Source organism: Ostrinia nubilalis, chromosome 7, assembly GCF_963855985.1.
Source record: "Ostrinia nubilalis chromosome 7, ilOstNubi1.1, whole genome shotgun sequence".
NCBI lineage: Eukaryota > Metazoa > Arthropoda > Insecta > Lepidoptera > Crambidae > Ostrinia > Ostrinia nubilalis.
Window position 1 is genome coordinate 6,260,855 of NC_087094.1, and position 144,179 is coordinate 6,405,033.

Genomic DNA, 144,179 nt, shown 5'->3' on the forward strand with positions numbered 1-144,179 from the left:
GATTTGATTCTGATCTTCTTTTTTCTTCTTTGCCTGGCCCATTCCCATTTTATTTGGGGTCGGCCCTCCGTACCTATCATGCGTCTCCAGGCGGCTCGGTCCTGGGTCGTTTCGCTGTTTACTTGGATTGGGCCTCTTTAAGGTCCTTGTTTACTACGGAGGACATCCATGTGTTTCGGGTCCTCTTCTGATTGATAATAGTTATTTATTATCTCGAATGTGTTGGGAAATATCCTATGCAAAGCATCATCTTCTGAAATCACCACCAATCACTTATGGTATTTTCGCTACAAACGTTTAATGTAAAAAGTATTCTGCTGGGTAACTAAATGGAGACAAAAATGATACTATTTTAATAATGATATAAAAAGTTCAAGCCGTATAATATGTAAGGCTTGTAAAGCCTTTTTTGCGCCTGCGCCGTCCTGTCGCCAAGCTAGACGTTGGTGTGGACAAGCCCCTATATTTACGAGCATATAATGTTACACGCTTTCAATTCATTCACGGATTTGGTGCCTTTCCTATATAGTACATTTGTCTTACGACCATGCCACACTTACGCTGCGACGACACAAACTAACTAGTGCGGATCCGCGCATGACGTGCCATACAAAATGCTAGCAAAGAGTGAACAAAATCTATTATAACATAACTTAAAAAAGTGCTTAAAATGACATTGAATTTTTAACACGTGAAATAAGTGCAAAAAGTTTCAAAATACTGAAGACTAAATAAATTAAAATTAAAATGGATGAGGCTTTCGCGCACGTTGATGGGAGTGTGAAGAAACACAAAAAGGGATTAGTCCCTCCCGACGGAGGTTGGGGGTACATGATCGGGGTGGGCGTAGGATTCACGTTTGTGAGTATCGTAGTTTATAGCCCTTAAAATATAGCTAGAATTCTGTGACAGATGGACTACGAAACCAACGAAGTAACTGTGAGAAAGTATCATGTTTACAATTTTTAGTTACCTATATTTTTCTTACGTCGTGCCAGTTTTATCGCAAAGAAAGTGCATAATAAATATTTAGTACACCTAAAGTAAAGCTATATTTACTTATTTGAAACTAGTGACAACAGTCACAGAAATCAGACTAAATATATTTTAAGGACTGTGGTATACTACTTTGACAACATCATCTGATAAGATCGTCTCAAAAATCTCTAAACAAGCCAGATTTCTAAATGTAAAAGCGCCCTGTATTTAAGCGCCAAAGTTTTTTGAACTTATTAGGTACGACAGTTTTTCAGGGGAGGAGGTTGCTCCCAAAATCGCAAAGCTACGCAAGCTTAAATGCGAGTGTGTTCTTAGACTTCATATTCCTAGTTTAGATAGTGTTATTATGTTTGTGAAATTTCCAAGTAAAATTAGTATATAAGTAACTGTTTGGTAGATATCTCCTATCCCAAGAATCTTCTTTTGTTTTCGATTTAATACGCTATTTTACGGTCTGAAATGTTTTCATCAATATGTATAACTTTAAGTACCTACTATGTGGTCAGCATGAAAACGATGGAATATATTTTGGATAAATAGTTTCAACATGTATGTACCTATGAGGAAATATTCTACATAGGTAAACATTTTTATTACCTAATAATAATCACAAATGCGTTCAAAGTCTTCCAAGCAAAACACCAATTTAAATTCAACAATCTCTTCATTAAAAAACAATCAAATTGCTTGACAAAACAGTTTAGATGCGTCAGTTCGCACAATTTATCCGTTCCTAATAATGAACGGAAAATACATAAAGAAACGTTTGATTTGCGTATAGACCTACACCTACCAATAAAAATTAAGAATATAAAGTATTAGGTACTTACTTAGGTAAAAATCTAACTCAGATATTTTACCTGTCTGCCATACGATACGTTTATTGTCTTTTTATTAGGTATGCGTGCAAAAATTTCACGAAAAATGATAACAAAGTGAAAGAATATTGTCTTTAGAAAGCTAATGAAGTCTCAAAGAGAAATATTTTACATTAGATGATTTCATACTTATACCTTTAGCGTAAATATGTATAATACATAGTTTTAGAACCTACTTATTTAAAACTTGTTTTTCATACTCAAACGATTACCTATTCTGTGGTCATGCATGAGCACAACATGATTCATTTTTGAATTTAAGCTTGATAGGTAAACAGGATTTTAATCATGACAGCACCTAATTAATAATTTGGTTTACATTTACAAAATAAAATTGTCCTTAATGACTTCGAAATAATCGAGCCCTTTTAGTTAACGTTTTTTAACCAAATCAAAAGTAGTTCTGTTCCTGTACTATTGAATAAATTTCTCATTTATCAGAATAATTTAACTACTAAAAATTTGCAGGCCTAGTTATGTAATTAATCATAGGGATTGAAATATTATTATAGAGGTAGTGAAAAATTAGAGTGATTATATTTTGAATGAGATTAGTTTTTTTAGTTTAAAGGAACTCGTTTTATAATAAGTTTTTTTTTGCAAATAGACTAGATTTGAAAATAAGGGAACTGCTGATTTAATTAACCTATTTTTTTTCATTTAGGGGTCAAGAGGGCCCTATTCCTCTAGAATAAAAGGAAATATGCAAAATAATAAAAAAAAATACAGTTGGCTTATAATTTTTTTGAGATAAGACACTTGGGCAGTTTCGGCACGTCCGGAGTGCGAAAAGAAAATCGGAGCCTAATTTAAATGTTCAAAATATGTTTCAGATGTTAGGTTTTGGCTCATCAAATGCATTCGGCATTCTTTTCAACAACTTCTTCATGGAGCAAGGTGGTGCTAGCGGTCTTCCACTGGTCATTGGGGTGTATAATGGAGCTTTATCTATAGCAGGTAAATTCACCTTATCGTCATCATCATTTCAGCCATAGGACGTCCACTGCTGAACATAGGCCTCCCCCAGTGATTTCCACAATGGCCGGTTGGTGGCGGCCTGGATCCAGCGCCTTCCCGCTACCTTTATGAGGTCGTCGGTATTAAATCACCTTATACTTACAAGTATTTAAAAGCCTAAGATCTCATTTTAAAGTATTTAGAAGCCTAAGATAACTGTCACATGGATGGTGGGCTTGTAAGGTTACAAGGTCGCTTGAGAACTAGTTAGTAGTACGTTAGTATTCTGAAAATACGCACATCGCACAGTGTTTTTTAAAGTCAAGCGATATGTGATCAATAAACTCTGTTGAAAATGCATTCAAAAGTTCAAAGTCGTAACAAACAGATCGTCCACCATACGATATATGAGAAGGAAATAGTCTTCATCTTAGGGTTTTGTCGAAATAATTTTTACGTTCTTCGATCAAGATGGATGGACCCCAGGATTTAATCTCGCAAAGAAGTAATTAGTAGGTACGTGAATCTACGTGGTTCTTTATTTGCTACGGAAAGCATCTATTGCTTTCGCGCCCCACAAAATAGGCATGAAAATGAGTTTTTTCTGTTTTACAAATTCAAGTTATTTTTGCAATTGTGTCATTCTCCTAGATCACTTAGCTGCATACCAAAATTTATCAAAATTGAACCGGTCAATAATTGCAACAACGTAGGACCCATATCGCGGCTTTCGCATTTAAATTAGATATTATTACTATATTTCTATTAATGGAACCGATTAGTGTGCAAACTACCTAATACGAGAATATTTATAACGGCCAATGAAATAAAACAATTAAAGTCATTAGTAATATCATATTTATTATGTGTAACTCGATAGGTAGTTGACCGATGAATTAAATTATAAACGAGTGGTTAACTCATGTCATATCATAAATAAACTGAAGGTTGTGAACTTACTTGTCTGTTTGTTCATTTATTACTTTTTCCCTGGTTACTTATAATTGAGCGATAAAACATTGTAAATAAATAAAAATTGTTGTAAACCCGTAGGTAACTTAGTAGTTGACCTACATTCGAGGAGAGGTTGTGGCTTAAACTATAGGTATTTAATTGTAATATAATAACACGAACAATTAGCTTGTTTCCTGATAAGGAAAGTACAATATGCAGAAGGCTATAAGATTTGTTAACTCCGTGGTACTGAATATCTAACGTTAATTATTAGGAACTCTACATAACAACTATCTCAGGGTACGGCTAGCTCAAAAACTCCCCCCTAAACAAAGTACTAATCACGAAAGATTAAATTTCAAAATCGCGAAGTTAACTTTCATAAAAAAAATCTGGAGCCAAGCGATCTCGGAATTACATCAGTTACGTTTGTAACTTTGTCGAGAGCATAGGAATAGGGATCCCTTAAAATACTGTAAACTATTAACTCTTGTTGACAAGTTTATCTATTTATTATGACGGAAAAAATACGAGAAAAGTTTAAACAGTTATTGATATGGCTTTGAACTTCTTGTGTTATCAAAATTATTAATATTTCATTTAGAGGTAAACAAGTAGGTACTGTTGTTATTTGCATCACTTAAACGAGTACCTATAGAAAGAAATTGAAATCGTTGGTATCTATGAAAATATGACTCTACTCATCATGATAACATAGACATTCCCTAATATGAGACAAAATTCGTGCTTATAGACTCTATTTATAAAATGAATATAATCATTTATTTTATTAATGAGCTACCATTAATAAAATATTTTTTTACCTCTAATCTAATGATATATAAGGTTAACCGCTCATTATTGAATACTAACACAGATGTAACACATACCTTACCAACTACAAATTCATTGAAGCTTTAGCGAAACAATTCCATTGTGACATTAACGATCGATGTGTAATATGGTGATTGTCTCAATTTATTTCAATAAGCTTCTGGACCTACCGCACAAATACGTCAAAGTTCCAAGTACTAACAGTATGGTTAAGCGAACATTGATATCAGAACGCATGCAAATGCATCATTATACGCATATACGGGGTGGAAACGATAAATGATCTCACTCGATTACTTCTAAACTATACATGATATCAAAAAACTAGTTAGGTACTAATCCTGAAAGGTATATTAAACGGTATCCGCTGAAAAAAAAGAATTTTCAAATAGATCAAGTTTATTCTGTAACCTACTATTGGTACCGTTTGAAAGAGCTCGTGAAGCACTTTCAGGATCAGTGACCAGTTTTTCGATATCTTGTATAGTTTACAAATAATCGAGTGAGATCACTTATCGTTTTCACCCTGAATATACAAACCTGTATCACAGATATCATAATACTATTTAGTACACGTATTATAAGTGTTGACAGTACAGCTTTGCACACCGATATTACAATAAAGAGTTTATTGACTTTATCTAATTTTCACTGGTTTAAAGCAGTATACGAGCTTGAAATTCTGTGTAAATTGAAGTTATGAAGAAAGTTTAAGATAATCTTGTTAGCTAATGATTTCTGATTGTTGTTTAATCTTCAAAGAAATTAGATCAACCGCTTTTTAATTCAAAAGAAATTGTTCAATTAAAACCCTTAATCGCTCAAATATGGATCTCAAGTTACTGTTCTTAATTGTCATAGTATTTAATGAGTGGGTCTGATTGACTTAAAGAGACCGGCGTAGGCCTACTTTATCCATTTCAGTACACTAGATTGAGAGCGAGTCGATGTTAATTTGTAATTATTATTAGTTAGTAATTAGAGCCATAGTTTCGCAGTGACGAATACATCGTGAATTATCTTTGGGTATAAATAAATCAATACTTGACTGACTTGTCCCACCAGTTGTACTGTATTAAAAAACTCTGGGAGGTTGGTCGTCTGAGATTTAAATTAAGAGAGGTTCTACTTTAGTCATTTTTAACTAAAATTCACACAAGTATTCTCTATTTTTCCTGATCACACGCACACTGCCCAGTATGTGATATTCAATACTTATTGTTAACTTAGGCAAACGGAGGATTAATAAAACCAAAAGTTCCGTAACGCGATATCTTTGTACGTAGTTACGGAAGCATTGACGGTGACAGTGACAGCTGATCCACGTTATAGTTACATAATCTCCATATCGATTGATATTACGTGAGATACTTGTAGGTCAATGCCCTGTAAGACTAATTATGTAATAATAACCTTCATGAATTGTACAGTCAACTAAACAAGATCTAAAATCAGATAGCATTATCACAAGTGTGATAGTCGGTTAAATAAAAATATTCTTTAACGTCATGCTACTTCTCAAGCTGCCGGTAGAGTTTTTTGGGGTTTCGGCATGGCAACGAGTCCGATGTGATTAATGGAATCAAGGTCACCTTAACCGTCAATTTAGTTATGATAAAAATAAACTTTATTAATACGCGTATAACAAGTAAGACATGGCAGCTAATCTAAAAACTAAGCACACTAAATGCCAAAGGCATAGCAAATGGCACGAAGAACTGACAGAACTTTGAACTCTAACAATCCCTCGTAAACGTCACTCTTCTAAGGGGGGGTCTATTACTTAGGTTTATGTCTTAGATCTGGCATAACAATTCCTGATTTGTCACTAGGTAGGTAGGTATTATTGTTGACTGGTAGTATCATAATGAGCATGAGCAGAGTAAAAAACATGTATTTTTTTAGTCTTCCAGTGACTTGGCCCACTTATAGTTTGGTCCACGGATAAAACAATACACGTACTAAAGCTGATGATGATGAATGATGTTTCCTAATTTCTTACTAAAATGATAAACTATAGCACTAATAGAGTAAACTGGCATATTTTTTCCTAAATTACAATGATAACTGACACCACCTATAGAAAAACATTATTTTTCAGGTTTCCTCAGTGGCATAGCATTGAAAAAGTACTCCTTCAGACAAGTCGGGCTGGTGGGGGCCGGGCTCTTCGTGCTCGGTGACGTCATGACAATATTCGTGCAAAGGACGTACCAACTGGTTTTCACGTTCGGAGTTGTCAGAGGTACTTTTAGTGGTTAAGCCTTAAGGCAGCGGGAATATAGTTTGTCGGCCGTTTGGTGTAGTGGTTCGAAACGGACTACTATTCCGGAGGTAGCGGGTTCGATTCCCGCACAGTACAAACATTTTGTGTGCATGAACATATTTGTTTGTATTGGACTGGGTGTTTTCTATATATAATAAGTATGTATTTACAAAAAAAAAAGTATTTAAGTATGTTTATATCCGTTGTCTAGTACCCATAGTACAAGCTTTGCTTAGTTTGGGACTAGAAGCGCAGTGTAGAATGTCTAAGGATATATATATATTTATTTATAGTTCCCACCATATTTTGGACTTCATTCGCTTGTCTTAAGGTCCAAAACAATGAATTTGATTATGTTATGATTGTTAAAGGGTTAAGGGAAGAATCGGATAATTTATGAGTACCTAGCTGTTGGTTACTTGTAGTAAGTACACGTGCAATTTTGAGTGGCAAAAAGTCATATTAGGTAAGGACTATTGGGTTAGACTATTAGTAGGTCCTGTACTTGTTAAATATCAGATACCTACATAATAGTTGAAATATTGCGGTTTAAGAGTATTCTTAAATATATATGTATATATTTATTTTTTAAATCAATAATTATAGATTCACCTAAAAGACTTAAAACAAGTACAACTTTATCAAAAATTATCAAAACATATAGCTATTAAAGATTGTTGATTTATAGTTGATTATAAATATTACAAGTAACCAGTAAGTTAAGTAGTTGTTAGTTTTAGTTTTGTTCAAAGTAAATACCCAGACCAACCTCAACAGCAAAGTTATTGTGCGTGCGTATCCACGTAGATTTACCATGAACAGTGACTAGAAGCGGTTCTAATAACCATCACTTATTTTTGCCTGTCGCGACATATTTTGCCTTCGTTTTAATAATGTTATACATACAATTATGATTAGTTTTGTAAAACCGATCACCAATAGTCATTTCAGGAAACGCTTTTTTTACAGCGTAGTTACCTACTTACCCTTTCGGTTTTTAGAAATCCATCTAATGAATACTAATGATTGAAAAAGAGGCTGACAAAGTGACTGAGTTTCTTCCGCTACTTCTTCAGCACTAGCTGTTGTCCCGAAATGGTGGTAGAGCAAGTCCTAGGTACAAACTAATAAATATTTTGATTTAGATAAACGGTTGACTAAAACAGCGATGGAGAGCCTGGCGCGATTGGTCCAATTTCCAATTTGTTTAATCCAGCTAATTCGCGGTTGTCCAATTTTAGAGAGCTAGATTCACCTAAATCGAGCCTCATGACATGCCATGGACTTCACGCGAGAAAACAAGATAATTGTTATTATCTTAATTCATTACAATTAAGATATCAGTTTCACGTTTGTCTAGAAATTTGGGTCAGTCACATCTTGAAGACACACGTGTTTCCTAATCTAATACACTATCAAGTTGTGTAATAAGTAATAGCGATTTTATAGGATTATAAATATGGAAACTTTTTAAAACTATCTTTTCGTTAATTAAAAGAAATAGAATTAAAAGAAAAAAAAGTGTCATTAGTCTAGTTCATTTCCATTCGTTCTCTGCACAACATCGTTAACTTACTCTTAAACTAACACACGCATGGGAACTTTAGTAGGTACCTAAACTTAAAAAATGCTTTTAACAATCATAAAAGCTTTTTTATTATGTTATAAATACTAGTTTTAGTTCAGTGTTATAGATGGATAGGCTATTATTTATACGATCAAATTAACTTAATGACGCATAATTTATCAATTTAAACAATTTAAATTGTAAATCAATTTTACCTACGACCTTCCTTAACTAAAGGATTATTGCGCCATAGTTGCGAACTATGGCAAAATTATTTAAAAGAGTATGATGAAAACTTACTAGTATGTATGTAATTACTACTGAATGAACATAAATAATGTAGTTATCCTGAATGAAAACATTACAGAGAGTATGACTTTTCGTTTTCATGTAGGTAGGTATATGCCTATGTATCTGCTTAATATACAGGTTGTAAAGGAATTGCTATAATATTTCAGTTCAGGGACTGTGTTTAAAACATGTCAAGAATCCAACTGCAAAATAATTATAATTATTACCTACGAGTATGTGACAGTTGGTCTACAATGTAGCCTCTACATCACTTACTCATTGCTATCACAATATTTTCAGGAGCTGGATTCGGAGTGATGATCCCAGTCAGTTTCACTGCCTTCAACTGTTATTTCACCAGAAAAAGAACTACGATGATGAGTGCCAACCAGACCATGAGCAGTATGGCGTCCATAACCTTCCCCATGCTTGTGACGTATCTCCTGGCTGAATATGGGTTCAGATGGACTCTAGCTCTCATAACGGCTGTGGATCTACACCTGGTGTTTGCTATGCTGGTCATGCACCCAGTGGAATGGCATTTAGTTAAATCTGATGATCCTGATGCAGGAACAGGTAAGCTCTATTGTTTAAAAAAAAATAAGTTAATTCTCAACTGGTCCACGACAGTAAAAACAAAAATTCATTAAGCAGATAAATGTCTCGTGGACCCAGAACCCAGTGAGAAAAGAAGAACAATAGAGTTGTGGACCGTTGGGATTAACTCTCTAAAATGTCTATTGGTTTTTGACATTGAAATTACTTATATGATGGTTTTAATTTAAGGCAGTGTCGTCTTTATTATGTTAACTTGGGTGGACTATGTTAACATAAACAATATGGTAGTAAAGTGTTAATGCATAAAACTAGATAAGCAACCTTGATAAGTTATTTAATTCGAATTCTTATATTTGAATTCAAAGTTTGTGTCAAATAACCCAAACATTATACAATGATGTATATAAATGTCTCGTTTTTTTTAATAATTCCTGTTTTAAAAAACCGGCCAAGTGCGAGTCGGACTCGCGCACCGAGGGTTCCGTACCATTGATTTATGAAATTAAAATGATTATTTTTTATTTAAGTTATTAGTATGAAAGATTACGCGGTAATAAGCGGTTTACGATTTACGAGGTATTAAAAAAAAAACTAGTTACTAGATCTCGTTCAAAACAATTTTCGTTGGTAGTTTTTATAGTAATGTACATCATATGTTTCTTTTAGATTTTTCATTTTCTTATTTTAGACGTTAGAGGGGGGGGGGACCAACTTTTTTCCACTTTGGAAGCGTCTGTCACGCAAACTATTCGGTTTAGAAAAAAATTGTTTTAGAAACCTCGATATCATTTTTGAAGACCTATCCATAGATACCCCACACGTATGTGTTTGCTGTCACGCAAACTATTCGGTTTAGAAAAAAAATGTTTTAGAAACCTCGATATCATTTTTGAAGACCTATCCATAGATACCCCACACGTATGTGTTTGATAAAAAAATTTTTTTTGAGTTTTAGTTCTAAGTATGGGGAGCCCCCAATATTTATTATTATTTTTTTATTTTTGCATCAAAATCTTATGTGGTTCACAGAATACATCTACTTACCAAGTTTCAACAGTATAGCTCTTATAGTTTCGGAAAAAAATGGCTGTGACATACGGACGGACAGACGGACAGACGGACAGACGGACGGACGGACGGACGGACGGACAGACGGACAGACAGACAGACAGACATGACGAATCTATAAGGGTTCCGTTTTTTGCCATTTGGCTACGGAACCCTAAAAATGTGAGCTTAATTGGTAGAATGGATTTATTTTCTCGTGTCTTGAATTATATTATGTCAGTATCTAAAATTAACTTGATTTATATAAATAAATTGTTTTAAATAGGCAACTAATACTAATGGCCCATGATTTATGTTGGTGTTGGTTTCGTGTCCAATTATTAATAGGTTATTGTTATTTTTTGTCTTGCAAACTAACGTCATTGGTCTCTTTCACCATGTTTTATTGTTGCTAATATCACCGCATGCTTTATGTGTTGTCTTTGTATGTGTGTTTGCAGAACTAACACAACCATGTGACGTGAGAAACGTGAAAAAACGAAAGACTGAAAACTGTGATGAATCTGTAATAAAAATGTTAACAGGTGATGACAATGATGTAGAAGTTGTTGAGAGTAGAACTAAGAGTACTCGACATGAATCTCTACAAAAAAGTATAATGTGAGTATTAACTACCATGGAGAAATTGATATACTAGATAGAACTCAGAAGTATCATCTACCTACTTACTTAGGCTGAGTTGCACCACCTAAGTTTGACCGTAACTATAACAGTAACCGGTGCTTTTTGTAGTGAGTTTGTCAGATTTTTGACGTTTGTCAAAGTTCAAGTAAGATGGTGCAACTCAGCCTTAATGTCATAGCACACTTATCAACCTGGAAAGGGATTGACACCGTATCACCTTTTGCCGCGCTGTCAACCGTGAGGCGAGGCGTTTACGTAACGGTGCGGAAAAGTGTGCGTTGCAGTACGAGGTCAAACAGAGAATACTGACCGCCTACGCGCCTCAAGTTGATATGGTTATGATCCGTTTCCAGGTTGATAAGTGCTTCGTCCTTTATACTTCACTAGCATGATGTTTGTCACGTGACAAAGAAAGCCTTTATCGCGTGTCTCGTGAATAAAAAAAACACATTTTATTTCTTACTAAAAGCGTGAATGCATTAAAAACTACGTATTATTATAATCATATGATCCTACTAGTTTTGCAGCAACATAATTAAGGTCTTTAATATTTTTTTCTTTAGGCCCAAAAAGATTACCTACCATTTATCAAAAATCGTTAAAATGTAACAGAAAAAATAGGCTGTATTTTTCATATACCTACCTAGTATTTGTTAAAGATTGAATTATGTTTATGATAATTTATTCACTATTCAAAGCAACATAAAATTTATACACTACGGATTAGATTATCTATAGATAGAGATCATAGATCTTTATCTATGTGCATATAATTATTTGAAATATTTGAGCCATATTCACAAGTAACCGGTAAAATCCACAATCCTTGTATTCACTAATAGGTGTGGCTATTAAATAATTTACAATTTATTGTAAAGTTCAGTATAATTTATTCGATTTTGAGCTTTGTGTCAACATAATATTAGTTTCAAATTTGTTTACACTGTGAACACAATAATGTTTCCATTAGTATAATGTGCACCATAGGAGATTTTTGAGTTTAAATATTAAATAAATTGTGTGATTTTATTATAAGTTTTTGCATAACAGTAATTTGTCGAAATATGATACGATGACTAGTACATAGAAACTATAAATAAATGTCCTTGGCCGTTAAATTTCTATTTTTAGACCAATTACACATAATTTACATATTGACAGATTATATTGAGTTGCGCGTTGTTTTATAATACGCAGTATTTTTTCTCAAAAATTAAAATAATACTAACTTTTGCACACGACTTTGCTCACGTGAAATTCAGATAGTCAAAGTTTCTTATAAATCCGTTCAGTAATTTTTGCGTGAAAAAGTTACCTACAGCCATGCTTATTTTTATATTTATTAAGCTCATAGCAAGGGATCAACACCGTATCGCTTTTCGCAAGCTGTTTAAGTTACAGTGCGGGTTACTAGTAGTTTCGCACGATTTTCCTTCACACGAATGTGCGAAACGTCCTCTTTCAATAATATTTTTTTTAGTAGGCGTTTCGCCCGGATGTATTAAAAGTATTAAAATCGCGTGCGAATCGACTCTTTTGAACTAGTAGTATGCGATTACTAGTTCTCAAAGGGGTCGATTCGCACCCGTTTTTAATACTTTTGATACATCCGGGCGAAAAACCTACTAAAAAAAATATTATTGAAAGAGGACGTTTCGCACATTCGTGCGAAGGAAAATCGTGCGAAACTACTACTAACCCTACAGTGCAGATAAGTGTGCATTTCAGTATGGAGTTTCATACAAAACGTTACGATCCCTTTCCGGGTTGATAAATGTGCGATGACCTTTATGATAATAGTAGGATTCTATAGGTTCTTGTTTCTCCATTAATAAAAAAAAAACTATATTTTTTCAGTAAGGTAATTTACGAAAATATCGAGTTGGATCTATTGAGGGACCCTCGTTTCGTCAGCACCTTGGTGGGCCTTGGATTCGCCTTCGTATCTGACGTCACATATTTGGCTATGGAGCCAATGTTGCTGTTTTCCTATGGATTCACTAAGGTAAAATGCATTAATACTTATTTACAACCCGATCAAGTTATAGTTGTTGCAATTCACGATGGCGAGTGAGCTTTACATGTATTTTTCAAAAGTTTTGACAGATATTTCAAGTACAAGAACACACACAAGTAATGCTCACTCGTCTTCGTGAGTTGCAAGAACTATAAGCGTACCCGGCTGCCGTGACGTGACGATTGGGCGAACGCGGGGTAGAGTGCGAGCGAGTGCAAGGGAGAGTCGCATTCCAGCCAGGTGCGCAGTTACACAGTAGATATATTTATCTACTGTGGCAGTTAGCTCGATCGGGTTGCATGTCTTTAAGTTTTCTAATAGGGTAGCTTAAATAATTGATATGGACTGTCAAAACGCGACTCTGTCGTAGACTTTGTATGTGTTTATTAAAATAATATAATTTATTAGTTTGACATACTAACATTTACAAAACTACTTGTTTTAGCAACTAATGGTTGTGAATTTACATAAATACCTATTTCCTTTGGGTTTTCTAGATAAATTGTCGCGTTAATTCAACCTTATCAATGTCATCTCTGTATAATCTAGCAGTCTGTCTCAATCTAATGTTCTAGACGATATTAGGCTATTTATTATACCTAAAGCTCTCATCACTATAAAATCAGGGTTTTATGCAACTTTAATAAAACTGCTGTTCTGTACAGTTATTTAATTTTTAGCGTTAAGAGTTGCATCTCAAAACTAAATAAATTGTAAGAAAAAATCGAACTGCCTAAGGCGATCCACGTTTCCCGTCTTAGGCAGCAAGCATTGATAGCAACCTTTTTCAGCAGATTTTATCAAGAAATTATAGGAAAAGTGATTCAAAATCGTGTGGAACCTACCTGAAAAGAATCCTAATTAAAATGTAACTGTACACAAATGAATAAAGGACAATGTTCGTTCTCCATACATTGTTCGCCTAAGAACTAACAATTTTGACATATTACTACCCGAAAGCGAAATAATACAATTCTGTGTGTAAGAACAATGATTCCTGATGGACACTTGCCATAAAATTAATGATTATGAATATTAAATCACAGCGATTTTATAATATGTCGTTTATGACAACATGGCGTCTAAATCACATTGATTGTATTGTGTGAATGTATGAACACCGATTCGCGAAAAATGTTTTGTATTGTCGTCACGCCGAGTCGCAGCCAAATAGTATAAAATAATAGAACAAGTTTTAGAAATACTACTCGGCATTCCACTTTTATAATATGGCCACATATTGCACGTAAATAAACAACATGAATCGTAGGTTGTTTCCACCCTTGTCATCTGACACATGAAATAAACTCCTATTGTATTATAGATATCGAAGCCGAATCGTATATAATAATAGAATGGGTTTGGGAGATCACTCGGGGTTCCACTTTTATAAAATACCTACATATTGCATAAAAATAACACGAATCATGAGTTTTCTTTTCACCATTTACATCTGACACGAGATAACAAACTCCTATCTCCATGACTACCGTCGTAGTCTATGCCAAAGACTACAATATTTTAAGCAAGAAGTTTCAAACCTTAGCGGCTACAGTAACCCCTGGGCCACATACATCGTGATAACATTCGGTCGACACCGGAACGAAATGCAAAAAAGCACCGTATTCTAGTGCGGCTATATCACGTTCAACCGGGGTTTTAATTCGACTAAAGTCCTGACTAAAGACTGGAAGAAAATACGCCGCATTGTATGAGCACTTCGTGTTCGTTAAAGCGGCTTCAGATCTAGAGCCTACATAGTTTTCTTTCCAATAATATCCGCAAGTAGCGCTGCATGATCTTTACAACAAAAACGGCAATAGTTATTAAGGTGCCAAAATTATATGATTACTTTGGCACGGTATTATACACGTTCGAAGATTTGTCATTTTCATTCATTTCATCATCATCATCATCATTTCAGCCACAGGACGTCCACTACTGAACATAGGCCTCCCCCAATGACTTCCACATCGCACGGTTGGTAGCGGCCTGCATCCAGCGCCTTCCCGCTATCTTTATCAGGTCGTCGGTCCACCTTGTGGGTGGACGTCCCACGCTGCGTTTTCATTCATTTATTATTTTCTTAAAGTGCCGGAAAAAAAATAGTTTCTAGCTGTCCCAGCAACTTCGTCAATAAAAAGTTGTCTTGTCATATCTTTAAAATCGTAATATTAATTTCTGAACGTATCCTGTTTGACACCTAATAATATTATTTGACATAGCTGGCTCGGCGAATTTCGGCAAATTAATTTTGACATTGCAGAATATGACTTTTGATAGGTTTATCATAGAATTCGGCGGGGATATCCTCACGGAGGAAGTTCGAAAAATGGCGGAACAAGATCTTATAATAATGCAAGGCCGAAGCTGTAACGCGCGTGCTCCTACGTGTAATCCGGCGAGTATACAATAAATAGTAATGTCTGGTAAATAGTGGTAATACGTATCGTTCGTTCGTTTCAGCCGAAAAGACGTCCACTGCTGGACAAAGGCCTCCCCCAAGGATTTCCACGAAGACCGATCCTGCACCGCTCGCATACAGGCACCTCCCGCGACCTTCACCAGATCGTCGGTCCACCTAGTGGGAGGCCTGCCCACGCTACGTCTTTCGGCTCGTGGTCGCCACTCAAGAACTTTCCTGCCCCAGCGGCCATCAGCTCTACGAGCTATGTGCCCCGCCCCGTCTATGTCTATATGCGCTACGATTACAGGGTATCATTTTGCAAAGTCGCAAGACTTCACTCCGCTGCTGTCAAATCAATGTCGCATAATGTTATCGCAATGTGTGTGGCCCTTGGCCAAATCACAGAAGCCTATGCGAAGAAAGAGCACTTGAATGACAATGAAAATCAGGGTTACCATTTTATAAGATCTCCTCACTATTGAGGGTAACAAAGTAACATTAATAATGTAGCCATTAATTACATTTATTACCTATACGAGAAAGTAAAGCAACATGCGGTTTTATTTTAATTTGTAAAATATTTGTAACAGTTTGTTCTAAGTTTAGGTTTTACAACAGTATTGCTGTTTCAGCTGTCACTGTGAAGCTTTGGGAAAATAAATAAATAGAAAAAATATTAACATAAAATATTTATTTAAGTTTTTATGTTCATTATCATAATATGCCAATTTAAGTTACACTGTGTGACAGTCTTTGACACTAAACAAACTCTTCAGCTTAATAATACCTACCTACAGGGCGTTTTTATAGTTACTCTTGCTGATGAAACAAGAAGGGTTGATTCTACTACTGAAATACAACTACTTTTCTTACAGGACCAATATCAAATTCTCAAAAAAATTCACATCCTCGTGATGGTGATAATTTCTATGGAGAGGTTTTTTTTTCATATTCGGTCTCTTGGGATAAGTTATTCCATTTGAGCAGTAGAATTAATCCTTTTTATTTGATCACATATAGAAATAACACAAGTTTTTAGGAAAACTTCTTCTTTGGTATGGTATCACCACGGAGTTATAATGGCGGCAACTCTGTATCACTGACTTGTAACTTTCAAACAGTATGAATAATAAGGACACCACATTGGTTTTCTTTCTGAAAAAAGGCTTTCACTTTTAGTACTAACCCTTTAGCACTATTTCATTGAAATAAAAATACAATAAACGCACAGAAGACTGAAATTGAGTCAACTGACGTGACATTTATAATTTGTTGACATTATGACAGTTTGACAAGACTAGGGATTGAAAAAGTTTTAATTGAAAAAGTAAAATGACAATTTATTAAAACGATTCACAAGGATATAATCGATTAAAAATAATTTATAAAATGTTCTGATACTTGCCTGTAGCGATTATCCAATCCTGGTTTCTACTGAAAAACTACCTCGTGGCAAGATTTTAATAAAATAATAAAATCTTTATCTTCTCTTTCACAATCTATAAAAGTTCATTTGGTCTATTATTATACATGTGCTATGAATGAGGGTTTTCGCGATTGAAAAATCCGCCAGATGGCAATACGTAGACGCGAGGTCCAAATGCTGCATGATTGGTGGATTTTGACATATCTGTCAATGTCATGTCAAAAATAACCAATCATGCAGCATTTGGACCTATTGATTGGTGGATTTTGACATATCTGTCAATGTCATGTCAAAAATAACCAATCATGCAGCATTTGGACCTCACGTCTACGTATTGCCATCTGGCGAATTTTTCAATCGCGAAAACCCTCATTGGCATAGATTATGAGAGACTGGCAACTATACTAGGTTGATATATGTTTCTCTCACTTCAACTGGCATTGGATTCAACATCGGATTCTGATACTTTTACAGTTATGATACCATGAATATCAGTTTATGGTCCTAATTATTTTTATTTTATTTACGACCTTCGACCAGTTGGACACTTTAGATAGCTTCTTGTAATAGTGTCAATATCTTTTTAGCTTTTAACGCAAATCTAGTCTTCAAAGCAGTTTAATCGATTTATTTTATTTTCAAAATCGATATTTTATTGTCTATGATGGCCGCAGGAACATCACTATACATGGACTCCCAGCAATAAAGTACGGTAATGCCTCGTACAGATTTTATCGGCAAAAATTATGGAACTTGATAGGTTTTAGACCATGCCACGCACCAAAACGTCCGGAAGTTGTAATAGTATTATAGAATAAACGTTAAAAGACTTATTTATTTAATTTTTCAATGCTTAAGTGTCCATTAGAATGAAAGGGTGCTTAATGTATTAAAAAAATTAGAAAATAATTATGATGGGTTAATGTTTTTGGGCGGTTTTTTAGGCGATTTCTGACAATGTCCTTTCTTTGCTAGATGGAAGTAGCAACTTGTGTGATGGTGGGTGCAGTGGCAGACCTTTTAGCTCGATTCCTTCTGGCTGTGATTACGTACTTTTACGTGGTGGACAGCAGAAAGATCTTCTTTGCTGGCACTTGCGTGACTGTTATTCTGCGTGTCGGTAAGATATATGATTATACCTTGTCACTAAGTAGGTGATACTTGTAGAAACTAGTAATCTTTCATTTTTAAATGAAAGATATAAGTAGATTTAAGTACGTATAGAGATAGTGACGACATTACGGCTGTTGTTACAGTCTCTGAAATAAGTAGAATATGAAAATAAAATCTGTTTACATTAAGTTTTTGAAACCAGTGCTACAGCTACATTAAATTAGATAAGTAGAGTTTGTAAATGTAGAGAAACGATTCAGTTTAACTTCTGCAAATTATTTAATACCTATAAGTTATACAAATACCTACAGACTTTTTATCAAACATTTTTGGTAAATGCATTTAAGTGTGAAGGAATACTTCAAAAAGTCTTCTATAAAATGACTTGTTTCATATACTTTCCAGCTCTCGTGAGCTCAAGTGAGCTGTGGTACGTGTTTGCCATAACCGTGGTGTCAGGCGTCGTACGGTGCTCGGTGCAGGTGCTCTTCCCGCTGGTGCTGGCGATGGCTGCTCCGGACAACTTCCCTGGTGCTCTGGCGCTGCATATACTCTTCTCTGGAGCGCTGATGCTGATGGCGGATCCTTTGATAGGTGAGGAGCTCAAAGTACAGCCTAGTAGTTGCCCGTTCTCACCATGAATCCCTAATTTTTAAGTGACCCCTATGAAAATAAAATGCCCGTTATGTGTTACCATAGGGGTCACTTAAAAATTAGGGATCATCATCATTTCAGCCATAGGACGTCCACTGCTGAACATAGGCCTCCCCCAATAACTTCGCACGGTTGGTAGCGGCCTGCATCCAGCGCCTTCCTGCTACCTTTATCAGGTCGTCTCACGCTGCGTTTTCCGGTACGCGGCTTGCTAATCCGTCGGGCTATGTCAGCGACTTTAGTTCGTTTACGGATCTCCTCATTTCTCATTCGATCTCGTAAAGAAACACCGAGCATAGCCCTCTCCATAGCACGCTGTGCAACTTTGAGCTTCTGTAAATATAAGGCCTATAGTGAGAGGCCACGTTTCTGAGCCATAAGTCATCACAGGTAACACACAATAAAATTAGGGATAGATGGTGAAAACGTTCATAAGTCAACAGTCTACAGGCATATAACCAGGGCTTCCTTAAATTAATCAAGAAGATGAAGATGATGACATCATGGTTAGATAAAGTTAATATAAATTGAGCTGTAATATTTTTTTATTTTTCTAATGTTTAAATGTAGAGATATAATTATTGCTTCAAGTAGTGTATTCCATTTAAACAGCGTAGGCGCCTACTTATATTTCTAGCTGAATTCCCCGTCTTAGGCAATAATTTACATTATGAGATGTGAATGCAGTCAAATATCTGCTTTGTACTAAGTACATAACAAATCTTTCGTAGTTTTATTATTAAGTACTAAATTATTGTCATACTTATTACTGCTCTATTTTTTTCAGGTATCCTATATGAAGCAACTGGAAGCTATGTGTTTTGTTTCTTCGCAATGAGTTTTTGCTGTCTCATATGTGTAGTGTTGTGGACTGTCGAGTATTGTGTCTATAGAAAGAAATAATACTTATTAGAACAATAAACAATATTATTATCAAATTAATAATGTGTAAGGAAGTATTATATTTTTATTATAGTGCTGAATATTATTCGTTTAGTTATTATTATTTAGTTAGTGACGTATATTTGTGAAAATATGAAACGGGTTCTCGAGTATGTTCTACAAAGCATTGCCATTTTGTTAATCGATCTTAATAAGTATAATTATTATTACGTGTTTATTTACTTTTACATAAAATAGATACAGTAAATGCCTACTTTTATTTATTTTATCTCCCAAGTCCTAGATGCCTACGTAAAGAACATAATGGCCCAATTAGAGATTGCAACCCGGTATGGTTCTCAACCCGGTCGGGCCCGGCGGACCCGGCCGGGTTGTGTGTTACTAATGAAACCATTAAAGTATTTTATGAAAATTTTCTATACATGAATGGAAAAAGAATGATTTATTCGTTAACTTTATAAAAGCAGATCTTTCTCTTACCTCCATAAAGAGTATTTTGAATGCATAGTATTATTAGAATCTACTAACGCAGCTTAAAGTACTAAACATGTCATAACAACTAATAGCTTAGGTCATACTTTGGTAGCTTATTGGTATAAACAAAATCTTATTTGCTAAAAGAAAAGTAGGTATTATGTCTTTTCTTAAACAAAACAAAAAGTTTCTCGTCACTTGCTTAAGGCAAAAGAATTATTTTTGAGACTGAAAAAATGATCAAAAAAAAACAAATTGTAGTACTGGTTTCGTTCGTTATAGTTCGTTATAGTCACCTATCCTGGTTCTCAACTTACTGCAAACATACACTGCCGCCGAAAAAGCCCTTTCGGCTTCAACACTGGTTAGTTTTATGGAGATCATGTAGTTTTGAATAAGAGTTTAATAGTGACCGGGTCCGGTGACCGGGCCCGGTAAGAATGGCCGGGCCCGGCCCGGGCGGGTCCGGTTTGCAATCTCTAGGCCCAATGTCCTTCAGGAAGAACAAAGTAAATATAAATTTCTAACCGATTTATTGGAAAAAATTAATACAAGGATACGTATTAGTTGATTTTATTATAAAAATGCATCTTATACAATATTACATATTAAAAACATTCCATCAATTATCTTAGCTGTTTAATATTTATTTTATTTTTAAACCAAATATTTTTTTCATTAAATTAATTAACACTAGGAATGATAAACAACAAATTAATGTTACAGATTGTTAGATATTTTTTCGCGCAAAAAAAATTGACGTCTTCCTTCGTAACGTTTTCATGGCCATCTTAGAAGAGAAAGCCAAAAATCAAGAGTATTTATATATAATTTTGGTGGATTTTTGGGAAAAATCTTGTTTAGACTTATGCCCCTGTGAAGCGTGGGACGCGTTTCCTTGGCTCTATCCGGAGTCTAAACCCGTCAGTCCTTTTCAAAATGATGTCGCTTTGAAGGGTGAACTTGTTTTCAGGCACGTCGGATATGGTCTTGTAGTTCCGCAGAACGGTTGAGATCAAAATCTTCAGTTTCAACATGGCGTATTTGCGTCCTAGAAAAAAATAAGTAATTATAAGATTTTTAAAATAAGTAACTCATTAATAAGACTCATGTATTTCTTTATAAGTAGGTAATTATAAGGTACATTATACATATACAGTGTGAGTCACGTTAAAGTGTACATATGAAAATAGATGAAACTAGACCTATTTTTATGGACAAAAAAGAGGTCAAAAAATTTTTGAGGTTTTTTTTAATTTTCTATAAAATTTTTTTTCTTCCAATTACTTATTGTAAAGAAAACGTAATTACTTTTAAACTAAGCGGTATATTCTGATAAAATAAAAACAGTAATAATGCTAAATAACAGTCGATACTAAAAAAATACATAAAATACACAAAAAATGCCAACAAATAATAAAAAATGACACTTTTTGAAAAAAATCGATCGTTGCAAACGTTGTGATAGGGATAGAGACATGCGATTTATGGTTTTACGAAGGTAATACGATAGAGAATAATACAAAGTAATAAAAACTACCGGTTATAGGGGCATTTTTTTGGAGAAATTTATCAAATAACCAAAAAAACACGAATTTAAAAGCAGATTTTTTTCAAAAAGTGTAATTTTTTATTATTTGTTGGCATTTTTTGTATATTTTATGTATTTTTTTAGTATCGCCTGTTATTTAGCATTATTACTGTTTTTATTTTATCAGGATATACCGCTTAGTTTAAAAGTAATTACGTTTTCTTTACAATAAGTAATTGGAAGAAAAAAAATTCTATAAAAAATTTAAAAAAAAATCTCAAAAATTTTTTGACCTCTTTTTTGTCTATAAAAATAGGTCTAGTTTTATCTATTTTCATATGTACACTTTAACGTGACTCACACTGTATACTCCAAAGCGGCCATGTTATTGCCACTAGACAATGTAGTATTCGTTTTTCAAATCTATTTAACACAGGAAGGTATTCTGAAACAACAATGTGACCAATGATAATGATGATTTGTGCTTGATTTTGTTTCGTTTACCAAAAGTGTTCGGTCAATGTTTTCGTAGAAGTTGGCTCAAAACTTACCAACACAACTTCTAGGGCCGGCACTAAAGGGTATGAAACTGTAGTAGTGTCGGTTCTGGCAGTTCTCAGGCAAGAAGTTGTCAGGGTTGAACACTTCAGGGTTGTTGTAGAATTTAGGGCTGCGGTGGATCTTGTAAGTGCCAACGACTACAGTGCAACCGGCGGGTAGGACGAAATTGTTGGTTTCTGTGGAAAAAATATCATAGAGAATTTGTTTACCAAATTCACTTGTACTTTTTAATTTTTTTATGACGCCATATACTTACGAATCTGCACGTCTTGTGTCAATTTCCTGGCTATGATGGGCACTGGTGGGTACATCCTCAATGACTCTAGAATAACCCTCTCCAAGTACTTCATGCGAAGCGTATCTTCAAAGGTGGCTGGCCTGTCAGAGTCACCAAAGATTTCGAAGAGCTCATCGTAGACCCTGGCTTGAATGTTTTGGTGGATGCCCAAGAGGCATAGGACAAAACTCGACCCTGCTGCTGTTGTGTCATGACCCTAGATGGAAAAACACATTTCATTACAAGTAAGATACTCAAAGCTATTAGTATCAATTGACAGTTATTATTATTCTCTTGGGAATACTCACTTCAAACATGATAGTGTCCACTTCTTCCTTGATTTCAAGATCAGTGATGTTGTTGGTTCCATTTTGAGCGGATTCAATCATCAGATCTAAGAAAGCTAGTCGTTTCTTCTCACCTAAAACATGAACAATGTGTAATAGTGCTTAATTATTTCTACTTTGTTTATTTGACGAATCGCCGTTGTCTTACCAACGTCATTTTCATCATTAAAGTCAAGATCATCCTTTAATCCTTTGAAGACGCTGTCAGCAAGAGTTTTGGTGTCAAGAGGGTCTGTGCTATCATCAGGTGAGCGTGTCAGCTCTTCTAATGTGGGTGGAATGATGCCTTTTGCTTTGTTCTCTATATAGGTTTTCTTCTTTTCTTTGATGACCTGTTAATATTCGTAAGATTTAAAAAGTGGCAAAATAAGCGAAAGGAGTGTATAGGAAATAAGATCACGAAATCAGTGATTTGACATTTGATAATTGCCTATCTTGTAGCAAAATTAATGTCCACTACGGTGATGGGACTGAATTATTTTTCTTATTTGTAATTTGAGTTGGTGTTCAAGTAATGTTATGGTTCTTTTACCTTATTTGTAAGGCCGTGAATAATTTTAAGAAGTTTGTGTTGTTTCTTGAAGGATGCAGTGAATTTGAACATAGCTTCAAGTCTCATCCAGAACTTGTAATGTCTTTGATGTATGATATCGCACATTCTGGAACAAATACATGAATTTTTGTAATTAATTTCTTCAACTTAAGTGCTTATTTAGTATGTTATAGTTAAATACTTGCTTCATAACAGCCATAGCGTAGTCAAACCCTGATTCGTCTTGTGTTTTTCTTGTAATTCCCATTGCTGTCTCTGAAACATTACAATGTTGCTTGTAATTATCAGTTATTACTGAAATATTAATTGGACTTTGTTCATGCGAAGATTAATTAAAATGCAAAACGTGCTCATCAATATTTAAGCCGGTGCAATTTGTGTACGATTAACATTGACCGTAATGTAATTACAGTGCAATAATTAATATTCCTGTAATGAATGACTGCCGATGTAGTATCTTTTTGACGGTCATCTTGTGGTTTACGATTGTACTCGCAAGTACAGTCTATGTCAATAGAATTTGGCCATGTAACTAATCATTAAAATTATATTAATAATCTTAGATAGAATTCTTAGGTAGGTTGAAATGACATTAAGGCTGAGTTGCACCACCTGACTTTGACCGTAACTTTAACGATAACCGGTGCTTTTTGTATGGAGTTTGACAGATTTCTGACGTTATTCAAAGTTAAAGTAAGATGGTGCAACCCAGCCTAAGTAATAAGTTGGAAAAATTAATAATGCACCACGTTCGTTTGCACCACTGCTGGACAAAAGCCTCCCCAAGGATTTCCACAACGATCAGTCCTGCGCCGCCCGTGTCCTAGCACCTCTCGCGACCTTCACCAGAACGTCGGTCCACCTAGTGGTGGTATAATGCTTATAATATAAACTTACCAAGAAGAATATCAACAGTAACACCACTCATGTAGTCGTGGACATCAAAAGTTTTTCCGATTTCGGGCTTCATTTTGTCAACAACATTCTTACTGTTCTGATTGAAAACTCCGACGAAAGATTTCAAAATGTTTATATGGAAGGTAGGGGCAATCATTTTTCGGTGCGATCTCCATTTGTCACCTGAAATAATTATTTCTTTTAATAGGATTGCAAGACAACAACAATAATAGGTATATGAAGAATATAAACCATTTATTTATTTTCCCTCACAAACTAAGGTTAGCAATTACAGTTGGTAGAAAATACATTATAGGTACTTAATACTAAGTTTGTGTGGGACTGGTGCCTGAAATAGGTTTTGTTTAAAACCTGTTCTACTCGCTATTACAGGTACTATGTGAATATGAATCTGGTATTTGCAACTTTACCAAGTTAACAATTTTACAAAATTGCAAGTAATGGGCTACAATAATTCACTAATTACATAATTAATAGCTTAAGTATTAAATTAGAGCTTCTTTTTCCCGGCTGAGATATTTCATGCTTACCTACCAAATTGAATAGAGTTACGAATTATGGGCTTATTCACATTTCACATCGATTTGGTAGTTCGACAAAGATAGTTGTAACAATTGTCACAATGATATTATTAAGCTAAGTTGCACCATTTTACTTTAACTTTAACAAATGTCATAAGCCTATCAAAGTTCATACAAAAAAGACCAGATAATACTATAGTTACTGTTAAAACATATTCCGTGGTTAAAGCAAGATGGTGTAACTCAGCCTTGAAATTCTATAGGGAGAGTATTTAAAAAACGTTACCTGAACTAATCAGCAAGCCTTCCCCAAGCCAAGGTTTGAAGAAGCTGTAGTCATCAGACTTGTTGATGTGGACCTGGCTGTTGAGGATCAGCTCGGCATCATCAGGGTCCGTCAGAAAGACGTACAGGCTAGTCCCCAGCCAGACTCGAACCACGCTCGTGTAACGCTTCGCAAATTCTAGACTGAGCTCCATTATCTCTGAGGAAAAATGATTTTCGATCATTGGATGTACGAGTAAGTATTGCCTCATAATTATTTCAGCCGTAGGACGTCCACTGCTGAACATAGGCCTCCCCTAATGATTTACATGTTGATCGATTGGTAGCGGCCTGCGTCCAGCGCCTTCCTGCTACCTTTATGATGTCGTCGGTCCACCTTGTGGGTGGACGTCTCACGCTGCGTTTTCCGGTGCGTGGCCTCCACTCCAGAACCTTGCTGCCCCATCGCAAGTGTTGCCTAAATAATGACTATTTTCAGCTCTCGCTAGTAAAGTTAACAATGCTGTAAATAACTCGGAAACATAAAATATTTACGTGGAATTAAGAATTAGGATATGGATTGATTGCGCACATCTCGTTATTAGTACATACAATGTTGCTCATGCGAATATAATGCATGGGCGAATGCGTATAGGACATAACTATAAATACATAGATCGTAATAGCAGTTTCTACTATTAAAAAAAATATGGAAAAATCGCCTTAAAGGTAGTTTTGGGAAATCCTCCATGTAAAAATGTTATTAAAGGTTTACAGTCTACAAGAAGCTGGCTGGCTACACTGCTACGAGAATATGAAAAAAAAAACTTGCGGTTTAGAAAAAAGTTTACCTGCTGGTGTTTTCCCGAGCGCCAGGAGCGCATTCCCAAATAATGGATATGCAGTAGGTCCAGGTATTTTGTTCCCCAATTTGACAAGTCTGGTCTGCTGACGTCTGCGGTGCAAGACCCAGAGTCCCGTGACCAGGAACACCAGGGAGTAAAACAACAGCCGCGACATGCTGATGGGATATCCCGAAACTTCTTCTATAGCCAACGACATGTTTCTGAAACAGTAGATTATCATCATCATCATTTCAGCCACAGGACGTCCACTGTTGAACATAGGCCTCCCACAATAATTTCCATATTGCCCGGTTGGTAGCGGCCTGCATCCAGCGCCTTGCTGCTACCTTTATGAGGTCGGAAAGAGTAAGCATTTACTAAGTAAAAAAAAAATAACCTAGCCCATAAGCTATTGCTCATAAGATAGGCCCCCTTAATTTAATTTATTGTCCGTGGTGCATAATCTTTTCTTAAAGGTTTTAAACCTTTGTTTGTCACCTGTCATCCGCTTTGCAATGGAGGGAAGTCGAACCTTAATTTCGAACTCCTCCTATGTTCTTCTGATTAATTTCGTTGCGGGTCCAATGACAGTTTAACTTTCCCCCGGGACAAACTTGACCTTCATTGGTTGGGTTTTTGAGGCGGTCAAGCTGTAGATCCTGGCTACACAGGAGTTGCAGTGGTGGGAACGAGAGGTGGGAATAGTCACGTAATAGCCCATAAGCTAGTTCGAGGTTTATCTACAAAAATACAATTAGTCTAGCGGTTAAATCAGTCAGTGCCTAAGGTATGGGAGCGTCACGGGAGAGATGACATTGACATGTTATGCCGTAAGCCCGTGACAGAGCATACAAATCTGTAGGCCTAAGATGCGCGCCGTGATAACTTTTATCGACGTCAATTTGTATGGGCAAAATCGATAAAATGGCGTGATAACCGCCTATCACGGCGCGCATCTTAGGCCTACTGAGCACATTTGAAGTCTCGTTGACGTTACTTTGACGTCCCAAAAACACCTTACTGTGCCTCAGGCTGACTCCTCACTGACTGATGTAACCTATAGTTACCTAATTATGCTTTTGGTTACCAAATTCTAGTGCCAAAAACAGGTGTACTTTATTTCCTTACCTGTCGATATACCAGTCTCTCCTGTAACTGCTGGGGACCGTGTGATAGACTGTTTTGCATAATTGACAGCTTTATAAAGATGACCCCCGACATCATGTAAGATTCATTGATATTGTTGATTTATTGTTTTCACAAGGTATTGTTCTGGTTACATTTATTTTGGGATAATTTGAGGTTCCGTACGATATACGAGTACAAACTGAAAGTACCTACATTGTAAACGTAGCTACGAGTAATTTGACTAAAATCCAACCAATATCGTATTTTGGCTGTTATTGATAGCTGAAACAAAAATGAAAAAAATAATTCTGTGATAATTTGCCCTTTCTGGTAGATTTTGAATCGTATACTGACAGCATATTGATAAAAAACAGTTTAAAAGTGACGCGAGTAGACTCAACACTCTTTGGCTTTAGGTTTTAAGATTATGGATGGATGAAGGAAGATTCTTGAAGGATTTTAGCTGAAAATTGGAGTCATATTGGCATTGTCATCAGCGCTTAGGTTCTCATTCATAATCATAGTATAAACACAATTTAACTTTATTTTCAACAACTGAAATCAAAAAATTCAGTGGCTTGAGAACATCGCGTTAAGAATGTCATATCTTTAGCTTTAGTCAGTATCTTTTTGAAATAACAATTAAGTACTCCCGTATTCACTAACATTACTATGAAGTCTCACAGTGTGCGTGGACGCACAGTGTGACACACGAACTAATCACAGAGCTTTATTACACTCTGTGCGTTCGATTTGCTGCTTCACTTAAGCAAGCATCGTTTGTGAATACGAGCGTTAATCATGAAAGAATATCCATATCTTTAGCTTTAGTTAGTATCGTTTTGAAATAACAATTACTTTGTTGGAATTAGGGGTTGTAAAACTTCCAAATTAATGTGTAAATTGGTTTGATCGGACGTTGGACCCACGCAATGCGCGGTCAACAGCGTTTGACGTAGTTAGTATGACTATATTATAATTATTATGCATACATCTGCAAATATAATTGTTGATTTCAGTATTTTCCTTTCGTCATGTTTATTCTGAGAAGTGACAAAGTTTAAACCTGTATTAACACAATACATTACCTATCAAAAACTATTACATGTACGACGAACGACAAATATAGCTACAGTACCAGTTATTAAATGTTTTGTTATTGCGTTGCGTAGGTATGCCTAATATGGTATTCTTAAAACTGTGCTCCAGATATGGAAATTAGCTCTTAATTTTTCTGTATGCATTTTTTAGCATGCTTATGTATTTTATGTAAGCGATCCGCCTCGTTTTTGCATGGTAATAAGAGTTATGTGCACGAAACATCGGCGCGTGCATATAATTTAATACAGTACTGCAACAGTATCGGTAGTTGATAGTGATATGTTGCAGCATCCTTCCTTCCATTTTTATCCCGTCTTTATTTAAAAAAAAAGGTGGCACTATTAGAGACTAACCACTATTTAATTTATTTGGGATAACAAACTATGACTAAGTAATCGCCAGAGGAAGTTGTCGTATCATCATCATCGTTCATTTCAGTCGTAGGACGTCCACTGCTTAACATAAGCCTCCCCCAATGCTTTCCATGTTGCCCGGTTGGTAGCGACCTGCGTCCAGCGCCTTCCTGCTTCTTTTACCACCACCTTGTGGGTGGACGTCTCACGCTAAGTTTTTCCCTGTGCTGCTATACGAACCTATGATCTGCAATCTACCTCGTACCTACCTATAACGAATTTGAATTGTGGACCCTAACATGGATTCGATAGAGTAGTGATTTCTTGATTTTAGATCTACGTAATACCCTGTTTAAGCTTTTTTTTAAAGTTAAGATTATGTATAGAGACAGAACTACAAAAAATAGCTTACAGGTTGTTGTTATTATTATGTAGTTATTTTTATGACGCTCAATAAATGCAATAAAACTATATTGATTAAAAACAAATATTTTATTATCTATTTATTTACATCACAACTAAGTACTTTCACCTACTTTAAAGTAAAGATCCTGAATACAATCGCCGAAGTTTCTTAATGTTCATACAAAAATATCGATACCTTCAGGTTCAATTGTCGTATAAACCAAAACCCTACTTTTCAGGAGAGCCAAAAAACGTTTTTTTTTTTAATAAAAAATTCGTAACTTTTTTATTTGAGAAGTTATAAAAAAATGTCCAAGAGAAAACATTTTTCAATTTTTGTGATGAAAAAGTCTAAATATTTAAAAAATGGGCATCTTCAGTAGTTTTAAAGTTAGCTTGGATATACGTCGTTGAAAAAGGCACTCGGTGGTTTATACGACCCATTATATTTGACCTAAAAATAACTCTTTACGTCGTATTTGAATTTTTTGTAAACTCGAGACTGAAATTGATGGCTTAAAGACCATTAGATGTATTTTTTTTGGTTTATATACCCATTGATAAAGTGATTTATTCAAATGTATTATTAAAACTATGTATGTAAATAATGTATTGTTTACTATTTCCAGGCTTTTGTTGTTTAGAGAATTTGCACAAAGATATTTAACAGTGTAAAAACTATATTTGGTTGAGGTAGAAATAATAAATTTGCTTGCATACGAAAAATAACATTTTTTTTACAATTTTGCAGGAAAATTATGGCAAAACAAATAATATTTCTAATAATTCTAAACAAAACTAATCACCATAAATTTTGAACAAAAAAATACAATTACAGCAAAACATTAAGACAGCTTTCCTGGTTCTCTGCTGACGCATATTGATTTCGTTTGGTTATGATAAATTTTGCATGAAGAGAAGAGCCCCAGTATGCTCAGGAGAAGGATTTGTAATTTTTTGAGAATTTCTCTAAGGAATTTATATCTTTACAAGAAACCCAAATTTAAATTACAGCTAAAAGTAACCACTACTGGCAACAATTAAAAGTTGGAGTACTTGTGAAGTAATAAACTATTACAGAGCATCTCAAAAGGGTATAAAATGAGCACACTATGGCTTGTTTTCTTTGTTTAAAAGTCTTAAATTCATCACATTTAGTCGAGATCAATGACAAAATTTCAATTATTTGTCCGTCAAACAGATAATTAGAAAATATGAGACTCATATTTTTTATTTTCTTTCATAATTTAATAATATCAGTGCTACATCGAGTTGAAATGGCGCGATACGTCACGCTTGAGTAGAATTTTTACTCAAAAGTGACGTCACGCGACATTTCAACTCAATATAATACAGTAATTCTTCGATTATGGGAAAAATTAAAGTATGATTTTCTAATTCTCTGTCTGACGGACTAAATAGAGTTTCGATTTCATGACCCGGTCATCATTACTATTCACGGATGTACTGGACCTGGAAAGCAACCTTACATATCTAGTTATTATCTTTAAAAGTAGAAACAATCAACTTTCTTTAACTTTATAAATAAGAAAAACATACTTACTGTACATACATACATATGTGATGCAATAAATAAATGAATATGAATATGAAACAGATAATTACCATATTGAATACGTGGACTTACGACGTTGAATCTGGACATAAAACGCCATGTCTTTAGGCGTAAAAACCATTTTTAATTACGAGAGAGTTTTACGTCCTGGCTTAAAAAAATGTATGGTTGATACATCTTAGCAAAAATACCAAAAACAAGCATTCGGTTTTTACACTGTTTATAAGGTATTTATTTATCTTTTACGCTATAGTTTTTTGGGGCGTATAAACATTTTTTTAGCGAATTTCAATATTTCGAATATACAGCTCGATAGAGAAAAAAATTCTGATTAAAATGGTATATATAACTCGATTTGGCCAAAATGGTTTATACGACAATTGAACCTGAAGGTGTCGATATATCAGTTTTCTTTATTTATTTAGGTAAAATCAGACACAAACACTGCACGCTTAAAATTAATTGAGATGTTAGCATAATTTGTAATTCTATTGTTGTGCTGATGATGGGACTCTTTTCCTTGGCTCGACCTTGATCCTGAAGCCGTCGGTCCTCTTCAGGATAATGTCTGCCTGCAGCGCAAAGTCTTCCTCAGATACTTCTGAAATTGTCCTGTAGTTCCTTAGGATGGTAGATAGGAGAACCTTGAGCTTCAGCATAGCGTATTTCCGACCTATAAATAAAAAAGATATAGTTGTAAAGGATGTAGATATTATTAAAGAATGTAATAATATGAGGCTGTTAAATGAAATAAATAAACGCGAGCCAAATTAAATTGTGATTTGCAGAACTTTGCAGAAAATTATGGGAAATAGAGTTAACGTTTTGTTAATTTTTAGTAATAAAGCCTCCGATTATTAACATTTAGCAGTTGGAAATAGGGATTTTTTTAAGATTAGTTACGAGATTACAGAGTTTAACTTGTACTTGTTAATTGTTTGATAAGATTAATGGTGTTTCCGTAGGTACAGAAATTATCATCTGGATGATTGAGATATTCATGATTCATCATCATCGTCATTTAAGCAACAGCACGTGCACCTTTATGAGTTTGTCGATCCACCTTTGTGAGTGGACGTCGCATTAAAAAACTCATTAAAAACTCATTAAAACTCATTTATTTCTGTAAATAGGCTTAAAAAAAGCACTTATACACGTCCCAGTATTAACCCTACCACTGCTTCAGGACAATAAATGGGCCAGTGCTGAGAAGAAGCAGCGCAAGAAACTCAGTCACTATTGTCAGCCTCTTTTTCAAAGGTTTACATGCTTTAAAATGTACAAAGTTATAAATATTTATGCCAGCTAGGCAGTAACGTATCCCAAACATTTTTATCTTTTAAATAATCATCGACTTTATAGTAGCCCTTTTTCATTAAGGTACTTTTAATATGTGCTTTGAATTTATGAATGGGTAGTTCTATAACAGTTTGTGGTAATTTATTAAAGAATTTAATACATTTTCCCATAAATGAATTACCAATCTTATGCAATCTGAAATTTGGAACGGCAAGTTTATTTTTGTTTCTTGTATTAAAGTTATGCAAATCGCACTTTTTCGTGAATTGCTCTATATTTTTGCGGACATATAAAAGGTTTTCATAAATGAACTGTGAAGCTACTGTCAGTATGTTTATTTCCTTAAAAAAATCTTTCAAGGAAAATCGGGGTCCAAGGTTATAAATGGCCCGCACTGCTCTCTTCTGCAGAACAAACACAGTTTCAATGTCCGCGGCTGAGCCCCACAACAATATGCCGTATGACATTATACTATGAAAATAGCTAAAATATACTAGCCTTGCCGTTTCAATGTCAGTTAATTGCCTTATCTTTCTCACTGCAAAAGCAGCCGAACTGAGCCTTTTTGACAAAGTTTCAATATGAGGACCCCATTGAAGTTTAGCATCTAAAGTGATTCCCAGGAATGTTGTGGAATTTATGCTATTTAATGGTTCATTCTTCACCATTAATTGCGTGGAAACCTGCCTCACATTAGGAAAGGTAAATTTAATGCACTTAGTTTTGTTTGCATTTAACAATAAGTTGTTAACAGTGAACCAATGTAGAACCTGTGAGAGTGTGTTATTAATATCGTCAAAATTTACTTTACCTCTATCAACTTTGAAAATGAGAGATGTGTCATCAGCAAATAACACAATATCACACAGATCTTTTACAAAGTAAGGAAGGTCATTAATGTAAATAAGAAATAGCAAAGGTCCCAATATTGATCCCTGCGGCACACCCATAGTAAGAGGTGCTCCAGAAGATTCAGTTCCGTTAATACAAACTTTTTGTTTTCTGCCTGTGAGATACGAGTTCAGCAGATCAAGTGACTTATTCGAAACACCATAATGTCGCAATTTGTTTAGTAAGGTTTGGTGGTCTACACAATCAAACGCTTTTGAAAGATCACAGAAAATACCAACAGCGTCCTTTTTACTCTCCCAAGCATCAAAGACGTGTTTCAATAGTGCTACCCCAGCGTCAGTAGTACTTCTACCTTTCGTAAAACCAAATTGCTTATTGTGTAATAATTTGTTAAAAATGAAGTGAGATAGAAGTTGGTGGAAAATAATTTTCTCGAAAATTTTGCTAAGTACTGGTAGAATAGAAATCGGTCGAAAATTAGAAGGGTCACATTTGTCACCAGCCTTGAACAATGGAATTATTTTACTTAACTTCATTAAGCTAGGAAAGCAACCTTGATCAATACATGTATTAAAAATGAATGCAAGGTGAGGAGCTATGGTGTCAATAATTGTTCCAATTATACTGACGGAGATTCCCCAAAGGTCCTCAGTTTTTTTCATATTTAATTCTCTAAAGGTTTTAATTATTGTATTACAATCTATATGCCTGAACTGGAGCAGACACTGGCACTCGGTGACATTAGATTTTAAAAGAGACTCTGCAAGAACTGGTGATGAATTCAGTTCTTTAGTTGTTTCAGACGCAATATTGGAGAAGAATGTCTCAAATGTGGTTGCAACTTCTGTATCGGAATTTATAATTTCGTTTCCGATTTTCAGTGAAAAAGTGTTATACTTCGATTTATTTTTACATATTTGTTTATTTATTATGTTCCACGTAGCCTTAGCTTTATTATTAGAATTTAAAATCATGTTTCGAAGATGATTTGATTTAGCAGCCAAACAAACCTTTTTAAATATTTTTGAGTAATTTTTAACATATTCTATAACACTCAGATCTTGCGTATCGGCTTTAAGACTATATAATTCATACATTTTATTTCTACTCTTGTGAATGCCAGTTGTAGCCCAGTCATCAAATTTACATTTAACAGAATTTATTCGGATCTTTTTCTGTGGGAATGTGGTTTTGAATTCCTCACTCACAACACTGAATAGATCCTCATAAATTTGATCGACATTATTGTCATCTAATATAAGTTTATCAATACCATCACAAATATTTTTCTTAAATTTGTCAATTCGGTTAGTTGTTATTGGCCTACAAACAACATCCACTGTACTAGGGACATGATGGTGTTCAAATGTGGCCAATTGTCCACTATGATCTGAACTAAGGCAATTAATTATTGATTTACTTTGAATATCACAGTTACAAAAAATGTTATCTAAGCAAGTAGCTGATGTTGGAGTGATTCTAGTAGGCTCATTGCACGCCGCGCTTTCCGGTAAGTAAGTTCGTTCGTTCGTTTCAGCCAAATGACGTCCACTGCTGGACAAAAGCAAGTAAACCGCAATCGCGTTAAGTGAGATTAGGATGAATATATGGGGTAGAAAAGTGAACTAACCGACACAACTCCTGGGTCCAGCGCTGAAGGGTATGTAGCTGTAATAATGTCGGTTCTGGGTATTTTCTGGCAAAAAGTTGTCTGGGTTAAACACGTTGGGGTTCTTATAATATTTAGGGTTCCTGTGAATCCTGTAAGTTCCTATGAAGACGGTGGCGCCAGCTGGAAGCACGTACTTGTTTGTAGCTGAAAAGGAAGGAGATATGAAGATTCAGGATTCGACCACTTGACAACGCGAGGTGAACCTAGCAAGACAAGTTATAGTTTTTGATAAGATTTGTAGAATTGATTGAATTGAAGACCATGATAACATAGAGCATATTTACTTATTCAAGAGCACAAGGTAGTAAAAAGATAAGTTTTATGATATTTCCGATGTCGTTAGATGTGTCTGATATTGTGATTAGATTGATAACAACTAAAATACTTCAAGAAACAAACTACTTACAGATCTGAACGTCATGATTCAATTTTCTAGCTATGATCGGTACTGGTGGGTACATCCTGAGGGTTTCCAGAATCACTCTCTCCAAGTACTTCATGTGGACAGTATCATCAAAGGTGGCAGGACGGTCAGAGTCCCCGAATATTTCATAGAGCTCGTCGTAGACCTTTGCTTGGATGTCCTGGTGGACCCCCAGAAGGCATAAGACGAAACTGGATCCAGCTGCAGTGGTGTCGTGACCCTGGAAAATACAAAAAACAAAGATTGTGAAACTTAAAAATGTCCGTCATGTAGAGACTTGTAAAAATAATATGTATTTTCCAGATATTAATATGTAGTACGAATGAATAAGACAAACTCTTTGATGAACAAAGTATGGTCTTATTCTGATATTTTTGCTGTATTTGGATTGATTATTTGGTATGAAAATGCTTTGACCATTTGTACACTTCTTATGGGTTCTTACAAACCTCAAACATGATGGTGTCTACTTCTTCTTTGATCTCATGATCCGTGATGACGTTTGTGCCATTCTGAGCGGATTCTATCATCAAATCCAGGAAAGCAAGACGTTTCTTTTCACCTGTAATCAAAAAAAAAATCATAACCTATTTCTGTATAGTTACTTAACATAATAGTCACCAAATATTAAATGCAAAATGAAAGGATAATATGTACAAGTAAATTAGGTGCCTTAATTGTAATGTAGATATGGCTGTCCTAATTAATATTTATGAGTAATAAAAACAATGAATTGTCGCAACAATAACACTTACCCACGTCATTTTCATCGATAAAGTCCAAATCATCACGAAGACCCTTGAATACACTATCAGATATCGTTTTATTGGGGTCTTCATTGGGTTTGTTGTTCTTAACGTGTTTAGTTAACTCTTCTATAGTTGGGGAAACTATTCCTTTAGCTTTATTTGCTAAGAAAGTTTCCTTTTTACTCTTTATCACCTAAAAAAAAGATAAATAATCAAATCTACTACATGAAGCAGCCGCTTACCGCTTTCTCTAAACTTCAATATTATTATGTCCAAATTAAAAACAACCTACTACATTACACAATTTTTGAAAATGGTCTTACTTTGTTTGTGAGTCCATGAATGATGTTCAGCAGTTTTGTCTGCTTTTTGAAGAATGGAGTCAGTTTAAAGATGAAGTCGAGTCGGAGCCAGAATTTGTAATGCCTTTGGTGGACAATGTCACACATCCTGCAAATAAGAAAATTAGTACTTATTATAAACTCATAAAAAACTCATAAAACTCATTTCTTGGGGACGATAAATGGGCCAGTGCTGAGAAAAAGCAGCGCAAGAAACTCAGTCATTACTCTTATTAATTAAAATACCTACTCATTGAAAATTGTCAGAACATACAAGTAAGAAGACTTAATTATGCCTGAGAGTTTAAGAATAAGAATATTGGTACCATTATGTTAAACTATTATAAAAATGTCTTATCAGAAATAACTTACTTCATTACTGCCATAGCATAATCAAAGCCCGATTCATCTTGAGTTTTTCTAGTAATGCCCATAGCTGTTTCTGTAAATCATAACAAAATAAAGAGGCAACCCAAAACTTACCTAATTACCTACATTTCAACAATAGCATGCAATATTGAAATCAGTGTCAACATTAGTGATTAATCATTGCTGACACTGCCTTGTTTTCATAGCTGGGCATTAACTCCTTAATCCGTTAATCGTTAATTAACGAAGTTAACATTTCTATTAACGGATTAACTTTTAAGTTAACTTTAAAAAATGTTAACGGACTCGTTAACTTCCGTTAAATTATCCTAAGTCCGTTAATCGTTAATCCAGTACCTACTATTTACCAAAAAGATACAGCAGGCACGCTGAAAAACACTAGAATAAAAATTAGCCAAGTGCGTGTCGTGCCACGCGCAGTGTAGGGTTCCGTAGTTGTCCGTCATTAACACAATATATTTCAGAAGCAAGCAATTACGTGTCGTGCCACGCGCAGTGTAGGGTTCCGTAGTTGTCCGTCATTAACACAATATATTTCAGAAGCAAGCAATTACTTCATCTAAAGTCGCTTTTAATATTTTCTTCTAAGGAATTTTCACTAGTTAAGGAATTTTATAATACATGAGTTAAATGACTATTACTCTTAATCTAACTGATGTATCTTAACCGCTACAGTTTTCCTTGAAAGTTCATGAAAAGCAGTACCTTTACGAATTTTACTAGATTCTTAAAGCCAACAGTTTAGTTTTTAGAGGGGGGGGGGGGGGGGGACGCCCTACTCGAACAAAAATTGGCACTTTAAACTTAAATATTTTGCAAACCGATCCCTAAAACGAAAAATAGTCTTAGAAACCCCTTAGTCATTTTTTGACCTATCCAACGATACCCCACACAATGGGGTAGAAGATGAAAAAAAAAATCATCCCCATTTCACATGTAGGGGAGCTACCCTAAAAAAATTTTTTTTTTCAAAATTTTATTTTACCGTTTTGTCGGCCTGATTAATATACATACCTCCACAAAATTACAGCTCTCAAGTGACAATAGTTTCCAAGCAAAACCTCGGATATACAGACAGACATATCGAAACTATAAGGGTTCCTTGTCAGGACTACGGAACCCTAAAAACGCGTTCTGACAAGTACGTTCGGGCTTCCAGAACTTCCAGAACCCAAAACAACAGTTTTTGTAACCAGAACGAAACGATATAAAAAATGCAATTTTTTTAATTATTTACAAGCTTTATATTGACTTCACTTGTTAGTATGTGTGGGACAAATCTTGCAACTGATTTTAAGACCAGTTCTCAACCGATAGAGCTGAAATTTGGTACACTTATGTAAGTACGATGAAAATGCAATGTTATGGTACCATTAAGCTGGTCTGATGATGGAGTCAGGAGGTGGGCATAGGAACTCCTAAATGAAACGGCGGCATCGCATCGAATTTGGGTTCGTTGGATTTGTCTTTTCGAGCACTTTGGTGCTAAATTGTATTGTAATTAAACCAAGGTTCTGAGATTGAGATACTATAGACTAAGAGCTGGTGAAGGCCAGACCTACGTCATTTTATAAAAGCTGAAAGTTTGTCAGCGTATGCTCCCAATACAGGTTAGAATGTTGGTGGATTATGAAGTTTGGGTCATCGTTGCTTTGGCACCTATCCTAAAAAAACTGTCTGGCAAGGAGTTGGAACTGTCAAAACTGTGTGGCTGATGAACTTCTAATCATTGCCCAAATATTATACATAAAAATCAGAATTTATGGTACCTATAACGTAAGTAGAATTACAGTCTATTGAATATGTTACGGTTAAAGTGATAAATGTGAAAATTATGAATAATCACCGGTTATTATGAATAATTACCACATGATTTGGTAAATGTGATTAATATGAGATCATTTATGTGTGTATAATACTAAATAGGCGGCTTAGATTAAAATATGATATCAAAACGTTTAAAGTGTGAGGCTGTACATGAGCGTTGTACACGAGCCGGTGTTCTATTTTATGATATTCGTTAGTACTAAGGATACATTATGAAATAATCACTGATAAATGTGATTAATTTATCATTTTTACTTCGCCTGTCGGTAATTATTCATAATAACCGGCGATTATTCATAATTTTCAATTCATCACATTAACCGTAACAAATATACAGAAAAAGCCACCGTAAAAGTTAGGCTTACGTTATACCATAAAAGCTGATTTGCTTTCGAAATGATTTGAACCTTGCATACAATTACTTTTTTCGTTTTAAACATGTGTTAACGGATTAACGATTAACGTTAACTTGCGTTAAATCTTACTAAATGTAACGTTTTAACGTTTAACGAAGTTAATTTTTTTATTAACGGTTTAACGATTAACGAAGTTAACTATTTGATTAACGGTGCCCAGCTATGCTTGTTTTCAACAACAAAGCTTAAAATAAATTTAATTATGCGCTAAGTAATCGTTGACCGAATATTAAAATTGCTTACCAAGTAAAATGTCCACGGTGACACCGCTCATGTGGTCGTGTACGTCGAATGTTTTTCCAACTTCAGATCGCAGTTTTTCAACGACATTTTTGCTGTTCTGGTTGAAAACCCCCATGAAGGATTTCAAGATGTTGATGTGGAACGTAGGCGCTATTATTTTTCGGTGCGATCTCCATTTGGCACCTAAAAATTAGTTTATTATTATATAATAATTGTCCTGTGACTCCTATTCTATTAATATTATTTTCTATTACCTAATAATGACACCAGAGGTGGCATTGTGTAAAGCAATCGTTATCACTTGACAGTTCATAACGTACGATTATTCTGTCAAACGCTTTGTTTAACTGACTTTATCGTACGTTATGAACTGTTAAATGATGACGATTGCTTTACACAATTCCACCTCCGAAGTGAATTAAAATGTTAATTTCTTTTGTAACTATTGCACTATGATAAACGACAAAAAACTTTGAAATATATGAAAATATATGAGCAGCTTTAAAACGTTTGTTTTAATGATAATTTGAATTGCGATTACGAACTAAGTATACTGTAAGTGGTCATCAGGTTTCTCCAAGGGAGAGTGATGCCAAAAAACTTCTCGTCTGGATAATTACAGAAGATCTTTCTCCCGCAGCGAATCCTCATGAAAGCTTTCAATATTGATGTTACTATAGAACTGTATGATGACATACCCGAACTAATAAGCAGTCCTTCCCCAAGCCATGGCTTAAAGAATCTGTATTCCGAAGACTTGTCAATATGAACATGGCTGTTCAGAATGACCTCCACATCGACGGGGTCTACCAAGAAGATTAACAGCTTCGAACCGAGCCAACCGCGAACCACGTCGCCGTATATTTCTGCGTATTCTAAACTTATTTTTACTAATTCTGAAACAATGATATACCTATTGAATATTACAGAAGGTTGAATAAAAAGAAAATTTTATTCGGTTACGCAAAATCTGTAGTGCAAAGTCATGTAAATAACAAAGCATACCTACGAGTATGTTGTGTTTTACGACAGATTTTTTGAGAGTCAAGTTTTTATGAATTAGTTTTCAAAACTAAAACTTGTGTCTTGTATGCTTGGACAGTTAATTAGGGTTAATACCACAGGCTGACAGAACATGACCTAATAACACAGTCCAGTAACAGTCAATAGAACATCAGTTTTTTTATTTTTAGCTTATTTTGCTGTTACAATTAATGTCATATTGAAAGAAATGATAAGTAATATAGATCGTTTCATCCACGAAGATGCGCCCCACTATTCTTCCTCTAATATTAGAGTGTTATCGGTACACGCTAAATTATCCATAAGTGCACACGTACTCTACAATCATGACGGTTGGATTGCTCGGATCAAACTCCTAGCACCCCGCGCTTCCCTCGACCAAAAATTGGTGGGGCGCGTCTTCGTGGATGAAACAATTTATACTATAAAATTTTTTGAAAGACAATTTTAAGAAAATTATTTAGAAATTACATTATTTCACAGTCTTACCGGATGGTTTCTTCCCGACTGCCAGAAGCGCATTTCCAAATATGGGCAAGGAGATTGGTCCAGGGATTTTGTTGCCTAATCTGTAGAGCTTAGATTTCTGCTGTTTGCGATACAGCAGAATCAGCCCAGAGGTAAGCAGAATCAGAGCATAGGATAGAAGGCGGCCTGCACTGAAGTGGTAGCCTGGGACCTCTTCTAAGACGGTCGACATTTCGATGCTGAAACAATTGAAAAAATTCAAACCCTGGAAAATGTTATGTATTCAGGTAATGTAATTTCCAACAATTGAATTGGGACAACTAAGTTGTTAATGTTATTCGAGCACATGAACAACTGAAAAACGGTAAAATCACATAAAATTAAAGTAAGGGAACAATCGATATGAATTTCATTAACATTTGACATGGTCACTGCCCTCGATGACTGAGGGTGGAATATTACACGAAATATCGCTAAATGTGCTCTGGAAACGAATAAATATCTACAGTGTATGAGTCCCAATATAGTAAACTAGATCGATAACAAAGTTGTTTGTCTTTTTGTTACTTGTTATTATTGTAACCTACCTTTATAATCACTGGTATTTTTACGCTACTTCTAATTACTGGAGAATAAATTAACACATGCTACGTGACTGCCCAAAGAACAATGATTTATTTCATGTTCAATTCTAATCTCAATTTGTCCTAAAAGATACTAGCAATCAAAATGTAAACCGCTGACAATGCAATCGAGAAAAAACTAAGTCAGTACACTCCGATACAAAAAAATATATAAGCGATATGAACTTAATTGCTTAAATTAATAGAGATGTAAATTGACTGAATCTGACCGGCCAAGATAGTCAAAAACCATAAATGACCGGTCAAAAACGGTCAAATTCAGTCAGTTTGACTCAAATATAATAATACTAGCACCGAATAATTTATTTAAGCTGTGAGAGTATAAGACGTCATCAAAGTCGACGTGCGCGGTACCTAAGTATAATTATGTAGGGACAGAAAGAGAGTGCAATAAATCATTACAAAACACTTATTGTTTTTACACTGGTTGTACGCTCACTGTAAAATGTTTAGCTGTAATAAATCATAACAAACCACTTTTTATTTCAATTAAGATGTTGTAAACTTTCATCAATCAAAAAATCTAAGAAAAATCTTTAAAACTACATTTTACTGACAGTTTATGACTAGTTTTTGACCAATTTGACCGTAAATGACGGTCAGTCAAATTCAGCCGCTTTAGTCATTTTTAACACTATTGCTGAAGATATAATTAAATTAGACGGTTACATGTTTTTCTTTCATAATATTACTTTTATTCAGCAATTTTTAGATATGACCTGTTAAACATTAGCTTTGTTACGTAAATCAATAGGTATTTGGTACACATTCAGCCGAAAATTTTATGAGGTCTATTGCATAATATTAAGAAACTATGGAATTATAGTAACAATAATCTTTATTTGGAATTGCCGTTTTCTTATCGGAGTTTCTGTTTATTTAATTTGTATTGGGTTCAACATTTGATCTTTTTATTTTGCCGTTCACGTTGTATTATGTAGGTAAGTTACAAGACACAAAAAAGGGAGTTTTGACTTTAATGTAGAGATCCTTAAGGTTTTCAACGATGCCAATGACACGTCACAATTTATACAATTATATTGATTTCTCAACAAATAAAAATCAAGTTATAGTTTAGTAAATACATTCATTTACGAATAGAATTCAGTGATTTCAGAAAATAATAGAATAGTTTATTTCAAAAAAGATGTGCCATAGAATGAGACTGCATGACAGAGCCTTAGGCTGGGTTGCACCATCTTACTTTAACTTTGACAAACGTCAAAAATCTGTCAAAATCCATACAAAAAGCACCGGTTATTGTTAAAGTTACGGTCAAAATAAGTTGGTGCAACTCGGCCTTAAACTCTATATGAAATCAGTCTATCATAGTCGTCTAAAATGTACTAATTGAAAAGCTAAGAATTAATGAGCATTAAGATTAACTTTAAGATAAGCTTAACTTATGTGACAACAATGTCCTCATGTTGACTAGATAATTGCTAAATACATAACTAAGTCTAATTCATCTGAAAATAGACAGCGCTATAAATGTGTAGCCAAGAATAAATAAAGAATGGATTAGTTACCTAACCAAGGATATTTTTAGATTAAATTTGAGTTTATTTTAACCATTTTTTCCAGTTTTAATGGTGTGGTAAACCGATAAATTTATTCGTGCGGTTTTCAAATTTAGATAAATTATTTGTTATGAAGTATAACGTGTTCGGTGTTCCCATAAAGCCACATACCTGATACACTTTATTTACTCCAAAAATAATTTAAATTTTGAGATTTCAATCAGCATCCACGATATATTATGTCTACCTCGTTCGAGAGATCCAAAGAAAATGTACGAGTCTAATATATTGTTATAATTATTTTACAACAGGTTTAAGGCCGAATCGTAAATATTCACGCAAGTCTTAAAGCAAGAGAAATCACGAAATCCTTCGTGTATTTAGGCGATCAAAGGCGCCTTGAACTCTAACTATCGGTTAATTTTATCTAGTATATTTTGTAATTCAGACTAAACATATTGTTACAAATTAACACCTATTTATACGTGTATTTATACATACATAAGACTATAATTAAAGTAATTAAATGCTTATTTGATACATGAATTATTTGGAACTTAATTAGGTTTTATTGAACTACTCTTCCACCACTCTCTCTCTCTCTTGAAGCGTGAACTCTCTTGTAGCGACGTGGTGGAAGAGATTGAGAGCCGTAAATGGAGATGGGCAGGGCACATTGCACGGAAGAACCAGGGCCCCGATTGCGCTAAAAATTTTCATCTTCAACGCGCCCGGACGACGAACGAACATCTGTGGGTCTAGTCAAAATGCCATCGCAAACCAATAGGAAGCTTTCGCTATTTGACAGTTAGTTGAAACGAAGCATAGACGTAAACAGCTTCGAGTAAAGTTAGAAAATTCTTCAAAACCTTTCAAAACAAAGTAAACGTCATTAATTTCTGTCAAAAGTAGTGCAACCAACACTTGAACTTCGAAATCGACCTTCGATTTTAGCTAAATATCTCATGTGATAATGAAAATACTAGGAAGGTACGTCTAAGACCGTGATACCGAATTTGCACCTCAGAATGAAAAACTGAGCGCAACTGGAGAAGAAGCGCCAATGAATTGGTGACGTTAAAAATTAGCACAATCGGGGCACAGGATCGCTGGGCCAGAAAGACCCTGGAGTGGAGATCCCGCAACAACACCCGCGGCAGGGGAAGACCGCCTAAACGGTGGACGACATCCGGCAGCAGGCTGGAGTGAACTGGATGCGTGTGGCCAGGGACAGAAGTCGGTGGAGGGTTGAAGAGGAGGCCTATGTTCGAAGGCGAAACCCCTAAAGGCTGATATAGATAGATAGATAGATAGATAGATTGAACTACACAAACAGCTGACAAAGGTGACTGAGTTTCATCCGCCACTTCTTCTCTGCACCAGTCCATATGTTTTCCCGAACTGGTGGTAGGGCATGCTATAATATTTGGGACGTGTATAGGTAAGTGCCCTGGAAAGGGCCTATGTACTGAACAAACTACTTATTTGCATTAGATCAATTTTTCTGTACAGAAGTCGCATTGCAAGCGCATGCGGAAGATAGACTATTTCGTGTATGTATTTTACTTTTTCATCGGAATTATGTGGTCAAGTGATTAGAAGGCTTTCTCGAGTCGGATTCGGGGTTCAATTCTCAGACGGGACATATGAAATTTAAAGTTACTCTAGGTAAGTAAGAATTGTTTCTAGTGTGGTGTTATTTCAAGCTTAAATTAACCTCACATTATCATTGTACTCTGGAGAATATCTGTATTAGAGATACAGTCAATTGCATGGTATGATAATAGGTATGAAAAATATATAAATTAAGAAAAAGATCAAAATAATTTACACACTTATTAAGTGCGAGTACCTACATACAAGTGCGATTTATATAGGTGTGCCTACTTGAGATTCCAAATCTGAAATAATAACTGTACGATTGTACAATTATTGTATTTTAAGTAAACAATTAATTCCGAAAATTACGTAAGGTTTACCTCATATTTAATTTTCGCGTGTCTGCCTACACGCATATTACATGGGCTAAGAAGATACAAAATTATATTCCGTGAAATATTCAAAAAATAATTAGTAGATATAGTACGTAATCAAATCAAATCAAATCGAATCTAATTTCTTTATTTGCGTAGGTAACGAAGCTCAATTACTTGTTATAAATTTTTTCTGTTATGTAACACTCAATTTGCAATTACAATTTTTGTTTTGAACACTAAAAGTTAAACTAATCAAGAATTCGTTTTTTTTACAGTACGTAAAATACCTAATCCTGAAAATCACCATTTGATCTTCAGACTCAGTCTTCGATCGTAGCATTTGCAAGCACTAAAATTGTAGGAGTTTCAAGTTTGTTTTAAGCTCACAATCGAATGACAAGTTTAGTTTTATCTTTTTTTTAATATACTTAGGTCACTTTAACCCTCCTTGTGTCGGGTAAAAAAAGTGTTAATATTTAGTCATTATTTGAAGGGGTTCAAATGTAGAGAGTTTCATTACATAATATTCAAAATTTATACGAACGAAATACCTACAACAGTAAAACAACGATTAATTTTAAGCAGTGCGTGTGATATTGGGTAATGGGGTGGAGATTTCCACGAAAAAATTCCACTGCAGGACAAAGGCCTCCCCCATGGATTTCCATAACGACTGGTCCTGCGCTGCCCGCATCCAGGTACTTCCCACGACCTTCACCAGATCGTCGGGAGGTAAGTACTCCGTGTTTTTCTCATAGATGATAAACGAATCCTGTTGCTTGCAATGCTTCATCATCATCATCGTCGTTTCAGCCATAGGAAGTCCACTGGTAAACATAGGCCTCCCCCAATGATTTCCACAATGGCCGGTTGGTTCCCGCTACCTTTATGAGGTCGTCGGTCCACCTTGTGGGTGGACGTCCTACGCTGCGCTTTCCGGTACGTCTTCACTCCAGAACCTTGCTGCCCCATCGGCCGTCAGTTCTGCGTAGGCCCTCCCATTGCCACTTCAGATTATTAATCCATTACGGTACAATTTGAAAGAGCTCGTGAAGCACTTTCAGAATCTGTAACTAGTATTTCGATATCTTGTATAGTTTAGAAATAATCGGGTGAGATCACTTATCGTTTCCACACTGTATAATCCGGCTGTATCTCCAGGTCACCTAGATACATTCCATAGCAGCTGTAATAGACATCTAAGTACATACATACATTTACCAATTTTGGTGATAAATAGGCATTTTGTATTAGTTTTTGTATAACTCCTGAACAAAAACAAAAGGTAGGTAATATTTTGGTGTTATACATAGATTTCGAATATAAAAAATATATAATTTAACTAATTAAGACATGACAAAAAAACTGAGGTATGTCTCGTTTCTGACCGTTCTTCTTTGCAGCTTCAGTGCAGCTGAAATTTTTAGGAAAATCAAGTAATGTATTTTATTTTCTTTCATAGGACTCCTGAAAACTTATGATAAATTGCATGGAAACGTCTTGTAGGGATTACGCCAGCTGCGTGACAAGAGTCTTTGTTAATTTATTTAAGTTGCGAAGTTTTTGGTTTTAAAGAACTACAAAAAAAATTGTTCTGAAGTCACCAGTGCACACGTAAATTACCTATTTTAGTATCGTCAGTTAAAACGTTTGAAAGATAAAGAATGTCACGTTTATACTGTTTTAGTTCGTATTTTTAATTGATTCTAAACTGCTCGACAGTTAAAAGTAGTCTCGTTTTCAGATTTATTGTTTTCATATGGTATTGTTCTTGTTACATTTATTTTGGGGTAATTTGAGGTTCCGTACGATATACGAGTACAAACTGAAAGTACCTACATTGTAAACGTAGCTACGAGTAATTTGACTAAAATCCAACCAATATCGTATTTTGGCTGTTATTGATAGCTGAAACAAAAATGAAAAAAATAATTCTGTGATAATTTGCCCTTTCTGGTAGATTTTGAATCGTATACTGACAGCATATTGATAAAAAACAGTTTAAAAGTGACGCGAGTAGACTCAACACTCTTTGGCTTTAGGTTTTAAGATTATGGATGGATGAAGGAAGATTGGAGTCATATTGGCATTGTCATCAGCGCTTAGGTTCTCATTCATAATCATAGTATAAACACAATTTAACTTTATTTTAAACAACTGAAATCAAAAAATTCAGTGGCTTGAGAACATCACGTTAAGAATGTCATATCTTTAGCTTTAGTCAGTATCTTTTTGAAATAACAATTAAGTACTCCCGTATTCACTAACATTACTATGAAGTCTCACAGTGTGCGTGGACGCATAGTGTGACACACGAACTAATCACAGAGCTTTATTACACTCTGTGCGTTCGATTTGCTGCTTCACTTAAGCAAGCATCGTTTGTGAATACGAGCGTTAATCATGAAAGAATACCATATCTTTAGCTTTAGTTAGTATCGTTTTGAAATAACAATTACTTTGTTGGAATTAGGGGTTGTAAAACTTCCAAATTAATGTGTAAATTGGTTTGATCGGACGTTGGACCCACGCAATGCGCGGTCAACAGCGTTTGACGTAGTTAGTATGACTATATTATAATTATGCATACATCTGCAAATATAATTGTTGATTTCAGTATTTTCCTTTCGTCATGTTTATTCTGAGAAGTGACAAAGTTTAAACCTGTATTAACACAATACATTACCTATCAAAAACTATTACATGTACGACAAATATACCTACAGTACCAGTTATTAAATATGTTTTGTTATTGCGTTGCGTAGGTATGCCTAATATGGTATTCTTAAAGCTGTGCTCCAGATATGGAAATTAGCTCTTAATTTTTCTATATGCATTTTTTAGCATGCTTATGTATTTTATGTAAGCGATCCGCCTTGTTTTTGCATGGTAATAAGAGTTATGTGCACGAAACATCGGTGCGTGCATATAATTTAATACTGCAACAGTATCGGTAGTTGATAGTGATATGTTGCAGCATCCTTCCTTCCATTTTTACATAAAATATTATTTATATTATATTCCCTTAATAGCTATTATAAGTGGGTTCTATTCCCGTCTTAGGCAGTTATTCAAGTTATTTATTTATAATTATTTTTTTATTTTGAAAAAAAAAAAAAAGGTGGCACTATTAGCCACTAACCACTATTTAATTTTATTTTATTTGGGATAACAAACTATGACTAAGTAATCGCCAGAGGAAGCTGTCGTATCATCATCATCATCATTTCAGTCGTAGGACGTCCACTGCTTAACATAAGCCTCCCCAATTGCTTTCCATGTTGCCCGGTTGGTAGCGGCCTGCGTCCAGCGCCTTCCTGCTACTTTTACCACCACCTTGTGGGTGGACGTCCCACGCTAAGTTTTTCCCTGTGCTGTCCTATACAAACCTATAATCTGCAATCTACCTCGTACCTACCTATAACGAATTTGAATTGTGGACCCTAACATGGATTCGATAGAGTAGTGATTTCTTGATTTTAGATCTACGTAATACCCTGTTTAAGCTTTTTTTTTAAAGTTAAGATTATGTATAGAGACAGAACTAGAAAAAATAGCTTACAGGTTATTGTTATTATTATAATGTTATTTTTATGACGCTCAATAAATGCAATAAAACTATATTGATTAAAAACAAATATTTTATTATCTATTTATTTACATCACACCTAAGTACTTTCACCTAGTTTAAAGTAAAGATCCTGAATACAATCGTTGAAGATTTTTAATGTTTATACAAAAATATATCAGTTTCCTTCATTTATTTAGGTAAAATCAGACACAAACACTTCACGCTTAAAATTAATTGAGATGTTAGCATAATTTGTAATTTTATTGTTGAGCTGATGATGGGACTCTTTTCCTTGGCTCGACCTTGATCCTGAAGCCGTCTGTCCTCTTCAGGATTATGTCTCCCTGCAGCACAAAGTCTTCCTCAGATACTTCTGAAATTGTCCTGTAGTTCCTTAGGATGGTAGATAGGAGAACCTTGAGCTTCAGCATAGCGTATTTCCGACCTATAAATAAAAAAGATATAGTTGTAAAGGATGTAAATATTATTAAAGAATGTAATAATATGAGGCTGTTAAATGAAATAAATAAACGCGAGCCAAATTAAATTGTGATTTGCAGAACTTTGCAGAAAATTATGGGAAATAGAGTTAACGTTTTGTAAATTTTTAGTAATAAAGCCTCCGATTATTAACATTTAGCAGTTGGAAATAGGGATTTTTTTTAAGATTAGTTACGAGTTTAACTTGTACTTGTTAATTGTTTGATAAGATTAATGGTGTTTCCGTAGGTACAGAAATTATCATCTGGCTGATTGAGATATTCATGATTCATCATCATTGTCATTTAAGCAACAGCACGTGCACCTTTATGAGTTTGTCGATCCACCTTTGTGAGTGGACGTCGCACGCCGCGCTTTCCGGTAAGTAAGTTCGTTCGTTCGTTTCAGCCAAATGACGTCCACTGCTGGACAAAAGCAAGTAAACCGCAATCGCGTTAAGTGAGATGCAGTCTAGGATGAATATATGGGGTAGAAAAGTGAACTAACCGACACAACTCCTGGGTCCAGCGCTGAAGGGTATGTAGCTGTAATAATGTCGGTTCTGGGTATTTTCTGGCAAAAAGTTGTCTGGGTTAAACACGTTGGGGTTCTTATAATATTTAGGGTTCCTGTGAATCCTGTAAGTTCCTATGACGACGGTGGCGCCAGCTGGAAGCACGTACTTGTTTGTAGCTGAAAAGGAAGGAGATATGAAGATTCAGGATTCGACCACTTGACAACGCGAGGTGAACCTAGCAAGACAAGTTATAGTTTTTGATAAGATTTGTAGAATTGATTGAATTGAAGACCATGATAACATAGAGCATATTCACTTATTCAAGAGCACAAGGTAGTAAAAAGATAAGTTTTATGATATTTCCGATGTCGTTAGATGTGTCTGATATTGTGATTAGATTGATAATAACTAAAATACTTCAAGAAACAAACTACTTACAGATCTGAACGTCATGATTCAATTTTCTAGCTATGATCGGTACTGGTGGGTACATCCTGAGGGTTTCCAGAATCACTCTCTCCAAGTACTTCATGTGGACAGTATCATCAAAGGTGGCAGGACGGTCAGAGTCCCCGAATATTTCATAGAGCTCGTCGTAGACCTTTGCTTGGATGTCCTGGTGGACCCCCAGAAGGCATAAGACGAAACTGGATCCAGCTGCAGTGGTGTCGTGACCCTGGAAAATAAAAAATAAAAGATTGTGAAACTTAAAAATGTCCGTCATGTAGAGACTTGTAAAAACAATATGTATTTTCCAGATATTAATATGTAGTAGGTACGAATGAATAAGACAAACTCTTTGATGAACAAAGTATGGTCTTATTCTGATATTTATGCTGTATTTGGATTGATTATTTGGTATGAAAATGCTTTGACCATTTGTACACTTCTTATGGGTTCTTACAAACCTCAAACATGATGGTGTCTACTTCTTCTTTGATCTCATGATCCGTGATGACGTTTGTGCCATTCTGAGCGGATTCTATCATCAAATCCAGGAAAGCAAGACGTTTCTTTTCACCTGTAATCATAAAAAAAAATCATAACCTATTTCTGTATAGTTACTTAACATAATAGTCACCAATTATTAAATGCAAAATGAAAGGATAACATGTACAAGTAAATTATGTAGATATGGCTGTCCTAATTAATATTTATGAGTGATAAAAACAATGAATTGTCGCAACAATAACACTTACCCACGTCATTTTCATCGATAAAGTCCAAATCATCACGAAGACCCTTGAATACACTATCAGATATCGTTTTATTGGGATCATCGTTGGGTTTGTTGTTCTTAACGTCTTTAGTTAACTCTTCTATAGTTGGGGACACTATTCCTTTAGCCTTATTTGCTAAGAAAGTTTCCTTTTTACTCTTTATCACCTAAAAAAGATCAATCATCAAATCTACTACACGGAGGCGAGAGCAACGCGTAAACCGTTAGCGCCGCGCTCTCTCTAAATTTCAATTTGACCAAATAAAAAAAACCTACTACATTACACAATTTTTGAAAATGGTCTTACTTTATTTGTGAGTCCATGTATAATGTTCAGCAGTTTTGTCTGTTTTTTGAAGAATGGAGTCAGTTTAAAAATGAAGTCGAGCCGGAGCCAGAATTTATAATGCCTTTGGTGGACAATGTCACACATCCTGCGAATAAGATAAAATTAGTCATTAATTAAAATATGTGACTACTCGTGATTTCTGATCGAATATTGTGACTTCAGTTGTCAGACATACAAGTAAAAAGACTTAATTATGCCTGAGAGTTTAAGAATAAGAATATTGGTACCATTATGTTATGCTATATTATAAAAATGTCTTAGAATAAATAACTTACTTCATCACTGCCATAGCATAATCAAAGCCCGATTCATCTTGAGTTTTTCTAGTAATGCCCATAGCTGTTTCTGTAAATCATAACAAAATAAAGAGGCAACCCAAAACTTATACCTAATTACCTACATTTTAACAATAGCATGCAATATTGAAATCAGTGTCAACATTAGTGATTAATCATTGCTGACACTGCCTTGTTTTTAACAACAAAGCTTAAAATAAAATTCATTATGCGCTAAGTAATCGTTGACCGAATATTAAAATTGCTTACCAAGTAAAATGTCCACGGTGACTCCGCTCATGTGGTCGTGTACGTCGAATGTTTTTCCAACTTCAGATCGCAGTTTTTCAACGACATTTTTGCTGTTCTGGTTGAAAACCCCCATGAAAGATTTCAAGATGTTGATGTGGAACGTAGGCGCAATTATTTTTCTGTGCGATCTCCATTTGGCACCTAAAAATTAGTTCATTATTATATAATAATTGTCCTGTGACTCCTATTCTATTAATATTATTTTCTATTACCTAATAATGACACCAGAGGTGGCATTGTGTAAAGCAATCGTTATCACTTTACAGTTCATAACGTACGATTATTCTGTAAAACGCTTTGTTTAACTGACTTTATCGTACGTTATGAACTGTTAAATGATTACGATTGCTTTACACAATTCCACCTCCGAAGTGAATTAAAATGTTAATTTCTTTTGTAACTATTGCACTATGATAAACGACAAAAAGCGTTGAAATATATGAAAATATATGAGCAGCTTTAAAACGTTTGTTTTAATTATAATTTGAATTGCGATTACGAACTAAGTATACTGTAAGTGGTGTCATCAGGTTTCTCCAAGGGAGAGTGATGCCAAAAAACTTATCGTCTGGATAATTACAGAAGATCTTTATCCTGCAGCGAATCCTGATGAAAGATTTCAATATTGATGTTACTATAGAACTGTGTGATGACATACCTGAACTAATTAGCAGTCCTTCCCCAAGCCATGGCTTAAAGAATCTGTATTCCGAAGACTTGTCAATATGAACATGGCTGTTCAGGATGACCTCCACATCGACGGGGTCTACCAAGAAGATTAACAGCTTCGAGCCGAGCCAACCGCGAACCACGTCGCCGTATATTTCCGCGTATTCTAAACTTAATTTTACTAATTCTGAAACAATGATTCAATATGAATATTACAGAAGGTTGAATAAAAAGAAAATTTTATTCGGTTACGCAAAATCTGTAGTCATGTAAATAACAAAGCATACCTATGTTGTGTTTACGACAGATTTTTTGAGAGTCAAGTTTTTATGAATTAGTTTTCAAATTTACTAAAAATGGTGTCTTGTATGCTTGGACAGTTAATTAGGGTTAATAGCACAGGGTGACAGAACATGACCTAATAACACAGTCCAGTAACAGTTAATAGAACATCAGTTTTTTTTATTTTAAGCTTATTTTGCTGTTACAATTAATGTCATAATATTGAAAGAAATGATAAGTAATATAGATCGTTTCATCCACGAAGATGCGCCCCACTATTCTTCCTCTAATATTAGAGTGTTATCGGTACACGCTAAATTATCCATAAGTGCACACGTACTCTACAATCATGACAGTTGGATTGCTCGGATCAAACTCCTAGCACCCCGCGTTTCCCTCGACCAAAAATTGGTGGGGCGCGTCCGCGCGTCTTCGTGGATAAAACGATTTATACTATAAAAATTTTTCTAAAACAATTTTAAGAAAATTATTTAGAAATTACATTATTTCACAGTCTTACCTGATGGTTTCTTCCCGACTGCCAGAAGCGCATTTCCAAATAAGGGCAAGGAGATTGGTCCAGGGATTTTGTTGCCTAATCTGTAGAGCTTAGATTTCTGTTGTTTGCGATACAGCAGAATCAGCCCAGAGGTAAGCAGAATCAGAGCATAGGATAGCAGGCGCCCTGCACTGAAGTGGTAGCCTGGGACCTCTTCTAAGACGGTCGACATTTCGATGCTGAAACAATTGAAAAAATTCAAACCCCGATAAATTTTATGTATTCAGGTAATGTAATTTCCAACAATTGAATTGGGACAACGAAGTTGTTAATGTTTTTCGAGCACATGAACAACTGAAAAACGGTAAAATCACATAAAATTAAAGTAAGGGAACAATCGATATGAATTTCATTAACATTTGACATCTGGTCACTGCCCTCGATGACTGAGGGTGGAAAAATACACGAAATATCGCTAAATGTGCTTTCGTTTCCACGAGTAAATATCTACAGTGTACGAGTCCCAATATAGTAAACTATATCGATAACAAAGTTGTTTGTCTTTTTGTTACTTCTTATTATTGTAACCTACCTTTATAATCACTGGTATTTTTATGCTACTTCTAATTACTGGAGAATAAATTAACACATGCTTCGTGACTACCCAAAGAACAATGATTTATTTCATGTTAAATTCTAATCTCAATTTGTCCTAAAAGATACTAGCAATCAAAATGTAAACCGCTGACAATGCAATCGAGAAAAAACTAAGTCAGTACACTCCGACACATAAATATATAACCGATATCAACTTCATTGCTGAATAGGGATGTAACTTGACTGAACCTGACCGGTCACGATAGTCAAAAACCATAAATGACCGGTCAGAAACGGTCAAATTCAGTCAGTTTGACTCAAATATTACTGTACCACCACCGAATAATTTATTTATTTAGGTACCCAATTTATACGCAATTTGAAATGAAGGAACGTTATTTTGTAATAAATTATGAGAGAATAAGACGTCATCAAAGTCGACGTGCCGGGCGATGCGACATTGCCATTTCACCTAAGTATAATGTATAATGATCGGGGTGTGGGGAAATTGCGTAGGGAAAGAAAGAGAGCACAATAAATCATTACGAAACACTTATTGTTTCAATTTAGAAGTTGTAGGCTCACTGTAAAAAATTTAACTCTAATAAATTATTACAAACCACTTTTTTATTTCAATTAAGATGTTGTAAACTTTTATCAATCACAAAATGTAAGAAAATAACTTAAAAATGTAATACAGTAGGACGCCGATTATCCGAACGCCGATTAACCGAATCGCCAATTATCCGAATCGGTCCTAAGCTTAATATAAAAAATTAAAACCCAGTTTTCTATTGGTGTAACAAGTTGGAACTCGCAGGAGTCTAGATATATTTCAACTGAGCGACTTGTAGAACTGTAAACACAGTTATTAAAGTTTATTCTATGTGTGACAGTTCGTTTTTAACATGCTTTTTCTTTATTACCAGTCTATGTCCGATTATCCGAATTTTCGATTATCCGAATCGACCCCGGTCCCAATTAATTCGGATTATCGGCGTTCTACTGTATATTGTTTTAATCTTTCATGGTCACTAAAACAATTATTATTATGGTACATGTTGTCAAAATTAAGGTACATGGTAGCAATCCCGTCAGTATAAAAATTTAAAATGTATGTATCAAATTCACCGAAACTGACCGCTTTTGACAGTTTATGACTAGTTTTTGACCAATTCGAACGTAAATAGCGGCAGTCAAATTGAGCCGCTTTAGTAATTTTCAACACTATTGCTGAAGATATAATTAAATTAGACGGTTACATGTTTTTCTTTCTTATTATTACTTTTATTCAGCAATTTTTAGATATGACCTACCTACTGTTAAACAATTGAACATACACACAAAGGTTTGTTACGTAAATCAATAGGTTTGGTACACATTCAGCCAAATTTTGCATGAGGTCTATTGCATAATATTAAGAAACTATGGAATTATAGTAACAATAATCTTTATTTGGAATTGCCGTTTTCTTATCGGAGTTTCTGTTTATTTAATTTGTATTGGGTTCAACATTTGATCTTTTTATTTTGCCGTTCACGTTGTATTATGTAGGTAAGTTACATGACACACAAAAAAGGGAGTTTTGACTTTAATGTAGAGATCCTTAAGATTTTCAACGGCTTATGACGTCACAATTTATACAATTATATTGATTTCTCAACAAATAAAAATCAAGTTATAGTTTAGTAACTACATTCATTTACGAATAGAATTCAGTGATTTTAGAAAATAATAGAATAGTTTATTTCAAAAAAGATGTGCCATAGAATTAGACTGCATGACAGAGCCTTAAACTCTACTTATATGAAATCAGTCTATCATAGTCGTCTAATATGTACTAATTGAAGAGCTAAGAATTTAATGAGCATTAAGATTAACTTTGAGATAGGTTTAACTCATGTGACAACAATGTCATCTTGTTGATTAGATAATTAATTTGTTGAATACTTATCTAAGTCTAATTCATCTGAAAATAGGCAGCTCTATAAATGTGTAGCCAAGAATAAATAAAGAATGGATTAGTTACCTAACCAAGGATATTTTTAGATTAAATTTGAATCATTTTTTCCAGTCCTAATGGTAAACAGATAAAATTCGTGCGGTTTTCCAATTTAGATAAATTATTTGTTATGAAGTAAGTATAACGTGTTCGGTGTTCCCATAAAGCCACATACCTGATACACTTTATTTACTCCAAAAATAATTTAAATTTCGAGATTTCAACAGCATCCACGATATGTCTACCTCGTTCGAGAGATCCAAAGAAAATGTACGAGTCTAATATATTGTTATAATTATTTTACAGCAGGTTTAAGGCCGAATCGTAAATATTCACGCAAGTCTTAAAGCAAGAGAAATCACGAAATCCTTGTATGTGTGTATCTAGGCGATCATAGGCGCCTTGAACTCTAACTATCGGTCAATTTTATCTAGTACATTTTGTAATTCAGACTAAACATATTGTTACAAATTAACACCTATTTATCTATACCACGGTAATACTATCTATACAGTATTCCAACTCGGCCATATTTTTGAAATAAATGTCAACAGCCGCGCGGTACGTCACAGTATGACAACATGCGATAGGGCTGCCCACCTACAGACCCTATTTTCATTACATCTGCCTACTTAGAATTTCTGTTTAGTTTTGTGAATGTATTTTGTGATTGTATTTTTTTATTTTATTTTGACAAACAAAATACTTGTGAATGAAATAGGATAAAAATGCATGTTGTCTTGTCATTAGTAGATTTAATTAAAAAAATATGTTTGTTTTAAGATTTAGTAACAAATCTTATAATTTAGCGACCGTAAAATGTACCTATGCGTTTCGACTGAGGCGTGCAAAATGCTTGATTATTATACAGTGTGTTAGGTAAATGGGTTTATAAGCGGACACTAGCCCATGTTAACATGTGCATATAAATGGTATGGTGAAGTCAGAAAATTGATATCATCATTTTAATAATTTTAATTTATTATACAAATCTGATTTTATAAATTTTATTTTGTCTGAAAATTAAAAAATATATATATCACTGACTTCACCATACCATTTACATGCATAAATGTTAACATGGGCTAGTGTCGGCTTATAAACCCATTTACCTAACACCCTGTATAAATAGGTACCTAGTTGTAATTATTTTTATTAAAAAAACACTTACTGGTTTAAAAAAACAACACATCGTCCGTTTATTACTGTGGCACATTCGCGACACCCCCGACTTTTGCATGTCGAGCGCATACCGAGATTTGAATTTCGAAGGAAAGCTCGCGTTTCGTCCGTTTATATGAAGTTACAATACTGTATGATAGTATTACCGTGTCTATACTTATAATAAATCTGTAGAGAGGTCAATTCTGTACATGAAATATATTTTCAAAATAACTATCAGGGGGTGATTAGTGATCGATACTGATGCCAAAAATGCAATCAGTAAAATTTTTGTCTGTCTTTCTGTCTGTCTGTCTGTATGTTCCTTATAGAAACAAAAACTACTCGACGGATTTTAACGAAACTTGGTACAAGTATTCTTCATACTCCTACATACCTACATAGTTATAGTATACTTAGGAATTCCCAAGGGAACGGGAATTAGCGGGAAAATCCTTTTGTATGAAAAATATAAACCGCTTAAGTTAGACGCTTGAAATTTGGCATGCAGGTACCTTAGTAAACTTAAAGCTTAGTTACAACAGGAATGAAGGGGGTAAAACGGGATCCACGCGTACGAAGTCGCGGGCGGCCGCTAGTACATACATAAGACTATAATTAAAGTAATTAAATGCTGATACATGAATTTTTTTTTTAGTTTTTTATTGAACTACTCTTCCACCACTCTCTCTCTTGAAGTGTAAACTCTCACAAGAGCACAAAGCGACATGGTGGAAGAGATTGAGAGCCGTAAATGGAGATGGGCAGGGCACATTGCACGGATGAACCAGGGCCCCGATTGCGCTAAAAAATTTCATCTTCAACGCGCCCGGACGACGAACGAACATCAGTTGTTTTGACAATTCCGTATCGCGGTGTCGGTAACACTTGAACTTCGAAATCGACCTTCAATTTTAGCTAAATATCTCATGTGACAATGAAAATACTAGGAAGGTACGTCTAAGACCGTGATACCGAATTTGCACCTCAGTTAGAATGAAAAACTGAGCGCAACTGGAGAAGAAGCGCCAATGAATTGGTGACGTTAAAAATTAGCACAATCGGGGCACAGGATCGCTGGGCCAGAAAGACCCTGGAGTGGAGACCCCGCAACAACACCCGCGGCAGGGGAAGACCGCCTAAACGGTGGACGACATCCGGCAGCAGGCTGGAGTGAACTGGATGCGTGTGGCCAGGGACAGAAGTCGGTGGAGGGTTGAAGAGGAGGTCTATGGTCGAAGGCGAACCCCCCCTAAAGGCTGATATAGATAGACTGAACTACACAAACAGCTGACAAAGGTGAAGTTTCTTCCGCCACTTCTTCTCAGCACCAGCCCATATGTTGTCCCGAAGTGGTGGTAGGGCAGGCTATTAAGTGCGCTGGAACGGGCCTATGTACTGAACAACCTACTTATTTGCATTTGTACAATTTTTCTGTACACAAGTCGCATTGCAAGCGCATGCGGAAGATATACTATTTCGTGTATTTATTTTACTTTTTCATCGGAATTATGTGGTCAAGTGATTAGAAGGCTTTCTCGAGTCGGATCCGGGGTTCAATTCTCAGACGGGACATAAGAAATTTAAAGTTACTCTAGGTAGGTAAGTAAGAATTGTTTCTAGTGTGGTGTTATTTCAAGCTTAAATTAACCTCACATTATCATTGTACTCTGGAGGATATCTGTATTAGAGATACAGTCAATTGCATGGTATGATAATAGGTATGAAAAATATGTAAATTAAGAAAATATCGAAAGACTTATTCGTAAAATAAATATTGTTTTTGTTAATTAGTGCGAGTACATACGAGTGCGAAAGGTGTGCCTACTTGAAATTCCTAATCTGAATTAATAACTGTACGATTGTACAATTATTGTATTTAAAGTAAACAATTAATTCCCAAAATTACGTAAGATTTACTTAATATTTAGTTTTCGCGTGTCTGCCTACACGCATATTACGCATGGGCTAAGAAGATACAAAATGATATTCCGTGAAATATTTAAAAAATAATAATAATTAGTAGATATAGTTACGTAGGCAGGTAACGAGCTCAATTACTTGTTATCTATTTTTTCTGTTAAGTAACATTCAATTTGCAATTACAATTTTTGTCTCGAAGACTGAAAGTTAAACTAATTAAGAATTCGTTTTTTTTTACAGTATGTAAATGTATACCTAATCCTGAAAATCACCAATTGAGCTTCAGACTAAGTCTTCGATCGTAGCATTTGCAAGCATTAAACTTGTAGGAGTTTCAAGTTTATTTTAAGCTCACAATCGAATGACAAGTTTAGTTTTATCTTTTTTTTAAATATAATTAGGTCACTTTAACCCTCCTTGTTGAGCAATCGCGTAAAAAATGAGTCTTTTAATATTTAGTCAAATAAATATTTATGGCTTCAAATATAGAGAAGAGAGTTTCATAACATATTCAAAATTTATACCAACGAAATATCTAAGTACAACACAGTAAAACAACGATTAATTTTAAGCAGTGCATACGATATGGGGTAATAGGGTATAGATTTCCACGAAAAATTTCATTCTGGTGTCTTGGGAGGTTCGTTCGTTTCAGCCAAATGACGTCCACTGCAGGACAAAGGCCTCCCTCATGGATTTCCATAACGACTGGTCCTGCGCTGCCCGCATCCAGGTACTTCCCACGACCTTCACCAGATCGTCGGGAGGTAAGTACTCCGTATTTTTACTCATAGATGATAAACGAATCCTGTTGCTTGCAATGCTTCATCATCATCATCATCGTTTCAGCCATAGGAAGTCCACTGCTAAACATAGGCCTCCCCCAATGATTTCCACAATGGCCGGTTGGCTCCCGCTACCTTTATGAGGTCGTCGGTCCACCTTGTGGGTGGACGTCCTACGCTGCGCTTTCCGGTAGCCTCCACTCCAGAACCTTGCTGCCCCATCGGCCGTCAGTTCTGCGTACCTACTATATGCCCTGCCCATTGCCACTTCAGCTTACTAATCCGTTGCAATGCTTGCCTGTGCTTAATTCATTAAATATCGGACCAGTCATGCATTTTGCGATGCCAATGTGATACCAAAGGCAAAGTGCAGTGTACTTTTATTTTAAAACCATAAAAATTCTCAGAGGTCATTAATACTTCGATCAAAAAGGAATCTTGGTAAACATGGAGATACTACAATACTTGTAACACCTACTTGTAATACCCATGTTCGCAAATTAAATATATTTGATTTGATTTGATTTGATTTGATTTGGTTTAATTTGATTTGATTTGATTTGCAGCTTCAGTGCAGCTGTCATTTTTAGTAAAATCAAGTAATGTATTTTTTTTTCATACGACTCCTGAAAACTTATGATAAATTGCATGGAAACGTCTTATGGGGATTACGCCAGCTGTGTGACAAGAGTTTTTGTTAATTTATTTAAGTTGCGAAGTTTTTGGTTTTAAAGAACTACAAAAAAGAAATTGTTCTGAAGTCACCAGTGCAAATGTAAATTAGCTATTTTTGTATCGTCAGTTAAAACGTTTGAAAGATAAAGAACTGTTTTAGTTCGTATTTTTAATTGATTATGAACTGCTCGACAGTTATGTGCGACTATGACTGAATAGGCCGTTGTGATACTTACGAAAAATATTAACCGATTGAGTCCCAGACGGCATTAATAATAATATGTATAATATGTATGTATTTAAAAAAAATATATATAAGTAGTATATCCGTTAAGCTAGCACCCATAACACAAGCATATTAATTGCTTACTTTGGGGCTAGATGGCGCTGTGTGAGATTGTCCAAAGATATTTATTTATATTTATATATAAAAATTAATGTCATAACAATTGATTATCTATTGTGTCTAGATTCGCGGAGCTTGAAGGATTAATCCTTCAAGCTGGGTGGATTCGACCAATCAAGTTTAAATATTACCTAATCTCAGAATAAATCGTCAGTTTTGACATACTTATTTCCCATACTGAAACTGTCAATGTGCCATTTATACCAGGAGTTATTCTCGGATAAAAGTTTGGTTGAATCGGGCCTAAATAATATAATATAATGAAACGTAACAGGATAGCGTAAGCATCGCGCGATAAGATAGAGTGCGATCCGCTGTAGTTTATAAGAATGACGTTTGGTTTCGAACGCGGTGCAGTGTGTGCTGAACTTTATAAGATGGACCACGAGGGAGTGCCCGAGTTAGAAAAAATAATCAAAAATGGAACGGAAAATGGAGTATGTGAGAAAAAAACGGACTTTAGTAATGAACGGGATACAACAACTTTTTTCAGGAGACAGGTGTGTGGAAATAGTGTAATGTGGCCATTTGTGAATGTGTGAAAGTACGTGTTTTGTTTCTTTTTCATTGATAAATATCCAATCGAAGGAAATGTGCGTATCGTTACGATTTTTCATTCATTGAGTGTTTGTGTGTACAATTTGAGATTTTGATAATGCTATCTTAAAGAAAAGCAGTTTTAAGACACTTTTATTTATGTTTTTTTTTAAATTGGGATCAAGTAGTTTTTAGTTTTAAAGCTTAATTTACAGCAATTAAGAGGCGATTAAGAGCAATTTAGAATACTTTTTTTTAACAAATTCTGCTTTTCTTCCTGTGACGTTTACTTTCTTTCAGTTATTTCTAAATCAAGTAACGTATGTTTGAAAACTTAAACATAGGTTCATTATATTTTAAACTAATTGCTACGTGTATTGTAATAATTTTCAATTAAATCATGTGACCATTTTTTGTAGGTAATAGGAATGTCTTCATGGAAATGCAATACGTACAAACTGACAAGTGTATTTTGTTTTAAAACTGAAACCGGTTTGGGCGGTTAAGTTTTGTTGAGTGCTTTAGAAAGTCAGTTTAATCGTGCAAGTTAATGCACCTTATGTCTGGGTGTTAAGGTCTAAATTATAAAATTAAAATATGCATAGGATTTTTAATATCAACCGTGGTCATTGTCACTTTGTATTATGAGTATTTTTTCTTCTTTGACCTTTTAGTTTATAAAATCTCAGTTTCAAGGAAATATATTGTATATCCATAAATTGGAAGCCATTTACATTTAATTAAGAATTAAGTATCCCTATTAGATATATTTTGTAATATGATTTAGTAAATGGGTGTTCATGTGACAAAAACATAAGTTAGAAAAACCAAATTTTTCCCAAAATTTTATTTTGCGTTTATACAACATAAAATTATAAAAACATTGAGTAAAAAGTTATCTGTACACAATTAAATAAATTCATAAAATATGTCGGTCGATTACTATAAAATAATATAATATCATAACATTATGAATAATAAAAAAGTATAGGTACTCGTACATACAATTTAATCTTTAAGTTACATAACGACACATTTTATCTTCATGTCCATGATCATGATCGCGGTAATCTTTACAATGACTTTAAGACAAATATGTAGGCATTTTAATAATTAGTTTTAAGGTCACACTTTTTACAGGATGTTAGGTTATAAGCCGACACTAGCCTATGTTAACAAATTAAGCATATAAATGGTATGGTGAAGTAAAAAAATTGATATGTCATCATTCTAATTTTCATACAAAATAAAATCTATAAAATCAGATTAGTATGGAAATAATTAAAAGACATAATGATATTAAAAATCCCTAATCTAAAACTAACCACTAGTTTTCTTTCTCTAAATAACTAACTAATAAAACACTGATGGCATTTCTAATAATATTAAATGACTTTCGCAATCAAACATATAATATTTACCTACTAATGTCACACGAGACACCTTTTAATATGATAGGTAGGTGCTCTAAGTAATCAATGCAAAAGTCGGCATTTCAATTTTCTTAACAAATGACAAGTTTGTCAACAAAGGGTTTTACAGTAAATGAAAAAATCATCCAAATGAAGTTGCACTGATTAGTCATTAACGTTGATTAGTAAATTACTGAATTGACTTCGGTAGACAATTATTGGCATCTAGTACAATTAGACTTCCTTCGCCAGCTTCCTCTAATTTTCTTTCATTGCGACATAATTTACATTGACTGTTCCTAAATTCTTCATTGCATCTTCCAAGACCATAACTTATGATAATATTTTCAAATTAAAATTTCATTAATGAATCTACTACCCCACTAATCCAATAAGGAAGTTTTCTTAGTGACCCCTTTGATTACAAAATTCCTGTTATGTGTTACCATAGGCAGGAAGGGGTCACTTAAAAATTAGGGATTGATGGTAAAACGGGCATTACAAAGGCGATTTAAAGATGTATGAAGATAGATTACATGTCAATAAAAACTTTCAGTAAAAAGTAAAGAGACAGATAAGAGACATTACACTTCTAGGTCATTCTGGTTTGTTTAAAGTTCAATGTCAATCAAAGTTCGTCCTTGTTGAGTACATTCGAATGTACAATAAAATTCTTGTATTATCAGATAAGAAAAACGTTTTACAAAGATGCTTGATTAAAATATTACAAAACTCAGATCTCCGGGTTAGGAGGTTTAAAGTTTTGGACGCACCAGGGGAAAAATGGAACGACAAGTTCAAAGCCCAGGGGAAAAATGTAGCGACATGTGGCGGAATAATATTGTTAAACAACTAAAAAGTCCCACGTGTGCGTGGTAGAGTCGAAAGAACAGAAGATACAGTTTGGATGCAAAATAACACACCTGTAAAAATGCTACTTTTCCATCAGCTGTGCTTTATTATCTGTGCATAGTGCTTTGATGACAAAGTAAATAAAATAAATCTTTTTAATCTTTGTCTCACTTGATTTTTATCATTATGTACAAATTGCCAAAATCTACTCGTATTAGCGGAGATTTTAAGTACCTACTTATAATTTTGATGTAACCGAGTTCTATCTGATTTCATATGAGGTACTTAGGCTGGGTTGCACTATCTTACTTTAACTTTGACAAACCTCAAAAGTCTGTCAAACTCCATACAAAAAGCACCGGTTATTTATTTATTTATTTATTTCCACACACATTATCACTATCTTTACAGGTACTTAAAACCTAATGCGATTATCGTCATAAGGTAAACGGCTACTAGTTCGTGATAGTACGTAAGTTCGTAAGTTTTTTTTCTAGCTCAAATAATAAGCAAATGGAATATTATTTATAAAAATTCTTCATTACTACAAAAACTCTATTATTTAAGCTATCTAAAAAACCAAGTACCAAGATTGTGGCGCCAAAAATGAGAGCAATACGAAGCTTCAAACTCTCAGAGAGCCAAAAACAGCCGTGCGGCTTGCAAAGGTTGCTCTCACCGTAAGATTAGCGCTCCAACTTCTTAAGCTTATAAAAAGGCGAAGGAACGTCCATTTAAATAAAACTTGTAATAGTGGTTTCATGTGTTCCTTGACAATTGATTTGGCTTAGAAAAAAGTTATATGGAAACGTAGAATTCCTTTAAAATTGCGATTAATTGACTCACGAAATAGCGTACATATTATTTTTCGGGTGTCCCCTATTTCGTGACACTACCGATTCAAGGATATTATGGATAACATTTTGATGCTTGGTTTTTAAATAATTATTTATAATAATTTAAATGTAAGTTATGAAACAAATAATGCATTTATTTAAGTTTCTCGTGACCTAAATTCGGTATATGTTTCGTTCACTAGAATTTATATGACACGAGTTTGAAGTTCACATATATGACCAATTTTAAGATAAATTAGCATAAGTAGTACCAGCATAATTTTGGTTTTATTTCGATTTGTTTTATTTATCTTTGTTTATTTGTATTGTATATGGGATAGATAATAGTTAATTGACACATTTTGACAATAATCCATGAATTTTACTTGGGGAATTTGGAATAATCAGTATCACGAAACAAGGAACCGTATTATTGTTACTTTTTTCCAAGTTCGTGATATATAAATGTATGGTGTTAGGTACTTTTATGACACACACCATCAAAGAAATCGACATATTTTTTAGTTTTTAATACTTACCTACCTAAGAAATTAATTAATTACTTACTTTTTATTATGAGTCATTGGCGTATCTGGGGTTATTTTCTGGGGGGGGGCTACCCTCACTTGAAACAGCTCCAGGGGTGGGATTATGGGGAGAAGGGGGGGGGGGTTTACAAATCAAAATTTTATGGGTACGAAGGGGGGGGGGGGGTAAGTCCCCCCCCCACATTTCTAATGGTTAATATAAATATTTTCACATATCGCTAGAAATAACAAATCTAAAATTTATGGGTACGAGGGGGGGGGGGGGGGTGTAAGTCCCCCCCTACATTTCTAATGGTTATATAAATATTTTCACATATTGTTAGAATTAACAAATCAAAATATTATACTAGACTCACATTATTTCTTATGAATATTTCAGGTAAGTAATATCGTCAATTTCACATAATTATTTTATTCTAAATTTTTATTATCGTTTTTAAATTTATTAAAACATTAATCATTATTAAAATATCCTAACTGTATGCATAAAACCTTATCCCGAAATAGGGGACATGAGTTCACGAACTTAGAAACAGAGCAAAATTTTGTCACGAAACAGGATCCAAACAAGAGGTCCGCAGAACAATTAATATAAAAAAAAGTTCAAACTATATAACTATAAATTATGTATTAACTTACTGTCAAAAGACCAAAGTTTAGCATACAAAAGCTTTCATACTGATATCATGCTTGGTTATTTTTAAATAAAATGTTAAAGTCGTAAGAGCCTTAATATACCGAAGTAGGGGGCACTTACCTTAGTTACCATTAAAGTTAGGTATTGCAACCCAGCCTTACACAAGTCGTTTATCAAAAGTATTGCCAATGCCGGATAAGAGATATAGTTAGATATCTGTCAACAATGTAGCCTCTGAGATTGAACCTACATACTTACAATATCAAGGTTTTCAGACAAAGAGCAAATTGATTCGTCTTATCTCGTTTTATTCATATCACAAGAGCTAAGTGATTCGTTTAATGACATAAAATATGTAGGTAAGTAAGTATGTATGTAAATATATTAATTACTATTCCGGGGAATTAGACTAAATTGACGTAAACACTATCACATAGATACCCGTGTAGGTATGTGTGGAACCATTAAACTACAATTTGAGAAGTATTTTAATGAAAAATTGTAAAGATTTGTTATAGGATTTGGTGTAATTTACGCAAATCATGTGGCTGGCGTCATTCATTAGTAAGTCACAAGCTAATCTATACCTACTATTTTGTACATATGTATAAGTAAGATTTAAAGTCGCTACCATTGTTCATATTATTTAGTTTTTAAATATCATTATTACTGTGCAATCTTCCTTATCTAAAAACAAAACATCTTATAGGTAGACCGTTTAATTTTAAGAAACTATACTTTTATCTTAGCGAAAACTTCATAAAGGTATTCGAAAGTTAAAGAATAATTTATTGGATAAAAAGTGTTCTTATATTTCTCGAAAATTATGTCCATTTATTTATTTATTACATTAACCTATACCAACACGTTCCATTTACATAACAAAACATATAATTTATATCAACAATGTTTTGGCGAATGTCGTCCCCAATCTTTGCTTATCTTCTTAATGAGCAAAAAACTTTCAGAGGTCAAATCAAACGGTTCTAATACAAACAATGTGTATTATTGAATGAAAAATTCCAGTGGCTTCCATGTTGTGTAAACTAATCTATGACATATGTATTTCTATCACGTAGCTAAATTATTATTTTCCACGCCTTTTTCACTACGGCTAAGTTGCACGACCTAATTTTAACCGTAAATATAACGATAACCGGTGTTTTTGTATGGAGTTTGACAGAATTTTGACGTTTGTTATAGTTAAAGTAAGATGTTGCAACCCAGCCTAAGAGTTAGTGAATTTGCAATTTGTGAAGTTAGTAAGGAGTTATTAATTTATGTCATTAGGTATGTACTTTCATCTGGATGTAGTAGGTAGGTACATAGGAAAACCTGTTTCGTTGGTGGAAACGAAGAGTTTATACAAACTACGCTTATTATAAAGGGAATTGATAAAATTGATTACGGTTTAATATTCTTAAAATTATAAGTAGGTAGGTAGTAAATTGAGTAGGTATAACTTTTATTTCGTGTTTTTCATTTTGGGTGAATCAAGAACACTTGATTCACCCAAATAACAATTTGATTCGACATTATGCTCTTTGTTTTACTTTTAAATACTGTAGTTATACACTATAAGTGATGTTTACTGAATGATAAATGCAAGTACGAGGTTATACGTGCTCTAGTGCTCTGAACTTAACTCTCTGTTAACTTTACTGTCGGATACTTAAGCAAATACATACTAGTTTCGCAAATTTTACTGCTCTACATAAATATTTAATAAATAATTTATAATACTAGGCAGAGTATATAGGTAGATCGACCACATTAAGGTAGCAGGAAGGTGCTGATTGCAGGCCGCTACCAACCGGGCGATGTGGAAATCATTGGGGGAGGCCTATGTTCAGTAGTGGACGTCTTATTACTGAAATGATGATGATGAATATAGAAGAGTATATTAACTATCAATAAATAGAATCAAATTCATATAAAAGTACGAGTAAGATAATAAATATATTAAAAAATTACTGAGTTGGTTATTTAGTCTTTCATGGAACAAAATAAGAACGAAATTGTTTTATTCTTTTCAGGTTTTAGTCTCAACAGGGAATTTTCTACTTACTTTGTCTGCTGGAGCGACAGCTGGTTTTTCTGCGATCCTTATTCCACAACTTCAACATGGGAAAGGGCACCACCACAGATATTCAATAGGCATGGTATCATGGATAGGTAAGAAGATTTGTTTGTAAAACAAAAATAAAAATTTAAGAGTTAATAAAAGAAATAAAGCCTATTCAGCCTTTGACCACGGGCAGTGTAATCTATTTGAAACGTCACACGATTAAAAGGTGACTTATTAAGTAAGACTTACCTAAGTAATAAGAATGTGGTGCCGCATTTTCCCATATTTAATGAACAAATTATGCAACGCGGATGCTTAAAATTTATTAATTTTAATTAACACGTGTTAACCTTTTGTTTCAGCGTCCATGTCGTCATTTGCATTAATATTTGGAAACATAATATCTGGATACCTAATGGACAGACTCGGTCGAAAAAGGTCGCAGTTTCTGTGCGGACTATGTTTTGTTTTGGGATGGGGGATCATCGCGTTCTCGAATGACGTATTAGGATTGATATTGACGGGAAGGTTCATCACAGGGCTCTGCCAAGGATGGCTGGGGCCTGTCAGTCCTGTGTTCGTCGCAGAATTGAGCTCCCCAGACTACAGAGGGTTCCTTCTCGCATCGCTCTCACTAAGCATAGCTGTAGGTGTCTTCCTATCACATCTCTTTGGCACCTTCCTTCGATGGAACATCGCTGCGTTGCTCTGCGCGATATTCCCTCTCGTGGGCACCATCATCACATACTTTGCACCAGAATCCCCAGTCTGGTACGCATCCCAAAACAGAATCGACGATTGTATCAAATCATTCCAATGGTACAGAGGCACGAGTCCAGCAATGAAGACTGAACTAGATAGAATGATTTTCGAACAAAGTAAAAAAGACAGAACCCAATCAAAGATGCAGGCGTTGTCGAAAAATATCAAGAAACCGGAATTTTGGAAGCCGTTAGCTATAATGATGATCTTCTTCCTAATTACGCAGCTTTCTGGTATCAATGTGATTTGTGCTTATACCACCGAGATGATGACGGAGCTAATGGGCAGGCACACGGACAAGTCTATTGCGTACGCCGCCATGTTAAGTGTTGATATTTTGCGGTGTGCGTCACTGGTCGCGGCCTGTGTCGTACTGAGGAAATGTGGGCGCCGACCTCTGGCCCTATTTAGTGGAATTTTTACAACCTTATCATTGATAACTTTAGCTGTATACCTCTACTTGGTGGATGCTCGTGTTATTAGACACATGTCAAGGGTCATTTCTTTAGGTCTAATGGCAATTTACATAATAGTATCAAACTTGGGGATATCGCCGTTACCTTGGAATATGGTCGGCGAGTTGTTTGCCTCGGAAACTAAGGGATTAGGGTCGGGTATAAGTGTGATGATGACGTCAGTGGCTTTCTTTGGGACCATAAAAACAGCTCCGTATATGTTCGAGAGCATAGGTCATAATGGGGCTTACTTATTCTATGGCATATCTACTTTATTAGGCACGATATTTTTATTCTTCTACCTCCCCGAAACTAGAGGGAAAACTTTGTTACAAATCGAAGAATACTTTAGGAAATCGAAAAAAGAAGAGATTGAAGAAAAAACACAAATTAATGGTAAATCGCCTGTATGAAATTAACCAGAATGTGTTCTAATTTAATAGCATTTGAAATTAAACGAGATCTCTTTAGATGCATTCAAATTGTAATTTTATAGAATATAAGAACAAATAAAAATAGTCAGTTTTCGTGCTTTAAAACTAGATTTGTAGAATAAAATTCATTTAGGTATTTAGTTTAATATGAAATTAAGTAAAAATCATATACTTAACCCTTAACTGGTATCGTGGGGGCCGCGCGGCCCCCACGCATGACGTTTTCTTTGATTTCTAAGAAGCTACGCATCGTGGGCAGCCAAAATTTCAGGTATTCCCATTTCGGCGCTACTCGCGTCTGGTGCAGGCGTTTCAGCACTGTATCATTCACCAGGACGAAGATATGCACGTGTTGGGGTCCGCGCGGCCCCCACGATACCAGTTACGTTATTTTTTTTTTTCATGGCAATTTTTATTTGTTTTTTGTTTTCTTGCAGTATTGATGGCTTATTAGTGATAAAACAATAGAAGATACCTAGAACGAAATTTTTGATTCCAAATTAGTGATAAGTAGCATGTCAGAAGAAGGATATAGTGATAATAAAATTATAGGTCATTGTGAAGACCCAATAACCAATATTCGGTCGATAATGAGGATATTGATTCTGATTTTCAAGTTTTTTCTTCAGAGAGTGAAAATGAAGATGTTGTAGGACCTAGTCAATCCAGCTACTATGAAAAAATAAATACAAGTGGTCTGAAAATCCACCAGCACCTGCTAATGTTTTGTCAACATAATATTTATGTTTTTATTTTTATAAAATGCTTATTATTTTTATTAAACATTACATTAAAACTTTATTTATTATTAAGTTCACATTATTATGGATTAATTAAAATAATAATATTTTTGATTATAACTTTCTAAACGTAGGTTTCATAGATTTTTGTAACGTTAAAAAAATATTACGTAAAAAGTTGTTACTATTATGTAATGTCTTGAAGTATATAAGTAAGAAGATTAATTACAATAAAAACTAAATGATTACATAGAAAAAGCCTGATAAATATCATTTATGGGCATTTATTTAAGTATATAGGTAAAACATGCTTGGTAGAAGCAAACATAGTATGGGGGCCGCGCGGCCCCCACGATACCAGTTACGTTTGTCCAATTTACGATACCAGTTAAGGGTTAACTATGCTTAGGTCATTGAAACTCAGTGGAAATTGTTCATAGGAAGTCGATATCATGAAATCATTGTGAAATACGTTTTTAAATTATAATTTTCGGATATAGTTTAACCTAAGGCATAAGTTATCAATGTTGACATAGGTAGTTACTATCGAAATCGTTATCTGTATTTTAAATGTTGTTCTATTGATTAATAAAAAGCAAGGTCAGTTTTGACAGCCGTCTGGCCTAGTGATTGACCTGCCTACCGGATTATAGCACTACGGCAGGCTACGGTTGCAAGTTCGAACCCGTAAGGGTCAAATGTTATTTTAATTTTACCCTAAGCCATCATTATGTAGTTGTATGTATTTGTTCACAGACTGCTTAATATTTTACTATTCAAGCTAAGTATATCACTATCTTGAAACTCAAAATACAAATTAATGTCAACATTATGCAAAATGCATTAAAAAGATTGTATACATATGAGATTATGATAAAAAGTGGAAAAATTTACTCTATAAGTCACCTTCTAAGATTACATACAGATTGCTAGTTTTGTAAATATGTAGTGTTTCATTAGGGTAAGTCTAAGTAGATTTTTCTTAAGGTTTGTATGAATAACATAAAAATATAAAGTGAGACTTTACATACTCCTATCTTTGCCTTAGCCCCACCAAAATCCTTGACAGTAAAATCCTTACTTCGTTTTCCTTCAACCATTGACAATAAACATGAAAGAAAGTTGTAAGTAATTAAAACACGTGCCTAACGAGCCCTGTAATTATTTACTATCATCATTAAAATATACTTGTACTTACAAGCGAGAACAACTGACGGTCGTGTAAAACAAAAGACTATCCACCCTCGACGTAAAAACAGGTCTATTTCACAGTCCGTTAGCTGACAAGTGGCACGCGTCTGCAGAAAATAAAAAAAAAACAGCAACGTTGTCTTCCTGTGACACACGTGGCATCGGACATGGAGAGGTCTCGTGAGGATCTATTGAGGGCCTACCAACATCTGCAAGCGTTTTTTTCAGCCGAAAGTTCCCACGTAGGACCGCGACAAGTTTTTGTCACAGCGAAAAAAGCCAGGAAAACATCTGGGCCGTCTATTTTCGGCTCGACGTGTTTATGAAGTAGAGCGAGGAAGTTATTAATGAAAGTGCACGTCAAGTTGTGATGAATAGCAAGACGAGGTCCGTATGAAAAACGAACGAACGAGATTACGGTAGACCTTTACATCTTCATTAATGACAATATATACGAGTATGTTTAATGTAGTAGTCGTCCTTTTTTCTATGACTAGGAATATTAATAAGCTCATAAATATTAATTTTCAATCATTTGAAATATCACATACATTTAAATTGATATTAAACACCCAATCAATTTAAATTCTGACAAACAATATAATCTAGAATTGAATACTCGTAGATCACACCAAACAACTGTAACAAGGCCTATTAACTTGAAATTTTGTTTATTAGTTTGTCCTGGTAACGGTCCAATTAATTGATAATTATCACGCTTTAATTATTATTATAATGGGACATCAAATACATGTTCAATCTAATCAGTTCACAGATAGCATGCAATACAATAGACGTTCTTGAATGTTTGGGCATAATGTGGGTCATTATTAAGTTAATAAGATAAGGGCAATGAAGGTTGTCTTTTGAGAATGCATTTTAGGGATGTTGTGGATATGTAGTTTCGGTTATGGATACGGTTACGGATATAGGAATAATATTATACCGGTTTCGGTTACGGTAACGGATATCTGTGCTTTAGAATGCAATTTGCAATAGTTGTCCAACACGGGGTTCATTCATGGCCGCACACTTACATCGAATAAAAAGTAATAAAAAAATAAAAATTGATACTAGATGGCATTATAAAGGTAAATCAGGCTGATATGCCTTTACATATAATGCTATACACAAAAAGATATTTAAACTGTCTACATCCGAAACTATCCGAAACTTTTGAATCGGTTACTGTTACGGTTTCGGATATTTTTTTATTTCGGATAAGTAACCGAAAGTTTAGGTTGCGGTTACGGATATCCATAACATCCCTGATGCATTTACGTATGCACAAACCAGCTCCTATATCCCGTATTTTTGTTTGCGTGGGCCACTTATATCGGTTAGCTGTGGAACGAATATTTTAATAATTCCGCTGGCCACGTGGCACGGAGGAAGTAATGCACGTGCTATCAATTAGAAATGGAAGATAAAAAACTGTATAGACTGCCCTTCAAATAGGCGGGGTTGCTACCTTTATAATCATAGAAAGCGAATGTTTTAACCCCTTAATATTTACGAAGAGTATGAATGTTATGAGCATTTCCTGCAGTATGGAAACGATATTGTTGTTGTGTCTGTTGCTAAGAAGTTATGGCATGTTGTTTTTAGAAAGATATGAGATTTTAGACTAACTAAGATGTTTTCGCTACTTGGACGATGTAAAATTTGTGGTAAAGTTTAAGATGCTATCATAAAGAATGAGTTGCTGATGTAATTTGAACTTTAATGCTACAATATTACTGTTTAAGATAATAGAGTACACCTATCTATAACTTTTTTGAGAGTTTCATTAACGGGATAATTTCTATAACACATGATTTACTGTTGTAGACTAATATAGACCTTATGTGATTCTTTAAAGCCGTTACTTTATCACAACATAACAAAATGATTCTAACGTTTGATAAGAGTGGGAATAATCAACACTGTTCTTTTCTTATCGCAAGTACTCTACAATAAAACATATTTAGAAAGTAAATATTGGGCGAGAGAAATTATAAAAATACTTATCTTACCTAGATTATTCAAATAATGTCTTGCAAACTCGTGATTGTAATTCAACATACCTAGTAAAAACATACATAAATAGTACTTAAAATACATGGTTTACTACTGAAATAGTGAAAGTAGGGCTAAATCGTCCCAGTTTAGTCTTCGAATTTTCTTCTTAATGTCTCCATCTTAAATCTTTGAGGTCCTACACAAAAAACAAACTTACAAACAAATAACCAAACTTACTAAAATGTATGGACTCGAATTTTAATTGGATTTTAGTACTTACTCACCTATTTTTATTATCATGTATTGGTCAACATTAATGTTTTTATTATTGGCATCACATTTTTATTAATTATGTACGTGTTCATTGACCAAGTCTTGTATGGTATTGTTGAATAATTTATTTCATGACATGCGTTTCGGAAGCGGGGCTGACGTGCGTTCAAATGCTGAAACGACATGTGGAATATGGCTCCGTGATTCCGGTTGGAAATGTTGGAATACTGCTGGGTTCAATTACGCATGAACCATGTTTTTGCTATTTACATTTAATTTGTAACATTTTTGAGTTAATTTCGTCGACTTACTTACACGGAGTACTTACGTCTCCTACTATTATAGAGCTATATAGTACAAAGGCTGCTGAGTCCACGTCAGAAATGGAAGCACATCGCTAGGAGAGCTACACTCGGAGATGACAACTCCCCACCGTGTACCTCGTCAGCGCAACCACGACCACTTTGTCTGACAAGAGTGCCAGCTAAGAAGAAGAAGTATTTATTCAAATTCTAAAGGTAATTGAAGTACTTAAGGTTGTTGCGTTAAAATAGCACAAAACATTTCTGTATAGGTACAATGTCTACTCAGGCATGCATGCAACCGCATGTTTGTATGATAAGAAACAAAGTAAAACATTGTTTACTTCATTCAGGATATTTTTTATAATGTTGTGCGTGTACAACATTCTATTTTTGAACATTATAATTGGGTCTTGTCATGCACATGTGGCCTGAGACATTTGATTACCATCTCAGTTTTTCTTCATGTAAGTTATTTCCCATGAGAGATACTCATATTCAAATTCAAATTGTTTATTACATGAAACACGAGACGTAGATTTTATATTTTATGTAATACTTTTAAAACACAATTTTAATCTACTGGAGTACGATACTTTTTAATTTGCCAGAGTCAAATGGAGGATTTTAGCGTACACTTCTCACGCTGGCCAGACAGGTTTACCAAAATTGTAGTATTGATTATTGTTAATTGGTATTTTTTAAATGGTGCCTTAGGAAGGCGTTCCTTGGGGAAGGTTTAATATACTTCCAGCCGTAGATTGTCATTGGCTGAAATGATAAAATTATCAATGATTTCTTATCTGTTTTACCTTAATGTAGATTGTAGACATATCCGCGGGTGTTTTTAAGATTTCTCTGTGTCTTATCATTTTGTAGATAGTTGTTTAACCTAGAAAAACATTTTTGCATCCAATTAAGTAGTACCTAAAGTATTGAAAAAATAGGAATGTTGAATTTCTATTACTCTCACTCTCTGTTTAGATTCCGCCATTTGTGATAGATATCTGACTGCTTAGGTTCTATCTTCTTATTTTTTCCACCTTACCATCCTGTGTCTTTATTTATGTTACGGTTAATGTGATAAATTGAAAATTATGAATAATCGCCGGTTATTATGAATAATTACCGACAGGCTTGATAAAAGTGATAAATTAATCACATTTAGATATCAGTGATTATTTCATAATGTAACCTTAATACTAACAAACACCTTATAAGAGAACACCGGCTCGTGTACAGCGCTCATGTACAGCCTCACATTTTGAACGTTTTGATATCATATATTAATATAATTTGGCAAAATGAGTTTGGAATGGTTTTTCATAACATTACTCGCCATAATGCCTCTAACACATTGTTTTGATTTAAAGTGAAAAATAGGTTAGGGTGCGGCGGGGGTGGCCCTTGGGCCACCCCTAAGCCGCCTATTTAGTTTATACACACTAAAATGATCTCATAATAATCACATTTACCAAATCATGCGGTAATTATTCATAATAACCGGCGATTATTCATAATTTTCACATTTATCACTTTGACCATAACATTTATACCAGAGAAAGATTGTCTGAGGTACCTAATGTTCGCATAATACTTGTCCTTTAGACATCTTTTAGCAACAAATCAAACTTTTAAAACTGACTCACATAAATGTCATTTATTGCACAAACATTACATAGGTACTGTCTGTCTGTTTACATAGTCCAAACACATTTGATGAGCTAAGTAGGGCACTATTACTCAGTGTTTTCTCCAATATCTGACTGTTTTGTTGTTTATCCATGATGAAATAATTTGCGTAGTAAAGATAACATGTGTATTTGATGAATCATTGCAAATCTTTGTTTGAACCGCTTTATAGACAGCTGTTTACTTGAACTCAAGAAATTAATTGGTTTTATGAGGATTGTACTAGATTTTGATAAGTACTTTATCTATCTCTATGACTCTACATTTATTGCCTATATCGACTTTAACTTCGAACCTACATATTTAATATGAAACAATGTATGATATTTACAATGTTCACATAATACATTAAGCGAGATCATTGTCTTATTAATTAATAATTAGCGAAGCAACTTCGTAACTCGTGTAAATTAACATCCAGATTAATCACGATAGTATCGATTTACAGTGATTGTAAATCTGTTGTTAAAACTCCGACTTTGGCCATAAACGTCATACCTACCTACTAAAAAGAAAATAATACAATTAATTTGTGAATAAATGGAGAATAAATTAAATTATGTTTCAAAATTTTGAATCTTCTTGTCCATCCGCTTTTATAGTAGGAAATGCAGTATTCTAATACCAATAGAAGGGACAAGTTCAAGACGCAAACACTGTTTGAGGTAAGCAAGATTTGATTGGCATTATAAACGTCATTATTAAATTGTGTAGGTTATACGAGTATTATAATGAGTCTATTCATGTTTATTAGTTTATGAAGGTAAAAATCTATAGTAGGTATCTACTATTTGTAACAACTAAGTACGTGACTAAATGTATGTATTTGTTAACTTCCAAAGAACAATCCCAATGATTGGAGGTTGAGGAATTGAGTAGAGATAGTATCCTAGTGACAAGTTCTACTAAATTGTAAAATTCTAACTTTTACAACATCTAGGTATTTAATACATAATTTATCTTTCTATTTATCATGGTAATAAACTATTGACTATCATTTCTGTCAAAATCAGCATCCGGTCATTTGTAATAATTTTATTTCGGATGCAATCTTTCATTTACCAGATGGACTGCATTGTGTCTGCACGCTTTAATTAAAATGTTTGTTCGTTTTTTCAGCGTCTAACGCTAACTAAAAACACACGTTTACGTTTCCGATCGACTTCGAATCGAATTAAATAATTAGGGGCAAACAAAAGCATATGCCACCGTGACTTCGCTGCCTTATTTGGGCCAATTTGGTGTTTTTTGGCCTACCAGATGGCGCAGCGCAAGCCGTATGGTGCGCCGGCGCAATTTCTCTGTCTACTATCAAGCAATCTGGCTGTACGCCTTGATAAAGCAAAAAACTTTAATTTACAGACATGCATATGTGGCTACACATGTTTTACTTGCACAACTGATGGTAGAGTTGTAGAAAGAAAGGAATGAGGTCTCAAATCATAGTCTAATGTTATTATGTTCGATCAAGTGACTAGTCATTGAGAGTTTTAACAAAATTCATTTCGATGGCATTATAACTATCTAATAACTATGATGCGTGTTGGAGAACGAAGCTTAAAACTCAGTTCAGTTCCAAGTAGGAATAAATCGAAGCTTTTTGGTTGAATTTGACTATAATCAAGACAGATTTTTTGATATTAAATTGAGTTTAAAGCATTATTTTGTAATATTCAGCTTAAACTTAAATATCCAAGAAACAAAAAGTATCGCAACGTCAGGCAAAAAATACAAAGAAGACAAATAAATGGTAAAAATGAATATTCGTCCATCTTCCTAAATTCCTATTTATAAGAGCTTAAAGTTTTTAGAGCAGAATTTATTCCAGACAAAGTAAACATAAATAAAAATGAATCGCGACTCTACAAGTTTGATTTTATAGGAAGACGAATCTAAACATTCTTACACATAAAATAAGATTAACAAAGATGCGTTAGATGACATCCATTGTTAATTACTTAGACAAACAGAATTCCTTTGATACTAAACTGGTTTTTTGGCGTTCGCATTCATAAGGAAGATTATAGAACATGCCACCTAATCTTTGAACACGTGGATCCTAGCGAAACTGCATAGAAAAAGTGGTTATTCAGTTTTGATCGTTAGTTCGGTGGCTCCCTTAAGGCGAGGTCCGTTTTTTGCTCGTTCCCATGAACCCTGTGACAATGGTGTCGACCTTACTGAACGCCAAGGAGATCCGCGCAAGAATAAATATTACACAACAATAGGGGTAGCTTCTTTGACTTTATATCGCTGCTTGGGAACGTAAACCGTCTTGATACTTTCAAGCTGTCACTTTTTATTTTTGTTATTTTTACACAAATCGAACTCCACGACACAAGTTGCCTGAAGCTTGAACGCAACTTTGTTGCAGACACGCAGCAAAACTCTAACAGTTGTAAAGGAAATTATGTTTAATTTACGCGAATGTCAAGGCTGTTAATTTTAGTTGGTGCAAATAGCGAAATGACGATGTAGGTGCAAAAATAACTGTGTTTAAGTAGGTGTAAACAGCGTTAAACATGGTACGCAAATGTTAACTAGGTCTTATATTTTTCTTACTGAACTTAAATATGACAACCTACTTTTACGATGCTACAACTATATTTTATATCTTAATTATATAGCTGGTAATAGTACATTAAATATCAGAAGGAAGGGCGTAAAATTTTAAAATAAATCTGTCAAGGATTAAATCGTTTGGTCGTAGTATAAGGTCCGTGACAAAGCCATAGCGGCTCGTAACGTAACGGACTTTTTACGCGCTTAGATCAGCGTTTCTTCCTAGCGGTGGCGGGTTTGTTATGCAAAAGGATCGCGCTTTCCCACGCATAAGTAGAACTGACAATGATGCGGCGGTGGTGTCTGATCACTGTGCAATACCTTTTTATTCTCTTGGGGAAATATTACAGACATGCATTTCGACGACGACAATTTATGTAAGAACTTGTTTATTGAGATTGTCGAATGAAGGTCTTTCAAATACCTAAATGCCTCGTGTGCTTAAAATTTAATTAAGCTTAAACATTTTATTTAAAACATCAACTTGAGCTTATTAAAAAAAATAAAGACAGGAGGACTTTTTAATTTGATGTAGCCTTTTTGGGTTAAATTGTCTGTATTTTTGTCCTATATCTGCAATATGTGTCCAAGTTTAAATAGGTAACCTTTCTTTCTTTCCCAGATCAATTAACCAGTGTCAGTCACAAGAAACAATTATTTTTTATTGCAACTTTGGGAAGCGAGTTTCAACCGACAAGTACTAGGTAGCTCGAGTGTTTTAAGTACAGTAATAATCTCCGACAGATAATGGTTAAAATGGTAAACACACTACCGTGCTCGGTTGGAGCGCCAGAGATAACTGCCATCTTCAGGGGACACTTGTTTCATGATGAACGCTAATAACTACTTATTGGACGCCGCGGCGCATTTTAGAACTTTAACGTAACTTTTAATTTCTAAAAACTGGTAAAAACCGGCTCCCGAGCTGTATAAAGTGTTAATCGTAGTTCCACGGGAGTCCATTACGCACCATTATAGATGCTATTAACATAGAATTACATGACGTTAAATTTAAAATTTGATGGACATGCTCTATCACGTGTATCGAAAAGTTTAATCATTTGAAACAGCGCCTGACGAATGGAGCGGAAAATATTTAAATGGAAGCCAAAATAGTGTGGTTGGTGCGTAAAATATGGATATTACATGAAAAAATTGTGGGAGAAATTAAAATTCCACCCGGAAACGCGGGAGCGTGCGGAACGAAGCAAGAAATGGGAGTTGCATCAACATTTGCGTTGCTCACATTCCTGAATGCAGCCTGGCTTCCTAATGTCAAATGATGTATGTGTTTGATAGGATGAAGGGGATGAGTCTAATTTATGACATTTATTAAAGCATCGGCAACAACTTAACTCCTTTGAAGTTACCGATTAGCACGAATAATTAAGGATAAAGCCTGTTTAAAAAGGGATAAGACTATACTTAGTCTTAATGAAACTTTCAATAAATTGTTTTTCAAATACGGATTAATGAGTATTTTTTAAAGATCTTTATTACTTGAACTCTACATGGGATATTTTAATCTATCAAAAAATTTTCTGATGATAATTCATCCTGCAAGGCAAAATTACCCACACCCCAATAAGTTCATACAAACTTTTTGATACGTCATCTCAAAAGGCACTTTGAATGGTCCTAAAAAAAAGAAACGGTCCGGAGCGCATAAAATCAAACTCAAAAACTCGATTCCGAAATTGTAATGACCCGTTTGGGACTCCCTCGGATCAGGGTTTTGGTAACGGGCGCATTACAATCACAATGCGATATCGCCTTACCGTTAACGGCTGGGGCCGGCTCTACTAACTAAAGGTTAAGTTAGACGAAGGCTAGTAGGAGCGGTTTAGTTTTAGAAGGCATGGCCACCGAGATTTTTGACATAGAAAACAAAACAAAAAAGTTTTAAACGTTACATGTGTCGTACACTAAACAATAATTTAATATCCCCATCCTTTTGGCGGAATCGGGTAAAAATGAGATGATGAATTCAATTACTTAAAGACTCTAGAGAAGAGTGATTATTATGTTTTTGTTAAGATAGTTAATATTTTAGGATGAATTGTATGTGTGTATTTGTATTTTATACTACTGTGTGTGTTACTGTGCTGTGCTGGCTTAGTTTGGCCTCGACTAACTGGTTGTTAAGAATGTTAACATCGTTTTGTATAACCCGCCCTTGCGGCTGATGTCAAGCGTTATAAGTAGGTCATTCATAGTCAAACAATTTGGCCGATTACCATAGGGGTTTTTGTCTCAATGGGGATGAAATTAGGAGAATGTGTTTCTAATGGGGTTGATTGTAATCATTAGCTGCTGGTGGTGAAATTAGATTCTTTATAAGATCAGTTTTTGTTCCCTTTATAAAATCTTTGAAATTACTCAAATGTTTATTTTTATAATTTACGTATTATGTATAATTATTGTTAACTCGAATAGCATTGTATGTTGTGTGCACTTTTTATTGGAGCTGCAACAAGTTTTACTGTATAGCCTGCTTTAAAAGCTTTGTATGTTATGGTTGTATCCCTGTTTTGTGCACCAAATAAAATAAATAAAATAAAAATATAAATGAATGCTAATAAAAATTCTAAAAGAGTTTTGGGAATAAAACAAAATAAAATATATTTTCCAAAGATTAGATATTTATTGTAATAAGGTGACAACATTGTCGCATTAAATAACTACAAATCTAACATCACAATAATTTATAAGTCTAAAAGGCACTATGTTAAATCAGCTATAGTAATTTGTATTATATTTAGGTGCCCTTCTGATACAAATATGTACAAATTAACATAACTAGGAATTCCTGAGCAATATTTTAAGGTATTTCACATACAGACTAAACATGTCTTTTCTTAGAATATAAGTTACATTATTTTACTTTACAGGGCCAAAATATTAAAACCTTTTTAAAAGTTTTCGAAATAAAGATAAATCTATAATTAAAAACTGAACATACGGTAATTAATTCCATTGGTATTAAATAAATAGCTTGAACTTAACTCAAATGGCAATAAAAGTGTACATGGCTCATTATTCTACTGACCGTTACGGAACACCTTGCGCGCGCGCAACCGACTTTGGCACTCACAGCTGTACATTTCATAACATACTATAATTACATCACAATAAATATCTCAAATTTTCTACTTACACAGATAAATTACAATACAAAATTGAAATTTAGTTAATTCTTTTTAATAAGTGGACGCGCTTGCCTCGTTTTTTCCTGCCACCACTTCAAGGTTTCCTCAAACTGCTCCCTATCTTCAGGCGTCACTTGGATATCTGGCAGCTCCTTCTTCAGCTCCACATCAGTGTACGGCTGATCCTCAATAAAATTCTCTTCCTCCTTAAACTTGTACTGATTCTGAGACAAAATCAATTCAGCATTGATTGTCTCTAAAGGCAGTTCCGCTTCACCGTTGAAACCGTGCATCTGATGATGGATAGAGTCAGAATACTTCACTTCAAAGTCACTTTCATTCACAGGTATGTCCGACTCACTTAAATATGGTTGTTCAGGAATCACAGTGAACTGTTCAGCTGCATTTGGAAAGGTGAAATGTCCGTCTAAAATGTGCGAGTTCACTTCCTCTTGTGCTAGGAGATCTGAGGACGGAGTCAAAGGTTGTCCGGTACAGTCTTCTTCTTCATACAAGTGAGGGGTCGACACCAACTGGAAGGTTTCTGTAGCAGGCAGTTCCACGTACTGATGCTGAGGTATCTGCTGCAAGGTACCATCCATCTCATCTTCGTCCATATCTTCGTCGTCAAGCGCCGGTGAATTTAACGAATAATAACTCCTCTCCTGGCTGTTTTCCCTGGGCGATGACGAAGCTGGTGACGGGAAAGATTCCATGGATGGTCGACTCGAGTTTTCTTTATCTGCGTGGCCAATGTTCAATAAACTTTCTAAGTTCCTAATATATTCCACGGCCATGCGCAGGGTTTCCACTTTGCTAAGTTTTTTGTTTGGACCTCGATTCGAGTTAGCATTTTCGAATGCAGCTGCCACTTCATCTGGGATGTGCTTGCGCAGCGCCGCGAATCCGTCGTTGACTTGCCGCACTCGGTTCCTTTCCCGCGCATTCCGGCGTGCTACGGCGAGCGGCGTCGGCGTACGTTCCTCGGTGCTGCTTTCACGTAATCTCGGCCTCTTCGCGACTACGGTCGTAGCACTCGTATCGATGGCGCGCACTAACGAACTCACTGAAACTGTAGCGGGCGATTGCACCTTTGGTTTCTTCCGCACGATAATGATTTCTCGCCTGACGTTTTGATTGGCTTCATTGTTCGATATGTTCACGGTGTTATTCACGGTTTCCTGTAGCGGTGAGTTGCGGAAGACTACGACGCCGATCGAGCTCATTTTGGGATGAGTTGCCGATTTCACATGTTCTGATTGTTTGTTGTAGGTTAGTCACGGTGGTGGTGGAGTTCTAGGGTTGTGGTCACGTCGAGATAACTGTAGTGAGGTCGGGGTAGTTTAGGTGGCGTCGGATCGCCGGCCGCGACGGGAATGGCGCGTGCCACGGCTCGCACCTGGGTCGCTCGCGGGGGGATCAACAGGGGTACTTACGCTCGCTAGTTGCACACATGCTCTTTCAAAGGGGCGGATTGGGGAAGCGTTGCTTCAATAACAATAACATGCCCCACCACCGTCGATACAGTTTGTAATTTACGATTTCTTTTGATGCATTTCCTAGCGGCAGATAGGACTCAATCCAGTAACAAGATTTTGAAACACGGTCGAAGAGCCAATTATTAAGGCTCATGCATAGAAAAGTGATTAAATTATTAATTTAATCTTATCCTTACATGTTAACTTTATATTCTTAGCTCTCACAAATTCCAATGTGACTACTATTTTACTAAAAAACATGCTTAATTTTGTAGTAGGTAGTGTAACTACCTTTTTTGCTTAAGCAAATATACGTAGTCGTCGTAGCAGGCACATAGATAAGCATTAAACGAACGAACGGAGCCGGCTCTATATTATTGTTTTGAATCCAGATAAATCCTGGTTCGAATCTCAGTCAAGATAATGAAAATCTATGATAGTTAATCTAAGTTTAGGTGCACTCAGGTATGCAGGTATCTATCTACTGGATAGGTAGAACATAAACTATGCTGTCTAATGAATAGTCATGCCTAAAGTTAGCAAATTCTTCGTCAGCCAATACCACAACATAATACTTACTATGAAAGCGACCGATGAACCTTTATTGTAGAGTCGAAAGCACTTAGTAACTTCATGTCACTAAAATTGCTATATAGATATAGTGTAGAGGTACGAATAAGTTTATGTAACGAAGTGTGTAGAGGTCTCTCTACACACATCATTACATAAACTTATTCGTTTGCGTGTTTCAGTGGAATTTCAAGAGAATGCGCTACGCAAGAAATGCTACGACTGCAGGCGCTGCGCCTAGAACCCATTTATTTTTTGTCCACGTAAAGGTTTCTTGATTAATGTTTGTTTTAAGAAGAAGAAGCTCTCTCCCTTTATTGATAGTTAATTAGATAGTAGGTAGGTACATTATTGCAAACCACATAAAACTTTCATTTTAATTGAAAATGCATCATTTAGGCGGTCTTATTATTAGGAAACGATCTCTTCATGATACAGATAATCTTAGTTGTTTCTACAAAACTATTAACAAATGTTAACATTATTAGTAGATACGTTGTTATGATTTGTGTGAGAGATTTCTTCTGCCCCATAAAATAAAAAAAAATAAATGAAAATTGCAAACCTTTCTGACACATAAAAATTTATAACCCATTCAATAAAAAAAAATACCAATAGCATTACTAAGACCTTATGAAGGGTCTGGTCTGAGGTGGACATGTACCTACTACATAGATACAAAAAATATATTAATCTTTGTATCAATATAATACTCTTAGAAAGATCTTAATTACTCTTAAACGTGTAAGTACAAAGGGAAAGTAAATAAAACGTCATTTACTGACATCATTGTAAACATCAGCTGACCACGAGACACATGGCGTAATAAACGTTATCATTTCTAATATCTAAGCACCCAAGTGTGCATTAGAAGTTGAATGTAACCATGTGTGTATAGAGAACTATCTCCATTTCTATGAATGTGTGGGTCTCACCCACGCCAGCTGCTCTGCCCTTTAGCTTTTGTCCTGCGCATTGGCACGTGCCATCCTTTGTAGCCTATCAATTGATAGCAATAGACTTTATTACAATGCTGTATGAACCATTTTGAGTAAATGCATTGAAGAAGATTAACGATGAACATTTAGACTGTTTGGATTTGAAACGGTGGTATTTACGCGATTAGGGATTTTCTTAATGACTCTGATCGTTAGTGAAGGATTTTTGTAACGTATATTTTAATGTAGAAATAGATTATTGATTATACATAAAAAATGATTATACAAAGAAAATTCATTTCGTTTTCTTTTGTAAGTTTCTTAGCACAAGTTTTTAGAATTTAAACAAAATGTAAAAGAATAAGCAAAACAATAAGATGAGTATAGGTCTTAAATTTTGATTAATTTCAGTATTTCATTTGTGTCATCTTTCAATATGGTGACGTCATAATTTTATTCTCAAGATTTTCATCGCAGAAAACTTAATTTACCATGCTGAAACACGTTCTTTATTATACATTTTAAACATGTCCAATTGACGTAATGATCACAACTGTAAAACATATTGCGGCACAAGAAATAAGGCACTCTTCCACGGAACGTGACGCCTATCCGTTTACCGCAAGCAATGTCACTGTGCACTGTGTTTTTAATCTTCTTCATCTTTAAGGCGTTCCACTTAAGCTTTTTAACGTTCAGTTAAAATTTATTGCAATCCTCAATGTAATAAAACACTGCAGGATTAGGGAGTCTTACTCGGGCACTGTTCCTAATACCCGAAAGTGCATCCTGTAATTCAAGATGTGGGTTTTTTCTCTATCTCATAAGGTGATGTACACCATCTTGGCAACATGTGGTGCCTCATTATTGGCGTCAGGTTATGCTGCGAGTTAAATTTAGCCATACCATATGGGGAATTAAGGGGGGTGGGCAAATCTGTGCCATGTTCGAGAAAGTGACTGTCAAAACACCGTAAGCCTTTTAGTTGCAATATTTGTTTTAAGAGCTCTTCCGTTTGATTTTAAAAGTGATTCTTCTATTTTACTACTTCATAAGTAAAATTATGTATCTACCTTTAGATTAGGTATAACTACAATAAGTAGGTATTATGTATACCTGATTAAATTAGCATTTTGAAAATTGAAAACGTTCAAGAATGTTCAAAGAGCATAAAGTGCTTATTTTTTTCGAGATTGTAAGCATCGACTCAAAAATCAGTAAAAAAATTGTATCAAAATCAAAACACACCCATCACATCATAATCCCAGCCTAATAATACTGTTTACAAACAATGGCTAGTCGTCGTCTAGACGAAGCAAAAGGTACAAAACATCTAAACATAACCTGTGCATTCACATCCGTCAATCGGCCAGCTGTATTTTGAAAGAGCGACCTTTTTCTAAGACCTATCTCAATGCAGGTCGCCTTGAAATAACTAGCCATTGAGCAGGGCCATTATTAGAATCGGATAAAGGGGGACCTTCAACTTGAAATCTAAGGTCGCCGAAGAAAGGGTTAGGCTCCGTCTAGGTGACTAGGCTAAGCGTTCAATAGATGCAAGGGGATGGGAGTGTCATAAAACAATTGGGTACGAGTACTTCGCTTCTAATAATGCTGGCTAGCTACATTTATTATTAGCGTTATTTACGAGAAAAAAAAATAAGTTCAAAAATAGAAAATTAAATGACGAAATTGGAATAAGCTTTTGCTTTTAGCTTTAGCTTCATTCATTATTGTTCATTTGAGATTGTTTATTACATTATTACAAAAGGTTTCATTTCATCGAATTTACGACAATTTAGGACAGTAAAATTATCAATCTTACTTGATGTAATATGGATTTCAAAATTGACGACTTTTTTTGAGAGCGTGAAAAGTTTGGAGTTGAAACGTCTACAAAAACAGCGTAGTCTCTCTCTCCGTAATGTAATCATGGAGTCAAAATATTGAGAGAATCTTAAGAATCTGTAATCTTTTGTGTAAGACCCAGTGACATCTCACTCACTTGTAGTTTTCTAATAAGATTTCTAACCCTACAATGCTCAGTCGTAACATTAACTTTCAAAATGACGTATTTGAATAAAATGAATTTGTAAGTACACCCCAATACAAGTTCTCCAGACTGGTCTTCAATGGCGTAAAGATTGACATTCATAGCAACATTATGCACTCTTTCAAAGTCTGGATTCGCAAAAAATATCCGGTGGGCTTGCGCTTTCATTCCAGTTCCATTCCATTTATGGTCCAGACAATTATGCTTTTCATATATTGTTTTACACCAGACGAGCGACTCCCCTACATTGGGACCTTTGCTGCATTCACTTTCAATAAGCTCCTGTACCTACAAACTTAACTCTACCTTTTAAATTTAAATTGACATCTCATTCTAGACCTTATTCCAATTCAATAAGCAATTGAGTTTTAAATCCAACGGTACCTATAATTTTGTAAAATACAAGATCAAGTCCTGCAAGGGAACACCGCACAATTTGGTCTCGTTTTCTATAGCAAAACCGTTACATGCTGAGAGCTAGGTTTTGTATAGGAATAAAGGAATATTAAATTAGAACACAGGTTTGCGATCTGGACCACGGGGGACATGATTTCGGGGTAGGGTCAGTTTTGGAATAATATTTCGAATTATGTCCTTCGGGAGATCAGCGCTTTATTTGAAACATTGAATCACATTTGTCTTTTGATAAAAACAGAAACGTTTCTAATTCTACCTTAGTGGAAGAAAAATTTAGAATTTAGGGTTCAGAAAATCACATACCTTCAAAGTTAGTTATCAACAGAAAGAAAGTACTCTCAGAAAAGAAAATTCTTGATTCAACTTATTGAAAAAATGCAATAAAACTTTGATTAAAGTATTATTATTCCATTTTAACTTTACCAACGAAAAAATATCAGAGGCGGCAGATGTTTGAGCCCGCGCCGCCTTACTCACACAACATAGTTCTTTCTCTCTTTTCAACATCAAAAAATCCATAAGTAGGAAAAGGACGCCCTGTGTCAATAGGGGTTGCTACGAGGGTATTGCCACGTGACCTCTTGCGCCCACACACACATTCAAAGAAAGGGAACCCTCGATCATTTTATTGATCACGGGAAAAAATCTCTGCGATTTATGGTCATTGTACGAAATCTCTTCAATTATTTAATTCTAAAAAGAAATTTACCTCACTACTTCATAAATATCTTGATAACTTGATGAAGACTTCCTATTACCACTTCCAACCTATTTATGGTTAATAAATTTATACATATCTAAATGGTTTTGGAACATTTGAAATAATTATGTAAGTAGAAATCAGTGGCTTTCCTTAAACATGATATCTAGTTAATAATTTAATAGATGGAAAGATTTATGGTGCAAGTACCTAAAAATAATTACATAAGCTAAGATCATGATTGACTTTTGTCAACAATATGATAAAAATTAAAACTGACTTTAAAGGCAAAAACTTAGTGGTCGTAAATGGTTCTCACTTCCGTAAATACTATAAAATGGTTATCTTAAGTACCTATTCCCGAAATTTTATGACATGTCATCAGCAAAACGGAATCAACTCATTGGCTCCCGACAATTTTGAGTGCGCTAGAAAAACAAACTGGACTAGTATCACATTACTACTTAAACTGTCGTCAGCAACCACCCACACGGTCCCCGCCTTTTTTACCAGTCTTTTTACCGAACTATATAAATTTCCTGTTAGAAAAACAAACAGAGCCGTTTATTGACTCGGAAATTTCAGTTTTTACACATCTAGTTTGGAGTGAATGATGGATTCCGAATGACTCTCGAACTCAGCGGAATGAGACTTCCGACACTGATGGGACAAAATTACATACTGCTTTTTTAGCAAATCCTCACGATTGATGACAGAAGACAATGATGAAAATGATAACTCATTTATGCGGTCTCTTGGGAGGTCTGATTGTGGCATTTAAACTATTATGTTACAAAAATGAGACAGAATTACGACATAATTTTATCTGTGCATCGATATAGCGAAACGCGGTAAACATATCATGTTTTAGAAATTTCGGAAGCGAAAAATTGGGCTGACGGGGAGTAGGCAGCGATGCTAATCGATGCCGCCGCTGTACGGTCTGCTTTCACGACCCAGTGATGACGAGCTAATAATAGTACAGCCCCAAAAACCTTTATTTCCAATTTCTGTACGATTTAACCAAAGGTCGGCCTGTTCCGTGGTTTATCATGCCAGATTACCCAACTTTAAAAAAGACCGGTAACAGGACTACCGTGGACACACCTTTGATTTACGAGATATAAAATTTTGGGACCTTTTTAGCGTCGCAATTAAAATATTTAACGAACCTCCGCAGTGGGTGGTGGGCGACAGTTCTCACGAGACTATTAAATATAATTTTATTTGTTTTTGTAGGGCTTGCTGGCCGCCGATGTCCTTGAATTTATTGTCTTTGCGGACACTTCGGCCTGCTTTGACATGTTTTACGAGGATGCGATTTTGTACGGTAGCGCTGATCCACTATTTTACGTTTTTTGGTTTGTTCCGGATATCTTTCTTTGTCATCTATTAGTTCTATTGATTTATTATCATTGAAGAATCACAATTTCGCAAAAACAATGTCATTTGTGGTAAATTTTTTGCTCTACTTTTTTCACATTTAATTAAAAATCCTAAATATAATAGATTTAACTGGATGATGCATTAGATTTGTTAAAATTAACTTTGGCACAATATTATGACTACAAAATAAATCTCAGCTATTTAATGTATCATGCTGATTAATTGCTAGCAATTCAACGAACCCTTTTGGGCTTCATTTATTCATGTCAACATTCATAACAGCACGATACTATCAACTCAGCGCATACGCATCGGGGCTAAAATAAAAATCTATTATAAACGATTTGTGAAATGCGTTGTCAGCATGACGCGAACTGCGTTTAGTAAAATGAACTTTCGTAAAAAACGGTCGATCATAATAGTTTTGTCCTCTGACAATAATATGATGTGATGAAACGTCTTCGTGTTCCCAGCATGTGGTTGGCAGAGCATCCACCGTTTGGAAGCCACCACCCGTTTAATGTTGACCGAAATTAACATATTACGATCATTTTCAACCCTTTGAATTGAGTGGAAGCCAAACTAAATTTTTATTATTTCAATAAGAAGAAAAACAGAATATCTTCACGACATGACACTAACCTGTCGGCGCCTGACGATGATTTGTATTAGTATGGTAAACGTTGAAAATATATTGGAAGCCAGTTAATGACCAAGATGACTCTATGATACCAGATCCTCAAATAATTTTTGTCACCAATCTACAGGACATTAATTAAAATATTATATCTTATTATGCTCATAAATAATAATTATTTCATTTTCATGGGTATTGGACTCTTATTAAGACATTATATTTGGTATGTCCGAATGGCTTCTGATTTCAAAGCGGCGCGGCTCATCTTAAAAAAAAACCGGCGTGGAATGCTACTATAGCTGTGTGTCTGTAGCCTTACCCTGGTCATTCCACAAATCTTGTCAACAAAGATAAGCAGCATAAAGAAATCCGTAAATAATTTGCGTCAAGACCCACTTGAAAAATTCCAAAATGCTATTCCCAACACTTTAGCAGAAAGGCGCGTCAGCTCGCGTCGTGTGCTACACCCATTACGTTATCTATTGCAATAATTTCCGAGGCGTTAAAACGGCTGGTCGTGCGCATGCTACAGAACAATTTAATTGAATAAAATTAGCCAATAAACTTTGTTCGAGAGCTGCCACAATGGCATACCGCCTTAATAAAACAGGCTTATTTACAGAGGGATCTTTGGGAATCCGCGCTAAATGGCGGCCTCTGAGAGCGCTCGGTGCAGGTAATAGTCCCCATTGTAAGGGTTTGTTTACAGCAGGTCATAGGTCCATTGTGTTGGCTCACATAGGCCGCTGTCAGATTTTTTAGGCGTCTCTATAAAATTCATTGGACAATCAGTTTTATTTTATAGAAGCATTCATATTGGCTTCATTCCACGTCTAGTCTTAGATTATGGTCTTATCACGACTATTAATCCTTACCATTTGCACAAGTCAACTACAAAATTATTTGCTTAGTTGAAAGTACATATACCCGAAAGCATTGTCCCTCAAAACTCGAAGTGTAATAACGACAGTGTGTATAAAATATAATCTCATCCAACATTAAGTATGTCTGCTTGAAAATACTGATGGTTACAATAAAAAAAAAAAAATCTCGTTTAACTTAAATTATGAGACCGAGTACCGTTCCCGGTGCAAATCGGCAAATATGGCCGGTTGTAACTTGTAAGTCGCGTGCCGCGTCCAAAACGGGAGGAAAGTTGAGGACTTAATTAATTGGGAAATTACTTCCCGCCTTGCCGTACTGTAGAGATGACGCCACATTGTCGATAAATTGACGTTAAATTAAAAGTCAAAGAAAGTGGCCGATATTATAAAAAATACCAACGCTACCACATTTTCCCATAAACACACTTACGTAAGTCGATGCAGTGATTTGATGCGCTCGCTATAAAATTTCATTGCTTTATTATTCCGGAACATGTTATAAGATGTGCGATGCGATATGAATTCACAAAATTGTGAATTAATATTGATACAAGCTAAGAGGAGTCCATCACTATAATGAGGGAGCGCGGAAGTGCGCGCGAGTCGGCCGCGCGCGCGCCGAATGCTAAAACGGCACGCGTCTCCAAAATTGATAGACGTCTCGACCGCACTTAATAAGCGAATTCCTTACACCACTTTACTAAAAAAATTCACCCAAAAAATTACACACGCCTAACTTTTAACCGGCACAATTTTTAAAATTTAAAACATTTTTCCTTACACCGACTCACCTTCTTAAGTGCAAACCGCGATACACTAATTAACCAGTAAAAATCACAGTTTGTAATTGTTGGTTATAAAGTATTTAGCTATTTGCAACTGTTCAGGTGACAAATGTCGGCCGGCAGGCTCTTTGTCGGCGACCGTAATGAGACGCCGCGCGACCGGGAGACAAATTCGCCTCATAAATATCACCGCGATGCGTCGATCTGCATCGTTAATTTACTAAACTGGATATCGATATCGTAATTCATTCACATCTTTATTGCATCACTTATACAATGTTTCATAAACGTCCCGGGAACCCGCCGCAATTTTTTGCCCTCCCTTAAAACAGCAATTACGAAATCCAGATTTTCCGTCATCAAAGCAGTGTCGTTCATGTTTAAAATATGATGGAAATGTATTAACTCGTTACACGATGATAGCTTAATTTAGCGCCGAAACATCTATGCAGCACGAAATCCGACAATCAAAATGATGGATTCGGACTTTAAATACAGGCTGCATTTGCGTTCGCAATGAAATCCGCATTGCTCGGGGCGCGGCACTTATTTCATAACGAGCGTTCCTGAAACCTCAATTAGCTGGGCTGCTGACATATCGGTACAGAAGCACGCCACACACGCGGCCCCTCAACCGCCAATCCTTTATGCAAATATCAACAATATCTGGCCACTCGCCTTTAATACAGTACTCAGCTAAGCGAGTGGGCGTAAGTAATGCCAAAGACAACGTTCGATGCTTCACTTTATGGTCGTGCCACTCGAGCCTCCAATTAACATTTTCGCTTTCGGTAAAGCTAATCTGCGGACTAACACACGAGTTAGCGAGTTGTTAACAAGTTCGCGGCCGCTCATTATTTCCTAAACAAACGGCGATAAGAAACCAAACAAGCCCGAAGATTTGGGACAATTTTAACGATTTGCCAAAGGCGACCGGCAGTTTTTTGTCGTTCACCTGTAACAGCGATAACGCACAGGTTTCTACCACCCGTGTTCTAATAACGCTTATCTGGATCAGATCTTAGGAAGCAAAGAATTATGGCATATTTAAAAAATATATTGCCGTCGAAGAACAAGGGAAGGCGCTGATAAGCCTCTGGTTTTGCGATAGGACTCTTTGGTGGCGAGCGATTTGCCGAAACCGCATTTTAGATGTCACTGTAGTTTAAAATAAAACGCAGTCGTAATTATGTTGATAAAAAGAAAATATTATTGAGTGCGGATGAAGTTGTTATTAATAATCCTTTAAGTTTTTGTAAAAAATGACAACACAATTATGAAGTAATTACATTAATGAAGACATTTCGTTACAAACATTGCTGTTTTAAATATCTAACGAGGTCTAATGAATGATATTTCACCGCTAATTGCATTGTTAATGATCGGCTGCATAGGAATCGCCGATTGATATAATTATGTTGTAAATGGCTGTTTTGTTCTGCCTTTGCCACGTCAAGGTGTATGTTTTAAGAAAATTATGAATGGAATTTCCTCTTTGGAATATTTTGAGGGTATGTGGTAGAGTCTGCAAAATAGCTTTTGTAGTGAAGACACTTACAACGACAATCAGATATTGAAGAGTTGTGAGCGAGATGAAATGCAATTTTTAACAGACTTCAAAAAAAGGAGGAGGTTCTCAATATGAGTATATGTTTTTTTTATTCTACATAGCTGGCCATTTTCCATGTTCATAGCACAAAACAAAGTAGTCACATAGCACAGTTTTAAATGTCATACCAACTGTTTTGATTCTTTTAGCAAAGATAAGTTAAACTAAGTTATAATTTGACAAAGAATACCTAAAGTAAGAGCTTTAAAGCTTTCATATTTTTTTATTGCTACCTCATAAAACAATAACGAAACGCTTCTAATTATTAAACGTTTAAAAATTGATTGGTTATTATAAAACCAAAACAGAATCCTAAACAAATCAATTCATGCATATCAATGCTCAACAGAGTATCCGTTACAAATTCCTTATTAAAGATATATGATCTTTTTGCTGACCGTGAAATCGAGCACGCTTGATGTCTTAATCCAATCAAGCAAATTAGTTATTACTAGCTTTCCGCCCGCGGCTTCGCCCGCGTGGAATTTTGTCTGTCACAGAAAAACTTTATCACGCGTGTCCCTGTTTCAAAAACTATCCTGTCCTTTCCCGGGACTCAAACTATCTCTATGCCAAATTTCATCAAAATCGGTTCAGTGATATAGGCGTGAAAGTGAGACAGACAGACAGAGTTACTTTCGCATTTATAATATTAGTACGAGTACCTATAGATTATAAAGGTCCCTGTCTATTATGGTAGAGCTGATGTTTTAGATTAAAATTGATTTTCCATTCAACACAGTTCTTCGTATAAAAGAGTGAGTGAGATTTCTATAGCAAGTTCTTCAAAAATACTTTTCTGATAGCAGTCTGAGGCAGTCATTGCATGCAGTTTCCAATAAGAATCATCAGAAACTTGAGAAGGTATACTGTTGTATGATCACAGAATCCTAAAATTTTCATTTCAAGGTTTATGAGAAGTATATCTATTTTGATCTAGAAGCTATACTCATACGAGTATATCTTTATAAGACTGATGTAGATATTGTGGCTTATGTTAACAAGTGTTAAGTTTAGAGTTCCGTAGTCTAATGATTATGTTGATCATTTCTGATAACATTAATGACGTAACATTCACTACTTACTTCACTGATTTCTGAAGATTTTTGAAAATTTTGTAACCACATTTATTTTATATTCCTTGTTGACAAGCCTTATAGGAAAATTAGGAGACAGAGAACAGACCTTAACATTTTCCTTTTTTTTAGTAAAGATAAAGATTTGATACGGAATCCATTCTTTACAGCTATAATTTTAATTGACTCTTATTTATTATTCTCAAGCTCATGGCTCACCGCATAAACATTCGACAAATTGAGGTAGGTCACTATAAATTATTACAAATGGTTACTATTAAATATCCTCGATCGCTTATTGAGTATATTTGGACCGTGAACTTGAATACATTAATGCCGGTTTATTTCTTTTATTGCGAAATAACAATTTGTTAGTTACAATTTATTGGATTCACAGATAGCTTCGAGTTTTGTTGGAGTATTATTATGATATTAAACTTATTGATCATTCAGGGTTTTTTCTTATTTAGTTGAGTAAAATTATAATTTTTATAAATGAGATATGAGTAGAGACTCGACAGTTAAGTGGAACCACAGGTAGAAGTAGTAATTTAGCAAAAGTTATCCTTAACTTTAAAGTAGGTGGTAAGGTAAAATAACTCGTTAATTTTCACCCTTTTATACTAAAACAATATAGGCTGAAACTATTGAAATTATGCTTGTGAAGGTCAGACCTTATGATTGGACACTGGATGACTAAAACTATTAGGAATGGACATAAATGGCGTTGCGGCGCCAGCAGTTGCTAGGCCAAAAGTAAGTAATGTTTACGTATTAGCACGTCCATTTGTGGAAATTGGTATTATTGTCCTTACTTCAACCTATTTATTTAAAAAGGCAACTCATCAGAACGTACAGCTATAAGACAATTAAGGCGCACCCTCGCACATTGTGACCGCGCCCTTAGCTAGTTCTCGTCCGAAAAGGAACACCTAAAAAACAAATGACGCAATATTAACACCTTCTTAAAGCTATACAAGTGTCAATTATGGCCACAGATCGATGGCGCCTTATAAAACCACATATTTATTGTACCAAAAACGGCCAGCTATGCCTCGATAGAGTTTGGATTCCATAATGGCTCTCTAGATGACCAGCGGGATCAAGCCATAGACAAAGCTATTATTAATACATATCTTTTTTCTAACACTCGTTATCAGGCCCGGGAATCCTTTCAATCCATTCGGTCTATTGTTTTTGAACCTCTTTTTATGTCGATATCAATATTTTTTACGATGGGAGTAGCGATAAAACAGTGATTTGTTCCGAACTGATATCAGATGCCTTTGGGCTCTTATGATCCGTATATCATCCGGCGGCTACGTTTCTTTTGTATGTAAATATTTTATTGTTACATAAATGTGATTGTGTACGGAGCGGGGAAACAGTGATGCGTATTGTAAGTTGAATGCATTAAAATACAAAATATTATTTTATTATTTACATAGGTTCATTTTATGAAACGACTCTCTCAAAACTACTCTTAAGAATGAATTCTTGAAAATAGGCCTAAATTAAATACTTGTCTATTGAAATTCAACTCACTGACAACAATTTTTATTGGAATGAGATGGCTTGCACTACCTACAAGATATTTTTACAATACTGTAAGTAGTTGTCGAGTTTTGTGATGTAGATGGACTATCGAAGACTACTTAATTTTGATTTTTCACTCACGATCGCTCCCAAAATGTAATAAATCCGTTACTAAAGACTCACTTATCCAGTAAGCAGAGTTATAAATTTTACTGAATATAATCCTAAATATTGCCGAAAATGAGGCATACTAAAGAGGCAATAGAAAGTAGATTTGTCAAGCTTACCGAATTTGATCCGACACTAAATTCGATAATGAACCCTTTAGCCGACTTAGCGAGTTATTTCACACCTACTTTGTGAAGTTCCGAACTCGAGGATTCACAATAAGGAATTTGCGCTAAGTAGAACATAAAATATCAGTTCTTTTTATGGCGGCAGCTTATCTTAAAGACTAATAATTTCGTCCACTAAAGATATCACATTTTAAGAACTTTATTGAAAGTATTGAAACGCTAATTTTAATAGTTATTTTTGCAGCATCGAAAAACACATTCTAAAATAAGTAAGTACGAAAAAAGTAGGTACTAAAAGCTTTTCCAGAAAACTCATATTTTTAGACTATTGACTCCGGTAGGAACTATTGATTTTATTACTAGAAACATCATTAAAATCAGTTACCGGCGGAAATACGGGCCGTAAATATTTATTAGTCCGTAGACTCCATTTACCTAATGTAAGTACATAATTGTAGTTCCAATACCTTTTTACGCTCAGCAACCTCTTTAGTCGCTATTTTGTGCATAATTTGAGTTAATAAATTAGTTTAATGCCTGTTCTTACCTTAATTATTACTATTTTGCTGGAACGTAATTATTTTTAACGCGGAGTTTAGTTTCAGCCATAATTTAAATGATCTCATAAACTTATAGTCATGGGAACCTGTCTTCATCAAATCTGTTATTCAGATGTGCCCCATCTAAATAATCTCTGCGCTTCCAAGTCAATCGATTTGCCCTGTAACCTTTCCTACTTTATTTATGTATAAGTACTTAATATTTAGTTAATTCTGCCGTCAGTGATGTCCATTAATTTTAATAAGTTACTTAATCGATACATCCCGTGTTTCACGATGTGAATAATCGTTACAATCGGTATCGATTATTGCGTTGGCTTGGATGTGGCATGATTGATACTGGGTCGGTAGTAATTTCGATTGGTCGGATCGGGAATTAATAGAGATGTTTGTTTTAGAGTCGCGATCGATCGCCGCGGGCGCTTAACCCATTCCAATCTTTAATGAGGTGTTGGATTTAGTGCTTCATTTGTTTTTAAGGACCGTTTCCAATTGTGTTTTGTGTATGTTTCTGATAGAGCTTCCTTATATTCTGAGCTAAATTTTACGCTGTTCGATAGTAGGTATTACTTTTCAGTTCGTCCTAACACACCAAACAATAAATTTAATATTTATTTTAGCAACACATGAATCATCCCTAAAAACAAGAACAGTATGTTTAGCAATAATAAAATCATTTTCAAGATTAATAACAGTTTTTTGTAGAAAATTTTCGTTATTTCAAATTGCTTTTTCAAAAGAAACTGTTTTCTTATGTCAGGTTTAGAAAAACGATGGGTGTACAAGTACATGACATATTCTTTAAGAAAGTGTCCCAGCATTGCAGATATTGAGATAGCGAGGCGCTAGTACCGAGATTGCATCTACACCGTGCCTTGTCTCATAGACGATGCAGTAGGTCTTAAGGGGGAGCTAGACATTGTGTTGTATTGTATGCTTACAACATTATACACAATGTTGTTTAAGCCATCATCGGCGGTTAATACGTTTAAAAGTCATCATTATATTTTTTACCTCAGAATTTGCAGAACCAGCTCTTTGTTGAATCACGTTCATAGTTTGATTAGGTAAGTATCGAATGAATTAAGGCCCGTATTCACAAATTTTGCTTGCTTAAGTGAAGCAGAAAATCGAACGCATAGCATTGAATAGAGCTATGTGATTGTGTGACATCCCTGTGCTTCCACGCGCACTGTGAGACCTCATAGCAATGTTTGTGAAATGTTATAGATACGTAAACATCAGAAATAGTATATGAATGAATAAACGACGCATCGAGTAGCAGTGTGACAATCTCGATTATTGATGTAAAGTGATCTGTGTTTCTTTTCGACGTGGAGGTCCATTTATCTGTAATGTATGCTCGTTTGTAATGACCGTATACATAGTGTTATTTGCTTTTTGTTCTGACCTTTATATGTACTTCTTCCTCGTATACATATCTCGCCTTTGTAAGTATACTGAGCAATTTACTAAAATGTTCATATGAAGTTAATGGCTAAAAAATAATAAAGAGAAACTTTAAAAGCGTCGTGTACAGTCTCCTTTACATATTCCGCTTCTGAATTAAACCTTCAGATGGGTCATCGATAAATAAATATTTATATTGTGTTAATGATAAAGAGCGTTTCCGACTGAGATTCTAATAGATAACTTGTAGCGCCGTCGCCTTGAGGTAATATGATTCTATCCTTTAATAATCATGCTTTGAAAGTTTTTCTAAATCCAAATTGATTTCCATATTGAACTTTGTGAGCTTGTAATAAGACTCCTCAATAACTTTAAAAATATGCTTTTGATACTTCTAAGAATATAAATTAATGTATTTGCTTAACTGCGATAACTTTAATAGCTCTTGTATTTGTTATTATAAACTTATTTTTTTCTGTAATTGAATGTGCATGCTCTTCTACAATTTCTCAATAATTTTGTGTTTTTAATTTCACATACTACATCAAAATATTTGACATATTTTAATTTTTTATATTAATAGTGCTACTAAAAACCTGCTAGGTAATAAGATATTCGTCAGTACATACATATTTATAGTCAGTAAAGCGATTTAGCTGTTATGATAGTAAAAGGTTATAATAGAGTGTATTAAATTCATAATAGTTGTTCTTTTTGCGAGTATTAGTTAATGAATATAATGGGTACGATATATAAGATTGACAGATAAATACCGTGTGGTATAATTATAATTTGCTTACTTTACATAATTTGTGCAATAAATTTAAAAGGAATAAAGTGATAACTCGCCTTTTACGGTATAATTAAGCTTTTTATATAAACGTGTCATTACTGTGACATGTCTCTTCTCGCGAGGAGAGTAAAAAGTTTATATTGGTAAGTATTTAGGCAATCATCTGATAGTGTATCATGGTACCGTTCTTCATAATCATTGGGAAAATTCCTGTTTTCATTGTCATAGCATTAACGGGACTACTACTACATTAATGCAATAAACATTTATGACTACGAGTATGACTACTCCAACATCTCGTTCTCACTGCTGTAACTCCTGTAAGGCCAGAATTTTCAGATTCTAATTAATACAATTAATTAGAACAAAATAGGAAGAGTTTGAAGCCAATATCGTCATGCCATTGCCCCTAGTGGAAAGAAAATGAAACAAAAAAAGAAAATGCGTTTTACACACGAATAAAAACTAGCATATATTTTTTACATTTTCGATGTCGCGGTCGGCTTACTGATGAGCACTTTCAAGAAAATAAATCCAATGCAGCATCGATAAAATAGGCAAGTACCTAAGTAATAGTTATCGGGGACCTTGACTCGATTATAATCAGCGACATTGCATCGCGTCGCTCGCTTAATTGTAGACCAATACTCGATTGTCCGCCAATTTGATTCGATAAACTCGGTGAAGTTGTAGTTCAAACAAAAACGCCAGGTTGTTAAACATTTTGGTTGGTCAGGACGGTACCAAAGTTAAATGGTATCAATGGTAAAAAACCATTTCGTTATGATTTTAAAGTCTTATCTTACTGACAGATTTTACTCACAATTCGCACTAGAGACCTCATGACACGACACTCAAATTAAATCTTTGAGTAGATAGTCAACCAGAGGACAAGCCTTCTGATTGATGAAGCGACGATCTGGCAAAGGTCGCGAGAAACGTCTTAATTCCGGGATGTGGGCAATGCAGGACTGTGCAGAATCCTTGGCCTCCGTTCAGCAGTGGACGTCTTTTGGTTGATATCATGCTTTGATGAATTTGATGAATGCTGCCTTTTCTTTTCCGCCTATGCCTTAATAATGTGCACCGTCACGGTCTTTACGGATTAATTGTCGATAATCATGGAAATGACAGAGGTATCGAATACCTCGGCCTGTCTGAGCATTGTGCCGCTATAAATACACCTTGTACTAGCCCTCGATAACTCTTCGGGGGTAAATACTATGTGGAAAACTTGTGCAATTAATACAGGTGATTAACATTTCTTACGAAAGGTTGCTTTAAAATTACCGCAGTCAATGCCTCATTGATGGATCTTAAATACTTATGCTATTTTGGTAACTTCCAAATAAGATAGAGCTCTAAAAACTAAAGAATACATTTTAGAGTTACGCTGTTCTAATTACAGTATCAACTCTTTTTCAGTTTTACTTTTTTACTGATTTATGTGTATTTTGCAAAGCTTCTGTTCTTATTTTTGCACATACTTTATGATATGGTCTTCAGAGCAGCTGGGCTAGTCCTGCACCACAAAAACTACCCAAGAATGAATATTTATCTCCTGTAAATGCTAGGTCGATTTGCACTTTCTCGGCAATTTTTTCTCGTAAAGGGAACCGACCCACGCGCATTCTACCAGAGGCACGTGGCATGGCATTAAAGTGTTGTGTAAAAATATAGGGCGTGTGAAAAGAGATTGCTGAACTGAACGCAATTTATTGGCTCTTGAATATAATGCTACTTGTTTTTTTACTTTGTAATAGTCGGAGATTGCAATTTAAATACACTCTTTCAATAGCTACCGATAGAACTCTATAGTTATTAATGTCGATGTTTAATTTGGATTGCTTTGGACTAAATTTGAGGTTTCATATATTAAATAACTAAGATTTTAAATAAGAAATAACATTTTAAGGGCTATGAATATGGCAATAAGTATAATAGAAACAAATTGTTCTTTCACTTTACATAATTTTATAATAAGACATCCACTTACACTTATAATAACTCAAGCACATAATACGCCGCAGCTGAGAGTCCTCAATGAAGATGTAGCATCACTAGTTCATTTCATTATTGAACTTAATAATTATGAGCTGTTTTACAATTCACCTATAAACTAGTCGCACGTTGACAAACGATATTCTCAGCCCTAGTTTATTGAAGTGCGTTAAAACATTACACGCAAACAAAAAACGAGGACGAAGCGAAAGAGAATTATTACGTACCTTGGCACGAGTAGCTTAAAGCTTACTCTATTAAAATTTCCATAACATGCACTATAACCATAAATTAATCTAAGAGCTCGCCTCACTCTCAAAGCTATCTCGCATGCATCACTACTATCTGCTAAAACTCCTAGCTGCTATGAAAAAAAACTTTAATAATTCCAATTAACCCTAATAATAGGCTCTGGGCATAGTGAAGGCAGTGCGATTAAAAAGACAAATTCCTTAACCACTAGAGTACAATAGCAGGTTGCGAGCATTCCGTCGGCTGAAGACTGGCTTTTATTAATAGACCGACGACCGGTAGCCACCACAGTTGCCATACGGAGCGAAAGATATGATTAACACAAAGGCGATACATAATAAGCGATTGGGACCAGTTCGGGGAGCTATGGACATAATATGTAACCGCAGCAGGTTTCCGATCATATCCATTACAGGCCCCGATGACAAACGCGGGCGTTTGCGTTAGCTTTAGACGCTCTCTTGGAAGGGTGGAAGAGTTAACGCAAACGGAACGTGAGATGCAAAGAGACTTAGAATCGAATAATGTGTGCGATACGAGCATGTAAATGGCTTCTTGTTAAGTGGTTGAAGTACAAGAGGCAATTCATATAGACAACGATGCCTTCTTTAGTACTAAACATAGAAATATTAGAAAGTGACTTGAACATCATGTAGATTTGAGGATCTGTCAGCTGTCTTACACTAGTGTCAGAGTATCTGGCTACAAAATGCAACATCCTTTTAGACTTTATCACACAGCAATTTAAATAAGTGTGGAAGGATAGAAAGAAGACTATTCCCATCGTAGGAGAGCTCGTAAATAAGGTTTTAGACGTTTGGAATTCGCTTAGTCTGGACATGAAGTAAACAAGAAACAGTTAAAATTGTAGCTATTTAAAATATCGCCTTAACAGATGACGTTCCAAGTACGGCCGATGTAAGATATACTTTGTTATATGATCTAAATATGGTATGAGTGAAAATATTTTAACCCACCACAAGAAGGGCTGGTGCAGTAACGTGAAATGTGGGAATATTTAGTAGCATATCTGCATAGCAAATATGGATTCAATAAGAATACTGACCGAAGATCGAACAAATCTGATACGTTTGGAAATTCAGATTATAATACTCGTTCAACAATCATCTGAGATCATTTCTGTTTATACAAAGTTAAAGACAAGTGCAGACACGTTATGCAAATAAATTAAACAATTGAAATCAATTGAGTCTAAACTAAACTATAATACAAAATTAATCTGATCTGAAAGCTTTTTATGTCTTGTAAAACGATACTGAAGTATGAATACACGTCATTCAAGAGCAGATTGATAGTTGAGCTTGAACCAAGTTTTGTTTCGTTTATTACAAGCTTGTCTTCATCTCAGAAATGTGTCACCGGCACAACTTATAGCAGTCGATGAAATGACTGCCCAAGTAGCAATTGGTATTAATGGCAAAATCTTACTTGTCTTAACTCTATCTAAATTTACACTTAAGCTAAAACCAAATAAACTTACAATAGAGATATTTTTCTTTAAGACTTTATATTGTTCATCGAGCGCTACTTAAGCAAATTAAGAATACCCAAAACCAAGTTAAGTATTCTTTAGATAATTTGGTCTAAAGTTATTCTTAGCTTAATTTAAAAAAATCTTATTTTACTAAATTAAGATTTTTTGTATACTCACTTAATACTAAATAGTATAGGTGAAGTATTATTTAAGTGTTGCAAAGTAAATAAAGTATTCGTAGATTTACTTAGGACTTTTTATAGACCATTATCCTAGAAATAGTTTTTTGAAGATTAAGTTAATTACTTTTTTACTAGAATTATTACATTTTGAGAAAAAATACACTTAACGGGACGATTTCGATAAAACAGAATCACGCCTATTAATTCAAGGTAATGCACGCCAAGATTTACTAAAATATTGTCTAAAATATTTTTGAAATTGTATGGTTAAGTTACGTACAACATGATATTATACAACTTAACTAACTACGTGACAGTAGGTAGGTACTTTTAAAAATTCTTAACATAATAACTGCCGAAAAATGTTTCTAATAATTGCAAACGCTTCTCAATCTTCTCATTTAATAAATTAGAAACAATGTGTGATTAAATTTAACAAAATTACAAATTGTCAAAACTTCCATAAAAACTTTTCACAATAAAATACGTCATGTGTTCATTAACATGGCAAAAATCATATGGCCGATATTCAATTAATTGTTGTGTTGCAATTACAGAGTTCAAAATACTTTGCGAAATAATGAGAGTGGTGCATTTTACCCAGTACAATGTACAGTACAATATACCGAACTTTCCCCTTAGTAGGGAATTTAGTGCAAGAACCCCTCCACTTTGGTATAGAAGGCTCATTTTTGCAACAGTGGTTCTTTGGGTGCTCCTGAGTGGATTTCCGTCGGTAGACATCGGGAGCCCCCCCTGTGGTAGCAGGGGGAGGGGGGGCAAGTTTCCTTCCGCCGCGCTTCACTTTAAGGCCCATATCTTCAAAACTATGGGTATTAGGGCAAGTGTGGTATCATTTTCGGATAATTAAAGGATGGCGAATTCATTTCTAGAACAAACTTTTTGCCTTTTCATACAAAAAAATTGAAATATTGAGTAAAATTCACAAAAATCAAAAAGTATTTTTTTAAATAAACGTCGTTTACTTTTAAACCACTGGAGATAATCTAATAAAAAAAATATGACCTGAAAGCTACATTTATCAGGATTATAAAAATATAACATTGTATGGTACTTTTTTTGCAAAAAGTAGGTGAAAAAAATTTTTTCTTCAGGACACAGCGGGCGAATTTTATTGCGCATCGGAAAAAAATATTTATTTTATCCATGAATTCATACTATTTGGTTCATAAGCAAGCAAGAATTATTATTTTACAATTTATTTAGAGTTGCTGGCACATCAATCTGCTATGATTTGTATTTTTTCGTCAATTGATTTTGAACTCTATGTGTGAGACATAAGGTTGAAAATAATTTAAATACATTTTAATATTGAAAATATCATAAGAAGAAAGCACTAAATAAAGAACTTTAATTTGTCTAAACGTCTCAATGATTATTATTATTTTAATTAACACTTTTATTTGTACATATGTACTAACGGAAAGGTAAGTGTGAGGAAAATGAGGTTTCACAATCATAGTACGGGAGATATTTTTAGTACAAAGGTTACGGCCGTGACCGTTTTAGTTGTTTTTTTCAGACAGCACCAGCTTCTGCACTACTTCTTGCACTTACATCTCACCATTTCCAGGCAAGCCTCGGCAGCTACGGGCAAACCGGTCCATGTAGGCTCCATCTTACTATCGACTGTGGTCCACCCCCAACCAGTCGGGTAAAGGGAAGACTCGAGTCGGTTGCTTGCACCTGATCCTATACGCGAATCCCTTGATATACTGCCAGTAACCAAGGCTGATACAAAGCTGCTGCTGCTGTCTGGGTTATCTTATGTAGGGCCTAAGCTAAGCTAGGTCTAAGCGTAGTCCACAGCGACCCATTAGGATCTTTATGCTCCATTTTTTATTCCCTATCATCCAAAAAAATCCTATCCATTAGGTGAATTAAGCGTCTGAGTGAAAGCCTTCTAAGTCTTCTGATGCCGGATATGCTGACCCAAGCAGACCCATCCTTACAGTATTGATTCATGGACCCCACATGTATTTATTCCACATGCTCGAGAGCTGTCTTCTGTTGTTAGGCCCATTTTGTGGGACATGTGGTTCGTTCCATAATGCCCAGTTTGCGTACCAGTAATTGCTTGGGCTTAGATACCTTAATGCTTAATGAGTTTTCTCCATGACCCTGTGTTTCCCTTTAGGAATGATTTGGAGAGGCTTATCTTATATCGTTGGAGCTTTCCCATTCAGCACTGTGCTTCTTGGATATGGCCATATTATGGCTATGAGGTATGCCGTTAGATAAAGGTAAGTATCAGTTCTGACCCAATAGGTATCGCCTCTGACCCTAGTTTCGCTAGACTGTCGGCTCTCCCATTGCATTTGATCCGTGTATGCATAGCTGGGCATTAACTCGTTAATCCGTTAATCGTTAATTAACGAAGTTAACATTTCTATTAACGGATTAACTTTTAAGTTAACTTTAAAAAATGTTAACGGACTCGTTAACTTCCGTTAAATTATCCTAAGTCCGTTAATCCGTTAATCCAGTACCTACTATTTACCAAAAGCAAGCTGAAAAACGCGTTCTGATAAGTACGTTCGGGCTTCCAGAACTTCCAGAACCCAAAACAACAGTTTTTGTAACCAGATCACTAACGACACTTGTAAGTATGTGTGGGACAACTCTTGTAACTGAATTTAAGACCAGTTTTCCTCAACCGATTGAGCTGAAATTTGGTATACTTATGTAAGTACGATGACAATGCAATGTTATGGTACCATTGAGCTGGTCTGATGATGGAGTCATGAGGTGGCCATAGGAACTCCTAAATGAAACGGCGGCATCGCATCGAATTTGGGTTCGTTGGATTTGTCTTTTCGAGCACTTTAGTACTAGATGATGTTCAGGGTCCTGATGATGGAGTCAGGAGGTGGCCATAGGAATTCCTAAACGAAACGGTGGAAACTTATCGAGTTTGGGTTTGCTGGATTTGTCTTTTCGAGCACTTTGGTGCTAAATTGTATTGTAATTGAACCAAGGCTCTGAGATTGAGATAGCACTAAAAAGTGTAAAATAAAATTATAATAATTAAAAAACTTTTATAAAAACAAGCTTTAATTCTGAAATGCAGTTGTACTAAAACGAAAAAAAAAATTGTACTTAAGCAAGTTTCAAATAATTTCGAAAGCTTGTAGCGCAAACAAAAAAACCGGCCAAGTGCGTGTCGGATTTTTTTTTTTAAATTTAAGTTATTTGTATGAAAGATTACGCGGTAGTAAGCGGTTTACGATTTACAAGGTATTAAAAAAAACTACTTACTAGATCTCGTTCAAAACAATTTTGTTCACATCATGTTTTTTTAGATTTTTCATTTTCTTATTTTAGAAGTTAGAGAGAGGGGGACCAACTTTTTTCCACTTTGGAAGCGTCTGTCACGCAAACTATTCGATTTAGAAAAAAAAGTATTTTAGAAACCTCGATATCATTTTTGAAGACCTATCCATAGATACCCCACACGTGTGTTTGATGAAAAAAAAAATTGAGTTTCAGTTCTAAGTATGGGGAGCCCCCAATATTTATTTATTCACAGAATACATCTACCTACCAAGTACATACAATATAGCTCTTATAGTTTCGGAAAAAAATGGCTGTGACATACGGACGGACAGACAGACATGACGAATCTATAAGGGTTCCGTTTTTTGCCATTTGGCTACGGAACCCTAAAAAAGAGCAATAAATTCCATGCGCGATACAAGCTTTCGAAATTATTTGAACCTTGCATGCAATTATTTTTGTCGTTTTACTATCATGTGTTAACGGATTAACGATTAACGTTAACTTGCGTTAAATCTTGTGAAGTGTAACGTTTAACGAAGTTAATTTTTTTATTAACGGTTTAACGATTAACGAAGTTAACTATTTGATTAACGGTGCCCAGCTATGCGTGTATGTCCAGGTATCCCACATCAGGGACACTTTCATGCCTTCCGAGTTTGTTCATCTTTAAGATTGCATCTAGAATAATTCTAGACTCAACCTTCACTGAGGCGATGGCTTTTTGTTTGAGTGCTGCCTGGCTGTGGATCAGGATTTAAAAATTGCGTTTTTTACACCCCTGTTCTTTAGTGCACACATATTATAGCGTAGAATTCAGCTTGAAACACTGTAGCAAACCTCCTTAAGCGTTCACTATGTTCGAAGTGTTTACAGTTCCCGTTTTACGCCCGTTCCCGTTCCCAAGGCCATCTTTACAGTGGCGGCGTAAGTCCTAAGGCACTCCCTGGTAACCCCCACGATTTTGGGGTTACCTACCGATTCCAAGATTGAAAGACAATGACATAGACCGCACACTTGCTATGCAGATGCGCCAGTGAGTACTTATCTGTGCGACATGTGTCACCCTCTGATGCTTGGCACCCAGCCCCCCCCCCCCAGCCCCCCCCCCCCCCTACGCCGCTACTGCATCTTTGAGCTATCAGTAAACCAGATTAGGCTGTTCTGTTGGGATTTTGGTCCTCTTTTCTAGTCGTCCCTTGTTCAAGATCTATCCACTTACTTATTAGATCAATCCAAGGGGTTCGCGTATAGGATTAGTTGCAAGCAACCGACTCAGTCTTCCCTTTACCCGACTTTACCGGACCAGAGCCGATAGCAAGATGGAGCCTACATGGACCGGTTTGCCCGTAGCTGCCGAGGCTTGCCTGGAAATGGTGAGATGTAAATGCAAGAAGTAGTGCAGAAGCTGGTGCTGTCTGAAAAAAACAACTAAAACGGTCACAGCCGTAACCTTTGTACTAAAAATATCTCCCGTACTATGATTGTGAAACCTCATTTTCCTCACACTTGCCTTTCCGTTAAATCACTGGTACAATAGTATGTACAAATAAAAGTGTTAATTAAAATAATAATAATCATTAAGACGTTTAGACAAATTAAAGTTATTTATTTAGTGCTTTCTTCTTATGATATTTTCAATATTAAAATGTATTTAAATTATTTTCAACCTTATGTCTCACACATAGAGTTCAAAATCAATTGACGAAAAAATACAAATCATAGCAGATTGATGTGCCAGCAACTCTAAATAAATTCTAAAATAATAATTCTTGCTTGCTTATGAACCAAATAGTATGAATTCATAGATAAAATAAATATTTTTTTCCGATGCGCAATAAAATTCGCCCGCTGTGTCCTGAAGAAAAAATTTTTTTCACCTACTTTTTGCGAAAAAAGTACCATACAATGTTATATTTTTATAATTCTGATAAATGTAGCTTTCAGGTCATATTTTTTTTATTAGATTATCTCCAGTGGTTCAAAAGTAAACGACGTTTATTTAAAAAAATACTTTTTGGTTTTTGTGAATTTTACTCAATATTTCAATTTTTTTGTATGAAAAGGCAAAAAGTTTGTTCTAGAAATGAATTCGCCATCCTTTAATTATCCGAAAATGATACCACACTTGCTCTAATACCCATAGTTTTGAAGATATGGGCCTTAAAGTGAAGCGCGGCGGAAGGAAACTTGCCCCCCCTCCCCCTGCTACCACAGAGGGGGCTCCCGATGTCTACCGACGGAAATCCACTCAGGAGCACCCAAAGAAAGACTGTTGCAAAAATGAGCCTTCTATACCAAAGTGGAGGGGTCTCCATACAAATCATTGCACTAAATTCCCTACTACCTATATGTTATGACAAAACTAAAAACGTAAAAACCAATTAGTCCTATTAGAACCATTTTCGACTTCCACACGGACAAAGTCGAGGGAGAAATCATGTAATTAATAAATAAGTTAGTAAATGAATTGTTCTCTAATGTATAGCAGCACCAATAATTTAGCAAGACTAAGATAGAATGAAACCTATCTAGTCTTAACTAAATAAAACTAAAGATCTACTTGATACCACATGCACCTAAGTAATACTTCATCAAGTGAATTTTAAGTGTAAGTTAAACCTAATGTTTCTAAACTAATACTATGTAAAGCATAACTTGACTCAACTCTTTCTTTACTAAACTTACAAATTCAAAATCTTCTATACTCTTACTACATTAAGACAAATTAGAATTACCGCCATTATGAGCTATGTGTAACAAAAAATTAATCAGAAATTAACCATCATATCATAACAAGAGGACATTTAAATTGAAGTACGTCTTTGTTACACTTTTTCTAGTTGCATAAATGTCTAAGAACGTTTGCATAAAATAAAATATTATTTTATAACCTCAAAGTTTTCTTTATGCAATACAATTTCGTAATATTTTATTGATCTTATTAGGTTTTTTTCAAGGCCCTCCTGTTTTATAACATTATTGATTGATTTTACACGAGAAACTACAATGCGTTTTATATTTCCTATGCAAAAATAACATTCACGGTCTTTTCTAGACATAATATAAATTAGTTATTAAAATAATGTAATCGCCATTTTCATTAACCTTTATCTAAAGTTGATTTAGTGTTAAAGATCACAATGTTTTCTAAATTAAGTTCCTCTTTAATAAAAAGTGTCTTACATAGTTCTTCATGAAGTTAAATAAACCTTAGCTGTAAAAATTATTATTAGTCTTAAATAAGTATTCAAGATATCTTCAACTCTATTTCCTTGTCTACAGTCATACTACAAGATATATTATAGTACTTGTTTAGAAATTCTTAAAACTACACTCTTAATTAGGGTTTAAGTCTGCCTTAAGCGTTGTCTTAACTCTGTCTCTGTGATTTCCAAAGGATTGTGCCCTTTTATGCTTACCATTGTCTTGGGGGATAACTTCAAGATTTCTTGAGTGCGACTATTGTCTTGGCCAAGACAACGGCTGGAATTGGGCTACTAGTCTTCAAGATATCTTCAATGCCTTATGAAGATAATCTGTTGCTACTTGGGTGTGTATTATTAAAAAGTCAATCTAACCGCACACATTTGCAGTGCACATACCTAATGACGAGTATCCGCCAATTAAGCCTGTACTGGGCTTGACAAAAACTTGCGCGGGCGCTGCGAGGCGCTACCGAACTTAATTGGCCGCAGTTATTGAGGTGGTTGGTGGACCACGCGCGATCGGCGAATAAATCGAAGGTCGCCGCGCGCGGGCTGGCAGGATAGTCGCGGTTTTCAAGATGCACTTACTGTATTTGTTTTTAATTTCTCTATGGGTTATGATGGCTATGATCATCAGGCTAGATGAAAATTTAAATTGTGTTCGAAGCTTAAAATAGTGCGTCGCTGTTTTGGATCATTTTGCATTGAGGTTAAACAAAATTCATATTTATCAGCATATTCACACATACCTTTCATCGGTTTTGATTGCCAAATTGTTGTTTGGTCTTAAGCGCCAAGTTGTAATAAAATCTACGAATGGCTAAAGGAGAGGACTCCCGCTTAAATTGGACCATTTTTTTCTGAAACACTGGAACAATGCTGAAAGTTTCTCCAAACATAATTTTAATCGTTGGCTTTTTAGGTATAGGGTTCATATTTCTGTTTCTAAAAGAAAGAACTAATTTTAATATCAGGTACTATTCTGATCGGAAAACTTCATGGAGCCAGCCCTAGCTGATGTGTGCTTACACCTATTCATTTTGATCTATTTCTGTAACACTGACCGCAAAAACCGTGCCGTGAAATTGCATCGAATGTCGATGACAAAAAATTCCAACTCCGAATCTGGACTCTGAAATTTTAATTGTCTACTTACGTAGTTCATTGAATCTGTTTACTGGACACTTTGTCTGTGATAAATTACCCATTGATCCACCTTTCAGCAACATCTGTCAGTTTTTCTCAATAGAACCACTTATTGTCTTATTTTAAAGTTATCTACTAAGATTTAATTAATTGGTAATTGTTTTCTTAACTATCAGGGTCGGTACAGTTTATACTTTATCATTTCTAAAGGCGAACGCACAACTATCTGCATTCCTGGCACTGATAATATTTTTATATTTTTCGAGATTCGCTGGATTCGGAAAGTTTATCTCTACTTTTTATACCTACATATTTTTCGTCAGTTCAATTGTATTTAAAAAGAAAGTTTATATGAAAATACCAGTCTTGTCCGTTGTGCAAACTAATATCTTTCTCATCATACAAATATTCGTGTGGATTGTATGTAACGTAATCTCTTAAGGTTCAATAAACCTTTTTCCTTTTAGATGATCAGGACGATTCAAGGGTGTACCCGAACTGCCCAAAAATCTTTACTGGGTCACAGCTTCAATCATCATAATCATTAAAAACCCTAATTTACTTGACATTTAGATTGCGATCTGAATTTTTCCACCGTTCAGTTCCGTGGTATATCAATTATTTATGTTCCGTTTAGCATCAAAGCATTATTAACCTATTAATTTTACATCTCTTACGGTTTATTGGTACCACTTTCAGTTTCATTCGGTTATCGGGCTCATTGCATATGTAAAGTGGCCGAGTGGTTGGCGCGTGGCACTGCCGAGCGGCGACTGGTCGGGTTGGTGGACACTCGCATAGAACAAACAACTTGCTTATACAGAATGTTTCTGCAATTATATTTTTTATACTCATATTCGTAAAAAGGAAAATAGTTATAATGCTTTTATTGAAACGCGTCTTTGTCTTTCATTGCAGCGAAAACAAAGTTTGACAGAAAGTGACGAAGGATTAAAACTAGTATACAAGCTGCTGGTTGGTCACTTACTGGCATAGTTTCAGCATTTAATTAAGCAGTTGAAAATTGGCATTAAAATACTTGAGAGACTTACGCCCGTATTCACAAACGATGCTTTCTTAAGTGAAGCAGCTAATCGAACGCACAGCGTTGAATAAAGCTCTGTGATTGGTTCATGTGTCACCTTTTGCGTCCACGCGCATTGTGAGACCTTATAGTAATGTTTGTGAATACGGGCGTTAATATCGTAAGCTTTTAGTTAAACACTTATGAAGTAGATGTAAGTAGTGTACAAAAATAGGAGAGACTAGACTTTAGATTAGACTTTATCAAAAATAATTCACATAAATTATAGTATTTTTAGGAACAGTTAAAATGTTTAATGTGCGCCAATTATTGCTAATGCTATCTGCGATGAATATTAAATGTTAACGTCAAAACTATCAGTTATTTAAACCCACCATTTAGAATAGTAATAGCTATCGATTACATACATAAACATTGAAAATTACATCGATTTGAAATTGCAGAATTACATACAGCTAAGATGGATCGCTCTTCTGGTAATATTAACTCTGTGTGCGTCGATTTATGCGTAAATAAAAATAAAGATGCGGCCTGATGATCGCTATCAGTATTTCTCTTCAAAACCTTATCCGTTGTAATGCATAAATTAATATTTCATCCTATTCCCGGTTGGTTACTTGTTTTAGCAACAAACGTTGGATTGAGTGGATACTTTTTCGTCTGTTTGGAGCGAGGCGTGTATTTCATTTATTTCTTAATAAGCAATGCGAATGTCCTTTGCTCGGCCGGTTAATTAAGGCATAGTATAAGTCGGCTAATTGTGAGGCGGCGTCGCGCGCTGGGGGTTCCGTTTAAAGGCAACTAAATTCTAATTGGCTTTTGTTACTAGGTACTCCCATATTGTTGACAGGAGGATTTTACAAAAAATATTCTCATAGTTACAAAAATAACATGCCCAATAATTAATAGTAGGTAAACGCGAGGTCCATCAAAAACCAATCCTGTAATTTTACCTTATTATACCATTTAAAGATGTTTAATATTAATTATTTAACACTTACATTTTTTTATTGCATGGGAGATACGATACCTTTGCTGCTACAAGTTTTTTCACTTATATAAGATGGCAGAGGTTCTCACAAGCTAAAATTTTTCCATAAGTATGTTTGCAGTTTTGACCATTCGGCCTCGGAACCCTAAAAAGCGGCTGCGGTTGCTAGAGATCTGCATAGGTATTTGTGTTTTAATCGCGAATATTTATAGACCAACGATTTTATTTCCCCCGATGCCTTTATGCTGATTAAGGGATTATTTTTTAATGTGAGAAATACGTTAATTGAACCGAAGGGACAGAGACTACCGCCTCCTCGTTAACTCTGCCTTAGCCTCAAGTTATAATTGTTACTTTTGCTAAGCACGAAATTAACACAACAGCTTGCTAACTCAATCATGAACTACATGTTCTTCTGTAATTAATAATTATTACTGCATGTTTACTTTAAAGACAAATGTTGGTAAGTTACACCACCATTGATTAAGTAGATTCGAGTCATAACATGAGGAACAACGTTATTTTAAGATATAACATGTCGGAATTTTTTGTTATTCTTTGATACTGGTTCATTTCGGCAAAATCTACTGCTGACGGCTTGTTTATCGAGTATTCGGGAGGTAAAAAGAAGAATCTTGTGTGTCCAGAGAAGCTGTCCTCACAAGAATTTCTTGACAAGCAATTAAATGTACAAGACGCACAAACAGCGACACGTTAAGCTTAAACTGTTGCTCAAAGTAACACACTACAATAACCTTTAAAGTAAAGGACGACTGTCCAGAATCCTGTGAAACTGATCGAGGAAATGATATAAATTTTCATGGTACTGCAATCAAAAGAGTAGGGCGAATTTTCATTAATTATGCAACTTTTTTAGACGGAACTTATAAATAATTGCAAAATGGACATCGATACATCTTTATACAGCTCCGCCCCGCGGCGATGCTCGTGTGCGTTTTACGCGTTCTTATGTTAAAACAATTTAATTTTCCGGTTCTCGAGTTGAAACTGTGACGAAGCCCATTATAACTGTAACCGTGATTCTTCGCTGAAATTATTTTATCAATGAATGAAGGGTCCGATCCTCAATTAAGCGAGTTACTGATTACATTCATTAGTCAAAAATATTTGCACAGCGAATTTATACTAACAACACTTTATAAATTCACGAGGTACGAGATACCAAAAAGTAAACGTTAATGCCAACACAACACCGATAAAATATATCGCGGTTTTGTTAAATAATTTATTCAGGATTATAGGAATAGGGGTTTTAAATTTTAATGTCTAATGAAAAATATTCAACGCCGTTTCACTTCTTCTTCTTTTCGTGTCGACAACAAACCTACACAGTGTCAGCCCAAAACTCCGCCACAAGAGTGGCGTTGTCAGTAGCACTCATCAAATCCTCCTGAGTGCAGTTGCTTGGGCACTCAGGGCATGACATCAGGTGCCTCATCGACTGGGGAACAAAACCGCACCTGCACTCCATGTTCAAGCCATCCAAGAATCCCCACCTGGCCAGATTGTCCTTACTACGGCCAACCTGCGTACGAAGTCTATTTAAAGACTTCCAGGTAAGCCGTTTCACTGTTTGTTGCCTTTACATATGTAAGGCTATCATATTCGTTGCCATTAGTTTTTGTAGCGAGTGTAATTGCAACATTTATCAGCGTTGCAATCACGCGGTTTGGTCCGTGTTGAAAATATTTCATTCATTATTCCCGTGCGCCTGCGCTTGTGAGAATGGCGTCAAATTCCACAGCCCTCAGATCAGTTACATGAAAGTTTAGGAAAATAAAATGTTTACAATGTTGCCTTGAGATATTACCATTCGGGGGGGCTGATCAAACAATATTTTATTTTTAATGGAGTTTTGACAGGAACATCAAGCTTTTACAGTGTCTCGCAAGTGCACTTGCACTTTTTAACTTGTCAAAGAGGTATCCTGCAGTCAACGTGCAGAATAAAATGTATGAAGAGAAATCCAAAATTTTTCAACTTCGAAAAACTTTCAGCCTTATTTACGTGAATATCTGAATACCTTCCATTGCTGTTAGACCAAACGGCTAGGTATCAAAGGTCATGACTTTATTTTGGTCCTACCCATTTTAGGCCCAGTTTTTTGATTCATAGTTAAAATAACCAATAGTTAAATTTGACAGATGTCAGATGACAAGTGGTTAAATATCAGAAAAAAATGTTTTTCGAACAATGGTTAGCTTGACTTTTAGGCTGAGTTGCATCACTTAACTTTGACAGTAAATTTAACGATAACCGGTGCTTTTTGTATGGAGTTTGACAGATTTTTGACGTTTGTCAAAGTTGAAGTAAGATGGTGCAACCCACCTTTAGTACATTTTTTAACTACTAGTTTACATTTTGTTAGTAGTAACCATTAGTAGCAAACTTTAACAATTAATTATTTTAACTATGAATCAAAAAACTGGGCCTTAGTCTGTCAAAATAGTTATTTATTTCACGTGAATAGTAGGTACTAGTAATATCGGTAATGGAAATGACAGACGTGTTAATTGCTGACCCGGATTTATGAACACATCAGCACCCTATCCCGAAACCAGTCGATAAACTCGTACGACATCATTTCGTCGAATGCATTGATTCAAAATCCGTTACCTGCTGCAAAAAGTGACCAGTGATGAAATATAGCACGTGCGGTGACAGGTGAGACTGCAGGTGGAAGGTGCGTGCTTGACGGAGTGCCGGGGATACCACCACTGCAGAATATTCATGAATCTTGGGACTTTTGGGAATGGGATTCCCACTTGTCCTCAGTCATTAAGGTCTGAAGTATGGACCAGATATGAATATGGTCGAAGTGAGAAAAGACAGTCGTATTCCAATAAGGGGGAATCTGGTACTCAAGTACAATTTTTGGACAAAATGACAAATGAATACATTAGGTGTTACCAAAACATTCCTAAATACTAAAACTAAAGTACTTCCTAAGAAAACACTTTATTATGCCACCTGAAAACCAAATTGGTTTTGTTTTCAGTTTACTAACTTCATAGGCCTTTGCAATACAAAATGTATGAGAGAGTCGCGTTCTCACTTTTGCATGAATTTCTTCTTATAAATTATGTTTCTAAAATACATAATTTCTCGCTATTCACTGCGCAGGGTCTAATTTATGACAGGTGGTTTTCACCAAAATAAACCAATTATAAGTAGTGTGTGTAACGCAAATGGCCAACCTTATTGTAAGATGCAACAACTGAAGTTACAAAAGGTGCAAGTTTCACACCGGTGTCTACTTATTCACTAACATCGAATTAAAATACCTTCCTTTGTTTTCTGGACCCAAAAAGGGGGCCCAATGCCAAAGACTACATCTGACCTTTCGCATCTATGGTAGATAATGAATTTATCGTGATGTAAAACTTTATGGATATTTATTAGTACATGACGGTCGCATGTATGAATATCCGATTTTTGCGAACAGCATCTCCATAAGTAGCTATTTAAATAACTGTTTAATAATTTTTAATTAATAATTTAATAATTTAAATAATCTGCTCGTTTGCCTCCTATCACATAAAAAAAAAAAAAACTAATTAATATTTCATCACGTTCTGCTGCAACCTATAATAATTAATCGAATAATAATAAAATACGCAGACGTTAAGCTTTCGAGTTCTGTTATTTTCGTCACTCGATGACAATAATCGTCTCTTTGTGCGTCGGGGTCGGCTTGATATTATAATTAAAAATATTTAATTTAAAATAAAGGACTGCCTTCGACCGAAATGGTTGGCACGAGTGAACCGCAGAGCGTTGAATGTCTTCCTAATTATTGTTCCAATACTTCTTACTTCTGTTTTATTGACAGTAAACTGAACCGAGATTATGGGTAATGAAAATGTAAGTCGGTTTCACAATTCGTTTGTTCCTCGTAAGAATTAATTTTCTTGTAATAAAACTGTGTTACAGTGCAGTTAGCCAAATTCAATTATCACAGAACGGTGTGCGATGAGACGTCGGCCGTTGAGCTGAGAAAGAAAATGGATATGGTTTACACGATGTAGGTAGGTACGGTGAGAACTACCTACACAACACATTCACTTTTTTGAGAAGGCCGAAGTTCAACATCGTCATACAGTCATACGAGTATAATCAGGTCATCTAGTCACTGCAGGAACACAACCCAAATTATCAGAGGTAAATGGTGGATTTTCTAGATTACAAGTCAATAGGAATCTACTTTACCATTTCGAAATCCTGATTTTCGTCAATAGAACAAGTAGCACCAATTTATGAATGAGTGTATATCTTAACAATGAACGATTTATCTGGGTCTGTCATATATCTCTACTATTCACTTATCAGGGACCAAGAACACTCCTAGAGCGTATAAAATCTGCATTGCTGCTTGTAAAACCCATGCAATGGTAAATTACACCAGTAAACCTTTATTAATAGACTGGTCGATTGTTCATCGTGGCTGTAAACAAATTAATTCTGCAAAAATGGACTCACGACCAAGGTGGAAACTTTACTGCCAACCTTGCACTTTAAAAAATGAAATTATGATTTTGCCAATTGACGAAATAATTGACTATAGTTAGTGCTTACAGCGTTCATTGGTTAGGTTTTATTGGGCAAGCTGTAGATCGAGAGAAGACAGAGATAGAGCTATGGAATTAAAAAATACGTAAGTACTTTGAATTTTATAGATATCAGCACTTTGGAAACTTAACAAAATCTTTGTTTCATCACTGACTCTACAAAAGGTCAATTCTATACGACCACCAGCGTGTTAAACTTGGTTTGATGGATTATAAGAGACAAGTTTTGATTTGCAACTATCATTTTCTTTCAGAGTGTATTCATACCAACAATAATATCATGTCCTGTGATCAAAAGAGTAGTTGGCAGACAACATTATTATCGCTGACAAAATTGCTTAGCATTTTCATGACTCGCTTCTCTGGTGGACGCGGCCCAAGTAAACTGCAATTAATACTGTTATTAATCCTTAAGGCGCCCGCTACAATGTTAACGGAATGCATAAAGATGTGAAGTGCATTGTAGGGATGTGCCAGTGTTAAAATCGTGTTTGATGCGATTTGCAGGATCGTGATGGCTTGATCGAAACGTGTCTGTTAGTTTCGATTGCAAGAATCGCATTTGAAATGACATGATCCGCTCCCGTCTATCAGTCGCTTGATTCTAGAGAAATTTAACTGTTACAATTCGATTGTCATTGTTGGATATAACATCAATGATGAGCAATCATTTACGTAGGGGCGTCCATAAATTACGTGAGACTTTTAGGGGGGGGAGGGGGTCAACGAAAACCTCACAAAATCTCACGTGGGGGAGAGGGGGGGTTTCGGAAAATATCACGTAATTTTTCCTACAAGAAATAGAGTAAAATTGCCAGAAAACTGGGTTATTGAAGTAAAAAAAATGATTTTTTTTATGATGATAATGACAATTTATTCTAAACCGTCTAATCAAATTAAACTAAAAATGCTTCCATCAGCATTTGTGAACACTAAAGATGCAGAATAAATGTCGAAATTAAGAAAATTCGAAATTTAAAAAAAAACGTCATCGGCATCGCTATTGCGTAAAAAATTGGCCAAGTGCGTGTCGTGCCACGCGCAGTGTAGGGTTCCGTAAGCAATTGCTTGTCTTACTAAACGACTGGAAGCTACGGAACCCTGCACTGCGCGTGGCACGACACTGGGTTACTGATTTTTTCATATAAATCTAATAGACTCGAAGCATAGACATGGCAAAATAGGCATTTTATTAAATATCACGTGAGATTAGGGGGGTGGGGGAGGGGGTCAGGCAAAATCTCACCAAATCTCACCAAGGGGGGCGGGGGGGTTGAAAAGTGGCCAAAATTGTCTCACGTAATTTATGGACGCCCCCTAAGCCGTTGCCGTTGCTAAGGTAGGTAATTATAAAGTTATTTGTCATCAACTATCAGAAACAGGAGGAAATTATATTTAAACAGTCATCTCATCATAATCATCATTTCAGCCATCTGACGTCCACTGCGGAACATAGACCTCCCCCAATGATTTCCATATTGACCGGTTTAAACAGTAAGCTTTCGTATTTCTTTTTCTACTAATTAGATTTTGGACGTGTTCAATAGATTTGTAAGAAAATGTTATGGGTTGAATCGATTCGACGATCGCTCGATCACTCGGTGAGTCTTAGAGATTGCAATCCGGATTATTCGAAATTCGAAAATATCTGAAAAATCCGGATTTTGAGGCTATAAAAAAATCCGGATTTTTTACTTTGAAATCCGGTTTTTTCGAATATTTTTACCCCAAAAATTTTATCATAAAATCATAAACCAAAATATCTATTGAATGCAACATGGATGCAAAACAAGCGAAGTTTTGATTGAACGCACCCGCACTTCGTCGCACAACACTCACACCTGCACTGTGCCTGCACAATGACGCGTCATGCCGCATGCGTAAGTGAATTCGCTAGTCGGCCAGTGAGTTTTATACGAGACGCTGATTCTGAAACACCATATCGCTGAGTTTTAAAGAGCAGCTAAATCGGCAAATATCCCTTGCAAGTGTAAGTCATCATCATCATCATCATCTCAGCCATAGGACGTCCACTGCTGAACATAGGCCCCCCAATGCTTTCCATGTTGCCTGGTTGGTAGCGACCTGCGTCCAGCGCCTTCCTGCTACCTTTCGGTCCACCTTGTGGGTGGATGTCCCACGCTGCGTTTTCCGGTACGCCGCCTCCACTCCAAATTCAAATTATTTATTGCATGTCACTCCAGAATCTTGCTGCCCCATCGGCAGTCAGTTCTGCGTACTATGTGCCCTGCCCATTGCCACTTCAGCTTGTATCCGTCGGGCTAGTATGTCAGCGACTTTAGTTCGTTTACGGATTTCCTCATTTCTGATTAGATCTTGTAGAGAAACACCGAGCATAGCCCTCTCCATAGCACGCTGTGCAATTTGAGCTTCTGTATAAGGCCTATAGTGAGAGGCCACGTTTCCGAACCATAAGTCATCACTGGTAACACACATTGGCTGTAGACCTTAGTCTTCAGGCACTGAGGTATTTTGGACGAAAAGATGTTGCGTCGTTTCCCAAACGCTGCCCAGCTGAGTTGGATTCGACGATTCACCTCTTTCTCGAAATTGGACCTACCCAGCATACTTGTCAACAATCTCGAGAATTGAGCTCCTAACCGAAACTGGGTAGGGCGCAACATGGACATTGGACATAAGCTTTGTTTTCTCCATATTCATCCGCAGGCCCAGTGTAAGTAGAGATATCTTGAAGATATATTGAAGATATCTTCAACCTCGCCCATCAAGTTCACCCAGCGGATCCAATTTGCTTCATCTCGAAATGTCATTGTATGTGAATGAGGGTAATTGTGGAGAAATCCTTAAAAGAGTTCTAAACAGGTTGTCGGCTATACCGCCGACCATTTAGCTGGGTTGATGATGAAGTCAAGAGGTGACCATAGGAACTCTTAAACGAAACGGCTGAATCGCATCGAACTTGGGTTCGTTGGATGTCTTTTCGAGCACTTTAGTGCTAGATGATGCCCAGGGTCCTGATGATGGATTCGGGAGGTGGCCATAGGAACTCCTAAACGAAACGGTGGAAACTCATCGAATTTGGGTTTGTTGGATTTGTCTTTTCAAGCACTTAAGTGCTAGATGATGTTCAGGGTCCTGATGATGAAGTCAGGAGGTGGCCATAGGAACTCCTAACCGAAACGGCAGAAACTTATAGAGTTTGAGTTCGTTGGATTCGTCTTCCCGAGCACTTTGGTCGTAAATAATGACCAGGGCCGTGAGATTGAAATACAACTTAAAAGTGTAAAACAAAATTATAATAAAAAAAATGAGCTCCCTGGCCTACCTGGAAATCTTTATAGACTTCGGACAGGTCTGCCGTAGTAAGGACAATCTGTTCAGGTGTCAGGTGGGGATTCTTGGATGGATCAAACTTGGAGTGCAAGTGTGGTTTTGTTCCCCAGTCGACGAAGCACATGATGTCGTGCCCTGTGTGCCCAAACAACTGCAAGCAGGAAGATTTAATGAAGGCTACTTACTGATAACGCCACTCTTGTGGCGGAGTTTTGGGCTGACGCTGTGTAGGTTTGTTGTCGACACGACAAGAAGAATAAAAAAAAATTATAGGTACAAGCAAGTTTTTATTCTGAAATGCAGTTGTACTAAAACGAAAAAATTAATGCAAGGTTCAAATAATTTCGAAAGCTTGTAGCGCAAACCGAAAAAAAGATGAATAAATTCCATGCGCGATAATAAAATAAAACGCTTTTCTTCAAATACTTACATCTTTTTGAAAAAAACTACGTTTTATTTAAATTAAATTGATGGTTTAAAAAATTTACCCAATATTCGAAAAATCCGGATAATCCGGATTTGTATGTAACACAAATCCGGAAAACCGGATTTAAGAAAAATCCGGATTTTGCAATCTCTAGTGAGTCTACATGCGCATCCCTAGTATACATTCGCGTAGGCGCATCTTTGCAGGCCGGTTTGTTTCGAACCCACAGCCATAGATGGCTAAATTGCTACGCCGTGGGTTATGATCGAATACGCTTCTATGGGCAAAACTATATCGTTACGACAAACGCAATACGAATATGGACATAATTGTTATAGAACTTCATATCTAATATTATAATGTGAATCGATTTTGAAAATTTTATTAACATAGATCGAATTTTATGATTAGATGTTCGTATTGATAAGCAAATAGGAAGCCAGTAGGATATTTAATAATTATTTTGATTGCAGGTAAAAGTCAATTCCTGTTATTTTTTTAATTTTATGAATTTCGATCCTAGTGTAATGCATTCATAGCGTTCTCATATTAAGTGTAGGTTCCGGTGTGCTTAATTATTTCTGCTGTCTACACAACGATTGATGGATACTCAATCGTTAACAGGTCAACTCGTAGCAAAGGTCAGCGAGCATCTCTAAATCGAAACTAATCACATATTAAACTAGCATATTCAATAACCGTCTAGTGATAATTAACGTTCTTCAAACATGAACTAGCAATTAGCCGTTCCCGAGGTTTAAATCTGCCATTTCAACATGCTGGAAGATTATCCCCGCATCGACATCGTTTGATTTGCCCATGATTTATTGCGGCATGGGAAACTTAAAGGCTTATTACCGTAAAGATAATTATTGGTTTAAGGAACGTACGCGGCAGCTTTTAAAATTAATGGACGCGTGAATTAAACTCGGTGTGCGGAGTGGTAATGAAGATAACGTTAGAGGACGCCACGCGATAAACAAGTGACGGCGTTTCTGGATCGAGATAAGCCTTTAATTACAGTGATAAACCCGAAACGTACGAGTAACAGCTAGGCTTTGAGATGCAATTAGGGAGCCATAAATGAGTAACGAATCCGAAAACAAATATGGCAGCGGTTAATTTAGGCGCGTGAGGAGGCTGCGCAATGCGTATGTCGCCAAAAGTTTAATTATGTGTAACGATCGATAAAGACACCCATCTTGTTAGCGAGGCAATTTAAAAAGTTATTTGTCACAAATTGTGCGAGGCAGGAAGAAATGCATGGTTTGGGGTAAACGTATTATTTTTGTGTATTTAGAACATGTAAACGTACCTCACCGGTTATATTTAACTGATTGAATTTTCAATTAACGCACAAAAGTATGTCAGACTTCACAATATTTTCTTTGCAATATCACGCCTTTCCAACTACTTAAGTAGCCCTAATGAGTAGTTAAGTTAGATTGCCATTGTCATTATTTTCGCTGATTTGCCATTAAAATACCTATGCCCTAATTAAAGGGGCGTTTAGGCAAAGTCGGCCATTTTAGGTAAAGGTACACAGTCATCAATCTTTCGTTCATTAAGCGCTTCCGAAGTATTGATTACGAGGCCGGCCACGACTGGGCCCGCCTACTTTTCGCGCGAACACGCGAAATGTGTTTATAACGATGTCTACGATACACCCACATGACACTTACATGGTTTAGGAGTCTGTGGTGAGATAGAGAAACCATGTAGAGTCCTCAAAAAAGAAAATTCATAGAGTGAAAGCTTTTGCGCCGCTTATGAAAGAAAGCCTGCGAAACCGAAGGTTATGAATGAAAGCTTAAGCTAGGTTTATAAACGAATTCAAACATTCGTTTTAGATAAGTAACTAAAATACCTCTAAGATAGTCTAGGGTGAATTTAAAGAAAAATTTAATCATGTTACGTTATAGCAAGTTTAAACACTATCAGTCACGTGTTAAGTATTATCCACAAATAAAAACCATAATGTTATTATTGTACCTACTCGTATATTCATGCATCTAAGTTAATATACGGAACACAAATTATTAAAGTCCTGCTTTAAAGTGGCACTTTTTGGAATTTGCTATTTCCTAGTTAACAAAAATTATGGTAAAAATTGATTGATGGTGGCGATTCTACACTATATAAATTATTTCCAACGCAACGTGTAATTATATTGACATTAATCTTTATAGTTTAAGGTAAAATGAACTGGATTAAATGGATTCCACGAATTAAATGGATTTCGGCGGATATGATGAATAAGGTTTTGTGAAATTTCCGCCATCAATCTTTACAAAACAATAAAGGGATTGCACTCACTATGTTTTTTACTTACAGCTAAAGCAGAAATGAACTCTTAGTTCATTCCAATAAGACTCAAACGGGCGCTAGTTCGCTATGTTGCTGCCTGTACCAACTTGAACAAGATTTCCCACGGTACTTTTCGTACAGTATGGAAACTGGTACGATGGGAAGTAAAGAGTGAACGCCTCCGTAGTTTAGTTGTTAAAGATTTAAAATGTTTTGTTAGAGAAGTTCTGAGTTTGATCGTTTGGTGGGTCATAGAAATTTAAAAATCATTATGTATTTATTGTTCTATTGATTCTACCTGATTTAAAAAATGTTCCAGGTTTCTGAGGGCTACTTAATTCACGTTAGTTCGATTGAGCCATATCTAGGGCTTGATGTTTACTATCATTTCAATGTTACGTGCATTTTCAGGATAATATCTCACTACTTTTTTATATGAGTACTACACCTTTTTTGCGTTATTAAATTGTTTTTCGGTAACATTATCGTATGAGCTCTAAAGCTCAGAATGGAAAAAGTGTACTAACTCTTCAAATTATGTAATTTTCGGACTTCCCATATTTGTCTTCACTGAAGCAATTTTCAATAATCGTTTGCCCAGAAAAATTAAGTGATAAAATGCGGTAGGCACAGCTTGATAAATAATAACGTTACGATGCAGCTGACAATTTTAGGGGATGTTGTAATAAGTTAATTGAAATGTTTTGCATGATAACCTAATATTGCTTTTTTAATAACTTTCCCCGAAGAGGTTGGCTGCAAAATTCCCGGTTCCTGTTGGCATTTATGGGCCATATAAATCTTGCGATGATAACTTAATCTTACTTGATGACTCTCGGCTACTGCACTCGTAATAAGCCCATAATATAATATAGGTATTGTAGAAAAATAGTAACATACTCGTATAAACAAAGATTTGTGTTTGAGTAAATACGATTTAGTGCGGATTACTGAACTGATTTATTTTTTGTGTAGAGTTTAATGTTCATAGTCTCATTCTATGATGTGGCTTAGTCATCGTTTTATTATTTTATTGTGTTAGGAATTTTTTTAGCATAATCAGCACCCGCCCTTGTTAAGTAGTTCTTTACTGGATTGTTAAAACGTATTAAGATGAAGGAGGCAATTCAATCAGATTTGCTTTTTGGCCTCTCCTCAGTTGGCTCCTGTTACTTTTCATTAAATTTTATTTAAACATCAAGATGAATATTGTGGAGATTCATTTTTACAAGTAAACGCCTCTTGCTTTCGGCTACGAGGCATTTTAGCCATCCGGTGGCACTGCAATTGCCTCGCTATTCAATTACAAACAATTATTAAATCCTGCCAATAAATTGTAGAGGCAAGCATATAAGACTTTACTTTTTTGTTCCTAAATAGCACCTATTACAAGTACATAAGATACTACAATGTAAAGCTTGATATGCTTATTTACTGTATAAGAGGTCTTGTTCCCATGCTTTATCGTTGAGATTAAAATCTACACGGGAGTCAGCAATTTGTGACAACCAAGACAAATCAGAGTACCTATGGATTTAAATGGTTTGCAATTTTGTGGGATATGATGCTCAACCACAATAAGGAAGCTAGATGTTAGTGCTTCCTTCCGAGCGGGTGTTATGCTCGGGGACCAAGGTCCAATTTACACCATCTTGGTTTGTCTATACAGGGTGGAAACGATAAGTGATCTCACTCGATTATTTCTAAACTATACAAGATATCAATAAACTAGTTATTGATCCTGAAAGTGCTTCATGAGCTCTATCAAACGGTATTAATAATAGGTTACAGAATAAACTGGATCTATCCGAAACTTCAATGTTTCCAGCTTCCATACATTTGGTAAAGTCACATTATTTTAAAAACTACATATGATATCGTAAAACTGATTACTGATTCTAAAAGTGCTTCACAAGCTCTATCCAATGGTATCAATAATAGGTTACAGAATAAACTGGATCTAACCAAAAATTCAATGTTTCCTTCTTCCATACATTTAGTACTACCACAGTCATGACACTCATCTCTTGACAATATTATAGCAAGTAAAGCCTAAAACCAATGTTTTTCATTAATAATTTAAAATAAGAATACAATTTACGAGTTTATTTTAAGTATTTATTATTAAATTAAAAAAATTACACTTCTAATATTGTGTGTCTGGCATACATTTAGTATGGAAGCTGGAAACATTGAATTTTCAGATAGATCCAGTTTATTCTGTAACTTATTATTGGTACCGTTTGAAAGAGCTCATTAAGCACTTTCAGGATCAGTAACCAGTTTTTTAATATCTTGTATAGTTAAGAAATAATCGAGTGAGATCACTTAACGTTTCCAACCTGTATATATTTGGCAGGATATAAAACTCCGTCACCGCGATGCAGGTTTGTATGAGCGGCGGAGTGTGCCATAGTGTAGTAGTGACAGCGCCATCTGTTGGTACACAGTTTGTAGTGGCGTATCGTCGGTGTCGCCACAAACTTTTCCCCTAGAATTGTTAAGTTACCAGACACAAAATCGTTTTTTTAAATGCTGTCTTTTATTGTTTCTCCTCACCAGTGTTACTTGCTTCACGTCTTCAAAATATTACACTAAATCCAAATTTCAAGTGTTTATAGAATTTGCACGATGATTCTAATTACTTATAGGTTGAACTTTACTATTAAACCAACTTGAGCCCTAAGGAATACGGAACTTTTTTAACTACTATTAGAGGCCGGTCGATCTATTCTCATAAATAAAACACTGGATACTCATCTTTCACATTATATTGCCTTATTTTAAATACAATTCATCACTTAGCACAAAAGCGCGCGGAGTCGTCTCCGCGCGTCCCTCTATTCTGACGTTTGATTCTCGTGTGACATTGACAATACGTCAATGTCACTATGACAGCAGCTCATTGGCTATAACGATACCGCTATTTTAACGTTCTAGATTTTTCATAATTAACAGTTCGGCCTTCCTGCAATTCCTTCGCCCTCGAAGGTCTTCTCTACTCAAGGCACACTTGACGCCTCGTACTGGGACCTTGCTAGGTCCACTCTGCCATCTCCACCACCATTCGCACCACACGCGCGCCCTGCTGCTCCACCACGCGCGCACCGGCTCCGCCCGCGCGTTCCTGCTGCACGCGCGGCACCTGCTGGACTCCTGCTGCGCCGACCGCGCCGCGCACCACGCTGCGCTCGCCGCGCTGGCGCCGCTCGTGGCGCGCCGACTCGCCCGGCTGCACCGCCTGCCCGCGCACTCGCTGGCGCGCGACCTGCTTCGCGCCGAGCGCGAGCCGTTGCCGCTGCTGGCGCTGGCCGCGCTGCTGCTGCCCGAAGCGCGCGCGCTGTGCGCGCTGCTGCCCGAAGCGCTCGCGCTGACCGCGCTGCTGCCCGAAGCGCTCGCGCTGACCGCGCTGCTGCCCGTAGCGCTCGCGCTGACCGCGCTGCTGCCCGAAGCGCTCGCGCTGACCGCGCTGCTGCCCGAAGCGCGCGCGCTGACCGCGCTGCTGTTGCCCGAAGCGCCCGCGCTGTGCGCGCTGCTGCCCGAAGCGCCCACGCTGCTGCCGGAAGCGCTCGCGCTGACCGCGCTGCTGCCCGAAGCGCGCGCGCTGAACGCGCTGCTGCGCGAAGCACCAGCGCTGACCGCGCTGCTGCCTGGAGCGCCCGCACTGACCGCGCTGCTGTCCGAAGCGCCCGCGCTGACTGCGCTGCTGCGCGAAGCATCAGCGCTAACCGCGCCAAACATAGTTCATGATGTCACACAGACATCCCACACAGAATGACAATATCCACATAGTTTCATGACAATGTCACATGTCCATAGTTCATGATGTCTCCCACACAAGGCACGACATCTTCACAATTCCTGATGTCACACAGACATCCCACACAGCTTGTCATGACATGTCTCACATAGCTTGTCATAACATGTTACACACAGCTGGTGGCACCCGGTGGACACGCGGCAGGAGCAGCCGCATGCCGACCGCGCCGCGCGCCACGCCGCACTGCACCGAGCTGGCTGCCGCGCCGCTGCGGCCCGCCGCGCTTGAGCCGCCACCGCCGCCCACGCGCGGGCACCTGCAGCTGGCGCCGCTAAGCGCGCTGCACTCCACGCACCTCTGCACGCTGACTACTTTCGGCTCTGCTGACACAAGAAATCATCATACAGTACATCTATACACCATCGTCATCATCCTTAATGATTTATGGGATTAGTTAGGGTTCTTTGAACATTTTCACTTTAAACCCACACAGATTAGGCCATTCCACATAGCTTGTCATGTCATGCCACATGTCCTCCTCACACAGATATCAGGACATCTCACGCAGAATGACAATGTCCGCCCAGCTTCATGACAATGTCCACTGGTGTATGATCAACAAGTACATCATATACATTATTATTATTATTTTCAAACCATTCCCATAACCACAACATTATCAACATATTAAGATGAATAACACAACTACATAAATCATCACTGACAACAAAACAATGCAAGTGAAACATATTGATGCTTAACATTGTGTTTGGGTGAACACCAAGTTGCTCCACACACAAATGCAACTTTATCAAAATGAACTTCTTGTTATTATCTTAGGTAACAGCACAATTGCAAATACTTCAATGAAGTTACCATCCTCAAAGCATTCACAAGAAATACCCAAGTACTTTAAATAACTTTTTTCTTAAGGCTGCTAGCGGCAGTTGGGAAGTTCTAAAATCTAGCAGTAGACTGTAGCTAATTAATTATTAAAATCTGTTCACACTCAAGTTAATTGTATGCAATTTCATGCCAATGACAAGAATAAGCACAGTTAAACAACCAAGCCGCAGTGGCACTGCTAGTCTCAGCCCAACCCTTGCAATAAAACATTAATTCAACTCACCAAATATCACAGCTGATTCCTTTTGTATTGCATTTTCACTCACCAAATATCACAGCTGATGCCTTTTGTATTGCATTACCTTCTGTCCAACTCCAAATCACTTATGTGGAGTACCCTTGCTAAGTGTTCAGCTTCACTCTGGTATTGTGCTTGACTGATTTGCTCACCACAGGGCCAACCCGCAGACAGATAAGTCACCACATCTAAAACTCAAGTCAAATCTAAAAATATGCACACACAACATGCTACAACCAGTAACCTTTTTATTAAACAGCTAATAAATAACCTCAAGATTAAAATCATTTCACCATGTGAGAATTATTAACAATAATGACTGGCACACAAGAATTCTCTTTAAGTTAAATGTACTACATTCTATATCTTTTTTTTTTTTTTAATTATAATAATTAGATACATTTTAATCACCCACACTAATTTTAAATTTTTGTAATACAACCCAAATGACTACTGGCAGTAGAAATTATTTGATAAGTTGGAGAAATTCAATATTAACATTATCCTTACTCAAATATAGCTTCATGTAACATAATATTGTGTCTTGCATCTACAGTAATCAGGAGTACACAATAATTATGTTTCACAATAATTGAAGTATCAATCACTATAAGAATACCAAAAATCCACATGTTCAATGGTATAACTGGCTGCTTTACTTAATTTCAATTAGCTAAATGTTTTAAGTTATCTTATCTTGTAGTATTTACCTACTCAACATCAAGAAAGAAACATCATGATACTAAAATTGGTTTACACAACATAGACCTTAGCTTCAATTTACTTCAATAAATCTAATTATTAATTCTTCTCCAAAAATGCCAAGAGGTTACTCGGGCATGATTACCAAATTTATTTAATTTATCTGACCATATTCTATCTATTCTTTATAGATTTTGAATCTCAACAGGTTATTCTTCGCAGAATGTTAACATGAACAAATGAACACCGTGCAATTTAATTTGCTTTACTAAAATAACTTATTTGGCATTGAAATTAAAGTGAGCACATACCATAGCTTTCACAAACATTCCTGGCATTATCAGTAAAGACTGACAATACTTAATAACATTTGTTGCATCATTCACTTCCATGCATTATTTTGCTCAAAAGGAAATGTGTTAATATTGTTGCTGTTAGAATATTCGATAGCAATAATGAATCGTACCTGCTCTGGGGCCATCGTTAGTCAAATTGTTCACCACTTACGTGACCACAAGCCAAGTTACGGAGGGAGTATCTTCATAATTTGCGTCCATCATTAATTTCTCGTACTTAAATACTTTTCTGCATCTCACACCTTTGTCAGCGTGGTTTCCTTGGTATTCTCTCTTCATCATATTCAATTATAACCATAGAATCGTGGGCGTTTTGTGATAACATTCATGACAAATAACACGAAACATTGGTCACCTGGAACACTTTGAAATCACGTTACTATCATAGGTTTCAGATCTCACTTCTGAACTATTAGAGGCCGGTCGATCTATTCTCATAAATAAAACACTGGATACTCATCTTTCACATTATATTGCCTTATTTTAAATACAATTCATCACTTAGCACAAAAGCGCGCGGAGTCGTCTCCGCGCGTCCCTCTATTCTGACGTTTGATTCTCGTGTGACATTGACAATACGTCAATGTCACTATGACAGCAGCTCATTGGCTATAACGATACCGCTATTTTAACGTTCTAGATTTTTCATAATTAACACTACCTATATCACGGAGTTTCGTCACCTTGATTATTATGATACACATCAAAACAAATAAGCCAGGGCTGACGCTCGTTCCACCCACGACGTGCGAGCCGGCGGCTGCAAACTAATTTTACAGTTCATATATCTGCATTGATTGTCGAGACACGCCGCCCAGAGTGTTGCCACCCCTGTATTTAAGGCTTGACACGGGATTTTTAATGTTAATAAAAGAGATTTTGATAGAGATTGTTAGATGACGTAGTATAAAATGGTTAGTTGTATAGGTTACTTCACTATGCATACGTAATAATACCTAGCTAGGTACTCATAGTTATATTGCATTGGCTTGTTGCGAAAGATGTGATACTTTGATACATGTATCTGAAAATCAAGTATGTTCCTACATTATGTTTATTGGGTTTATACGATGTATAAGAACTCTACACTGTTATTCGGAAATGATGTATCAATGACATAATTATCAATGTTGTTCTTGTAAATAAAAAAAAACATTAATTTCTTTTAATCGAATATTATACCTAATACTCACTTACGATCCTTATATATTACATAAAATACAAACCCTCTCTCTGATGTTTTGCTGTGCCCTTGCAGGGCGTCACATGTATACCTACCTCTATTTTGCAACAACATTTAAATTGTAATGTGACATGCAATAAACGTTTAGAATTTGAAAATTTGAATTTGAATATTTCTCTCTGACATATTCTGTTGTCTCGTCGTCATTCTAGTAGTTATCTCTGAAAAGCTCTGAATTTTTTGACCTCGGTGCAATATTTAAAATACATAAAGAGTACTCGTATAACGATTATTATTTGTGTATTATTATTATTTTATGATGTAATACAACGAAGATGTCATTTGAACAATAAGGAGATGTTCATCTGCTGGAAGAACAATACTAAGTTAGTGGTTTTCCTTACAAAATCTCCAATTTCCCACCCATAAAATAAGTTTAAAGCATCGAACAAGCTGTAATCCTTCCCCTTAAGTCAAAGTTAGCCCGAGGTGTTCCGGTGGCGTATTCCTGCGGATACTTAAGCGACTTTTTGCGCTGTCGGTACCGCACATGCGCGTACGCCACTTTCGGCTAATGAGCGGATAGAAAGGCCGTTATTCAGACGATCTGTTCTGTCGTGATAAATACACGGGGAACGGTTTGTACAAGGATATGTGACGTATGCTTTGGATATGGCTTTCATTCACAAAAAAAAATTATTTAAGTAAAAGTAAAGCTCCTCAAGAGCAATTGACGATTGCAAGTTGACATTTTATGAACTGACGAGCTGCTCTTCTATCGAGAGTTATGGAAATACATAATTATCTACGTTTAACTGTTATTTTTAATTTTTATTGTGTCATGCAGAAATTAAAATCAAAAGGCGATAGGCAGATTTACCTACAATTTGCATGGCAGAAATGAAAAAATGCTTAAAAATCTTACATTTTAGGTTTTCCTTTTTTGAAAAAAAAAATAACAATAATAATAATAAAATGTAAAAAACCCGTGTGCCTAATTTTTAGTACAAACTGTCCAGTAACACAATACATTAAAATAATACCAGCGACGCAATTCAAGCATGAACCTATAAATCACTCATTATAATAGTGCATAATTATTCCGCTATTTTTATTCTACCGGTTGCTGTCACGCGCACGTGTTACAAAAATGCCGGTGCATAAAAATAATGGCGTTAGTGGAAATCGCAATAATAATACCGGTAGGGAGGGAATTGCGTCGCGTGGCCCGCGCGCGTCTGACAGGTGTGAGGCAACCCTAATCACGCGGAGGGAAAGATTTAGAAATTAATACCTATAATAAGTGATTTTTATAGGTCATAATCGACCTTTTATTCTTAAAAGGTAAATGCATGTTTAAGAGAAGTTTTAAACGGCCTGTATTTTCGCAATAATAATAGCAGAAAGGGAAACGAGACTCACTCAGAAACCTTAAAATTGCATGAGCGCGCTGAATGAGCAAACTGAATTTGGTTGGGAATATTAATAATTACTTATTTTTAGTTAAATCTGCCTGTTACTTTTGTGACTGTGTTAAAAATAGCGATGCTGATATATTCTGAAATAATAATAACGGTAGGGAGGGAATTGCGACACGTAGCTCTCGCATGTCTAACAGGTGTCAGGTAACCCTAATCACGTGTAGGGAGAGTACAGGGATAATAAATGTCAATTTTGAAAGTGAATAACTTGAATGTAGTCAAATCGTTCTTTTGTTCAGCTACAATGGACTAGTACTCCTTTATTCCTGAAAAGAATAGTAATAGTGATACATTGTGCAATAACAATAGCAGGGAGGGAATCGCGACGCGTGGTTTGCGCGTGGCATAGACAGGTGTGAGGCAACCCTTATCACGTGGAGGGATTGGGAAAATAATAAAAGTGAATTCTGATGGTGTATAATGTTGAATTCACTTAAAGCGGCCTGGCCCTATTGAATCGGTGCAAACATTAGCGATACTAATGTATTCTGTAATAATAATAAATAGTAGGGAGGGAAACGCAACTGGCTGGACAGGTGTGAGGCAACCCTTACGCGGAGGGAAAGTGGTTTGATTTAAAAAAAAGTGATTTTTTATACATAACATAATAACAATACATTTACATTAGTTCAAATAGAACTTTTTTTAAATAAAATTTTAAATGGCGTGTTCCTTACAGGTTGACCACACCTGTCCTTTACCTCAAGGAATGCTCATTTGGGATGTGGTCAGTATAATAGAGCAGAAATTATTTCATTTATTTATTTATCACAAACTGCGGTAAGAAATTATCGAACGGAATATAAAGTGTTATTTTTTGAGCGACGCGACGATGAATTCATGAAACAATAATATTTAAATTTTAGTAAGGTTAAGTTAAGGAAAATAAAAATACTTCACAATCAAAGTTTTATTTTATGGAAAGAGTGAGAGCATTTATTGTTATTCAAATGTCAAAAACAGGTTTACCTTTAAAAATGGAGCTCATAATTCTTAAAAACACAAGTTGCCCGATGCCCGAATGACCTGTATTACCAACCCCGTAATAATAATAACACCCCAACCGCCCAGTTCACGGCCATTCCACCATATCCATAACAATGCACATTGCTATAGATTTACTGATTTCAGAGCGTGTTGTATGGCACCCTAACTGTCCGCGACCATTTTATTGAGACCCCTTCAGACCGGTGCGTACGCGTTTTTATAGAAGACTCTGAAGGGGGTTGTAGGAGAGTGATAGGTCAGATAACGTTGGTTACAAAGCTGGCGCGTCGCGTGTCTGCGAGGGTGCGGGCAGGTGTGTAGCACCCCTTATTTGAGGGAATTTAAGGCCACAGCATAACTATACTCGCGCTGTAAATGTAATTTCTGGGGTGACCATGAAAAGGTGCACTCGTTTTTTTACACTCTTTAATTTGTTTAGTTTAGAACAATATATTATCTGTATGTACCTACTTGATATAATACTTGTTTCTTATATTACAGTAAGTATAACATAATATCCATAATATTCAAAATTAATGTCTGATTGTTTGCTACTAATAATTTTATGCAAGTTACTCGTTACCGAGCTCAAATCCCGCGGGAGAAATATTTAAAAGGGGCAACTTATAGATATATCTTAGTGTATCTTTTTAAGTAGGTAGGTATATGATAATCTGTTTACTAATCACCTTAGTATTTGTTATACTTAGGTACTAATCAGGTACAAATTTAATAGTATTGTAAAATTTATTTATTTGATTATTTTTAATACTTACTTCTTATCTATACAATTATAATAATATTTTTAAATGTTCCTACTTAATCAACTTTGACGGGCACCCTATATGATAAAACGATAGTGAACGCACATTACACTCACCGAATGCAAATAAACGTTACTTGTTTGAATAACAACCCCTATGTATGTACCCACTCGAGAACATTCGGCTTGGAATAAGTTTGGCTGGTTACTGCATAAAGAACTTTAAAATTATTATTCAGATTCAAAGCTTAAGTACGGGCTGCCATGAAAATGTGTTCCTTTGATAAAAATTGCATATGAATGGTTGCAATCGAACGTTAAGAAAAATCAAATCATGGTGGTTATAATTTATTTTTATTCTTAAACCTATCTACAAGTGCAAACATTTATTGAAAGCTAAAAGAGTCAACATTTTACAGAATCAATTATTTCTAATTAGTTGGGTCTTATTATTTAAAAGAAAGTTATTTACAAGAGTGTTTTGTTTTTGGTGAACAATTTAATCCCATCAAAAACAATACTTGTCAAAAAAACCAAGTCTCGCAACTCAGTTGTTCTACGGTAAAAAGTTGTGAGATCCATGTAATACCAAGTCCAGGCCAGGAAATCTTTAACGTTTTACATAAATATATTGACTTGGCCATCGCACTAAATAATTTAATTTACACGTGTTTTCATGCGATGGCCAAGTCAATATATTTATGTAAAACGTTAAAGATTTCCTGGCCTGGACTTGGTATTACATGGATCTCACAACTTTTTACCGTAGAACAACTGAGTTGCGAGACTTGGTTTTTTTGACAAGTATTGTTTTTGATGGGATCTCATTTCTTTTTGTATTTTGTAGACAGCAGTTATGTAATATCTAGAAAACTGGACCGAAATTGAAAAATTTTACTCGACTTGGCGGTTGCACTACCGTGCCCCCAAATCTCATTTCTTTTTGTATTTTGTAGACAGCAGTTATGTATCTAGAAAACTGGACCGAAATTGAAAAATTTTACTCGACTTGGCGGTTGCACTACCGTGCCCCCAAATATTTTAGTTTTTCCTTGATTCATACACCAAACACTACTTATATTCCAAATTTGAAGCTTCTAGGTCTGCTAGAAGTGCCTTAGAATTTTGATGATCGGTGAGTCAGTGAGTCAGTGAGTCAGTGAGTCAGTCAGTAAGTGACAAAATTAAGTAACTTTGACCCGTTATAATTCCTAAACTACTGGTTCAAATTGAATGAAATTTTAAATATACCGTGTCTTTACAATGCCTGCATAGCTAATGAAAATTCAGCCTTCTAGTTTTATCCACAACGAAGTTACAGGCAGTCGAAAATGGCCTGAATTGCTTCGAGAAAAGGATGGTACGGCCGTGCCGCTTTTTTGCTCGACTTGGTGGGGGCACTGCCGTGCCCCCAGATCCCTACGCCCTTAGCTTAAGATCTATCTCCGTTTATTTTTTAAGTGAAATACCTTGTTTCTCATTTTAAGTGAAATGTACAATTTCTTTTGAGAAATAAATTCCTTAACCTTTAAAAATGTTAACAAAACAGCTCCATACAAACTATTATAGAGACAGTTCAATCTTTAAATCTAGTGACTGTACTTAGTTGTATTAGTAGAGTTTCAGTTCTTATGGGTATGTATTATTTTATATAGGTAGCTGTCGTTTTTCTAACATACAGTCTTGTATTTTACCAACAGCGGACTCCATTGCATTTTTCAGTGATAAATAACCGCAATTCAAGTACTCACATCTTTCGTTCTAAAAAATTGTTGCTGCAGATCCAAATCATGGCTATTGTCAAACAGATTTCAATCAACATCATGTTTTGACACTTCGGCTAGATATTTATCTCATCGCCATTAAACGTTTGAAATCGACAATGTTTGGATACACTGACCACAGATTACGAGTATACCTCGACGTCATCTCGCGATCATATCATCTTCTTGAAAGCGAGTTTAAAGGCACGATCTATGATACCATTCACGCATTTCGTCGCTTTTGTACGTCGGTGCTTTGTTACTTCGATGCGCTGTCTTGAGCTCATTCAATTTTGATAGAATCCCCATTGAGAGCCGTTTGTCAATAGAGCGATGATGGATTTTTTATTGCTAACAAGTCTTGAAATATTTTATATTGCAGTTTCTTTCCACGACCATTACGGAGACTCGATAGATTCTGATAAAAGAAGAATAAATAAATACCTAAAACGTTATTTACATAAAAAAACTTATGTTTATTATTTAAAACACAATTTTATTTTTAAAACAGTAGTAAAATTGAATGAGAACCAAAGAAATTATACAAGGCATTTTTATTCTTAATTAGTCAAGTTTTATTCAAAATACTGGCTTGTACGTCTTTTTTATCTCGCAGTTAATTGGTATGGAGACGCCTCGTACGGCTTTGTGGTGAGGTATGGACAAAACGACCGTACTTACCGTAAATTATTTTACTTTTTTATTTAACTTCTAGCGGCTACGATGAAATCCCCATATGAAATAAGATGGTGCTTAAACCATTCCCAGCGTATTCCCACGAAGGCTATATGATTTTCACTTAGCAAAATGAGGCTTATGAACCCACCTATGAATAATAGACAGTTGTATTTTTGCAATGTAATTGACACAGCGCGGCGCTCGCTCGAATATAAAATTATGATATAGTTAAAACGATTAATCTGTCGCGGTTGGTGGTAAAATCCTTACAGGAATAATGAGACGAACTCTTAAGAGTTACTCGGCGCGTGCGTGCCAATTATTGACGTAATTATTTTGAAAATATGGCCGTCCTTTTGTGTTATTAAACAGTGTAAATGCGATATTTTTTAAACGTCCGCGGTCACATTAATTCTGCAGCAATGCGCCCCAGATTGTCAATCGACTGTTTATGCAGGGCTTCGCGTCCGTCCACCGCAATAAACTTTCATGCCGTAGTTCGGTTTTCAATGAAGAGAATTTCCCCCACCTTATTCCGACCACTGTATTGCATTTCTCGAAAATTCCGATAGATTTTAAAGGTAAATTCTAGTGGACAATGCTGTAATAGCTCACAGGTACCAAAAGCATTAATTTATATGTCTGGGAAAAATGTCGCGAGCGCAACTAACGCGTCGCGGTAGATTCTAGAAATAGTTCAAACTGCGAAATTTATTGCGATTAAAAGGATGACCGACGTATTAACGAGGTCGAGAGTGAAATTAAAATGTATTCGAGTATTACCTGGCATTAAATACGGAGTTGGCTCGCGGGTAATGAGATTGTAAAATAATCTTTGGTTTCGTTAGCGAGGCGGCCGGCGAGGTATTATCGTCATGAACGACATCTGAAAAGTGGCTTCTGATTATGCGGCGTTCACACGAGCGAGCGGCTATTAGTCCGACCTAAAGAAATCCATTTATTTCGATTATCAATTAGTCCTTAACACCTAGACGGCTGATAAGCGAGTGCCTTATAAGACGTTTAATTAAGAGTGAATTAAAATGAAAAAGTCGGTCGTTACGGCCGTAATGAAGGGGGGAAATGTGAGCGCGGTTGATTGATCATCTATTTCAAGTATTTGCTACTTGTGTTCTATATGTGAAGGAAATGAGAGTATTTCTATTGCGAGTAAAGTCGGGTTGCGAGCATTAACCTGTCCAAGGGGTAATGGATTGGGAATTTCATGCTCCAAAGGTCGATTTAAATTAATTTACGCATTAAAAAGACTAAGTGCGGAGAACGCGGCAATACGAGAAGTAAATAGTGCTAATCCGATCAGCGACTGACGCTGAATGCGGGCTCGTACAGAAGTTGCTGGTGTAGGTCTACCTTTACCACACACTAAGATATTTTAATCTTACAAAAATAAATTGTTAAGTTTTTATGCAGTTTAACTTATTTTTCACGTTTGTCAAAGTTAAAATAAGATGATGCAACCCAGCCTTAATCTTTCTACAAATACTCGTACTTACGAGTATTTAATTTTGTTTTAATTTTCAGTGACTTTTTTTTAATAATTAGCTCTTATTCACTATGTGCAATCAGTTCTGAAATCATCCATTCCCACCTATTTACAAGTCTTTATCTAGTCGATTTAATTAATGAACCGAGTCGTAGATTATGCTCATGGATGGCACACTACAAAGGTGAAGTTTATTCTACCATCGTGTGGGAACTTGACTTAACAGACCCAACCGTCTGACTGATGGGGATAAATATGCGAAGCCACTACCATAAAATTAAATATCGCTCCAGATGGATTTAAACTGCTATACTAAGTAGCGTAGGGTAAAGATTAGTGTAGTACTTGGCAATCAAACATGCGGGCGATAGGAAATCAATTGATGCCGGTATTTTTAGTATTATTCAGTCTGAAAATAGAATGTAAGGAAAGGATGTTTTGGTGAAACTGAACTGAAACTACTGATAGAAAAGACTTTCGCGAAATTGTCATAAAAATAACTATCACAATCCTTTGCTAGAGAGACCTATACTTAGTTTCGGAAATATATTGTTAACTCCATTTCAACCAAAGCACGTCATTCGTTGTTGGACGTTGCTGGAAAAATCCCCCTGTACCTACTCCTACCAAAGAAATATAGTATAAAGATTCTATATCTCAAAGTTTAGTATTATTCATTGTTAATCAAAACCCTATTTTCCTCAAGTTAAGTAGGTTTGATCTCTCTGCACTCTCAGAACAATATTAAGTATCACCAATTAAACTTTTTGCATACAGTCCGTGATTGACATATTTGAGAGGCTCGCAAATAAACAACGAGTTCCTTCGAACGGAAGCCACGTTGGATATTGACCCTCGAACACAATGAGCCAACAAAAATAGAGAGTAAGGAACGCCGCTACATCTGCCGGCCACTATCGTATAAATCTACTAAAATAATATTTTTATTTTGATTACGCGCGCACGGGTTAGGCAGATGTTAGAATACCACGGACGGCTCGTTCGGCGAGCAAACGGGTCGAAATTTTGGTCTCTACAATAAAAGTAACATAGTTAGATAGATTTTTCAAAACTATTGAAAGCAGAGAGAGCTAAGGTCTAATTACTGGATGAAGTATAATAATATAATTTAATCAGTACCCGATACCATGCTATCATACTCGTAACTTACTAGTCTGTGGGAATATTATTTGATTCGATTAAGGATCGGTTATTTGCTTAATTTACGAAGTATGGAAAGTACGGAAAAGTATCTACTTTATCAAGACTGTACATGATCACTATGATCAATGATGGTGTCAAACAAAAAAACCGAACCAAAAAATTATGTTCGTCAAACTCGGCGATCATGTGTCAGATATTTTAAGGGCTGTTCTAAGTCACCAGTCACTGACCAATATGTTAAGGAGTGTGTTAGGGTACATTATCATCAACTATTGACCGAGTTACAAGGTGTGAAACTGTGTATCTCACCCTACCATTACAATATGGTGATATGAAATGGAGAGATAATTATGTATGTGTGAAGACGCCTATTCACGTACTTACTAAGTTTTTTTGTTAGACGTAATTTTATAAGGTATATTAAAGTTATGGTTATAATATCAATCTTTATCGACTGGCGCAGATGCACGCTGTGTTAAATTATACCTGTTATTCTGATATATAGCAGTGAGAAATGCTATTTACATAATTAGAGGCATACTCACAAAATGCTTAGTGAATGAATTTGTGCTAGTAGATTCTATAATATTAACAAGTCTACAAGTAAATATGTACATATCATAACTAAATGACTTGAATGTAGAATGTGTTTCCTCAATTGCCATGTTTCGTGATAAACATTCGTATAAAGCTTTCTCTCATTACTGCCGGCCGGTAGTCGAACAAGTGGCAAAAGGAACAAAGCCACCCATTAGCACATCGGGGACATGATTTTGTTCAAGAAAAAAATGATCTTTCTCTTAGAAGATGGGTTCTGTATTTTTACAATATTGTAGTTCAATCTACCTATTTTAAAACGTGTTAATTTGATATTTACTTGGTTCCTTTTATAAGTTTTTTTTTATTTTGAATTAATAACTACTACTCCATGAATTATTATTAGTGATAATAATACAAGATAAAATATCAGAATATCAGTCTGCTCGGAATAAGTAAAATTATCTATTTAAAAATAAAGAATTTTCCGTACTTTATGTCGGAAGTGACACAAATCAGTGGAACTAATAAAACATGAATTGATTCGGTTAAAAAGATAGTTAACTTTACAAAGACAAAGAGGCGTACTTCAACAAGATCACGGTTTTAGATAAGTTTCTAACATTGTTCAAGCGCTTTTTGTCAAAGGAAACCCTTCGGAACCCTAAAACAAATCGATTATAGACACAAAAATAACAAAAGAGCACCGCCCACAACCCGACAAAATGTACTATTCCGCAATTTGACGTGTAGTAAAAGATGCTAATAAATAAAATTAGTGTCGTTTGACAATGCAAAGTAAAAGGTGCCGCAGTGGGCAGGGCTTGTGCTTGGTATCCAGTTGTGAGCGAAGAAACGCTATGCAAATGATGTTACCTTATGATATGCAATCTTTGCAGACATATCGAAATGATTTCACAAGCAAGCAAGTGATATTATACCCAGTAGTGATACTTACTTCATATTTATTTCATTTTAAACTTGCAGCGATGGTGATTGAGATTGTCACTTATCTTCTTCTCAGCAGTTGTTAAAATGTTCGTCTCAAACAAGTAAAACTCAAAAATTGTGACATGTTAAGGCTCTTTAAATTTACCCATTGTTTAAAATTTTTTGAGCAATTTTTGAATAGATGACTTTGTTTTTGAGGTTTAAAAATTTCCTTCAACAAGACCCGTACGACATAATAACTTTATTCGATACTTTAAGAGGTCGCAAACTATAGCTTTCACTGGACGCCTAGCACCAAAGCTCCACGCCACCTCGTATCCTAAGAATGTTCGTACTTTGTAGCATAAAGTTGCGTTCATAAAAGTGTCGGAGTCGTTAAGCGTTTGTGAAACGGAGCGTGTGATTAGAGATATTGTGATATTTCTTTATGGTATTAATTTCAATGATCATGGTTTTTATACAGGTAATAGCGCTTAATGGGTTGACCAAGCAGAAATTGTTTTTGTACTGAAATGTGTAAACATGTAGATGTTATCAAGTACTAAGTACCTAGAGAATAAAAAGTGTAGGGTACTTTAGCGTAATACGTAATAGTATGTACTTTTACTCAGGTAGTTGAATCCAATAGCTCTACCACTGACTTATGGCATTTATGATACTGGGTTAATAAAGCTTAGGAGATTGCAAAATTAAACCAACCTAATTTACTGACTGAAAAGTATGACTTCGGTGAAATATTTCATTTCCAGGTTATATTAATGACGTCATGACGATTACAGTCCAGTTGTTAGTAAAAATTTATTAGCGATTAGAGTCGCTTCTCAAACTACATAAATTATAAATAACTTGAAATAACACACGATTTTTTGCTTGCCGGGCCCAAGTAAGTAGCTTAGATGGAAGAGCAGTCGCCTGGCAAGCGAAAGGTCGTGGATTCCATTAATTAATATTTATAATTCGGTACAGTTTTTAACAAAAAAAAATATGTTTTATTCTTTACGTAAGAAGGATATAAATCTTTAACGCTTCGACACATTTTGACCGCACGTCAGGATATGATCCGAATAAAATATTTCTTGTTGTCCCTTAACGGTGGACAATGGACCCGTCTAACATATAAATTTTTGCGCGAACAAAGGCGCGATATTGACAACGTCTCAGAACATAAACGACAAACGGACAAACGGACAGTGCCGTGATATTAAAATATATCTGCGGCGAGATGGGAGTAAATCAATAAAAATGATTTAAGTCGTCTTTGGCGCTGCCGGGCTTCCGATGTGCTCGAAATAGTAACTGCTATAGCGATTGCGGTGGTTTTAGTTATTGTAAATCCAATGGAAAATAACAAGTATTAGTTAATTACGCGCCTGCTCAGTGCCTCAGTACAGGCAATACTTACTTTTTTACTTTTCAGATGATTGCTCTCCGAAGAATTAATAGATTGAATTATAGAGTTAAAGCAACTGCAGCTAATGACTCAATTGGTTACATAACAAATGAAAATTCATAGGTCTATGTAGTTAGCTCTACTTTAATGGCGAGTTGCACCATCTTACTTTAACTTTGACAAACGTCAAAAATCTGTCAAACTCCATACAAAAAGGACCGGTTATCGCAATTGTTACGGTTAAAATAAGGTGGTGCAACTCAGCCTAAGACATCTAATCTAGGACTTAACTTGAGTTTGTATATTTGATACAATAGTATGTAGTTCCTATAAAGGTATGTATTGGATCCTACACACCGCTACCGTGTCAGCTTACTTTAATCCATACCCCAAAGAGATGTGCAAAAAGCCTTCCGCTCAATTTCCCTCGAAACGTCAAATGTTTGCTTTGGAGAGGCATTTTAAAATGGAACGACTTTTTATGTAGTTGTATTCGGACTGGATTATCGTATGCAAAGCATTGGGCGACCCCTTCGCTAACGTAAACGCAAACTTTTAAGTCTGGATCCACAAAACTGTCTCCGAAACCCATCAATCATCGATGTCTTTTCGAGTTTCATGAAAACGTAATCGATTATTTACGAGTTGTAAAAGATATTTGGTCAAATTTCAAACTTCTGTTTAACTATTAACCCGCCATTGGTGACGTATATGTCTGAGAGACCGGGCGACTCGAAAAATTCTAATAACTTTTTCGCCCGCCGTCTATTCGGGTTGCGATTTCGAGTAGCTGCCTCGTTTTAAGTCCTAAACAGTCAGTGCCGCTCGTGGCTTCGCAGCGAATGCACGTTCCGGAGTTTTATTGCCAACCCGGTCCGTGAGACCGGCGTCACCAAAGTAGTAAGTAAAATATTTACATGGAATTTAGCACAGAATTTAAAAAATCTTAGAATAACATCAAAACTTAGTACTATTGTTACTGTTATCTTAATTATTTTATTGAATGGTATTTGATTAATGTGATTTTTGTATAATTTTATGGATAGTATTTTTTAAAAACATAATAAATATAGGTACAAATTCCTTTATCTAGATTCGGTTTCACATGTTCCTAAGACTGGCAAAAATATCATGCTGATTAGCACTATGCACAATAATGCTGAAGTTGATACAGAAACTCAAAAACCTGAGATTATTTTGAATTATAATGACACCAAGGGTGGAGTTGACGTAGTAGACCGTTTATGTGCAAACTACAATTGTGCCAGAGCAACTAGAAGATGGCCTATGGTTGTATTTTACGCTATGCTCAATGTCAGTACAATTAATAGTCAGGTGATACATACAGCTAACAATCAAAACTCAAAACTACAACGCCATCACTTTATTGAGAATTTAGCCATGAAACTTATTGAACCTCATCTGAGAGAAAGACGTACACAACTAAACTTACCTAGACTGACGAAAGAAAGGATTTCAGAGATTTTGAAGATTGATGATGAACGTGGTTCTGTTGGTCCTTTACGTAAAGGTTACGCCATGAATGTGGGTGGCAAAAAAACAGAAAAACTAAATACTTTTGCCAAAAATGCGAGAAATACCTGTGCCTTGAGCATGTAGTACCTTATTGCAGAAGCTATTTGATCTCCCAAGAAGAGTGATTTTGAGAATGCTTTTCTTTTTTTTTTTTGTTAATAGGATATATTTTTTTGTTTAATTTCTAAGAGTATGCAATGTCATAAGACTGACAAAGGCTGATTTAAGTACAAAAAGTTAAATACTGTTACTAATTTCGAAATTTTTAAAATATATGCGTAAAACCATAGCGTTTTTTAGTGTTTTAAGTACAATTGTTTAATTCGTAATAAACAAGCTGTGATTTAATTATTTTTTGTGTTTTCTTGCCAAACATATGTTTATAATTAATTAATTAATTAAACCTAAACTAAGTAAAAGTAGGATAACTAGTTAATGGTTGGCCAAATCATGGGTCTGTGAGACCGGCGTCACCAATGTTGTAAGTGAAACTGACGTCACCAATGGCGGGTTAAGTTTGTCGTGACTTATCTATTCGTATTCATTCAAACAAGGTAATTAATAGTAAAATTAATAGCAAGTTAAAAACTATTCGACTACAACGTGTTAACTTAATTTATTGCGTTTCATCTCAATTAAAATTAAGAATTAATTTTATCTTATTCATATTCAAAACTGTTTACGATAAACGGGACTCTCAAAATCATGGGTTTTGGTAAACGTATTTGTTTACGTTTCGTCACCGCATTGACTGATACCGAGGTACAATGGGAACTATTTGATTGCTTCATTATGCGAATCGGACTCGGTTCATTGTATATCATTTCGCTGTTATATCTGCTCGGAGCCTAATTTAATCATCTTGAAGATTGGACCACCGGGGAAAGCGTGTAACGGGTGGCCGATCCGATTTGTGATTGAACTTTTAAGACAGCTTTGTTTAGGATTGGTTTTCTTGAATCTGAATATCCAATTTAGCCATTCAGTTATTCAAATAAGCAGAGTATTTGGTGGTATGCAACAAAAGTGATTAGACAATTGTTGAATTTAATTTTGGCTACCTATTTACCTAATGGTTTTCATAAGCAGACGAAAAACTGAAAAAAATAAATTCTAATTTATAAAGCCATGAATCCGTTATGTAGTGTAATCTAAAAGTTTCATATTCCTCAAAAATTCAATCAAGAAAATTGCTTTTAGTTATGAAATCGACTTTCCCAAAACTGTAAGATTCGTTTCTTCCAAGTTAGTACCTCAAGGAAATGCTGAATAAACAAGGAAATTACGTAAGCATAAATAAAACAAACATCCTCTAGGTACATGAGATCGAATCAATATCGGAAGACGAGTCTTTATCGGAATTATTTATTTGAACTCAGAACGATTCTAATACCTTCAAGATTTCATTCTGCATCCGAGCAATTTGCTTGACGTCTTATTTTCTACGCGGTGGTCCGCTCACGGAATAACAAATGGTGGATTGGTGACAGTAGACTTTATTGTCAAACAAATGTTTGATGTTTCATTTCGGTGGCTAGCTCAAAATTTGGACATAAAGTTGGTCCATTGTCTTACAAAGCTGCTTGGTGCTTCTGGCATTAATGAATATAAAAAAAAGGAATTAATTCTAATCTAAATATCCAAATTCACTATTGATTGAGTTTATAGGTAAATCGTAGATGAAACTTAAAAGTTTGAACTGAGCTTCGATCACACGTGATTGGTTATAGGCATAGCTAGCCACTAATAGCTACAAAGATCAAAATGGCCTTAGGTTTCTGCAAAACAAAAACTTGTTCTCCAAAATCAATCAACGTATAAATGGGAGTTCTTACGATCGTGTCATTCGCATAAATTCATCTGCGTGGGCACTTTAAGAAACATTTTATGCATGAAGAAAGTTAGTCTACTAATAGTGCAATATTTTGTAGACCCGACTTATATGGAATAAATGCTTGGAAATAACCAGCTTCCAAGATGATGGAGATGCTGGCTGGAACAATCTGCCTCCTGGCGAAAGGGCCAGCGCTATTTGATAAAACTAAACGCTCCCATGATTGATAAAACTTATCTCAAAATAATTTCAGTGAATATTAAAACTCGACGCCTCCTACGCATAACTTAAGTCCGATTAAAATAAATTGAATTATGTATGAGGTATTTATGAGCAGAAAACATCTCATTATCCAATGTATGAAAAATTAAACGGCTTTAAACGAGTGTCACCCAAATACTTAGGCAAAGTAGGAACCTTGGCTATGGTGTAGGCTGGTTAGTAAAATAAGGCGAATTATCTTTAGCCTTTTATAACGAAGGGCCCATTAACCGCGAAGTACCTCGGTATTTGCAATTCAGTACATGACGTCTTTCATAATAACGCACCGCTCGCTGGCATCTATAAATATTTTTTATATCGGACCAGTAACTTGATCCTGACACTATCTTGTAATGTATACTGTAGGTGCTATTGAAATTAGTGCAGAAAAAAATACTAAGCTCTTGAGAGGCA

The 144,179-nt window shown here is 35.6% G+C and overlaps 6 protein-coding genes across 10 annotated transcripts; 2 read left to right on the top strand and 4 right to left on the bottom strand.

Annotated features, from left to right (window-relative positions):
- The first annotated feature begins 513 nt into the window (after positions 1 to 513).
- On the top strand, positions 514 to 19,842 carry LOC135073144 (monocarboxylate transporter 2-like). Of its 2 annotated transcripts, none has more exons than XM_063967190.1 (9): positions 514 to 861; positions 2,711 to 2,834; positions 6,724 to 6,867; positions 9,047 to 9,322; positions 10,813 to 10,972; positions 12,854 to 13,001; positions 17,822 to 17,966; positions 18,365 to 18,553; positions 19,401 to 19,842. In XM_063967190.1, exons 1-9 carry the CDS (start codon positions 748 to 750, stop codon positions 19,514 to 19,516), a joined length of 1,416 nt encoding a protein of 471 aa, XP_063823260.1. In that variant the 5' UTR covers positions 514 to 747; the 3' UTR covers positions 19,517 to 19,842. The 2 variants fall into 2 exon arrangements, with proteins under 2 accessions (XP_063823260.1, XP_063823261.1); XM_063967191.1 differs by having other exon boundaries at positions 10,897 to 10,972.
- On the top strand, positions 14,090 to 68,648 carry LOC135073143 (facilitated trehalose transporter Tret1-like). 2 transcript variants are annotated; one of them, XM_063967189.1, is made up of 3 exons: positions 14,090 to 14,093; positions 66,888 to 66,933; positions 67,189 to 68,648. In XM_063967189.1, exons 2-3 carry the CDS (start codon positions 66,918 to 66,920, stop codon positions 68,454 to 68,456), a joined length of 1,284 nt encoding a protein of 427 aa, XP_063823259.1. In that variant the 5' UTR covers positions 14,090 to 14,093; positions 66,888 to 66,917; the 3' UTR covers positions 68,457 to 68,648. The 2 variants fall into 2 exon arrangements, with proteins under 2 accessions (XP_063823259.1, XP_063823258.1); XM_063967188.1 differs by lacking the exon at positions 14,090 to 14,093 and adding an exon at positions 60,294 to 60,436 and having other exon boundaries at positions 66,795 to 66,933.
- LOC135073145 (cytochrome P450 4g15-like) lies at positions 20,834 to 27,014 on the bottom strand. Its single transcript, XM_063967192.1, has 11 exons — positions 26,936 to 27,014; positions 25,814 to 26,028; positions 24,985 to 25,182; positions 24,157 to 24,339; positions 23,445 to 23,514; positions 23,239 to 23,365; positions 22,855 to 23,038; positions 22,668 to 22,780; positions 22,339 to 22,576; positions 22,073 to 22,258; positions 20,834 to 21,041 (listed from the first exon to the last, which is right to left on the bottom strand). The coding sequence occupies exons 2-11, from the start codon at positions 26,022 to 26,024 to the stop codon at positions 20,857 to 20,859; spliced, it is 1,695 nt and encodes a 564-aa protein (XP_063823262.1). The 5' UTR covers positions 26,025 to 26,028; positions 26,936 to 27,014; the 3' UTR covers positions 20,834 to 20,856.
- LOC135073141 (cytochrome P450 4g15-like) lies at positions 30,773 to 40,830 on the bottom strand. Its single transcript, XM_063967184.1, has 11 exons — positions 40,662 to 40,830; positions 40,096 to 40,313; positions 39,282 to 39,479; positions 38,584 to 38,766; positions 36,080 to 36,149; positions 35,690 to 35,816; positions 35,373 to 35,559; positions 35,067 to 35,179; positions 34,600 to 34,837; positions 34,152 to 34,337; positions 30,773 to 31,043 (listed from the first exon to the last, which is right to left on the bottom strand). The coding sequence occupies exons 2-11, from the start codon at positions 40,304 to 40,306 to the stop codon at positions 30,859 to 30,861; spliced, it is 1,698 nt and encodes a 565-aa protein (XP_063823254.1). The 5' UTR covers positions 40,307 to 40,313; positions 40,662 to 40,830; the 3' UTR covers positions 30,773 to 30,858.
- Positions 47,937 to 55,232, bottom strand: LOC135073142 (cytochrome P450 4g15-like). 3 transcript variants are annotated; one of them, XM_063967186.1, is made up of 11 exons: positions 55,162 to 55,232; positions 52,409 to 52,626; positions 51,596 to 51,793; positions 50,896 to 51,078; positions 50,626 to 50,695; positions 50,309 to 50,435; positions 49,982 to 50,168; positions 49,691 to 49,803; positions 49,221 to 49,458; positions 48,773 to 48,958; positions 47,937 to 48,230 (listed from the first exon to the last, which is right to left on the bottom strand). In XM_063967186.1, the coding sequence occupies exons 2-11, from the start codon at positions 52,617 to 52,619 to the stop codon at positions 48,046 to 48,048; spliced, it is 1,698 nt and encodes a 565-aa protein (XP_063823256.1). In that variant the 5' UTR covers positions 52,620 to 52,626; positions 55,162 to 55,232; the 3' UTR covers positions 47,937 to 48,045. The 3 variants fall into 3 exon arrangements, with proteins under 3 accessions (XP_063823256.1, XP_063823255.1, XP_063823257.1); XM_063967185.1 differs by lacking the exon at positions 55,162 to 55,232 and adding an exon at positions 52,980 to 53,145; XM_063967187.1 differs by lacking the exons at positions 47,937 to 48,230; positions 55,162 to 55,232 and adding an exon at positions 52,980 to 53,145 and having other exon boundaries at positions 48,768 to 48,958.
- An 11,268-nt stretch (positions 68,649 to 79,916) lies between the features above and the next one.
- On the bottom strand, positions 79,917 to 81,749 carry LOC135073566 (uncharacterized). Its single transcript, XM_063967734.1, has one exon. It carries the CDS (start codon positions 81,611 to 81,613, stop codon positions 80,429 to 80,431), a length of 1,185 nt encoding a protein of 394 aa, XP_063823804.1. The 5' UTR covers positions 81,614 to 81,749; the 3' UTR covers positions 79,917 to 80,428.
- Positions 81,750 to 144,179: the final 62,430 nt, after the last annotated feature.

Excerpts from the sequence above, each read along its gene's own strand:
- LOC135073144 (XM_063967190.1), top strand. The coding sequence starts at position 748 with ATGGATGAGGCTTTCGCGCACGTTGATGGGAGTGTGAAGAAACACAAA. Across the intron at positions 13,002-17,821 it reads TTTCCTATGGATTCACTAAG|ATGGAAGTAGCAACTTGTGT; the intron begins GTAAAATGCATT and ends TTTCTTTGCTAG. Across the intron at positions 18,554-19,400 it reads GATGGCGGATCCTTTGATAG|GTATCCTATATGAAGCAACT; the intron begins GTGAGGAGCTCA and ends TATTTTTTTCAG.
- LOC135073145 (XM_063967192.1), bottom strand. The coding sequence starts at position 26,024 with ATGTCGTTGGCTATAGAAGAAGTTTCGGGATATCCCATCAGCATGTCG. Across the intron at positions 23,366-23,444 it reads TACGCTATGGCTGTTATGAA|AATGTGCGATATCATACATC; the intron begins GCAAGTATTTAA and ends TATTTGTTCCAG. Across the intron at positions 23,039-23,238 it reads TTCACGGCCTTACAAATAAG|GTCATCAAAGAAAAGAAGAA; the intron begins GTAAAAGAACCA and ends GAATATTAACAG.
- LOC135073141 (XM_063967184.1), bottom strand. The coding sequence starts at position 40,306 with ATGTCGACCGTCTTAGAAGAGGTCCCAGGCTACCACTTCAGTGCAGGC. Across the intron at positions 39,480-40,095 it reads AGTCGGGAAGAAACCATCCG|AATTAGTAAAAATAAGTTTA; the intron begins GTAAGACTGTGA and ends TCATTGTTTCAG. Across the intron at positions 31,044-34,151 it reads TGGACCCAGGAGTTGTGTCG|GTCGGAAATACGCTATGCTG; the intron begins GTTAGTTCACTT and ends TTTTATTTATAG.
- LOC135073142 (XM_063967186.1), bottom strand. The coding sequence starts at position 52,619 with ATGTCGACCGTCTTAGAAGAGGTCCCAGGCTACCACTTCAGTGCAGGG. Across the intron at positions 51,079-51,595 it reads AGGACTGCTAATTAGTTCAG|GTGCCAAATGGAGATCGCAC; the intron begins GTATGTCATCAC and ends ACTAATTTTTAG. Across the intron at positions 49,804-49,981 it reads TATCGATGAAAATGACGTGG|GTGAAAAGAAACGTCTTGCT; the intron begins GTAAGTGTTATT and ends TTATGATTACAG.
- LOC135073143 (XM_063967188.1), top strand. The coding sequence starts at position 60,314 with ATGGACCACGAGGGAGTGCCCGAGTTAGAAAAAATAATCAAAAATGGA. Across the intron at positions 60,437-66,794 it reads CAACTTTTTTCAGGAGACAG|GTTTTAGTCTCAACAGGGAA; the intron begins GTGTGTGGAAAT and ends TATTCTTTTCAG. Across the intron at positions 66,934-67,188 it reads AGGCATGGTATCATGGATAG|CGTCCATGTCGTCATTTGCA; the intron begins GTAAGAAGATTT and ends CTTTTGTTTCAG.
- LOC135073566 (XM_063967734.1), bottom strand. The coding sequence starts at position 81,613 with ATGAGCTCGATCGGCGTCGTAGTCTTCCGCAACTCACCGCTACAGGAA.